Raw genomic sequence first — 144,179 nt, forward strand, 5'->3', positions numbered from 1 at the left:
AAAGTCATTGACTAAAAGAAAGGCTCTGGGGCAGCTAGGTGGTGCAGTGAGTAGAGCACTGGCCCTGGAGTCAGGTGGACCTGAGTTCAAATCCATCTTCAGATACTTGACACATGTACTAGCTGTGTGACCTTGGGCAAATCACTTAACCCCAATTGTCCTGCCCTCCCCCCCAAAAAAAGAAAGGTTCCACGTGCATCAATACTTTTAGCAGCACTTTTTGTAGTAGCAAAGAACTGGAAACAAAGGTGATGCCCATCAATTTAAGAGGGGCACATATAAATAAAGCCATTCTGGTACGTAAATATAATGGAATATTACTATGTTATAAGAAATAATAAATATCATAACTATAGACAAGCATGGAAATATTTGCATGAGCTGATGCAGTGTAAAGAGCTAAGAAAATTATAAACACAACGGTCACAGCAGTGTAAATGAAAGGACAATCACAAAACAACCAAAATACTGCGAAACTATATAGAACAAAGGAGAAATACGAGAAGATTCCCCCCCCCACTCATTCTGTTATAGGACCGGGAGGTCCATGCATATGGAATATTGATTGTATTTTCAGATTTTTAAAAAATATATTGATTTTTTTTTGCTGATTTTTTTTTCTTCCATCTCATTGTCTTTGTTTTAAAAAATATTCTTTGTTATGTGAAATGGCTCGCTGGGGAAAGAGAGAAGAAGGAATACTGAGAGAAATTTTGGTAATATAAAAACAATATATCAAATTTTTTTTAAAAAAAACTAATATTTTGAAATTATAAAGTGTAAGCTTGGTTCCAAAGAAATGATATAAAAGACACCTTCCCTTGCTTCCCTTGCACTCAACCTTTCTCAGCCTCAGTTTCCCCAGACTTGAAATTAGGATAATAGCACTTAATAGTAGCACAGACATGCTAGGAACATCAAATGACATATGTACAAATGCATTTTGTGAGTTTTACAGCACTACATGTTAGCTCCTACTTCTATTATATAGGTGATATAAAATATATGAATTTTTTTTTCCATATTTTGGGTTGATATACTAGGGATATCACTCTCCCGTTTTCTATGATTTCTTTCCCTGGCTTAGGTATCAACACCATTTTTTTTTAATAAGAAGGAATCTGTAGGATCCTTGCTTTTTTCTATTTTTGCAAATGGTTTATATAATATTGGAATTAGTTGTTTCTTAAATCTTTGAAAGAATTCACTTATAAATTCATCTAGTCCTGGTTTTTCTTTGGTAGGTCATTTTGGACTTGTATTTGAATTCTCTTTCTTATTCTGTTAATCTGGTTATTATACTTTTTTTTCTAGCTATTCATCCATTTCATTTAAAATATCAACGTTGTTGGCATGTTATTTGGGCAAAATGATTTCCAATAATTTTTAAAAATTTCTTTGTGATTTCTCGTTTTTCATTTTTGATACTAGCAATTTGGTTTTCTCTTTTTTTAAAAGTCAGACTAATTAATGGTCTCTCTAGCTTAGTGGGTTTTCTTCTCCAAAATACCTTCTAGATTAATTCATTAATTCAATGGTTTTAGGCCTTTTTTGGGTTTTTAGAATTTCTTTTTAGGTGTTTAGCTCAAATTTTAAAATAGGTTGATTCTCTTCTTTATTCTTGGTATATTCTTTCCTTCCTGAACTGGGTTTCTTAGTTAGGGCCAGGCTCTGACTGCTCCTGCAGACTTGAATGGAATGGTGAGCCTGTCTGGCCACAATTTGTATTGTTTGAGGTCTTATCTATGGTCCAACTTTCCATTAAGGTCTGCTCTGCACAAAAATGGGTTGCAAATTGCTCTGAATCTTTTGGTTATATAGCTTACTGAGCTCTTCAAGGCTGTCAGGAATGGCTGAGTTCTCAGCCTCCAAACTTAAAGAACCCCTAAGACAAGTGGGTATTTTGCTGCCATTTTGGTAGCTTGCTGCTTTCCCATTTTACAGACTTCTGGTCAGTCTTTAATCCAGTTGACCACCTTCTTCTCAATGCTATGCTCTTCTCCCTGGGTTTTTATGACATTGCTGTATCCTGGATCTCCTCCTACCTGTCTGACTGCTCTTCACCTTGGTCACACCTGCTAATCTAGGTGTGTCCCTCTTCTCTTTTCCCTCTATACTATTTCACTTGATGATCTTATCCCCTCCCATGGATTTAATTCTCATCTCTATGCTGATGATTCTCAAATCTACAACCCGAAGTTCTCTGATGACCTCCAATCTTGCATCTCCAACTACCCTATTGGACATCTTGAAGTGGATGTCCCATAGACATCTTAAACTCAACATGTCCAAAACAGAACTTCTTTTCTTTTCCCCAAAACCATCCCCTCTTTCTGCTTCCCAGTTAATATTGAGGGTACCATCATCCTCCCAGTGACCCGGGCTCAAAACCTAGGTATTATCCTTGACTCTTCACCCTCTCTCCAACCCCACCCACCCCCATATCCAATGTTATTAAGGCCTGTTGACTTTTGTAATATCTCTTCTATACGTTCTCTTCTCTCCTTTGACACTATCACCACTCTGGTGCAGGCTCTTATCACCTTACTCCCGAACTATTGCAATCACCTTCTAGCTGAATTCTCAAATGAATGAAAACTTTGAGACTGAGTTTCTGGGTAATTAATAATCATTTTATTAATTAGGCTAGCTGGAAATCGATAAATTGATGGTCAGTGGTTTCTCTTGGTAAAAGATGCTAAGGGAAACCTTGAAAAGCCTTAAATCCCTTCTGAAAGGGAATTCCCCTGACATGTGAAAATCAACTCTGGTTGATGGACATCTAAGGAGTTGGGCTAAAAGTCTTAAGCTCCTCTTGCTGTGAATGTGGCTTGGTCATGAGACTCAGCAGCCTCAAGGCATCTAAGCAGGGGACCATCTGGACCTCTCTGGCTAATTTTCTCTTTCATGAGCTGGACTGCCCTAAACTGTAATGGAGGGGACCAAGCAAAGGGGGTTCCTCCTGCAGGCAAAGGCTCACCCAGACTGGATTCTGTTTATACTAAATAGAAACTAGGTCTCCCAGTTGGGTGAGGTTAATGAGCATGTGCCTGGAGGACCAGGAGCAGACTCTTCACTTAGCTTTGCCCTTCAAGAGACTGACCTTTTTAGGAGTTGGGTTTTAACTGAAATAGAAGGAAAGGTGGATCACAAATTGATAGGTATTACTATAATAGTATAGCGTTAATTTCCCCCAACTCCCTACCACAAGTCTCTTCCCATTTCAGCCCATTTTCTACTCAGCTGTCAGATACCTTCCTAAGGTGCACACTCAAGCTTCAGTAGCTTTCTGTCACCCTAGGATCAACTATAAAATCCTCTGTTTGGCTTTCAAAGATTTCTAATCTTCTTATACCTTAACTTCCCTGTCCTCACTCCAAACATTTTCCTTCGTTGTCCCTCCATGCATAAAATACTCTCACTCTGCATCACTACCTCCTGGCTTCTCTGGCTTCCTTCAAGACCTAGCAAAAAAAATCTCTTTTAGAGGAAGCATTTCCTAGACCTCACCTCCCAACCCCCTACTCCCACTTATTGCTAATGCTGTTCCCTCTATCATCTGCAATCTATTCTCTATATATCTTGTATGTACATAGTATCCTCGGTGTATAGCACAGTATTCTTAGTGCTTGATAAATTTTTATGACTGACAAAATATAAAATATATACATATATACATGGAAAATAACCTTAGAGGGGAAGCCTTTAGTAGCTGGGAGGACCTGGAAAGGCTTACTGTTTTGTTTCATTTTGTTTTGTTTTAAGCCAGGGCTACTATTCCATCTATAAGGAACTCTCATTAAGGAAGTCCCTTCCTTTTACCAAGGCAGATCATTATCTGCCAGGCAACTTTCAGTTTTAGGGAGTTGCATGGGGTACTCTGAGGTTAATAGATTTTCCCAGGATTATACAATCAGTGTTTGGCAGAGGCATCCAAACACAAGTCTTCCTGACCTCCACCAGGCCATATTTGACCATAGTTTTACCAACAGGAAACAGCAGACTATTAAGGTACGTCAGAGGGAAATTGAGGCATTTTGAGTACTGAATTATGAAGGAGCTCTATGCTCCCACACGAATCTCCTGGTGCCACTGAGAAAACCAGTCTACAATTTTATGCTTTTTATGAATTCGATATTTGTTTAGATGGGTGACAAGGAAAAATCGGTATCTTTGAAGATTCTAAAGTCCTAGATATCTACAAACGCAAGATATCTGAACAAGGAAAGGTCCCACTGCGTAAAGAGCACAGACCTTGGAATCCTAAAATCTGGGTTTCTGTCCTAGCTGGGTCACTTCGGCTCTCTCCAGAGGCACACTGGGGCCAGCTCAATCTGATGGTTAAAAATTAGCATTTATTCCTCTAAAATCTGCAAATGCTACCTGATTCATTGTTTTGTTCTTTGTTTAGATTCAAGAAAGTGGTTGGGGGAAACGTAGAGAATGCAGATTAAACTTAAAAGCATGTTGTAGTACATCTTTTTTTCCTCTTGGAGAGCACATCGTTAAACAAAATGAGCATAGCCCAGGCTCTCTCTGATCTGACCCTTGGCTCTTTCACACGTAAACTGGGGGATACCCCACTTAATCACCTACAAGGATCCAACGACACAATGTATCTTTAGAGAACTCGCTCTGTGAAATGGGACTGAACACATAGCTAGGTGCCTACAAATCACTGCGGTCGAAATCTGTCTAGGAAGATTGCAAAGCTTCCTGTCCTTAAAAGAAAGAAAAGGGGGAGGGGGTTGAAAGTCACTTTTCCAGGGAAGGGCAGCGTCCTCCCTGACCAGGGTTCCCCGCACTTCGTGAGCGATCACAAGCCCGCTTCTGGGGGACAAAGCGAGAAGCGCCCGCTCTCACGCTTAGTCAACGCTCCACCTTTCGGCCTAGACGAGCCGACTCGCGACAAGCACAGACTGCAAGCGAAGCGAAGGAAGAAAGAGCCCGGCGTCGCCATCCGGCTCCCGCACACCTCCCTCTTCCCTTTCCCTGGAAAGCGCTCCCCGCCCCCTGGATGCCTCCCTCCCGTTCCCAGAACGCGTTTCCCCTCGCTGGGACGCGCCCGCCAGCGTCGTACCACGTGACGGCGACGGTGACGGGCGAAAGGGGCGGAGGGCCTCTCCCTCCTCCCTCAGTCCCTCCCTCCCGGCCGGCTCCGCAGCGCCGCGCAGGCGCCCCGAGGGCCGCGCCGAGTGAGCCCCTCCTGCTCTCTCTCGAGGAGTCAAAATGGCGGCGAGGGGAACCCGAAGCAGTCGCGGATCCGGAGCCTGTGCGTGACAGGAGCGGAGAGGGCGGCGGCGGCGGCGGGAGGAGGATGGCCGGGAGTGCCGGCGCCGGGGCGGACGGCGGCGCTGGGGGAGGTGGCGGCGGCGGCGGTGGGGGTGACGGCAGCGGGAGCAGCGGCAGCGGCGGGAGGAGCTTGCGGGGTAAGGGTCTTCTCTCGGTCGAGCTGAGGCGGAGAGCGGGGCCGGGGTGGGCGACGGGCGCCCCGGACGTCCGGGGTGGGCGGGGGGCCGTGCAGCAGCGGGGCTCCAGTGGGGGGGAGCGGGGCTGGGAACCGGAGCGGAGGGGGCGGCGCTGCTCGCCCGGCTCGGTGCCGTCGGGGTCCGGGGCTCGAGTTGGGGGATGGAGAGGAGCGTGGCTCCCGCCGACGGCCGTGCCAGCCCGCGGGGCTCGGCCGAGCGGGCCGGGCGTGGGGGGCGGGGGAGTCCGGGAGGGCGCTGGGCGAGCGGGGAAGTCCGGTCCGCCGAGCAGAGAGCGAGTGCGGGGGGAGGGGCGTGGACCCCGGGAGCTTTCTTTGATCCTGCTAAAGGGGGTCCCCGGGACACTCGCAGGGGCGGCAGAAGGGTCCAAGTTGAATCGTCGTATCCTCCCGTGCCCGCTGGGGCGTCCGGCTGGAGTTGGGCTTTGACAGGTGGGAGAGGGAGGAAGAAGGAGCAGTCCGGGTGAAGGTTTGAGGGCACCCCGGGAGCACTGGGTCCGTGTTGTGTCCCGGGCTTTCATGGTCTAGGCAGCCTGGTGATCCCACGCTCACCCGGAGAATGAGAACTTTCCCACCGTTCCTGGAAGAGCCCGAAAGCCGCTGGTGCTTCTTGCTTTTACGTGGTCTTAGCTTGGCCCCGAGTCATCAGCATCCAGGCACTGAGTACCCCGTGGCGATATGTGCTGTTAGGCCTAATTTACCGAGGAAGAGCCCGGTAATCCATGTCTGAACACTCATCTCTGTGCTGGGAGTATTAGCATGACTGGAACTTGTCTGTTTCCCTGGGTCTTTAGCATTTTCTGTTGACTGAATCGTCATCTTTTGTTTCTAAATACCAACCATGTATTTTAACTTGATGGAATTAATGAACTGGGAGAAAGGCTTTCCAAACTTCCAGAACACATGAAAGGTAGTAGTAGGTACATAGTAGGATTTCAGAACTGGCCGAGACCTTTAATAGTCCACCCCTCTCATTTTACAGATGAACAAACCAAGTTCTCCGGAGGTTGTAAGTTGTCCAGGGTCACAAAGCTAGTGGTTTCCTTGGTAGGCACTACAGCCAGGTCCCTTGATTTCCAGTTCAATGTTCACGCCATTCCACCACATTATCTTTGTGTTAAAAATACTACTTTTTCTTGATTTTTTTTTCGTCTTTGGGTATACAAGCCGAAAACTTTAAAACGGGCAGTCTTCACTTTTTTTTTATTCAGAAGTTCACCTTGTGGCCAGAAGAGTTACCAAACACTTCAAGTAACTAATGCTTTATATATCTTCTCTTCTTAAGCTTATCTCTTCTCTTCATCTGAATTTTCTTTCAAAATTTTTATAGCTTCACAAATATGGTTGGATAGTGTCTATAATGTGTGTGAATGAATATGTATATATAAACACAACTTAGTATTACAGTTAACTTTTGGTATTCATGAGTCCATACTGCCCCTAAACATTAACTACTTAGAGATAAAGCCTGATGTGATAAGTTAGACTGTTGACACAAATGTATATGCTTTTTCACAAAACCAACATTTTAAGTCAGTTCTAAGTTGACTTTCCTCTGGTTTTTAAAGTATACCTCTTCATGGTAACTTGAATTAGTTCATCATTGTGGATACTGACACAAATCGAAGACCTTACTGTGCCATAATAGATGGTCTATAAGGTATGAACTTACTCTGGTCAAAAGACTTAGTTACCTGATCTCCAGTTTTATGGTGATAGATTTCATTAAATTTATCTAGGCAGGCCATTGGACAACAGGCTGGTACTCAAAGCCCTTCCAGTTTGGTGGCACTTGCAGAACTTGTATTGCACTGTACTGGCAGAGACTTTAAGAACCCAACATCACTTCCATTCCACAATGAAGAGTAGGGCCCTAGTGGAAGTTTAAGATACCATCAAATAATTTTAAGATATGCAATACTCATTTCTCAACTTAAAACTGACTAGCTTCGTATATATTTGTGCTGAGTCATAGCAAGTTTCTTTATAGAAGTATTGCTTATGTAGTGCTAGTCACAGGTTGACCTACAGAAATACATTAGATGAAACTGGCATTTGCATGACATTGAGATATAATATTGCTTCTGTGTTTTGGGAGCTTATAGACATTGCAGCAGGTATTGAATACATCCTGTGGGTTCAGCAGCTTACTAGATACTGTTGGCAGGTGGGATGCACAAATTTTGACACAAATCTTCCTCCCAGGAGCTTCCTGTCTCATTGGGGAATGGCATACAGTATTTTAAGGAACTATATTTTCATTGGTATAAATACTTTCACTTCTTGCTTTTATATCATAACAATCTTCTGTACCTTAGTGGTTTCATCACCTGACAGGTAACTACAGGTTTGATTGAAAATAGAAGAGTAGATGAAAGTAGATAAAGGTGGAGAGACCAGTTAACCTGTAAGACTAATCTGTGCTTAAAGTAGTGAAGACTTGGACTAAAGTGGTAGCAATAGGAACGAAAAAAGGAGAGAGGGACTTTTAAAAAATGAATTGAAACAACCTAAGAAATATTTATAATGTCTATAACTTTTTTCTTTCTGTGACCTTAGGGAACCTTTCTGGGCCTTAGTTTCTCCATATGTACAATGAATAGTTTGGGTTAGCTGAGATCCTTTCCAGTACCAAACCTGTGAGCCTATGTTATCTTTCCTATCTGCCATATAAAGGTACTGTTTTTATATGCTTGAAAACAGTTTGTCCACTATTTTGAGCCCTGCATTTTTTTCCAGTTAGCATTATTCTGTGTTATTTTTTACATATCAACAATTTGTGCACTTACTAGCTGCCAAATTCTATTGTTAATTTAAACTTTCTTTGCTGTTGGTCATTTGAATTGCTTACAAATGTTATTATAAATAATGAGAGAGGGAGCATGGCATAGTGCATAGAGGGCAGGTTCCAGAATCTGGATAATCTGGATTCAAGACCCGTTCTCTGATGCTTATTACCTGTGAGACCCTGAGCAAGTTACCCTCTCAGTGCTCCAGGCAGCTAAGACTACAAATGGCAGAATAGTGATGATTTGAATTGTTTGAGACATATCCTTGTTGGGGAGCCCCATATGCCAGTAAAATCCAGACAAAATTAAATGGGTATGGAATTCTTTCTACACTTTTTGTCTGAGTTGTTCCTAGGGGTTTGTCCTCAAAGGTAGAATTTCTAGATCAAAAGATATGTTACATGGCATATGTATATGTAAATGAACATATATGGAGATGGTGAGTTTCTTAACTTAGACCTTGTAATGTATCCAATTCTTTATTGTGGCCTAAAGAAATTATATAGCCATATACTACATTTGTACACATTTATTTGATTTAAACAGTACAAATTTCAATTATTTTTTTTTCACTTATTTTAAGACTGAAATGAAATACGAAGCCACGTTAAATGGGGTTTTTTGGTTTGTTTTTTTTGTGGGGACCTGTGAATTCATTGGTAGAGGAAGCGCCTAGTAAAGAATACCCTGCCCAATGCAATCCGGCAGCTGCTCTGTAGTTTATAGTCTTGGAGCACCCTAAGGTTAAATATGCTGCCCAGACTTTGCCCAGGGCTTCTTGACTCCAAAACCTGCTCACTGTGATCCTGTCGATTCTCTCGAAGTTACAGTGAAAAACAAACACAGAAATGTAGAAATTGAAGCTAATCTTTGTCATTGTTCCTTTTTGTGCACTAACTTTTCTATTCGTGTAATTAGAGATATAACTAAAAGCTGTACAACAGGGTCAGACGGAAACTGATTTCTTTGATTTTTGTTGTCAAAATGATTTTTTGCTGACAATTTGAAAAGCATTTACATATGAAGTCTTTACAACAAAAGGAAGCCTTTTAACATATTGGTAGATCCTTTATGTAGTATTGCCAAAAAGACATAGATAAGAAGGCATGGAAAACTTTATAGTTGGCGTTAGTGGAAAGAGATGTAAGCAGATAAAAATTAAAGCTTCCAAAGTAACAAATACTTGAAATGCCAAAAAAGTAGTGTTGGATTTTTTTAACTTCAAGGAATATTTTAATTGTAAAAATTGGTTTATTTTCAAATTCTAAATTTTTGCCTTTAAATGTTGAGAGAGATTTACTTTTTACAACCCACCGATGATCCGCGAGTGGAGGACAACATGTAGACAGGGAACACAAACCAAAATCTTGGTAAGATTTATTATATCTTGTAGTTACTTCACTGACAATCCTATGCAAATCTCTGGTTTGGCAGGAGAGACTATACTCAGAGATAACACTGTACTCAGGCTGCCTATAGCCTAAAGTTGCTGAGCTGCTTGCTACCCTGCAAGTTCCCCAGCAGAGGGCTCCAAAGGTCTTGGAGTTGTAATCCATATCTGAGAAGCTCCAAGCTTTATGCGCCACCTTGAGAAGCATGATTTAGAGCGGAGGGCTCTTGGAAATCTTTTCATCTAACCTCCTCATTTGAAGGATAACAATACCAGGGCTCAAAGAGGTTAAGTAATTTGCCCACATTTAATAACTAATAAGAGTCAGCATGCCTTCCCAGGATTTTTCATTGAATAGACAGAGATAACTCTGTCCTGCCTAGTGCATGTTGTTCATTGAGCTCCATGCTTTGCACCATGACCAAAGCCAAGTCTACCGTCATTATGTCCTCCCAGTAGGACCAGCTGCCTGTTGTGCTATCCTTTGTTTCATGGGGAAAAAAGCCCTATGAAAAATACGAGGAGATCCCTACAGGAACTTTGGGAGTTTTGATTACAGTTCCATAACACTACAGTTCCCCAACGTGCATGTGGGGGGGGGGGGGGGGCTGCAGATCGCCGGACAGGGTTGCTAACCCAATGATTCATTGCCTTTGGAGGGGCAAAACAGCGGGGGTAGAATATTCTAACTCTGTCTAGACCAGGAGTTCTTAACCTTTTTTGGGGTCTTAGACCACCTTTGATAGTCTGGTGAAACAGACTGCTTCTCAGAATAATTTTTTAATGCATAAAATACATAGGGTAACAAAGCAAACCAATTACACTGAAATTCAGTTATCAAAATTTTTTTTAAAAAGCCCTACAAATTCACAGATCCCAGGTTAAGAACCCCTGATCTAGATTAAGAGGCACTTGAATAGATTTCAGGGTATCTGAATTTTTAAAATTGCCAAGGGGTACATGTCACACACAGATAAGTTAATTGATCATGAATAGTCATGACCAAACTACCCAAAAATTGATATATCAGAACAGGGGTTCTCCACATGGTTTTAATCACATTCATAACTTTTTTGTCATAGAACACCTAGAAGAGTCTAGGATGGTTATTAACCACGTTGACATGTTCTAGTAATGCATCCATATGGTTTTGTACCCCAGCTTATTATGTATAGCTTCCACTAATATTCCAATAATATTCCACTAATATCCCAGACTTGAAGACTCTAGGACTTTGAGTTCTGACCTAGGATGAGTACCCTTAAAATCCCATACTCCTTTAGTCTAAACCAGGGGTGGGGAACCTTCAACCTCAAGGTTGACCGTCAAGTGCAGCCCTTTGACTGCATCCAAACTTCACAGAACAAATCCTTTTATTAGGGTGACCATTCGGTTTAACCCGGCAAATATGTTAAACACCTGTGTGCCAGGCAGTGTGCTAGATACAAGAGATACAGAGACAAAAATGAAATTGTCCTTGCCATTAAGAAACTTACCTTCTACTCAACTCTTGGCCTCTGTGCATTGGTCTGGTGTGTATCGGACTCACAAGTTGAAGTAGAAGAAAACTATGTGGTATTTGAAAACATCAGACATAGCTTCATTTGAAGAAATACAATATTCTGTCATCACTAGGGAGCCATAACAGCTTAGAGTATCTTGATCATCCTAATGTCAAAGCATTATAATTTCAAACTGTTAATGTTCCCACACTTCACAATGTAGGGACAGATGCACTGTAGCAAAGCCCAAATTTGGACAACTGACGAATCAGTCCCCCTTGAGGCCTTTCTATAGACTACAAACTACAAGCTAGTGAAACACAACCAGATATCTGTTAGTTAATTCATCAGCATTATGTTCAGGACTCCTGTACACAGGCCCAACTATCTGCCCTCTAGATGACTCCAACTGTCTGCCTTCCAGATGACATGAAAACTTTGTGGAAGGAAAGGTCAGTGCTTGTTGGGTATCTGTCCTTTGTAATAAGTCTTACTGAGCAGTGCTCCATGTTTGACATGACTGCCTGCATGTAGTTTGTATGGGGAGTCTGTTCCAAGTTTCACATGGCTATTTGAGACATTTGGTGACCATGAATTCCAGAATGTCCAACCTTCTGTGGTAAATGCTTATCCCAGGGACTCACTAGAGCCATCAGCAGGCTTGTTTAAACCCTTACCAACTTTCTCCATCCTTGGGTGGCTGTAATTCCCTCATTCTTAGGATATGATGCCATCTTGATGTCAGAGTTACAGTGATCGGTTTTTATGGTTCCACAATTCTTGATCGTTACTCTTGTCACAATAAAGTGGCATAGTGGGTAAAGTGTTGGACATGGAGTCAGGAAGACATAAATTCTAATCCTGTGTCACAAATTGATTAGCTGTATGACTTAAATCACTTAACCTCTCTATGCCTCAGTTATTTCAAGTAAAGTGATTGGACTTGACAACCTCCTAAGGCCTTTTCCACTCCAATCAGATTTCCATTTCTCACATTTTTGGACTGAATTATTCATTACCTTTTGGTAGAAATTCACCATTACATGGTATAGCACCCTCAAGCCTGTGGGCAGACAGAACAAGAACTAGTCTTTCCTGTCACTGTCTCACAGTCTTCTCAGAAGACCTCAAACTACAAAAATGCTTTGTGCCTTCCAACTTTTGCTGTGCACAACATGTTTCCTGAAGAAAGGAAGTATGGGGCCAGGTCAGGTGGCTTCCATCTGCCCCAAAAGACTTCTCCCTCTGCGTAGTGTCTGCCACATCTTGCCACCTCATTGCCAGCCTCCCCAGGTGAGAAGAGGAGCCCCATAGCCCCTCAGACTACATGAGCATCTTGTGCCTTCTATTTCCTTCTGGGCTCAGTGTATCCTCTAAGGAAAGACTTCATCTTCCATCTACCCCGAGGCAATGACTTGTGTCTGTGCTGGGACAATTTTGTTGCCAGCCCAATCTCCCAAATGGGATGTGGTGAACCTCCAATATGAAGAGGAATAACCTTTTTTACTTCAGGCCATTCATCTCCTGCTGCACCTGTTGTTTGTGGGAAGAGGAAAGTTGGTGGGAAACAGGACTTCTTTCTCCTGATATGAGGGTTCAACTTCTATCTCTCTGCCTAATCTCCAGTCTCTGGAGCTCTTGTGAAGCAGGGCTTCCTATCTGACCATATTCCTCTCATCTTACTTTGTATTTGCTTCCAGTGTGACCTTCAGCCTCCTTAATTCTGTGAGGAACATTAATGATCATCTGGTCATGACCTTCGCTCTGAAGTGACCACACTCTGAACTCCTATAGATCACTATCCAAACCCCATCCCTCCACCACCCAATTCCTCCTTATTCCTATCGCCCTCAGCTGTCTCACACCAAACACCACCCAGCCCTTCTACTGTGCTCTCTGGAGTGCCTGTTCCATAGGCAGCAAACTTCCCTTCATTTTAAGTCTTTTCCTCTCTCACTCCTTCCATCTGTTAACATTTATAGAAACCTGACTCCTCCCAGATGACACAGCTTCCCTTGGCCAATTTTTCTAGCACTACTCTTCCACTCATTTTCCTTGGCTCACTGGTTGAGGTGGAGGAGTTAAGGTACTCCTTGCTTCCCACCTCAGTCAGTAACCTCACTTCCTTTGAGGTTCATGCTGTTCATATCTACCAGCCAATCAATTCCATTGTCTACGGACCCTCCGGTCACTCCTTCCTGGCCTGTAATTTTTCTCTCTTCCCCATCTTCTTTCCTCCTACTAGGAGACTTCAACATATACTCAAATACTTTAAGCACTTAATTCCTCAACCTATTCATTTCTCATGAGCTACTCCTCCACCCTACCTCAGCCACATACAAAGGTAGAAAAAAATCACGGAACCATTCCGACAAAGTCCACTACAAATTTAGGTTATACAACCTCCACTGGGCCCTCGCTGCTGCTAGGCAATCCTACTATCCCCTCCTTTATCGCTTCATTATTCTACTCTCCGTAGCAGCTCTTCTAAACCTTTTCATCTCTCTTCACATCTCCAATGGTTCTCTCTCCCCTTTGCTCTCTTAGCTAAGAATGCTGCCTCCTATTTTACAGGAAAAAATTTGAGGACATTGTGAGCTTTCTCTTGTCCCTCTTTTCCTTATCTCCTGTCACTCAGGTGCCTTCTGCTACTCTTCCTCCTTCATCCGTCTCACATGATGAGGCGGCTTTACTCCATATCAAGGCTAGCCCTTGTTCGAGTGATGCCATCCCACCCCATCTCTTTCAACAGATTGCCCCCTCTGGCATTGCTACGCTTTCACTTTCAACCTTTTCCCCTCTGCTGGCTGTCTACAAACATGCCCATGTCTCCCCAATCGTCCAAAAACACTCACTTGATCTTTCTATTCCTCCAAATTGTTGTCCCATATCATTTCTGCCATTTGTAACTAAACTCCTCAAAAAGGCCATTTACAGTAGTCGCTTCCTTTTTCTCTCCTTATTCTTTTTTTTCACATAAAACTTAAATGTTTTAATAAAATAAGTGAAGAACAAATCAGAAGACATAGCATGCAGAATATATCGAATATTACGTAGTGAATGGCCCCAAGAAGTCATTTATATTCATGATAGAGAGAGAACTGACATCCATGCGTACCAAGGAACCAGTGCCAGTAGATGCTATTCTTTTCTTAATGTCTTACAATTGGGCTTCTGACTTTGTCATTGAGACTTCTCTTCAAAGTTATTCATGATCTCTTAGTTGCCAGATCCTATGGCCTTTTCTCTGTTTTCAAGCTGCCATCTTGGCTCCACACACCCCCCTCGCCGCACCCCGCTGCCCCGGGTCTTTTGTCAGTGCTCGTTTTTCTTGACTCCTCGGTAGCCTTTGACACTATTAATCACTTCCTCCTTGATACTCTCTTTTGTCTAAGTTTTGGGGACCCCACTCTCTCCTAGTTTTCCTATTTAACTGACTCCTCTTTGTCTCCTTTTCTGGATCCTCTTCCAGATTCCAGACACACTCTAACCGTAGGTGTCCCTCAGGATTCAGTCCTGGGCCCTCTTCTATTCTTCTTTACTTGGTGATCTCAGCAGCTCCCATGGGCTTAGTTATCATCTCTATGCTCTCATTCTCACATCTTCCTATCCTGCCCCACTCTCTTTGCTGACCTCCAGTCTCACATCTCCAGCTGCCTTTCAGACATCTCAAACTGGATATCCAATAGACATCTTAAACTCAATAAATCCAAAACAGAACTCGTTATTTTTCCCCCTACACTGCCCCCTTCCTCTACCTTCCCTACTACAGAGGCAATATCATTGTCCCAATCCCTCAGGCTTGCAATCCAGTCATCATCCTGAGCTCCTCAACCCCCACCCCTTCACCCTTACCTGCTGATTGTCAAGTTTGCAAGATCTCTTGAATATACACCCTTCTGTCCTCTGATAGTGCCATCAGTCTAGAGCAGGCCTTCATCACCTCATGCCTAGGGTATTGTAATAGCCTGCTGTTGGGTCTGCCCATTCAAGTCTCTCCCCATTCCGGTCCATATTCCTCCATTCAGCCACCAGAGTGCAGAAGTACAGTCACCCCTCCTCTCTTCTCCACTGCCCCCCGCCCCCTTCAGTAAACTCCAATATCTCCCTCTTGCCTCCAGGAGCAAATGGAAAATATTGTTTGGCATTTAAAGCCCTTCATGCCCTAGGCCCTTGCTCCCAGGCAGGTACTCTTTGATGTAGTGACACTGGCCTCGTTCCATGAACAAGACCCTCCATCTCTGAGCTCCGAGCGTTCTCTCTGGCTCCCTCCATGCCCAGGACGCCATTCTTCTTTCACTCAGACTATTGGCCTCCCTGGCTTCCTTTAATTCTCAACTGAAATTCTGTCTTTTACTGGAAGCCTTCCTTCTGTTAGTTACTTCCTTTTTATCCTGTATATAGCTTGCTTTGCATCTGTTTGTTTCTATATTATCTCTTCAATTAGATTCTAAACTCTTGAGGGCAGGGACTGTCTTTGGCCTCCTTTAGTGTCTTTGGTGCTTAGCACAGTGCCTGGTACACAGCACATGCTTGATGCATACTGATCTGTGAGATTGGTCATCGCAGCCTTTGAATGTTGTTTTCATCTACATTTTGGTAGTTGTGAAGGTTGTGCTTATTTGACTGCATCAACACATCATTTCTTACTGAACACTATATTTAATAACATCTGCGTAGTGCAAGTTGTTCAGCCATTTTCTATTTTAACGGCTACTACATATAGTGCTATTAATTGTTTTGAATTTTGTGGGACCTTTCTGGGGTTTTTGACTTCCTTTAACTGTGTTCAAGAGTGAGATTGCTGGGTGAAAGGGTAAGATCCGTTTTGTGACTTTCCTTATATAATTACAATTGTTTTCTAGAATGGCTAGACCAAGTCACAGAGCCACTAAAAAAATCTGTCTTCCCCCAGCAACTTTAACATTGACCATTTATCTTTTTCCTCTTTACCGCTTGAGACGCATGAGGTAAAATGTTCTAATTTGTTGTAATTTGCATTTTTCATGTGAATTAAAGCAACTGTGAGGTTCTTCCTCCCACCTGTGAGATCGGCAAAATTGACAAAAAGAAAATGCCATGTTGGGGAGCTGTGGTAAGACAGGCAAGTTATTGGAATTGAACTTGAGCCCAGAAGATCAGTCCAAGCAGGAGGACCCACATGAGAGTCATGGCTCCATAAGTGAAGAGAAGGGGATGTATGAGAGGCATGTTATAGAGAAAGAAATTATAATATTTGGCAACTGACGATATAGTGAGGTAGAGTGAGGAGTTGAGGATGACAACAGGTGATCCTGAGTAATATGGCTAGTTAGGAAGAGGAACAGTTTGGATAAGGAGAAGTGAGGTGAAGATAATGGGTTCCGTTTGGATCATTAATTTTAAGGTGCCAACTGGATATCCAGTTTGGGGTATCTGAAAGGCAGTTAACGCAGAACTACAGGTCAGGAAAGAAGCTAGGGCTGGATATATAAGTCTAGGAATTGTCTGAATAGATAGATGATTGAATCCATTTGAACTGATGAAATCACCAAGTAAGAGAGGGTAGAAGAGGCAAAAATGAGGAACCAGGATGGAACCTTGGAAGACTCGCATCAGTGAGAATAACATGCATAAAAAACAGTAAAGAAGACAGAAGGAGCTATTAGACAGGTAGAAAGAGAACTGGGATTGAACAGTATCACCAGCATTCAGAGGATCCAGTATTCATGCCATGATGCAGTGGTGTCAAGAAGAATTGAGGATTGAGAAGAGGCCATTGGATTTGGCAATTAAGAAAGAAATCATTGATAGCTTTGGAAAGAGCAAAATGATAAAATTGAAAGCTATATTGCAAGTGGTTTAGTAGAGAGTAAGAGGATAAAAATGAAAGGGCTAAATGTAGTGTAAATGGGAAATAGATCAAATGAGCATTTTTTAAGGATAAGAGAGATGAGAATATTTGCAGACATCAGGGAAGAAGCCTTATTTAGGGACAACTTAAAGATAAGAGAGAGTAGGAATGATATATGGACTAGCCTAATAAAGAAGACAGGAAGGGATTGGATCAGAAGTGCCTGGAGAGAAGTTGGTTTTGGCAAGAAGAAGGCCCCTTCTTCACTGAAACTGGAGTGAAGGAGATAGTAAAGGGAGTGATGTTGGAATGATGTGAAATAAGGGAGAAAGGGGGTGCTCGTGGTGAATACCCACAGTTTTGTGGAGAAGCATGAGGTAAAGCCCTCAGGTAAGAGATAGCTTTCCATCAGTGATATCCCCTAAAACCTCAGGATTCCAGGGAACAGGATTATTTCCAAACTTAGAGGCTTACCAGGGTAGCAATGGGGCATAACAGGTGGTATCTCAGAGCAGGTCACTGGTGGGTAATATTAGTAGCCCCCATATGGAAGGTGAATTTCAGTAGACAACTAGTTTTTCTCCCAAGGCTATGAGTAATGTGCCTCCTGATGTTATGCAATGTAAAATCTGCTTTGGACCCAGACTTCCAACTTCTATTTGTGCCCTTTTAGATTTTTGGCATCCTTGAGAGGACCTGGTTCCTGATTCATCCCTGTCCTCAGGTTTGTATATGTTTCCTGATGTCAACCCCAACTCCTTTTCCCCATACGAAGTGGTTTACCCTCAACCCTAGTAATTATTCCAGTTGCCCCATGTGTTTGCTCTACTTGCAAGAGATAGAGTCTTGGCTAAGCAGTGAATGAAATTTTAAAATAATTGACATTATACTTCCATATAAAACCTAACCTTTTTTTAGCCTAGTTTTACTTCATTTTTGTTAGGTAAATCTGAAATATTTGATTCATTGGTTTCACTAGAAAAACTCAGGTGACATCCCATATCTTTTCCATTCATTTAAAGATTACTCTATTTCATTAACATTTGGTACCCAAAAAAATACAGATATTGGAGATACCATGCAACCATAGACTTGAAAAGTGGTTGCTCCCATTCAGGGCTGAAAAGTGATTTTCCACCTTAGAAATTGATAGAAAGGGCTATTTCATGATGTTCCATAAGGTTTCTAGCCTTCATGACTAGTATAGTACTGGTTTCTTGAGTAAAATTGCTTTTAGACTTAGAATAAGTTAAATTCCTACTGTCCTGTTGAATAGAAAATAGTTTTCCCCAGATCTGTCTGTTTGAAGCCAGATATTCAGTTTTTAGCGATCTGAAAAGCTGAAGGAGTATTGATTTGATCAAATATATATAGTATTTCTGAGGCTTTCCCAGTCTTAATCTTAGTGGCTTCTCTCTGAGACTGCCCCTAATTTATCCTGTGTCAGTGTGTATATCTGGTTTGCACATCTTTGTTTTCATTTGTCTCCCCATTAGACTGAGCTCTTGTGAACTTTTTTTTCTTTCTTTGAATCCCCAACAATTAGCAGTAATACTCAATAAATCTTAGGTGACTAAGGATTTTGTTTGTTTTTCTTTAAGTAACAGTGGATTCATAATCTAGTTTTACTACCTCTGTGACCTTGAGCAAGTCATTTAACTTTTCAGATCTCAGTTTTTGCTTCATACCTTATTCTTCATAAAGGGATTGGACTAGATTAGATTCCCTTCTACCTCTATGGTCCTAAAATACCCATCTTCATTTTTTCAGGATTTTGATATTTACTACAGTTATATTTATAGTCTTGGAACCTAAAACTGCTTGCCTATATCTTAAGTCCTTAAAAAACAAAGGAGTTCTTTGTGACAGTATGTATCGGTCATAAAAAGAAAGTGGGTTTTTTTGGGTTTGGGTTGTTTTTTGTTTGTTTTTTTTTTTTGGTAAGTACATGCTAATGAAAGTTAGCAATGAGGATTCACATTTTAAAGTGAAGCATATGTTAGAAAAGGGCTTTCAGTACTACATTTTTAGCAAAAATTACGTAGTTACTTGAAGAACTACTTTAATTCCCACTTTTATAATGAAAATTCACAAACTTTTAGTATCTAATTTAATTTTTAATTTCAAAGTGAAGATTGAGTTAACATTTGATCTCACACTAAGTACAGATAACCTTATTTTCCTTTCCAATAAATAACCTATCTGGAGTTGCTTTAAAACATTTTCTGCCACAAGTTTTTGTATACTGTTTGGTTTCATCTTTATAGTATTCTGAAAACCCCGTATAATGTGGTAGAGCATTAGGCTTAGATTGAGATACTAACTTTGCCACTTGCTACTCTTTGGCAACTCACCTATCCAGAGATTATAATAATCTAAAATGTTACATGTTTTACATGGAGGTCATTCCTCCTCTCCCTCTGCCCCCCAGTCCCCTACTCTTATTTAGAATATGAAGGTAGAAAATGAAGATATTAACCTTATTCTGAAGGTGTTTAGCATCTCTTAAAGTATCACACAAAGTTGTACTCATAAGAAAAAACAATTCAGTAGGAGAATTCACATCTAGTTTACAGGGATTTGGGGGTTGGCAGGAAAGACATCATGAAGTAATTAAGATGGCCCATAAGGAAGGCTATAGTTTTGGAGCAATCGTGCCTTGCCTTGGGATTGAACACAGTATTGTGGTTTCAGCTTGTGCGATTTCATGGGCCTACTGTCAATTAACCAATAAATACCTGTTATGTGAACTATTATAATTTACAGCAGGGCTGTCCAAATATGGCCTGCGAGCCACATGTGGCCCACAGTGTGATTTTATGCAGCCCACCTGTGGGTTTTAATTTTCATGAGCAAAAAAATTAAATAATAATTTGCATGGAATGCATATTAGATTTTTTAATTCCATCACAAATAAACAATCTTGTTGATGTTAATTTTATTTGGTGTTTTTAAGTAATATTACGGACAGAACATATTGCATGGAATTTTCAGTTGATCGGTGGGACGCGTTCTGTCTGTACAATGCAGAGTAGTCAGTACGTACCTACCTTTATACTATTGTGTTGTCGCTTTGTTGTTTTGTGTTTGCTTTCACACTTCGAGTTCCCCCACTTTCTTTTAGTGTACCATATGTTTTATTCTGGGTGTGGCCCTCGAATAATTTATTTTAATGAGGCCCTAAGATAACCTAAGGTTGGACAGCCCTGATTTACAGTGTTGTTGAGATTAATATTATATATTGTGTTTTGGTGGATTTTTTTTTTGTTTGTTTGTTTTTGTTTTGTTTGTTTTTGGTTTTTAATTTTTTTGGAGGGGGAAAGCAAGGTGATTGGGGTTAAATGACTTGCCCAAGGTCACACAGCTAGTAAGTGTCAAGTGTCTGGGGCTGGATTTGAATTCGGGTCCTCCTGACTCCAGGGCCAGTGCTCTATTCACTGTGCCATCTATCTGCCCCTATTTTGTGTTTTAAAAGGCACAAAGGTGAGTTTATTTCCTCTCAATTATTTTTAGACCCATGAATATATAAAAGCATCTATATCAAGGCACTTGTAGCAAGTCTTCCTTGAAGCATTTCAGAATTTCTAGAACAGGTAACCTGTTTCTTTGTTTTACTACTAATTCCTCAACTTGTTACATGACTTCAGCCTCCCTACACTAATGAAATAACTATTTCTGTATGGCTCGGGCCAAGTTGCTTTCCCTCTGGGACCCTCAGTAAAGGAGTAAAGGATGGACTTAGATCAGAGGTTTCAACTTATGGAGGCCCCCCAGACTTCCAGATTAAAATGTGATTGGGAAATGTTTAACAAAATAAATTGAAACACAATACACCACAATGTTAACTTGTGGTTTTCTACATCAATATTTGGCTTCAGGGATCCCTTTCTGAGTTTGACAACACTGAACTAGATGAGCTAACATGCCATCCAGAGCTGACATTTTATTACTGTTTTTGTATATATTTTTTAAATTAAATTTTATTTTCACTTCCAAATTTTGGCCCTTTCCCCTCTGCCTCCTGGACCCATTGATAAAGCAAAAAAAAAAAAACCACCAAACTCATTACAAATATATATATAGTTATGCAAAATAAATCCTCGTATTAGCCTTTAAATAAAGAGGAAGAAAGACTTAAGTTTAAGTTTTAGTCTGCATTCTGAATCCATCAGTTCTCTATATGGAGATGAGTAATATGTTTTATCTTGAGTTCTATGGAACTGTGATTAGTAATTGTATTGATCAAGGCACTGTCTTTCACAGTCGATTATTTTTACGATATTACTGTGATTGTTTTCCTTGTTCCACCTACTTCACTTTATGCAAGTTCATGCAAGTTTTCCCAGGTTTTTCTGAAACCATTTCCTTCAACAATTCTTACAACAACAGTATTTCACCACATTTCATCTGCCATTACATGTTGAGCCATTCCCCACTTAGTTGGTAGGCATCCCTTCAGTTTCCAATTCTTGAACAGTATGCAAAAGTTGCTTAGCTACCTCTTGATTAACTAAAGGTCAAATGACCTATTTGTACCTTTTCTAGGCCTTCTGGGTTTTGTCTGGTTAAAAAAAAAAACCTCTGCTGCCAGCCTTTTGGCTAATCCCTATTCTGTAACACTACTCTTAAATGTAAGAGGTTAGGGAGAGGTGAAAATTTATATGAATTCTTTGGGCTACTTATCAGATGAGTTGGGAGAAACCCATGATTTGTGATACCAGGCAGCAGTTGAATAGGTTTCTCTTACTACTTTTCCTGATTTTTTGCTAAAATGGAAGTACAGCATTATTCAAAGCAAGGACCTGGCTGTGACCAAAATTTTAGGAAATTTCCCCAGTCTCTCCAAAAAACCTACTTTTAAAAATTCTACTCATTTTTAAAATGTTCCAAACATTGACATTTGGAGATTTGGAGATCACCTTTTTAGCCTAACCTTGTTAGTTTTTAATGTAAAGCACACGAGACGTAAAGAAAAAAAGCTTGCAGACTATAACACACATTCTAAGAATTCAGTTTTTGAAAATTTGTATTTACCTACCTTGACAGAAGCCTTAAAAATCTTTTCGTTAATCACAGATGAAAATGAATTTTAGAGTAGGGGACAAAAAGACATTGCAGACATAGGTGTTCCCCAGTCCCAAAAGTTCTAGGAGCTTTTCCAAGTATTAGAAGTTACAGATAACCACCAACCAACCCAGTAGTTCAAGGCATTTTTATTTCAGGGAGCTAGCAGAAATAGTATTTTACAAAGCTGATGATCACAAAGAAAAGTAGGAAAAAGAAAGCAGTTGGACATGATTATAAATTTGTATTTTAAATATTTGCAGATCCAAATCAACAAATATTTGTGCTCCTACAAGGCATTTTTGAAGCTTTGCCCAGGAATAAAGAACATAGGGTCTGCTTGGGGAGATAATGACACAAAAACAAACATATATCAAAAGAAGAGAATACAAGATACCCCTCTCAAGGTAATAGTAACTTAAAGTGATAGATCCCTTTATAATTTACAAAATATTTTATGCATGTTCCCTCATTTGTATTTATGTAATAGCTCATAATTCTTACGTACTACTTAAGTAATAATGCTTACCTCATAAGTATTAATTTAGAACCTTCTATATGCCAGACATCAAGAATGAAACTGTCACTTAATGGCAAAAAGCTTGCGTTCTAATGGGGGAGACAACAAGCACATGTAGAGTTTGTTCTTCTAAAGCTTAATTAGTGGCTGCTCTGAGATCTTATGCTGGCACTGGGGATATAAGGGTGAAAAATGACCATCTGCCCCCATGAGTCCAGTCTTTTTAAAGTAATTTCTAATCCTAAAGAGATTGCTCTTGAATAGGTAAACTGCCTAGCTTCTACGTATAATTGATATAGGATGGATTAGCGTAGAATTTCATGGGCCTTCTGAGATGACTACTAGACCTTGTAATAGAAGACATCTTAGAGTGTTATGTGTATCAATCACAGACTAGTTGATAGATGTGAAGTATTATATTGGGGGAAATACACGTACTTAGGGAACTAAAATATAAATTACAATACGATTAAGTGGATAGAAGTGATAGCCTCAGATTTCAAGGATTTCACAATAAATAAGCATTGGTAAAACAGACAGAATTATACATGATGAGATATATGGCACAGCCAAACTGAGATTGAACTCTTTTGCTGTAACTCAATTCAGAGGGAAATATTTGCTAATGACTTCTTATATTAGCACATTTTCTCTTTAGAAATGACTTCTACATCTTCAGTTCATCTTCTGAATTGTACTTGTTCTCAAGATCATCATTGGTATTTCATTATTCAGTTGTACTTCCTCTTAATGATGTCTTGGTTTATATTGTCATTATGTATTTTGTTCTCTTGGGTCTGCCTAATTTGCTCTGGCTCCTTTTAGTCTTCATACATTTCTCTGAATTTCTCATAGTTGTCTTTTATACTGCCTAATAGTAATGGATTTTCTCACTAATCACTTCCTTAATTAATATTGTATTCTACAATTTTACCCAAAATCAGTGTTGAGCTTCCTAACCTATATTTGCAGATTTGTTTCTTCCCTTTTTAAAAAGACAGGATAATCTGATCTTTTTCATTCTGCACAGTCTTTCAGAGATTGCTAATAGTACAAGTCACACCTACCATATAATTCAGTATCTAGGGCCTACTGATTTGAACTCCATCAGTGGCAATTCAGTGTTGACCTTAGCATTTGTTACCAGTATCAGCTTATTCAAGGCTTCAGCGTTCCAGACATTCTTAAAGGACTGTGACACACTTATATTCATTATCTGTTATCTGAGGAGTTCCATATTCTAACTGTTGCATAAGCCACAATAGGTGTTCTAGAACCCATTCACCCCTAAGTCCCAAGCTGCAGTTTCAATAGATATTCTTCCTAGGGTTATTATTGGCATTTTAGAGAGGCATCATAGTATGGTATTCAGACTACTGAATTTGGACCTGGGTTTAAATTCTAGTTCTGCTATTCACTACATATGTGACCTTAGGCAAATTACTTAACTGTGTTAGGCCTTGATTTCTTGATCTCTGAAACGAAGGTGTTGGACTAGATGGCCTCCAGCACTAAAATTTTGATCCTCTGATCTGGTATATACCCTCTTAGCTCAGCTCCTTCACTTCTCAAAACTTCTTTGTATTCTTCTTGTACTGTTTACATCTTTACTTTTCTCTTTATCTGCTTACTAGCTCTTTTCACTTCACTACAAACCTACTCATTATATCCTTCCAACCTTCTCTTGCTGTCTCAAACCAAAAGCAAAAAGCAAAACATTCATTTTAGCAATTGTTTTGTCCCAGCCAAAATGGACTATTAAATACTCTGTTTAAGGACACAGCTTAGGCTTCTTTTGCCTAATTTGTAACATTCCGTGTGCGTGTATTCTTTCTGCCCTATTCCCTTTGTCAGTGAATGATAAAGCGTTTGTTAAATACTACCTATCAAAATTAAGACCCATCCTTCAAGATCTGGTTCAAATGTTGTGTCAGTCACTAACCCCAATTCTCCCCTTAACAGAACCTGACCTTACTTTCCTGTGATATCTTATACTTTGTCAGACTTTACTTTTTATTATATTTGTTTTTGTTCATACAGAGCATCTTTCCTGCTCTAGTAAACTTCTCTCTGGATTTTTATATCTTCCTCAGTACCTAGTAGCAAGTAGCTTTCAAATAGTAGGAACTCGGTAAATTTTTGCTGAATAAATGAAATTCCATTTGTCGTACTGCTGTTTCAGGGTTACTAGGTTACTTCTATTCATGAAAAGTAATTGTGATGCATTTCCCATTTTGTAGACATGACAGTATTCTGTTTCTCACAAAACTTCTCAGTTTTTTCTCGACTTCAAATACAGCCAGAAAGTAAGCAACATTGCCTTAAATGTGGAATTATTTGGTGGGAGTGGGGGAGATCCTTTTTGTGCATAAGAACTCCTTTAATGAGGATTTGATTAAGGTTATACACGCACACATGTGTGTATTAAACTTTTAAATGTCTTCAGCATATGTCTACTACACACTACATATATCTATATGTAGTGTGAAGTGTGCAAAGCTTTAGTGAAATGGGGGTTTTTTTGAAGTAGAAATTGAGAATTCTTGGAATGAGATGCTTAGTTTTATGTCTAATCCGACTTGCTTCCATTCTGTAGACAACCCCCTCTATACTCTATACTTTCAGTTCAACTATTCAGTACAGCATCTGCACTCAGCCAGGCACTAGGAATAAAAAGATAAAAAGTGTGAGATCCTTGTTCTATTGAGGTAAACCAAATGTACATAGAGAATGCTGAATATATACAGAAAGTAATTTTGGGTGGAAGTCGGGGGAGATATACAGTTGAGAGCAGTGGTAGGATCAGGAAAGGTGGTCTCCAGGGAGCTAGAGGGTTTTTTGTTTTTTGTTTTGGAGGGAGGAAGACAAGGCAGTTGGGGTTAAGTGACTTGCCTAAGGTCACACAGCTAGTAAGTGTTGAGTGTCTGAGGTCACATTTGAACTGGACTCCAGGGCCGGTGCTCTATTCACTGCGCCACCTACCTGCTGGAAGCCGAACCGCCAACTCCTTCCACTCCTGCAGCTTTTCCCACTAACCTTCTCTGCAGTCTTTGGTGTTTGTGGGTTAAGAAGTCTGGTAACTGATGCAGCTCACTGATTCAGGGCGCTAGGGCCCCCTCCGCCAGGCTCCTGGTCTGGTTGGTCCACGGCGCTCAGGCTGGTCTCTGCTCCACTCCGTTCCCAGCTCCCAGCTCCGTGTGGGATAGACCTCACCCAGAGACAATCCAGTCTGTCCTGGGCTGGAGCCCTGCTTCCCTCTGCTGTTTTGTGGGTTCTGCCGTTCTAGAATTGGTTCAGAGCCATTTTTTATAGGTTTTTGGAGGGACTCGGCGGGGAGCTCACGTTAGTCCCAGCTTTCCAGCTGCCATCTTGGCTCCACCCCCCTCTTGACAATATTAAAAGAGTTGGGAAAGGGGAGTAGGAATGAGTCCTGTTATGTTCATGTTGAGTTTGAAATATCTTCCAGGCAGTTAATAATGCTGGATCAGACTCCAGAGAGAGGGCTATGTCACTTACATAGAGATGTTCACTGAACCTGTGAGAGAAGATGAGATTACTCCAAGATAATGTAGTGACAAAGTTAGAGGGCCCAAGACTGAGCCTTAGAAGATACTCATGATGGTGAGTATAACTTGGGTGAAGATACAGCAAAGGAAAGTTAAGGAAGGAGAATTGGAGCAGTGACTCATGAAGGAAGGATATGCCTTACCATGTGCCAAGAATGGCCAAGTGCCGAGGTTACAAATACAGGCAAAAAGAAAGTTGCTGCCCTCAAAGAACTTTCATTCTAATGGGAGAAAACACAAAAGGAACCTGAAAAGAGGAAGGTACCTGGGCAGGAGCTTGATTTCAAGGTCCAGACAAAGTCCATCCAGCCAGCAGGGGAATGAAGGCAGTCTGGGCTGCACCCCTTCACAAAATGGAGGCTTCAGGAAGAACTCACCAGTGGGAGAAGGGGAGCAGCCTTTGCCAGAAGTCCAGAGAAAGTCAGGAACAGGACTGGAAGAGGAACGAAGGGGAAAAAAACCTAGAAGGGAGGAGAGTGTCTAGGTAGGAGAAGGCAGTCAGCAGTGTCAGAGGCTTCAGAAGGGTCATCAGTTGAGACAAGGCCATTGGATAGAGCAGTCAGCCTGAGGCGACACGGGTAGTAGGCCAAGCCAGGCTGTTCTGGACGTTCAGGTTCAAAATTAGAAAGAAATAAGACATGGAATATTTAGTAGCTCACAAAAGGAGGCTTACTTACCCATAGCATAAAATGATACTCAATTGTGATAATCAATAGCATTTGTCTTGGTTAGGCGCATCCCCCTTAATCCCCAGATAGAGAGGGATCTGGTCAGCAGAGCGGGCTGTGGTGACTGGCCTATTTCTGAGACATCTGCCAGATCTGAAGGGCGCTCTGTACTTGGGTGGCCTTTTTTATACCCTTAGGCAATCAGGAATCCTCCTCAACTTGTGCAGTTTCATTTTGGGCCCTTCAGGCCAGTCACATCTCGGAGTCGGCTTCCTTGTGTTTTAGGTAGAAAACTAGCCGTAGAATTCGTTTGGGGACAAATCACCTTAATATGCTTAGAGAGACATAAGTATGCAACATGGTATCAAAGCCTCGGTTAGAAGTGACAAAAGTCTCTTCAGATCCTGACATTTACTAGCTGTGTCACCATGGGCTGCTTGTTCTAACTTCCTTCTCTGTAAAATGGGAATAGTACCTTCCTCACAGGACGTTTGTGAGGCTCAGTGAAGTATGTACGTAGTGTGGTACAAACTTGACGACCACACACATGTAAATAAATACGTGTTTGTGTAGACACGTCAGCTGTTGTTATTGTTTGATTCTGCTTAACAAGCATTTGTGAAGCACCCGTTACGTGCCAGGGACTGTGCTATGCAGTGAGGATACAAAATCAATGGTCCTAGCCCTCAAAGTGCTTACATTATATTATCAGAACATAGCATGTGTAAAAATGAATTAGTAAAATATACATGTTAAAAAAGAAGTAAATTTGAAGCAACATTAGCAACTGCAGGAATCAGGAAAAATCTCCTGTGGGAGGTGGTACTTGGACTGAACCTTGAAAGGAGCCAAGGACTCTAAGTGGTGGAGTTAAGGAAAGAAAGAGGATGATCATTATCATAATTTGCAACTAATTAGATATGAATGGTGAAAGAAAAATTGAAAATAACTCTAGCGATAACAGCCTGGGTAACTGGGTAGATAGCAGTGCTGTCAATAAAAATACCTTCTGTTTCCCAAGAATAGCGTCTCACTGAGGCAAATCACCTACTTACTCACTTACATACTTAGAAGACTATAAATCTTTAAGTCATTAAAAATTTTTTTTTGATCAAGTGGGGATAATTATAGAAATAATATAAAGCATTATAAATAGTATCTTATAAACGTGCTGCTAATATCCACCAAAATCCTATTCAGATGTCATGTGGAAGGGACCCTGGGTTCTTGAAAACTATCCAACCAACATGGAAAGGCTTTGGAATATGGGCTTGGAGACACGCTGTCTGTTTTCTGAAGAGCAGCCTAGCTAAATTATAGAGGCTCAAATTTATGGGTCTATCAACTCCCAAAGATCACCTGCCTATCCAGGCTTTGTAATCTTCTTTGTGCATCTACATCAATGAAATCACTGATGTTTAAAGCGTAGAATTTCTTATAGAATGTCTAACACAAATAGCTCAGAGATTGAGTTCACACTCTTTTCTTTCCTCTTCTAACAAGAAGCCTAAAGACATAGATGAAACATTATTTTAAACATGTGTATATATATATAAGAAAATCTATTATTGATACTTAATTTTATTTATGACTAGAAATTGCTAAGTGTTTTCCATATTGCTTGAAAGTGTAATGTTGGGGGCCATGGGACTTCAGGGAACATTTGTATGAATCACGAAATTGTTTTGTTGTTATTTTTGGACTAATTTTTTTCCTTAAATTTCAAATACATCCACAAAAAGTTTAACTCATTAATCTTCACTAACTTAACATTGGTTTGTTTTGCAGCTTGAAAAAATATAGTTAGTATGAGTTTATCATTTTGATTTAATTATGTTTGTGATTAGTTTCTGGCCTCTAAACATAATTTGTCCCCAGATGCAGGCTCTTGCAGCTTTATTCTTTTTTTCCAGCAAATGTTTGTATTTTCTCTCAAGTGCAATTTTAAATATGCTTTCATAAAAATGAATATAATGATTTTTGTTTGATTTTAAGAAATGGATGAAAAGAGGCTTTTGGATCCAGGGTTGAAGGTTCAAAATGGATTGTGGGATTGTCCTCTGAAGAGCCAGCAGGTGAAATGCCTGAGTGACTGAAGAAAATGGGTGCTAATGCATCTAACTATCCCCATTCATGTTCCCCAAGGGTAGGGGGAAATTCACAGGCCCAACAAACATTTATAGGTAACTTCATCAATTTTTTCTAACAGTGTTCTTTAGTGAATTTAATAGAACCGTGTTTAGCAGAGACTGAGTAGATGAGTATTGAGCTATATATAAAAGTTTTCCTCTTAGGTTATAGGTTTTTTTTTTTAAAAAAAGAATGAGGCCTCTGCTTCTGTCTATATGATTTTTATATTAGCTGGACTGCTAGAGCATAGCTGGCCATTAATTTTGGCTATTTTTACTGTAATTGCAAGTCATCATTGCCACATTTATGCTGTGCAAATCTCCACTGATGGTTAAAATGGTATAGATATGCTTGTTTATTTTGATCTACATGGACATAGCCCTGCAAGTGAACCCTTTACTAATTATACACGTGTAGAGCTGTTTAAATCTTAAATTTCAAATATAATCAACCTCAAAAGTCAACCCAATAGTATCTGCCCGGAGAGTAGGAAATGTGTTGATTTATTGAATAAAAATCACTATTGACTATAAAGGAGATGGAAAAGTTATTAGAATGAATTATATATTCTCCCCTAAAAAAGGCTACTATGCTACTGCTAAAACCAGGATTTGGTTTCCTTTTTAAAATTTTTTTAAAAAATACTTTAAGTATAGGTGATGTGAATTCTGTCATGAAAGATATTAATCAGAAAGAGTACTGAAAATAAGATTGTATTGGAAAAGAAAGGGAAAGAGCTTTTATTAATTATTCATTTTCTGCTTTAGGAACATCATCCTATTCTCATCAAGGCTATGGATGCGAATCAAAATTATATAGTCTTGACCATGGCCATGAAAAGCCACAAGACAAGAAAAAGAAAACCTCTGGCCTTGCCACCCTCAAGAAGAAATTTATCAAACGTCGGAAATCCAACCGCTCTGCTGACCACGCTAAGCAGATGCGAGAACTCCTCTCGGGGTGGGATGTAAGAGATGTCAATGCATTAGTAGAGGAATATGAGGGAACATCAGCCTTAAAGGAGCTTTCTCTGCAAGCCAGCTTGGCCCGACCGGAAGCTCGAACACTGCAAAAAGATATGGCTGATCTTTATGAGTACAAGTATTGTACGGACGTAGACTTAATATTTCAAGAAACTTGCTTTCCTGTGCACAGGGCCATTTTAGCAGCAAGGTGTCCATTCTTTAAGACCCTGCTTTCTTCTTCCCCAGAGTATGGAGCAGAGATCATAATGGACATCAATACAGCAGGTATAGATATGCCCATGTTCTCTGCCTTGTTACACTATCTTTACACAGGAGAATTTGGAGTGGAGGATTCAAGATTTCAGAATGTTGATATACTAGTGCAGCTCACTGAAGAATTTGGAACGCCGAATTCCCTCGATGTAGATATGCGTGGACTATTTGATTATATGTGTTACTATGATGTTGTCCTCAGTTTTTCGTCAGATTCTGAACTAGTTGAAGCTTTTGTTGGAAATCAGAACTGTTTAGATGAAGAACTTAGAGCTCACAAGGCTGTTATTTCAGCCCGGTCCCCATTTTTTCGAAATTTATTACAAAGGAGGATACGGACTGGTGAAGAAATTACAGACCGAACGTTGCGGACTCCCACTAGAATTATACTAGATGAGTCCATCATACCAAAAAAATATGCTAAGGTTATTTTAAACTGTATGTACACCGATGTAGTCGACCTCTCAGCTTTACACTGCAGCCCTTCTGTGGGGAGTCTGAGTGAAGTCCAAGCTCTGGTAGCAGGAAAGCCAAATTTGACTAGGGCTGAAGAAGCAATGGAGCTTTATCACATAGCACTGTTCTTGGAATTTAACATGCTTGCACAAGGTATGAAATATATTTAATTTTCCATAAATATTCCTTAAATACAAGTTTGTGTCAGAATTAGTAGTTGCATATGCTCTTCTTTTTAATTTGGATGGTTAATTCTAGTTAAAATGATCATGATTTCAGGAAAGTGTTTGCGACGTTCAGCACCGTGATTGGGCCTGGTCACCTCTAACTTTGTCATCTGCAGCAGTATGAAGGCTGAGTGTGGCCCTTGGTGGGCTCTCCAGAATGCCAGTGATTAAGCAGTAGGGAATATTTGGCTTCAAAGGAAAGTTGAAGTTTAACATATTCAAAGTTCCAAAAATTTGTTAAAGTACTTCTTGAGGATGGGCGTGGTCCTTACCTGTTTACCTTTTCATCTAAGCTATTACTTAATACATTTTTTTAAGGGAGTGCCATGGCTCACCACAATAAGAGTTTAACTTATACTGGAAACTTTTGGATACAAATCTGACCTAAGTTTAAAATTAAATTCCTTTATCTTTTGAAATATGAAGTTTGTTTTGTTGACTAAGTATTTATTTGAACACCTACTATGGGCTGTTTGACTGAATGTTTATGGTATGTTAAAATTTTTAGTTGTGTACACAAATGGATGAGGGAAAATGAAAACGTAATGTCATTCCACATAACTAAAGAGAGTCTTGAATTTTACTAACGGTTATATATTTATATTTCCATGACCATGTTGTGTTTGGAAATGTTTTTGAAAACCACCCTAGATGATATCTGTGGAGAGCACTAAAGAAGCAGAAATTAAACAAAATCAGATTTCCCAACGTATATTTAAGTGACTAGATGTATTTTGTAGTTAAGATTGGGGAGGAAAGGATATTGTTGAAGTTAGAAAGGCTACTTTGAGTTCTTAAATAGGAATACTTTGCATTAAGTTGACAAACTGAGATAAAGAAATGAATGCCCTGGGAGCAACGGATGGAGGTTGAAGGCAGGCTAATTTTGTCTCTGTAAGGGAAACATTTCCTAACAATTACAAATTATTAAGACGCTAGCTATACATATTAGAATGGACCGCTTTAATAAGTAATGAGTTCCCATCATGGTAAATCTTCAAGCAGACCAACAATGACCACTTATCGAAGGCATTTTTAAAAGGGGGCTTCTTGTTCCAGGTACATTAGATTAGATTGATCTCTAAATTCATTTCCAACTCTTGAGATTATGTGATAGTTTCAAAATAGTCAGTAATAATAGGAGAGAAGTTTCTCTTCCACCCCTCCCCCCCCAAAAAAAAGAACTTAAGAATTAGGGAGAATAAAAGTAGATAAGCAGGTTTGTTCATGGGTAGATTTAAAATGCGATTTTAAAATTTTTTTTATTATTTCCCCAGTATAACATGATAAACTCAATGTGTTCTGAAGTTAAAGCTTTTACTTATATATATTTTTTTAAGAGTTCAGCTGTACTAGCAGTACTGAAATGTTTCTATTTCAGAAGAATGTAGAAAAATATTGTTAATTCTTCAGGAAATAAGCTGGCTCAGTAGATTTCACCCACTACAAAATAAAATTGAGAATCAGTAGTGCAGTATGGAAAACATAAAAGTTTGTGTCATTACCAGAAAAGCAAAGAATTAGATTTCTAAAGTCTTTGAGATATTTAAATAAAAGAGTAAAACCAGAGTATTTTTACATTCATAATTTCCTGTTTTCAAAAATTAGAAATGGAGCTCCAGGTTACAATAATTTTTAAAATTTTAAAATAAAATTGTAGCTTAACTATAGCTCTTGGGAAATGTTTTAACCAAGGATCCCTTGACCCTAATGCCTTTATTAATATTCTTCACTTTTTTTCTTGCCTGGAGTGTTAGGTGTCCTAGCATATAACAAGATAAGATAACACCAGCAGACTGTCTTGAAATCTTGACTGCTTCTAAAGTAACTTCCGGTGTTTCTGTTGCGGACACAGCTTCCAATTTTTTATCTTGTGTAAATAGTATAATTTCTGTGAACTGTTCTTTCCTTGGTTTGAGTTTCCTTTTTTAAAGAGGGGGGGGTAGGAAGTTGTCGTTTGAGACTCTGCGTTCCCTACCATTGCCCTCTCCTTGCACTCCCCAGTAGCTGTGTTAAATCATATGCTTGATTTTTACAGTACACAAAAAATTTGACTTTTAACTTTTAACCTAGGAAAATAGTGAATCACAGTACATTTAAGTTGTCTGTGAAAACTCAGCAATGTTTTCAGACTTTCTTAAAGTAGAAATACATTTAAAAACTGTATGATAGATGGAACAGCTTGGTTTTACAAGACTTTAATTCTGTCCTTATGTAATATTTTACTATAAAACAACTTTAAAGATATTCAGCTAATAGTATCATTGTTAAAGTGAAAATTACTTAAATAACTTATTAGTATACTAAAATTATTTTTCATTACTACAAAATTGGTTGAATGAAAATTGGTAAAATTATTCGGTCAAAAGTTTATATCCCCCCTGTAGTTGCTATTTTAAAATTTTGAGACACCGGATTGTTCCTGACATTCTCTCCCCAAACATGATACATGACCCATTTGAAGAAAATAGATATATTTAAAAACCCAAGCTCATAAAACTCATTATTGGGTATTCTCTTAACTAAACTGTCAGGATAATAGCTTGGGAGAGAGACAGCATCACCAAGACACTGACATACCCAAACCTACAGAACAAGCACCAAAATGTAAACTATGCATATGTATATATTCTGATATAAAGCATTTTACATTGCTTTTATATATTATACATATGTTCATCATGAATATCGCTTAAATGTTTATACTGTATTTAATGTGGCCTTTATTGTTAGGTAAAATTATTTCCTTTATTTTTTTTTATTTATTTTTTTAATTTATCTTTCTTTGGAATGAGAAGTAGCAGAGTATAGAGAAATGGCCTTAGAGCCAGGCAGAATTCAGTCCAAGCCCCACCTCTGATATATACTGGTTATGTGACCAAAGGCAAGTCAGTTAACTTCTCAGGGTTCCAAACTCACGGTCTCCAAACATTTTTGAGCACTTTCTCTAACATATGCATGTTTATTATAAAAACTACATGCACTACATGAATACAGCTGTCAACTTGGTAATCAGGAAGATCTGAGTTTAAATCCTGCCTTCAACAAAAAAAAATAGCTGTGTGATCTTAGGCACCCAGGTCATCTAACCTCTCTCAGCCTCAATATTCTCATCTGTAAAATGGAGATAATATTAATACTTACCTCACAGAGTTGTGAAGATCAAGTAAGATCACTGCAGATCCTAAATCACTAAAATAAAGTATATATAATAAATATAGTATAATAAAGTATATATAATAAATATAGTATAATAAAGTGTGTATATATATATATAAAATAAATAAAGTGTTAACTGTTAGCCATGTAATTTATAAAGTAGGAAAACTTGGCCATTATATTAGATCTATTTTCCCTCTTGGCTATATGGTGAAACTTTATAAAGGTATGCTTAAAGCAATAAAGAATCTAGAAAATAATAATCTTCTGAGTTAGTGAAATTCTAAAGTCCAAGTTCTAAAAGACCTTGAATGACTATTCTAGAGCCCAGAAACTTACATTCACATAAATACAAGAAAGCAATGATTTTCAGAATTAGCAAAATATTGTGTTTAAATCAAATCAGAAGATAATCATGATCATGTTCCACATGGTTATCTTCTGACTAACTTAAACACAGTGTTTTGCTCATTCTCCAAATACGTTGGTTTGTTGTGCCTGTTAGAATGTAAGCAATGTTTTTCTAAATTTTTTCCTAAATTTTTTTTCAATATACATTGAAAGTTTGACTTCATCATTGGGAGCACTCCCACCACCAGTACAAATCCCAGCCCCTCTTTGCCTTAGAGATCATCTTTAGGAATTGCTATGGCCAAAAAAATTTCATTGCCAAATGTTCAACCTTATGGCAGTTAGACTTTCTGAACCTAGCCAGTCTGCTGCTTGGCTGACAGACCGTGGCTGGGCTCAGTCAGATTCAAGCCTCTTTACATGCATGGTCAAAGTTTCCAGAGGTTGAGGTTGAGCTGTGCTGTCATAACTTTTGAGAGCCCAGGATCATCTCCATCCCAGAATGAGGCAATCAGAATAGGACTTTAAAAGAGGATATGCATCCAAAACGATAGATAAATATATGAGAGAACTGTCCAATTTAGCATTATCATTTTTAATGACTTATTGTTTTATTTTCCCCCAATTACAATTGCCCCCAATTAAAAACAATTTTTAACATTCTTTTTAAAAAATTGAGTTCCAGATTTTCTCCTCTACTCCTCCCCTCATTAAGAAGGTAAGCAATTTGATGTAGGTTATACAATGCGCATTCATGCATCATGCATTTCCACATTAGTCATGTTGTGAAAGAAAATTTAGACCCCTCCTCCTCCCCCCCAAACCAAGAAAAATAAAGTTTAAAAAAAGTATACTTGGATTGCATTTAGACTTCGTCAGCTCTTTCTCTGGGCATGGATAGCATTTTTCATCATCGGTCCTTCAGAATTGTCTGGGATCATTATTTTGCCAAGAATAGCTAAGTCATTCACAGTTATTGCTGTCACTGTGTACAGTGTTCTCCTGGTTCTGCTCATTTCACTTTGTATCAGTTCGCGTAAGTCTTTCCGGGTTTTTCCTGGAGTGTCCTGCTTTTCATTTCTTGTACCATGATAGAACTTCATCACAATCACATATAACAACTTGTATTGGAATTCCACACTTTAACTTTTACAATATACTGAGAAATAATTAAGATTCTCTAATATTAACAAGCAATTCTGTTCCAACAAATAACTCCCAGCTTGTAATCACTTGCTAGATACTTCTTTGAGACTAGTTCCCACTTTACTATTAAATCATACCAAGTGCTATTTATATTTTCACTGATTTTTGGTTTGAATTTCAAAGTCTATTATCCACACATAAATAACCTTAATCTTTCTCCTGGCTCCTACGTGAGTTGCAGAGATGAATGATTGGACATCTCATTGGACGTTTGTAGGCATCTCAAATACAATAAGGCCAAAACAGAACTGATTATCATTCCCTTAAATCCATCCATCTGATTATCAGATTTCCCTGCTTTGATTAGACATCTGGAACTGGATACCTTGTAGAAATCTTAAACTCATCATGTCTAAAACTGAATTCACTTTCTCTCATGCTAAATCCTCCTCCAAGGCTTGTCTGTTTAACCTTTGTAGCATCTCTTGATAATGCCCCCTTCTCTCTTCTAGTACTGGACAGGCCTTCGTCTCCTCAAACCTTGCAACAGCCTGCTGCTTGGTCTGCCAGCCACAAAAAATCTCTCTTCACTCCAGCCACCAAACTAGTTTTCCTAAAGCACGTATACAAGGTTGTTATCCTCCAGAAGCTTCCAGTCACTTCCAGGATGAAATAAAAAAATCCCTGCTTAGCATTCAAAGCCTTGCATAATGTATCTTCTCTCCACTTCTCTCCAGTGGAGTCTGGCCCTAGCTTCCTTGCTGTTCTAGGAACAAGACACTACACCTCTCAACTCAGGGATTTTCTCTGGCTGTTCCCGTGCCTGGGATGCTCATCTCCTCTCTACCTCCACAGGAAGCCTTTTCTGATTTCCCATTCATTCTAGTACCTTCACTCTGTTAATTATTTCCTAGCCTTTCATCTTGTCTCCCTCATTAGATGATGAGCTCCTTGAGTGTAGTGGCTTTCTTTTTGCCCACCTTTGTATCAGTGCTTGGCACATAGCAGGGGCTTAGTAAATGCTTAGTGACTTACTGGCTGAGGCGTTTGGGTTCCTTACCTGGGGTTCACTCCTGACTCTTCTTTATGCCTATATCAAGTTAGTTGCCAAATCTTCCTCCAGAAAATCCGTTACCTTCTTTCCGTTCACGTAGCCCATGCCGTGGTTCCCAACCTCTCTGTTACCTCCACGATCAAATACAAACTCTATTAACATTTAAAGCCATTTTCAACTAGGCTCTACCTTATCCTTTCAACCTTGTTATAATTCCCTTCGCACACTGTACGTTGCAGCCAAACTGACGCTCATGCTGTTCTTCGTACGTGGTATTTCATTTCCTACCTCCCTGCCTTTGTACGAGCTGCCCCTCGTGTCCGGGCTGCATCACCTACTCCTTCCAGAATCTTGAATCTCCTTTAAACCTCAGCTTCTACACCACCCGCCTGCAGCCTTTCCTCATTCCTACCCCTGCCCCTGAATGGCCTTTTAATGATCTGTATATATTAAGGGTTATAGGTCTAGAGCTGGAAGACATTTCAGAGGAGCCTTAGTACAGGCATCTTGTTTTACAGAAGAGACCCCGGTGAAGCTAAGGCATTGGCCTGTAGTCACACAGGTAGTGCTAGGTGCTACTCACTAACTTAGTTTCATGGTATCTCCGTTTCAGGTGAATTGGACAACTAAAATCAGCCAACATCTAAGTGTAGTCTGTGTTAGGCACTGTGCTGTGTGCTGGCTATACACAAAAATTTATGAAACAGTCTCTTTCCTCAAGGCGCCTACATTTTTACAGGGGAGACTATACAAATATACATAAGAAAATACAAAATATTTGCATTTGAAATAGGCAAAGCCATCTTCAGGAACATGTCAAGTTTGCTCACATCTTGTTTTTCCAATTAAATTACCACCTCCTTGATTCTTGGAACTGTGTGGTAATTTTTATGTGAATACTTATTGTGTTCAACATTGTGCCTAGGCACTGGAGATACAAATATAGAAGGGAAGCAGGCCTTACCCTCAAGGAATTTATATTCTACTCAGGAAATAGAACATAGTCATGGCTAAACAGATTCAGGATGTACAGACAAAAAGGTATAGTGACCAGGCAAGGTTGGTGGGAATCAGCAACTGTCTCATGAGCTGAGACTTGAAAAGAGGCCAGTATTCCAGGAGGCCCATGTGATAAGGGAGAGTATTCAAGATATGGAAAATAGACTGCAAAGGCACAAGGCTGAAGAGTAAGAGGAACAATAACTAAGGTATTTGGGGTGGGCTTGGGAGCATTTGAGGGGAAGTAATATATGATTAGCCAGGAAAGGTAGGCAAGAGCCAGATGGTAAGTGTCTCCAACCGCCAAACTGAAGAGTTTGTATTTTATTCTAAAGGGAAGTGGGAAGACACTGAATCTTCTTGAGCAGAGAAGTTGTGTGGTCAGACTTGTCCTTTAGAAATGTTGTCAAGAGCAAAGACTGGATCCAGGCAAATACAGTAGTTGTCATCAAGCATGGTCTGTTCGGTATCTGGAATGTGGAATATATGGTGTATTCTGTTAAATCACTCCAAAGAGTAAGATCAGAGCTGGATTACAAAGAGCTTTAAAATATCAGTTACTGGAGTTTGAATTTTAGAGGCAAGAGGGAGCCAATGAAGCTTCTTTTGAAGGGGAAACATATATATATATTAGGATTATCGATTTGGAAGTCACATGGAGGATAGATTGTAGAGCAGAAAGATTGGAAGCAGTTATGAGGCTATTGTAAAAATCCAGGTTAAAAATGAGGCAAAAAGAAATGGAATCTACAAGACTTTGAGCAGGAAGAACTCAAAATTCAATATTCTTATTCATGTAGTTAGAATCTTAGTGGACTTTACAAAGAGACCAATGAAGGACCACAGAAGGATCACAGAAATTGGGAAATAGAGCCAGCTAGGTGGTGCAGTGAGTAGAGCACTAGCCCTGGAGTCAAGAGGACCTGAGTTCAAATCCAGCCTCAGACACTTGACGCATGTACTAGCTGTGTGACCATGAGCAAGTCACTTAACCCCAATTGCCCTGCCCAAAAAGCCAAAAAAAGAGAGAGAAAAAATTGGGAAATAGCAGTTCCATAATTAAGAAGCATGAGCCTCAAACCAGAATTGTGTGCCCTGTGTCTTGTTACGTTCTCTGAAGGCAAGAAATCAATATTTGCTAGATCTCTGAGCTTTTCTTACTATACCATTTTATAATCTTATAGGATCAAAGGTCTCAGAGGCTATCAATCCAGTCCTTTTATATTTTGAGGAAACTAGTCCCAGCTAGAATAAGCACCTTGCCTAAGGTCACAATGGTGGTGTCAGTAGTAGTATATAATCCCAAGTCCTCTAACTCCAAAGTGAGTGTATGTTCTTTGCCATTGGATGTAGCATAAATTTCATTTTCTTGTCTTAATCCTATAGCTAGCATTTCTAGAACTATGTCAGGTAAATAGTGGGAGAAGGAGCCTCCTTGCTTTATCTTTTTTTTAAATTGTTTTATTATTTAATATTTTTAGTTTTCAACATTGATTTCCACAAGATTTTGAGTTACAAATTTTCTCCCTATTTCTACCCTCCCCTCTACCCCAAGATGGCATATATTCTGATTACCCCTTTCCCCAGTCTGCCCTCCCTTCTGTCACCCTACTTCCCCCAACATCCCTTTTCCCCATTCTTTCTTGTAGGGCAAGATAGATTTCTATACCCCATTGCTTGTATGTCTTATTTCTCAGTTACATGTAAAAACTTTTTTGGGGGGGCATTTGTTTTTAGAACTTTGAGTTCCAAATACTCTCCCTTCCCTCCCTACCCACCCTGCCTGAGAAGGCAAGCAATTCAACATAGGCCACACATGTATCATTATGCAAAACACTACCTTAACAGTCATGTTGTAAAAGATTAACTATATTTCCCTCCAACCTATCCTGTCCCTCTTTATTCAGTTTTCTCCCTTTACCCTATCCTTTTCAAAAGTGTTTGCTTTTGATTACCTCCTCCCCCATCTGCCCTCCCTTCTGTAACCTCCCCCTTTCTTATCCCCTTCCCCCCTACTTTCATGTGGGGTAAGATACCCAATTGAGTGTGTATGTCATTCCCTCCTTAAGTCAAATCTGATGAGAGCAAGATTCACTCATCCCCTTTCACCTGCCCCGTCTTCCATTTCCAATAGAACTGCTTTTTCTTGCCACTTTGATATGAAATAATTTACCCCATTCTATCTCTCCCTTTTTCCTTCTCTCAGTATATTCCTCTCTCACCTCAATTTTATTTATTCATTTATCTATCTATTTATTTTTAGATATCATCCCTTCATATTTAACTCACCCTGTGTCCTTTGTCTATATATACATATATTCCCTTCAACTACCCTAATACTGAGAAAAGTTTCATGAGTTACAAATATCATCTTTCCATGTAGGAATGTAAACAAAACAGTTCAACTTTAGTAAGTCCCTTATGATTTCTCTTTCCTGCCCTGGAGTATTATACTCAGTTTTGCTGAGTAAGGGATTCTTGGTTTTAATCCTAGCTCCTTTGACCTCCGGAATATCATATTCCAAGCCCTTCAGTTCCTTAATGTATAAACTGTTAGATCCTGTGTTATCCTGATTGTGTTTCCACAATGCTCGAATTGTTTCTTTCTGGCTGCTTGCAGTATTTTCTCCTTGATCTGGGAGGTCTAGAATTTGACAACAATATTCCTAGGAGTTTTCTTTTGGGGATCTTTTTGAGGAGGTGATCTGTGGATTCTTTCAATTTCTGTTTTACCCTCTGGTTCTAGAATATCAGAGCAGTTTTCCTTGATAATTTCTTGAAAGATGATGTCTAGGCTCTTTTTTTGATCATGGCTTTCAGGTAGTCCAATAATTTTTTAAATTATCTCCCCTAGATCTATTCTCTAGGTCAGTGGTTTTTCCAATGAGATGTTTCACATATTTTTTCATTCTTTTGCTTCTGTTTTATAATTTCTTGATTTCTCATAAAGTCACTAGCTTCCACTTGCTGCATTCTAATTTTTAAGGCAGTATTTTCTTCGGTGGTCTTTTGGACCTCCTTTTCCATTTGGCTAATTCTGCCTTTTAATACATTCTTTTCTCCTCATTGACTTTTTGGAGGTCTTTTGACATTTGGGTTAATCTTTTTTTTTTTAAGGTGTTACTTTCTTCAGTATTTTTTTTGGGTCTCCTTTAGCAAGTTGTTGACTTGTCTTTCATGCATCACTCTCATTTCTCTTCCCAGTTTTTCCTCTACTTCTCTTACTTGCTTCTACTTTCCTCTACTTCTCTTACTTGCTTTTCCAAATCTTTTTTGAGTTCTTCCATGGCCTGAGACCAATTCATATTTTTCTTGGAGGCTTTTGATGTGGACTCTTCAACTTTGTTGACTTCTTCTGGGCTGTATGTTTTGATCTTCTTTGTCACCAAAAAAAAAAAAGATTCTATAGTCTGAGTCCATTTTTGCCCTCATTCATGTTCCCAGCCAACTGCTTGACCCTTGTTCTTTTTGTCTGGGTATGACTGCCTTCAGAGTGGTGAATGCTTTGTCCCAAGCGTCAGGGGTCTTGCACTGTTGTTTTCAGAGCTACTTCTCTACACAGCAAGCTCTTCCACATCAGTGCTCTCCTTCCCCAAGAACTGCCAACCATGACCAAGATCCAAGCAGGGCAAAGCAAGAGAACCCAGCCTCTGCGCCAGTAAAGTGCTCCCTACTTTCCTCCTCTGATCACCACTTGATTCCTCCCACTGCATGGGCCTGGGGCCAGAAGCAGCTGCAACTGGAGCACCAGAAGCAGCTTCCTGCTGCTGCCAGGGTTGCACTACCTTCCCCATCCTGGGGCTGGAGCCAGACCATGCACTTCTCTTCCCACCCAGGTCCAGTAGTTTTACCACTGACCTGCTAAGTTGTTTTTGGGTTGAGAAGTCTGGTAGCTGCCACAGCTCAGTGATTCATGGCTCTAAGGCCTGCTCCACCCAATCTATTCCCTGCCTAGTTATTCCTGGCATGGTCCATGCTCGGCTTCACTCCACTCCATTCCCAGTATGGTGTGATAGGCCCTTCCCAGTGACCATCCAGGCAGTCCTGGGCTGCAGACCTGTTTCCCTCTGTTATTTCGTGGATTCTGTAGCTCTAGAATTTGTTCAGAGCCATTTTTTACAGGTGTTTGGAGGGATTTGGGGGAGAGCTTAAGCAAGTCCCTGTTTTCTAGTGGCCATCTTGGCTCTCTTCCCCCCACCCCGACTTTTTCTTTTTTATACAAGAAAAGTATCTATTTTTCAATTGCAGAAAATAGCTCTTGGCTTAATTTAATCATATTAAAGAAAAGCCATTTATATTAGTTACTTTTGAGATAGATCTTGGCATTGTAGTTCAGATACCCCTCAACTCTCGATGCTTGTTCTCTCAGATGGGTTGCGCTCTCAGGTGGTAGTGGTAGCCTGTTAAGATAGATGCTACTACAAAGAAAATCAGTCAGCAAGTATTTAGGAAGTTCTTCCCACTTGCTAGACACTTGGGAATACAAGTAGCAGGGCTGATCAGAATTATAGGCTCAACTTATGAAGGGAAAGTTGTAGGATTCTTTGACATACTGATGAGGGGGAAATGCCAAGAAGTCTTTGCATTTGAGCCTCTTGACCTTTCTCTCAATTTTTCTGCAGAATCCTTGTCATTACTCTCCCCCTCAGTACTATATTCATTGGCAGCAACAGACTCAAGATTTCTGAGCTCCATCTTCCACTTAAGCCTGGGGGCTAGTTTGAGTCACTAAACCTGGCCTGGGGAATGGGCGTCCTGACTTTAGCCAAGAAATTAACCCTAAAACTGATGTTACCACCACCAGGAAGAATGCAGGGCTGTACCAAGAGTGGGAGTATAGGAACAGTGAGATGACCTTAAGTTATTTTTCTGTAAGAATTATCTTGTGACTTCTTTTATCTCTCTTCTTCCTGTCATTGTTATTTTTGTTTTTACTGCTGGATACTTTTCCATTTCATTTGAGGTAGTTAGGGGTAAATGAACCCTAGTTACCTTTTACTCCTTTCTATCTTCCTCTGTTTATATTTAATGATTGAGAAAACTAATTTTTTTCCTTTTTTTTTTGATGGGGGAAGGCAGGGCAATTGGGGTTAAGTGACTTGCCCAAGGTGACATAGCTAGCACATGTATCAAGTGTCTGAAGCCAGATTTGAACTCAGGTCCTCCTGACTCCAGGGCTGGTGCTCTACTCACTGCTTGGTATTATCAGTACTTTAATATAATATTTAAAGGAGTCATGATTTTATCAGTGGAAGGAGTCTTGGAAACCTGTTGATCACCACCCCCTTCTCCATGCCTTACGAGGTGGTCTTCATTAGTTGTATTTTCAGTTAATTTTTTAGTTACTCGGTAGTTAGCTTTCTAGTGCTGGACTTTCTGGACTCAAGTTAAGCCAGTTGTTAGGCCAAAATTGTTCATTGTGAAACTCATACTCAAAACCTTTCCCATTGGGGAATACGGAATATGCATGTAATTTGATAAAATGGAGCAGATAAAACGTTGGTGTGGCATTTATCTTTAAATTACTTTACTGTTCCACATTTAGAGCTTTGCCACTAAAATAAAAGATGATCATAAAAGACAAAATACAGATTTTTCAATTGTATGATATCAAAACAGTTTTGCACAAACAAAATCAGTGAAGATAGAATTAGAAAAGAAAAGGTAGAGTGGGAAAAAATACTTGTACCACATATCACCAATAAAAGTCTTATCTAAAGAGGAGCCAAAATGGTGGAGTGATAGGAAGCATTGCAGTGAGCTCCCCTCCACACTGCTCCAAACCTAAAAACTCCTTCAGACTTAGAAAATCACCAGACCAAATGGTGATGGAGAAATCCAGGAAAAAGTCACAGTGAGTCTTTTGTCCAGTTTACCATAGGGACACAGACTGAAAGGTCTATGGAAACTGGGGACCTAGTTCGGGCAGAGCATTCCAGTGCCTAAGGAGAGGCTGTCTGCTAGCACAAAAGTATCTAGTAGTCCCAGACCATGCTCTGGTTCTACCAGACCCATGCCAGTCTACCACCATGGGGACAACAGGTACCAATTGGCAGCCCACTACCCAGTTCTGGGTCACAGATCCAAAAGAGAGTAAGGAAGGAGGGGTGTTGTTCCTCAGTAACAAGAACTCAGGTGGTGTACCCTAAGCCAGCAGCATCGGTCTGGCTCACACCCCAGGCTTAGAGCAGGGTCTCACTTCCAGCATCGAAAGAAGTAAGAGAAATCCCAAAACAAAAGGGAACCTGGAACTCTTCTACTTTGAAGCAACAGAATTTCCCAGCTGGCTGATAAGGGCAGAATCCCATATCAGTGTACCCTTGTACTAACCCAAAGTCAGGGCAGAAAGTTGGGGAGCTCAGACCAGGGATATAGCAGTCGGACTGTCCTGGATCAGACCACTTTGGGATCACTGCAAACCTGTAGTTCCCCAGTCTGTCCCTCAGATCCTGCATTAACACAATACTCTGTACTCCCAAGAAAGCAGCAACAGGACCAGCCCCGACCTTTCATCCAGAAATACGACAGAGCCCAATTCTGACATTATGTCCAGAGTCGGGAAGAATGGGCAAAGGGGGCAGCTAGGTGGCACAGTGAATAGAGCAGTGGACCTGGAGTCAGGAGGGCCCGTGTTCAAATCTGGCCTTAGACACCTGACACTTACTAGCCTTGGGCAAGTCACTTAACCCCAACTTCCTTGCCTTCCCCGCTCCAAGGAAAAAAATGGGCAAAGAAAAAGAACCTTGTCCCTGTCCTGTCTCCCTCTCTGCCCTCTTCTTTCCCACCCCCCACCACGTCCCCCACCCTCTAATGAGCTGTTATGGTGTGGATACGATACAAATGCAAAGAGAATATCTCCAAAATATTAACAAACAGTGCTTCAGAGAAAAACACAGCTTGGGCACAAACTCAATCAGAATTCCTGGAAGAATGAAACAAGAATTCAAAAAAAAGTTTTAAAGTAGTTTTTATAAAAGGAAAAATAATTGGGAAAAGAAATGAGAGCTATAGAAGAAAAATTTGGAAAAGGAACTAAAAGCTTGGCACAACTTTGCCCAAGCAACAAAACTCCCTGAAAATTCGAGACGCCAGTGATTCCATGGGACAACAACAAACATTAAAAACAAAGTCAAAAGGCTGGGAGAAAAATAGAAGTATCTAAAGTATCTCAGGAAAAATCTGACCTAAAAAATTGATTAAGGAAAAAATATGTAGAAGTCATTCGACTTAAAACCATGACCAAAATAAGAGGCTAGATATTCTATTTTAAGAAATCTTCAAAGAAAAACAAACTTGTCTGGGTCTCTTAGAACCAGAGGGCAAAATGGAAATTGAAAAAAATCCACCAATTACCTCCTGAAAGAAACCCCAAAATGAAAACTCCCAATTATATTGTAGTCAAAGAAAAAATAGCTTCAGGCAGCCCTAAAGGAAGAATTCACATACTGAGGAGCCACAGTCAGGATCACACATGATTTAGCAGTCACCACTACAAAGGAGTGGAATACTTGGAATACGAGATTCCAGAGAGCAAAGTATATAGGCTTACAGCCAAGAACAACTTATCCAGGCTACAGGGGGAAAAGAACAGAGTTGTGGAGAAACTTTGAAGTTCAAATGTCAGAAGGAAGAGAAACATACAGAGATGAACAAGATAGGGAACCAAGCAAGGAGAAACTGTTTACATTCTGATATGGGGAAATGAAACCTGATCCTTCTGAACCCTATAATCATTGGTCATAGAGGGAGTCCAATTGGACAAGGCCTAGGAGTGATTCTGTTATGTCTTGATGATTTCAAGGACAGGGAAAGGAAGAGGATTACACCAAAGGGGGGCAAGAGGAAGGAAGAGCCCGGAAAATTATCTCACATAATCAGCATGGACAAGTAAACGAGGAGGGTGTATCAGGGAGCAGCTGACCCTTGAATCTCATTTTCCTCTGAACTGGTCAAAAGAAGGAAGAATACACACACACACACACACACACACACACACTTTGGGGTACAAAAGTACATTTCATTCAAAAGGAAAATAATTGGGAAATGGGAAAAGGAATTTGAAGGATGGTAGATTAAGGGAGGGGGGTTAGTCCTAGACAAAACAAACTTTAAAACGTACAGAAATATTTGTAGCTCTTTCTTGAGTTGGCAAACAATGAGAATCTGAGATGTTGCCCATAAATTGGAGAATTAATGAATAAGTTATAGTATATAAATACTTTCTTACCGAATTCTTTATCAGCAGAATGGCCAGTCAAGATTCCAGAGAACTAATGATGAAATATGCAGCCCATCTCCTGGTAGAGAGGTGAAGGCCTCAGAATGCAGAATGAAAATTTTTTTTTTTATATCGTCAATGGAAATCTGTTTTGAGTAATTATACGTGTTTGTTGTGGGTTTTGTTTTTCTGTTCTCAAGTGGTGGGAGGGAAGGTGAGAAGGTTGGTTGATCAGAACAAAATATTTACATATTTTACTTTATAAAATAATAAAATTTTACGTATATATGGAAGTGGCTCAAATATATAACAGAGAGCATTTCCTATATATAACAGAGCAGGAGATGATCAGGAATGTGAAGCAGTTCATATACTTTTCAGAAGAATTGGAAATCATAAGTGACTACATAAAAACATGTCTCAAATCACTAATAGCTAAAGAAATACAAACTAAAGTAGGTCTGAGGTTTTATGTTCATACCATGCAAATTGGCAGAGATGACCAAAAAACAAACAGGCAGGGTTGGGCCTGTGGGAAAACAGGCACACTCATTCCTTTGTCTCTGGGGTATGAATTGATTCATCCATTCTGAATGCCTGTTTCAAATTGTGGTTTTTTTTTTTAAACTGACTAAACTTTGACTTAGTCATCCCACTATGGGGTATGTACCCTACAGATGTGTAAAAGAAACAAAGGTCCAACATGTACATGAAGATGCATAGCAGCACCTTTTATGTTAGCAAAGAACTGGAAACAAAACTGATGCATTAATCTAATGGAATATATTGTGCAATAAGAAGTGTTGAATATTAGGTTTGCAAAGAAACAGGAAAATCTATGTCAGCTGGTAAGAGAGTCGAAGATAAGCAAGAGAGCAATATACGCGATGGCTGCAGCAATGTAAAATGGAAACAGGAGAAACTGAAAAACCAAGCATGGCATGAGGAAAGGATGAAGCAGAGGTGCCAGGCTTTTCTTGGGCAGAATGTTGTATACATTGTATATGTTACCCTTTGTGAACAATTTTTTCTTTGTTAAAATGGAGTTCTTGTAGAAGGGGAAATATTTGCAGAAATTACAGGAATTTTTTATATCAATATCTGACCCAAAGTATGAAATCCATAGATAAGTTTACATGTATAAATAGGTAAACAACTAATATCAGGTACAGCAAAAGAAAAAGAATTTTTAATGTGCTTTGTCTCTTAATTGGCTGTGATGGTTCTACGTTGCTCCTGGACCCTTGTTTTTAGTATATTCTCTAGTCTTTCAGCTTCTCCCTAGTTCCTCATTCCTTCATCTGTATCCAGCCTAAAGACCCCAGAATCATTTCCGTGATGCACTTACTACTACTTTAGACAGCACTTCTTAAACTGGGTTTAACATCCCATATGGGGTTGCGACCCACAGTTAAAGAAGTGCTGAAGGGATCTTCGAGTGGAAAATTTCAGAAACCCTCCTGTAGAATTCCTCACTCCCTTGGACATTTATTTGCTAGTCTTGTCAGTGCCTAGTTTTATATATACTCCTTCTATCTTGCTAATCACTGCTGGATTTGCTGCACAATACCTTACTACTATCCCACAAGCCTTTTTTTGGCTCCTTATCAGTATCTTACTGTTAACTGTTCTAAACCACTTGATGCCTCAAATCCCCCTTCTATCCCCATTTCACTTTCATTCATAGAGTTTGAGACTATCTTGTAGGAACCGCTGCAGCTTCCTTCATTGATTCTTTCACCCACCCTCTACTTTCCTCCTATCTTAAAAATTCTTATGTTCTCCAAGGCTGTATTTCTCTAATTCTTTGTTTCATCAGGCATCCTCCCTCAAACACACGTTTTCAGACCCTTCTTATCTGTCTCTTGTCTCTTGTTCTGGCTACAACTAGGTCTTCCCTAGCCTACCAAAAATTGTTTTTTACATTAATCCCCAAGTGTAATGGCCTCTTCTCAATGCTCATCCTTCTTGACCCCTCTGCAGCTTTTTTTCCTTGTCAGTGACTCCCTTTTGATGCTGTCTTCTCTCTAGTTTATTGTGACACTACTCTGTCCTGGTTCTCCTTCTACCTGTCTGACCCCTCTTTTCTTGGTAGATCTAGGTCATGCCTATCAACTATAGGTGTCCCCTCAAGGATCTGTCCCTCTTCCACTCTTTCCTCTGGTAATATTGTTAGCTCCTAAGGGATTCAGTCATCTCTTTGCAGTTAATTCTCAGATCTGTTTATTCAGCTCTTTCTTGATTTCCAGTTGTCTCTTGGATATCTTTAGTTGTATGTCCTATGCATTTTAAACATAACATTTCCAAAATTCAACTCATTGTCTATCCCCCTAAGTGCTAACTTCCCTATTACTATTAATGATACCACCATTCTCCCAGACACCTTTCCTTTACACCCCCTTCTTTCCTTTGATACTGCAGCCATACTGGTGCAAGTCCTCATCTTATACCTATTGCATTAGTCTGCTGGTTAGTCTCCCTTCTTCATGCATCTCCTTACTCCAGTCCTTCCTCTAGTCAGCTAAGGAATTGATTTTTTTCTAAAGTACAGATGTGATCGTGTTACCTCTCCCTCCCCCTCCCCAACCCCCCCATTCCAGTAATCTCCAGTGCCTTCCCATCACTTCCAAGATCAAATAAAAATTCCTGTTTGGCTTTGAAACTCATTTATAACTTGGTCCTGTTCTAATTTTCCATTCTTCTTAAACCCTAATTTCCTTTATGTACTCTGTGATCCAATGACACTGGCCTCTTTGCTGTTCCTTTAACCATCTCCTGATCATGCATTTCCCTTGCTGTCTCCCCTTCCTAGGATGCTTTCCCTCCTCTACCTCCTACCATCCATAGCTTCCTTCAAATCCCAGCTGAAATCTTACCTCCTACAGGAAGCCTTTTCTAATTCCCTTTTATGCTAGTGCCTTCCCTTTATTAATTATCCCCAGTTTATCTTTGAGAGCAGGAACGTTTTTTTCTTTTGGTATTCTTTGTACGCCCAGCATGTAGTGCAATGCCTGGCACTAAGTAAGCTCTAAATGAATGCCTGTCGACTGACTGACTGATCTTTGCCAGTATATTCTACATTCCACACCTACAAAGAGTGGAAAGTGTTGCATTTTCTACTTCCTTATAGTTACAGAGCAGTCACATTTCTGATTTCATTTACATTGTTGTAAACATTCTGTAGGTTTTGCTTATTTCACTGTGCAGCATTTCACATATTTTCCTGTATTTTCCATATTTACAATTTCTTACAGCCCAGTTACGTTCATGTAGCACATCTGGTTCAGCCATTCCCCGCTCAGTAAGCACTTACCCTATTTCCAGCTCTTTGCCACCACAAAATATGCTACCGAGAATATTTTGATATAGAGATGTATACCATATACAGGATCCTCAAGGGACTTTCTGTCTGACCTAGACCTCCTTGGAACAGGATGCGGCATGGAGTGGTGAATAGAGCACGCAATTATAGTAGGGAGATGTGGGCTCAAATCATACTACGGGCAAACTAGCAGACCCTGTGCAAATCACCTCAGTTTCCTCATCTGTAATGCGACTGTGGAGATAAAACATCTATCTCACAGAGCTGTCGTGAGTATCAACATAGGATGATACATGTAAAGCACTTTGTAAACATTAAGGCACTCTCTAAATATTAGCTATTATTATGTTGCATACACCTAAAAATGGGAGCTCTTGTTCAGAACGTGAACATTTTAGTTCCTTTTTTCATAATTCCAACTTGTTCTCCAAAATTGCCTGAACCAATTTACTGCTCTACCAACAGTGCCTTAATATTCCTATCTTCCTGTAGCCCCCCTCCTCAGTGTTGACTGTGTCTGATTTTCATCACCTTTGCCGATTCAAAGATAATTTTCTGTTTCTCCTCCTCTTAGCTGACTTACATCTCTAAAGTAGCCTATACTAACTAAACCTTTGCAATTTGACTTGCCCTCACCATACCACTGAAACTGCTTCCTTGAAGGTTGAGACTTCCTAATTGTCAATTCCAATGGTTTTCCTCATGTCCTCATTTTTCTTTACTTTAGAATTTGACACTTGTCACCCCATTCTTTGTGTGCGTGCATTTAATTAATTTTTTTGGACTTTTTTTTATTTTCAGTTCTAAATGTTCTCCCTTCCCCACCCATTGAGAGGGCAAGAATATGATAACCCTCATACATGTGAAGTCAAATTCTTTCCACGTTATTGTCACCCCATTCTTACTGAAATTTTACCTTCTTGCCTTCCATGATACCATGGTATGCCTATACTTCTTCATCTCTTGATGTATCTCTTCTGTAGGCTTTGCTGACTGTGGAGTACTGTGCATGATGAACAGTCAAGTAGGCCATCATCTCCTAAAGTGACGTCTGCATTCCGTGCTCTAACTCCAGCCTGCCTTTCCAGCTTCATCTCGCACTAGCCCCTGAGCAGGATAGAGCATATGCTTTTCACCACCAATTATTAAGTGGCTTTCAAACATGTGCCCTGTGCCTTTGTTCATGCCATTCTTTTCTCCCATCCCTGCCTATAAAATCTTCCTTCTTTAAAGCCCAGCTAAATACCTAATCTTCCCTGAAACCTGATCGAACCTCCTCCCACCAACTGGAAGGAATCTCACCCTCTAAACTTTTAGATAACTTTTTTCTCTTAATGGTATTTGTTTTATCCTTCCTTGTATAGTAAGTATTATACTCATCCCCCCTCCTGGATTTTAGGCCTATTGAGAGCAGGGATAATATATTCTTTGTTGCATTTTCCCTGTGCCTTTGCACACTGAAAGCATTTAGGAAATTTGTTCAATAAAGTCTTTGAATCTCAGATCTTTACCTGTCTTTCAGGCATTTTTGAGATCTTTCTTGAAAACCAAGCTATGTATAGAGCTGATCATATGTATGTAACATATAGTCCTCCTCCAACTGTTGGGGACATGATCTTTTTTTCCCCAAGATTTACTTAAATGATATTTTGTATAGCAGTTTTTATTTTACGATTAGAATTAAGTCCAGGGCAGCATTTCTTCTCGTTTCTTCTTTTTGATTTGTCTTACTGATAATTTGGTGTCTCAGAATTTATCACATGATCTTTTTTTTCTAGAATGGAGTATAGCAAATGTCCAGATAGTATTATTCCCTTAACACTATCATAGCTTTTATTTATATTGATTTTATGATTGGTTGCCAGAAAGCATCATCTATTTCCTCTTCCTAGCCAAATACTCTGAAGTATATCCTGAGAAGGCTAACTTTAATATTTAATTTATTCTCTTTAATACTTTACAACATGATCCTCCCTCAGGTTTGTGGATTTCCAGAGAAGAGGATACCTTCTTGATATATAGTATTATTCTCTTCCTCCCCCTTGTGTTTTCCTTTGAGCAAGGTAGACATTTCTGACCATTTTCAAATAATGAGACTTATTCCATCAGGTAGTTGGCACTTTTTGACTTATGTGGTGTTAACAGTTCTAAATGTTATACTCTTATATATAGTACTGTGTATATTTATGTTCAACGATAAATATTTGTATTTTCTTTTAGGCTGTGAGGATATTATTGCCGAGAGCATCTCATTAGATACCTTAATTGCTATCCTCAAGTGGAGTTCTCATCCGTATGGCTCTAAGTGGGTACACAGACAAGCTTTACATTTCCTCTGTGAGGAATTTACTCAAGTCATGACTTCAGATGTTTTTTATGAACTCAGCAAAGATCATCTTCTTACTGCTATCCAGTCTGACTACTTACAGGTAATTAATTATTCTCTTATCATTATAAAGTAAACTGAAGAAGGAATGCTAAAAAATAGAAATGTTTTGCCATCTGGCAGGGCCTAGATTAGAATCCTGGTGTCCAGATGCCTCATTCTTTGTACCATAACCTATCATAAGCTAACAAAGAGACACTGTAGCAGATTTATACAAAGGAAAGGAGAGTATTCTTACAGTTGCTAAGAAGATACAGCCTTATGCACAGGCTGATCAGTGTGACCCTAAAAGGAGTTGTGGCATGTGTGTGTTCTGCAAACACATCAGATTGTTGGTTCCCATAATTACATAATTATAATACATCAGCTTCCTATTTTTAGTATAATGTAGGAAACTTTTTTGTAGTGGCATTAGTCACCAGGACTAAGACAAAAGGAAGATTTAGGCTTAATATGTGGTTATTATTGGTTTAGAATAAATAAAGATGACTAAATCAATTAAAGACAAAAATTTCAAATTCATTCTCGTTTGCTAAAATATAAAATTTTCAATTTGCCCTACCTTACCCTAATAATACTTTTAAGTTAGTCTTTTTAACAAAATTTTCTTAACCATAGGTAATAATTAAGCAAATATGCAGGAGGTTTTTTCCTTGGACCCCATACCATAATTGACAGTACATACAGGCCATTTCACTGTTTGTGTGTGTTGCTGACTAGCTACTAAAATTTTATATTGAACCATCTGACTTGCTATGTGTTTTTACTAGGTCTGTAAAATTGCCTCATCTTAGTCAACTAGTCTGTTTTTGAATCTCTTATTCTTTTTTATACAACTATCCCTCTAATATAAACCAAATCCTTTCTTATTTGTGCTCCATTCCTGTTTATTGAAAATTCTCTTCAGTAATGTCTTGATCCATTAATATTTCATACAAACCATATACAGGTATATGATATATAAGAATAGTCCACTGTTCCCAGTGACTGGTTTTGGAGTAAGTTTCTTTTCCTGGAAAATACAAAAATTGAGAAACAGGTTGAACTTCTAATATAGGATACAAAGTACATTCCTCTAAACACCCAGTGCATGAAGGACCTTTGCCAGTTACCAGATTAGAGTATCTTTTTAGAATGTAGTCTCTGCTACTCAGGATGAAAAAAGTAAAATCACCAATAGTAGTTAAGTAACTAGCTACAGAGACTTTTTTTCCTTCTAATCTCTATACATGACCTTACTGTTCTGGGATGGATTCTTATTTTCTCGAAACAATTGTTTTAGCTTCGTTCTAATCTTGAGTTTCTATTCTATTTTCTTTTTGTCTGTGATGGTATAGTATGTTATAAAAAGATGGAATGTATATTTCTTAAGAAAATTCACTTAGATGAAAATAATATATATGTATATTTGCTTTATAGGCAAGTGAACAAGATATCCTTAAATATCTTATTAAATGGGGTGAGCATCAGTTGATGAAAAGAATAGCAGACAGAGGTAAGAGGTTTTTTGTTTTGTTTTGTTTTGTTTTTAAGAAAATATACTCACAAAATACTTTTCATTGTTCTATTTAGAAATATACTTACATGTAATACTATATATCAGTCTTCAATATAAGCACCAACATATTTGTCCATCATAAAGGATTTGTTAGAAAATATAGAAATTTCCATGTTTTCAGTGAGGGTCAGATGGGTAAGCTATATTTAGTAATTTACAAGTTTGTTTTATATAGTTCTATATATCCTCTAGGTCCTCTAGTAAATATCGATTTACTTGTTCAGGTGTAGTGTGAGAATATCCTGGAGTGATATAAAAGCATACAATTATGCATGGTCATCGTTTTCTAGATATTTGAAAATAAGTCATGTCTCGTAATTCACTTTTTATGCAAGTAGTATTCTACTTGTACTCTCTTAGAGAAATAAGTATTCGTTAAACACTTACCATATGTCCAGGCCCTGTGCTAAGCAGAACAAGAAAAAGTAAAAACAGTTCCCGCCTTCAAGGACCTTACGTTCTAACAGGGGAGACAAAAGCCTCCTAGGGTCATGGTGTTTGACCTGAGTCTTACGGAAGCAAGAAATTTTAAAAATCAGAGGTTAGGAGGCGGAACATTCCAGGCACAGGAAACATCCAATACAAGACACAGAGATGGAGTAAATGTGGCACAGGGCGAAGGAGGGACTGACACGGTCAGACCACATTAGAAAGATCACCTTGGCAGCTGTGTGGAGGATGGTTTGGAGTGGAGAGACCCTGGAGGAGAGAGGTCGTTACAAAAATATTAATCCAGACAAGGGGTGATAACTAGGGTGGTAGTCATATTGGTTGTAATTGTATCCGTTGAGAGAAAGGCCGTGATAATATTGGTAGTTCGTACTGGTTCGCAAGAGACTAATTGTTAAATTTTCACTGTAAGCATTTACAAAGGGAAATTGGCAAAAGCTGCAAGTGAGGGTATGGTTTATTGTTTTGTTGGTTGTCTTAAGAAAATGATGGAGAAAATATTAATAGTGCAGTTTAGACTTAAAAGCGTGTTTGTGCATATATTTCCCTTTCTTGCCGCACCTCCCCCCACCCCCCAACTAGTCGTTAAACACTTACTAGCATACTCCCAAAGTATGTGAGATATATAATGTGGAGAAAGTACGAGATTTGGCAACTCATTGGACACGTGGAGTGATGAAGAGAGAGGAGAGTCATAAATTACACCGAAATCGCAAAACTGAGTGACTAGAAGGATGATGGCTGCCAGGTGGCACAGTGGGTAAAGCATCTTCCTACATTCAAATCTGGCCGCAGACACTTACTAGTTGGGTGACTCTGGGCAAGTCACTTAACCCTGTTTGCCTCACTTTTTTGATGTGTAAAATGAGCTAAAGAAGGAAATGGCAAACCACTCTAGTATCTTTGCCAAGAAAACTCCAAATGGGGTCACGAAGAGTTGGACAGCTGAACAACAACAAAAAGGAATGGTGGTGTCTATCCTCAAATGTAATAGGGAGTTTGAGGACAGGGCGTTCTGTTGTGGACATGTTTAGTTTGAGATATACATCAGGTTAGCCGTTTCAAGATGTCTAAAGGCACTTGGTGCTTTGGGGGATTGGGGAGTGGACCTAAGGAGAGAAACTCAGGCTGGATATAAAGATCTGAGAATCATCTGCAGAGAGAAGTTTGTTAAACCCATTGGAACTACTGAGATCATCAAAGGGGAGAAAGTAGAGAGAGAAAAGAGCCTAGTTTTGCCACAGGTCATTTACAGTTAGTCAGGGAATAATGTCAGAATAATATGAGAGAAGACAGAGCTCTTGAGAGGTAGCCTTAATTTTTCAGTGCCACATGCAGTAACTTGCTCAGTAGACAGGAGATGTCATGGAAGGCTTTGGGAAAGGAATAAAGGTTTGGAAAAACTGTTGTGTTGAAGTGGGATTGAGGAGTCGGTCACATGACCAGCAAGATGGAGTACTAGACAGATCAGCGGCCCAAAGGTCTCCAAAACAGGAATTATACCCCAGAGATAAAGCAATTTCATCTTCCTCTGCATTCCAGGATACAAATCCTGAGGAGACAAAAGTTTGATAAATTAGCAGAAAAAGCTAATCACCCCTAAATTGCTCATTCAGCAACCCCTCCCGCACCACTTCATCATGCTCTGGCAGGGCTGCACAAGAAATCAGCTCTACCTCTATCCCCAGAGCATGGAAAACCAAAGAGCAGAAGCTTATCCAGGCTAGGAGAGCAGTGTGGCAATGCTCCGTGCTATAACAGACAACTGAGGAACAGAGAGAAGTAGGACAAGGATCTATGTGGAGGAGAGGAGGGTCCGGTGTGGCGCTCCAATCTGTCTGGGGTCAGTTTTGTCATCCCCCATTTACCCCCAACGTCAATTGGGATAGAGGCTGAGGACAGTGAAATGTGAATTGCCCAATGTGAAAACAGGATGACACAGCTTTTAGAAGAAACCTATGTCAAAGGACAAATAGTCTGAAAGTGAGCAGTAGGGAAATATGAAGGAGAAAAAACCTGAAATTAACCAAAAATCTCAGGTGGAAGAAAAATCAGTTAAAGATCTCAAACGTGCACAGATAACCATCCTCTGGCATAAGGGAGTCCCTCCTGGCAGAATGTAAGGTTGTCCTATTGACCTTTGCTTTCTGTGACTGGACTCACATTGTATGTGCACCCCTGTCAGCAGGTTAAGTCCTTGTCCAGGTACCCAGTTCTTATCTAATGACAAGCCTGTGGGCCAGCCAGAGAGGTTGGGGAAAACAGCTCCTTAATGAGTCTAGGTGTTAAAAAATCACGAAACAATGGGAATCACTTCAATGCAAAGCTTTATTGCAGACGAGAGAAGGGAACCCAATATTCAATTCAGACATGCCTACTAACATAGAGTATAACTCGCTTAAGGGCAGTGCTGCTTTGAGGAGCATAGAGAGACGGGTCCATTCATCAGAATGGTGGTGCTCCAGCAGGAAGTTACATTCCCAGTGGATGGGGGAGGGTATGCTCTAAGATGCCCTTCTGAAAGTGGGGTTCTTATACTTTTGATTTTGGTTGCCCCTCCTTGCAGTTGGACACTGTGCATATCAGTGGGCAGCAAAAAATATTATTTGGGGAGTTTGTTATCGCGGAGAAAAACTAACTAAGGGTTGACAACATCAGTAATTTTCCATTAATATGCCCTATAAACTTACAGCCTTTCTTAAAGGAAGACCATCATAATGGCCTGAAAATTGGCCTAATCTTATAACAGTGATTTCCAGGCATAGATTCTGTAAGTTACAAACTCCTTTAAGGAGAGATTGTCACGGTGATCTCAAGACCATCAGGCCCAATCTTATAATGTAAATCAACAGGGAAGATAACAAAGGGAATGTGGCTTCAAATCAGGTGAAAGAGTCCGTGCATTTATGAATAGGTATATCAGGACAAAGGAAAATTAACACCTGGTGAGACATAGAACCCTGTGTATTCCCCACAGAGCATGGAACCACAACAACAGAATGGTTTAAAAAGGAAATAAAAATTGTGAAAGCAGAATTCTTTGAGCTGCACAGCAAAAAAAAAAATGGCAAAATAGAAAAATTTTAATCCAAGGTGGCAAGTCTCACCATAGAAACAAAATCGAGAATAATTGCTTGGAAATGCAAATACACAGAAGTAAAGCAAAAGGCAGTGTTGTTCAAAGAAAACATCATCTTCATACAAACAAAACGTATTGATCTCCAACACAGGATGTGTTTAGAGATAATATAAGTGTTATAGATCTTTCAGAAGAACATAAGGCAAGAAAATAATACAAGAAAATCTCTTAAAATTTTTAAATACAGAAAAAAGTTTCAAATGAAAGAATTCACAGAAAACCTCCAGAAAAAAAGAAAGAAAGAAAAATTCTTACGCTATAAACTCCAAGACACAAAATGGTTAAATTTAACAATTCCACTGATAACATTCAACAAGCAAGCAAGAGAAATATCTTCATATCTAAAGGACAGGGAATTCAATAACACAAAACTATTTTGCCCTCACCAGAAACTGCAGGATGGAATGAAATAAGATGTTCTGGAGAGCAAAAGACCTCAAGATGTAACCCAGGGTGGCCTAACCACTAATGATAAAAGATTTTTAATTTTTAAAAGTCATTCCTAGAAAGAAAGAACCAGACCTGAAGAAATTACTTGCTTTGCAAATATCCCAGAAGATAGAAATATAAAAAAGGTAAACAAATCCAGTAACTGAAGACAACATCAAGAAGATAACAGAGATACCTCTAAGAAATTTCTTTCTAAAAGTACACGAGGAGCTAAGGGTGAATAAAAGTCAAATACAGGTGATAGTGTAGAAGGAGGTCTGAAACGTGGGCTAATCCTCAACCCCCTCACCTTCAGGTAAACCACTGCTATTGAGGGCCTAAATTACAGAATAAGATGGCACATGAAAGTGTGGGGAGAAGAAAAAGAAGATAGAGGGGAAGGTAACAACAACAGAAAAGAATTCCTGCAGTCTCTTAGGAAAAAGAATCCACAGGAGAATTGGTGAGGAGGGAAAGGGGGGGATGGAACAGAGAAAGAAATAATGAAATCTTGTTTCAGTGATGAGAGGACATTCCACTGACAAATGCTGCTATAGAGAGATATTCTATAAATATATAATGGTTATTGTTTAATGGATATAATCTGCTGGGATTTGGTCCTTAAACCATTCATAATTGCCTCAGGAAAAGAGGAATTAGAGCTCCTGGGACAGCTGACACACAGAAGAGGGGAAAATGATATATCCAGGCAAGTGAATTCATGGCATAGATGGGGAAAAATTAACATAGGGAGGGCAAAGGTTAATAATAAAATGAACTGCACAATCAGGGACATAGGAAAAACTCCTACCATGAGGCAATATTCTCTCTGTCACCTGCAGGAATTGTTATCTCTTAGAGTGAGGCACAACAGAAAAAGAGAACAAGCGGGTAAAGGGAAGGATTACAAGGCAGTAACATAGAAAGAAACTTTTAGAAGAAGAAACCCAAAATAGATACCTCAGAAGCTTTAATTCCATGAGTAATAGAGACTGAAGAAGGACTAAGGTAAGTATAAAGGCCATAAATCAAAGATTAAAAGTATAGACTTAAAGGGAAGCTAAATAATAAAGAAAATGAGGTAAAGATCCTTTTTTTAATAGGCGGAGAAAAAATATTTAAAGAAAAAAGGTACAGAATATGACATTTTCAAAAATTTAAAGCAAGTTAAATGGGAAGGAGGAGGAGAATTGTACTTGACTTTTTAACTGAGGAAAAAAACAACCGAAAAATTAAATAATTAGATAAAAGGAAGAAAGAAAAAGAGACTAATAATAAGTTTCCACTCCAAAATTAGGGGAAAGTAATAAATGGGAGGGAAGAATGGTTAAGGTTGAAGGGAAGAGAGCCTTTGAGAATAGGATTGTGCTGAAATAACAGAAAAGACAAAAATACTTTATGGAGGAAAAGGGGGAAAATTTTAATTTGGGGGAAAATTTGATAAAAATAAATGAAAATGCAAACCTAACTCATTTTAAATGTGACTGGATTAGACAAATAAAACAACATAGAGTGACCAATTGGATGAGAAAATTAAATCTCACAGTCTGCCTCTTACAAGAAACACACAAACAAAAAACCCCGAGACATACATATACAGAATAAAGTTGAGGGGATGGAAAAAAATAACTGTGGATCAGGTGACCTCAAAAAAGCAAAAGTTGCATTCATGCTTTCACAGTAAAAATAAACATTACAACATTAAGATAAATAAACTAAATTATGCTGAAAAGAACCACAGAAAACAAAAGCAATATTAAACTTAAATGCTGCAAATGCCTCAACTTCTAAATTTATAAAGAAAAAATTAACTGAATGACAAGAAGACATAATAATGTATCCGGAGGTTTCAATGCCCTCTCAATTTTAGATAAGTCTAGCATTTGAAAAATAAATGAAAATACAGAGTGAACTAATTGCTGAAGAAGGTAGAGCCAGAAGAATTATAGAATTATGGGACTGCTGAGAGAATACACACTTCTTCGCACCGTGTCAAACTTTTACAAAAACTGGTTACCCATCAGGGTACAAAAATGTTGAAAACAGATGTAAAAATACAGGAATAGTAAATACATCCTCTACCGACCCTAACACAATAAAAAGAATAATCCTTTCAGGGGACACAAACCCAAATTAAGACTTAACAATAAAATTCTAAATAATGAGTGAGTCAAAGAACAAATCATAGAGACTATGAAAGGAAATAAGTAATACCAAAGAACATGTTAAAAGAGTCAATTACAAGAGAGTAGTAGGATTGTTTTGCTGAGATCAGATTCCATTTGACATTAATCAGAAGTTTTTTAATTTTCTTTCAGCAGCATGTGAGTAGAAGCAAAGGAGAAAAATGGCAGGAGCAAGGCAGGTTTGGGGCTTCAGAAGCAAGGGAACCAAGGATTCAAGAATAGAATTGAATTACTTCTAAAAATCAAAATTGGAAAGGGAGAAGAATGCAAATAGAACAGTGGTGATAGCCTGGTACAGTGCTGAGAGTTGGAGGGATTTGAGGTCACTTTGAGGGTCAAGAGCAGGATTAGAAGGAATGAATCATAGGGAGAGATGGAAATATAAAAGATTACGATGATATGATGGAAATCCAGAGTTACTGAACAAGAACATAAAACACTCATAAATAAAGCCAAAAAGTGGAGTAGGTAAGGAATTGAATAGAATGAGAAATGATGGTACGTGAGAGAACATAGTATAAAAATGTCCATTAGAATGAGAGGAAGGGGAAAAAAAAGAATGAGGGGAAGGAGTTGTAGTAAAAAGGAAAACTGAACCACACAGTGAAATAGTTGAGAATGGGGGAAAATATCCTGGCTGTTGGTAGATAACAGCTACCAGAATCTGAATTGGGTGATAAATAAATATTCAAATTTCAGCAAACCTCTGCTCTTCCCCCCACCCCCAAAAGCAACCATCCCCTGGGTTGCTTGGCACAAGGAGATTTCATATTAAGGGTTAAGAAAGATAAAGGCTGAAAAAAAGTCTCTTTTTTATAGTTATCCAGTGTATTTGTAAAAACACGATTTTGCCATTTACCAAAGCCCTGAGAGGCAGTGATTTGGTTTATTAATATTTCCCCTTTTATAGAAAAAAATACAGGTCCCTAGATCAAAAACAGTTTCCCAAATTTGTTGTACTTTTTTTTAACCTCCCCTGTATTTTGTAAGCTCATGTATTCTTGGAATACTTATTTTCTCATGATGAGGAACGAAAGACCTTTTTTTCCCGCTCAGATAAAATTGGCATTCCATGTCACATTTTGTAAAGCGAAGGGTTCTGGTTCATTCACATTTTACAGTACTATAGAGTAAACATTTATTAAGTGCCTGGGGTGCAGACCAATATGCTGTGCACTGGTGGAGATACAAAGTTCAAATAAGACATCATTCCTGTCCCAAGAGGACCTTGCAGCCTAGTAGGAAAATCAGATACTCACATATCTCTAACTTTTCCTGATAAATACATTAGAAGTTACAAAACAGCTGTGCGATGGGGGGAGGGGTGGAGTGGGGAGCTTCCTGGAAGAGAGAGCATTTGAGGTGATCTTTAAAAAATGGGTAAGATATCAGTAGCTGAGAGTAAGAGGGGACAGGGATAAATAAGTGAATAGTATGAGCTAAGACACGGACAGTGTACGAAGACATTAGTAAGTCTTGGGGCCACAGAGTCGTCTAGTTTGACTACAACATAAAGTGTGGCAGGCTGTAATATGGGATGAGACTGGAAAGGCTAATAGATTGCTTCAGATTGTAGAAAGGTTTGGATGCCTTGTGAAAGAGCTTGAACTTGACTTGAGTGGCAGTAGCACAGGTGTTACATGACCAAATCTGTTTTTAAAAGACTTCTGGAAGCAGTTTGCATGAATGAAAGAAAAGGCATTTATTAAGCACTTAATATGTGCCAACCAGTTCAGAACTTGCTGGTAGTTTATATTCAGTACTGGAACAGAATGAAACACTCATTGGTCATTTTATAGTTAAGACAAGGAGATTTACTTAGCTTTAGCAAGAGAACAGTATTCAACAAGCATATGCATTGAGAATACCTCCAATTTATTTCAGTTGAGTAAAGCTCCCTTGCCTAAGCTGCCTCTCATAGTTCCGCAAACATCAGAGATCTCCTGGAGCTCCTTCTAACTATTTTGTACTTAGGTGGCCAGGAAGTCATGTCAGTATCTTGAGCTCCTTGAGCCTGAGGGATGGTTGCACAATCTTTTACGGAAAAACTAGCCTAACTTGCTTGGGAGTAGGGTTTAAGACAGGGGTGGGGAACATGTGGCCTTCTAGGTTCTTAGGTGTGGCCTTTTGACTGAGTCCAAGCTTTACAGAACAAAACCTTTTGTTTAGGGGATTTGTTCTGTGAAGTTTGCATTCAGTCAGAGGGCTGCACTTGAGGACATAGAAGGCCACATGTGGCCTCAAGGCCACAGATTCCCCACCCTTGGTTTAGTATATTTCTCCTACAGTAACTTAGGATGTAAATAGAAAATCAAAACATTCCCTGCTTTCAGGGATTTTACTTTCTGCCTTGAGGAAATAATACATCAGAGGAAGGCACAGCAGGGCCGATGGCAAGACCCAGTGGTCTTATAGGTATAGTGGCAGGGCACATAATGAGAAAGGTGACAGAGAGAGTAAGACCTTTCAGGGACCCTATTGCAGTATAATCTGTAGGAATGATAACTAAGGCTTTTCTTGGGGTGATAGTAGTGAGACAAATTGTGAATCGTTGCAAAATTGAAATCATTAGAAGTTATTATTCAGTGTGAGAAGCGAAGAGTCAGATAACCCCAAACTCAGAGACAGGGCGAGTGAATGGTAGTGCCACAGACGACTCAGAAGAGGAAACAGTTTTAGAGCGATAGATAATTAACAAAGTTTGGGAAATGAGATATCCTGTAGACATTTGGAGATTCATGTCTGGTGTTCAGTATTAAGACTTGGATGTCAATGAGGATGTTTTTGCTATTGGCACAAGTGGTTAATGTGTATTTTATTAAATATTTATTAACTATGGTAAATTAAGAACTGTGTTGATACAACTATAGTGACCAAAAATAATTAGTCAGAAAGCATCTTCTAGACCTATCTCGTGCCAGACATTGAGCTGGGTGCTGGGCATACAAAGCCAGAGAATGAAATCTCTGTTCTTGAGGAACTTAAACATACCATGATGTTCCTGTTTCAGTAAAACTTGGGTACAAAAATGGTGGGGGATGGGGAGAACCTTGACCCAAATGGTTTTTTCCCCCTTTTATATTGACAGCCTTCACTTCCCTAAATGGAAGCAAAGAGACGAAATCTGCATAAAACATAAAATGATATTTAAAAGTTGTTTTTACTGTTCACACTATTGAGCTTTTTCTTTTCATAAAATGCTTTATATTAACATGGTTTTTGTAAATTAAAAATAACATCATTGTAATTTCTTTAAAAGATATCTTCTTACATAAAAGTCCTAGAAAAGAAATTAAATCTTACCTCTTGAAAAATTTATTTTAATGCTACTAATTTATTTTAATACGACTTTGATTTTCCTCTTCTTTCTCTCCTACAGAACCAAACTTAATAAGTGGTACTGCTCATAGTGTAAACAAGAGAGGTGTAAAGAGGCGAGACCTAGACATCGAGGAGCTTAGAGAGATCCTCTCTTCTCTCTTACCTTTTGTCCGAATCGAACATATTTTGCCCATGAACAGTGAAGTCCTGAGCGATGCAGTAAGTGGTTTTTCTTTTCCTTGATCCATTCATTGAAAAAAAAAATTAATCTCTTCAAGTGAATATAATTCTCTTATTCATCTGGGTTGTTGTATACGATGTTGTATAATCAGTTAAAATACAGTTTGAGTATGCTTTTCAAGAGTATACTTTATGTTGTACGTTAATGTATAGTAATAAATTAAGTATTATACATATATACATACTATACACAAAGGCTCAATTCAAGGAGAACTATCAGGGTCAGTTAAAAAAAATTAAGGAATTTTATTACATTTTCGGCTCCATTTGAAGACTTAAGTATAAGAAGACCTAAGTTTTCATCCTGATTGTAATTGACTCTTTGATCCTGAATGAGTCACTTCCTTTCCTGTACCTCAGTTTCCTTATCTGTAAGATGTAGGAGTTGACAAGAATCTAGTCCCAAGTTTTATAGAATAAACCCTTTTTTAAAGGGGATTTGTTCTGTGAAGTTTGGATTCAGTCAAAGGGCCCCACTTGAGGACCTACAAGTTCCCCACCCCTGGACTAGATGATTTCTGAGACGATCTCCGCTCAAAATCTATGAATACTAAAACCTTACCTAAACTGAAAAGTCATATCTAAATATCATTTTGTTGTTAAATTACTATGACTTCGACTACTACCACCACCAGTTTTGTATGGTGCTTTACAGCTTAGGAAAACACTTTCACATTTTGAAACAGATAAAAAATCATTATGCATATGTAGTACAAAGGATTTCATTTTCTTCTTCAGTCCAGTTTGGAGGGGGGGGATATGGAAAAGAAAGAAAATCAGTTTTTGTTTAAAAAAAATTAAATTAAACTAAAAGAAAGAAAACTTTCCAAAGGCCACTTAGTAAGGTTGGAGAAATAGGGAATTTGTTTGTTTAAATCATACTGAAGCCAACTAAAATGAAATTTCGGTTCAGAAACTTCTGATGGTCTAGTTCAGCAGGTTTGTTTGTTTTTCAGTTACAAAAACCAGTTCAATACTTTTAAAAAATTTTTTGTTTTCATTCATGGTTCAGTAAAAAATGATATTTATGTGTTAAGTTCTATTTGTTATTCTAGTTCATCTTTGCTTAGAGCTCACCTCTCTGATTTTAGAAGGACTTTGTTTCCTTCTTAATTGAAGAAAAATTCAAAGGTACCAGGAACTGTTTTCGGGTTGTTGTTTTTTTAAGCTGTATCCTTTGCCTGTAAGAAAATATTTTAAAATTGTAAGCATTTTATCTATGTGTCTGGATTTTGAATCGTTTCAATGGTTCAAAAATAGTTCATTCATATTGTATGTTTACAGTACCTATAATTTATCTAAGTCTCTAATCTTCTTTTTAAAAAGTTGAAGAGAAGCTTGATTAGTACTCCTCCATCAGATATGCTACCTACAGCTGAAGGTGGAAAGTCAAATGCATGGTTACGTCAAAAAAATGCTGGAATATATGTTCGACCAAGACTGTTCTCTCCTTATGTCGATGAAGCAAAGGTAAGGAAAATCTTTTTAGATGCTGGATTACTTAATTATAATTTGTAGAAACATTTAATTATAAAAAACTTTTTAAAAGTTTAGTCCGTTAGGCATTTATAATGCTTTGATTTATCAAAAACCCTTTTTTCTAACTATAACACTAATTGCTTTATAAATTGTTGTCTTTAAGACAATTACATTTTAAGGAGATTCTTTTTTCTTAGTCTTTCAAAGTGGGGGAAATATTCTGAAAGATTATTTCATTTTTCTTCCTTTTTGAAAAAATTGTACCTGTGTATACATTAGTATAGGGAACTCCCAATGAAGAACTTTGTCTACCAATACTTTCTGCTCCTTTATATGCAAGTTACAGACTTAAGAGTTGCCTGAGGCCCAAAACGGATAAGTTGCTGCCTGCGAATCACACAGTCACTATGAATCAGAGATAGCACTTGAACCTAGGTCTTTCTAATTCCGAGCCAGGCTCTCCCCATTCAGTGTGTTTTCCTTTGTTAAACTAAGAAAAAAAGTTTTCCATAAAAAGCAAGCCACCGGTCATTCCTTATTCCCCAAGTAAGTACCCTGAGCAGGAAAGAATTTCAGTTTAGTCAAATTAGTAGTTGTTACGGGCAGTACATAATAAAAAATGAAATGAAATACTGTAATGAGTAGAAAACATAGAATAAATTTACCTCCTCAAATAAGCCTTCTGACCCAGAGTAAGAAAGTGTAACCTTTTATTTGAAAGTACGTTTTCATGCCTTGATTAAAAACCGTTCTCAACACTCATTATCAGAGTTCTTAGTTAACATTATCAGAAGAGACTTAGAAGAGAATTTCCATTTGACAGATTACAGTTAGTATGATATATTGGAAAGCCTTCTGCATGTGGAGTCAAAGACCTTGGCGTCATGTACGGGCTCGGCCACCTCTCTGGGCCTGAGCTTCCTCACCTAGAAGATGAGGGGATTGGACTAGAGGACCTTGTATCTAGAAATCTGTGATCTCGTTGACTAGAGTCAAAGATAGTACTAATGATAGAGTTTAGGTTTGGTTGGGGGGAGGGGGGCTGGAGGCAATTGGGGTTAAGTGACAAGGTCACACAACCAGTTAGTGTCTGAGGATGGATTCGAACTCAGGTCCTCCTGATGCCAGGGCCAGGGTTCTATCCCCCGTGCCACCCAGCTGCCCCGTAGTTTAGCATTTTTAAGATAAATAAGGAAATCAAATTGTTCCGTCTGATTCATTGCAGAAAAGCCGGAGGTTCTTCTCTGGAGTCTGTTAAGGGACACTCCACCCCTCAAGAGGGATTCCTGTGCGGGGCTGAGGGCACGGCAGAGCGCAGATCTTTCTTGCAGTCCTTCTCGGTCTTAGAAGTAGTTTGTAAAGCAGTTAAATGCTGTCCTTGAGGGTCTTGGTATTATCCATGGGGTTCGGTAAAATAAAGGCCCCTAAAAATGAAGGCGACTGCTATAGGAACTTTTATTTTGTATTTTCACGGTTTTTATTTCAGTCCAAATGATGGGAGAATTCTGGGAAGATAGCAGAGTAGGTCAGAAAATTCCAGGCTCTCAACATTTTCCCCCACAAAGGAGGTGAAATAGCACCTAAGGGTGAATATGGAGCAGTAAAAATAAATAAGAGTGGAGGCAGAATGGGGGCCTCCTGGGACAATCGGAGAAAATCTGAAGGAAAGTCCCAGGATGAAGCTCGGTGCCTGTGAAGAGTAAACGCCTCCAGGCTAGGTCCTAGGTCACCAACATGGGGCAAGCCCTGGGGTTAGCTAACTGGGGAGGCTGTCCCAGGCCCCAGGACAGTGCGGGGAGTTGGCTGTCTGAGGGAACCTCTGCTGACAAGAACACCAGACTCAGCTGTGCTGCAGAGATGCTGCAGAAGCAGTGGGGCAGGGACCCTTCTGGCTGTGGCCGCTCACAGAAGGCTTGGGGTCTTGGTTCCAGTTCCAGGCCAGAGGGGAGAACTTTAAAGGAGGATCTGAGGCCAGAGGCACCACCCCTCATACCCCAGGCCTAGAGGTGATTATAAAAACTAAGCTACTACAAATTTAAAAATGGACATGTAATGAACTGTCAGATTTTCAGGACTTTGTTTAAAATAGAAAATTTGACATACAAGAGCCAAGAGAAATATAAGGTACACACCAAAGACTAAATACAAGGGATGCTCAGTAAGGACAGGGTGTTTACCTTTATGGATGTAAAATGTAAAACGTGTCTGAGATTGTTATTAGTAATTAGGTAGTTCGTAAGAAAGACTGGGTTAGACCTGAGTATTAGACTTCAAAAAGTAAAACTGCTTAGAAAGTAAAAGGAGTAATTATTTTATACAAATGAGGTATGAAAGGAAGAACCAACACAAAGGAATTAGATGGAGGAGGCAGACTGTTAGTTCTGGAAACCTACTTTCATCCAAGACTAGGGGTGATTGTAAAAATAAGCTACTACAAATAAAAAAAATGCACAGACAAAAGAGAAAGAATCATAGAGAGTTCATCTTCGAGGAGGATACTAAAGCAAAGAAACCTTTTTCTACCCCGAAGAATAAAGTCAAATGATCACCTGCTCAAAAAGAATTCATAGTAGAACTTTAAAAAGCCTTTAAAAGTCAGATGAGAGAGATTGAGGAAAAATGAAATAGAAAAAAAAAGAACAATCCAAGAAAAACAAAAAGATTTCAACCAGTTAGAAAAGGAAATCTAGAATCTTAAGGAAGAAAACAACTCCATGAAAATCAGAACTGGGCAAGAGGAAGCCAGTGATGTTATAAGAGATCGAGAAATAATAAAGTAATTAAACAAAATATAAAGAATGGAAAAATAGAAGAGATTATAAAACATCTCATAAGAAGAACAGCTGACCTGGAGGACAGATCAAGAAGAGAAAAATACGAGTAACCAGGGTACCTTGACAGCTATGATCAAAAAAAAGAATCTTGATAGGATAACATAAGAAATCATTGAAAAAAACTATCTGAAGCATTAGAACAAGAGGGGAGATTTGGACGCTATGCTATTTTTTCTTTGTCTGAGAGCATGATTGCTACCCCTGCCTTTTTTACTTAAGCTAAGACATGGTAGTTTCTGTTCTGGCCCTTTATTTTAACGCCGTATATATCTTTTATGCTTCTCTTAAGTCTTGTGTTTGAATATCAGATTTTCTGTACAGCTCTGGTCTTTTGATAGGAATGCTTGAAAATCTTCTTTTTCATTAAATGTCTATGTTTCCCCTATAAAATTATAGTTTTGCAGGGTAGATTATTCTTGGTTGTAATCCTAGGTCCTTTGCCTTTCTAACTGTCACTCGGTGGTATTTGAACGCTTTCTCTCTGGCTACTTCTAGATTCTAGATACTTCTAGATACTTTCTTCTAGATCTTGAAAATTCTATATTTTGTCTATAATGTTGCTTGGAATTTTCATTTGGGGATTTTTTTCAGGGGGTGGCTGGTGGATTTTTCAATTTCACCCTCCGGTTTAAAGTTTTCCTTTATAATTTTTTAACAAGATGATCGAAGAGAGTGTCTGCAGTACTTTTCTATCTTCTTAAGCTGCCTTGAGCCTTGAAAAAATAATTCACTGTGACTTTTTCCTCATTTTCTCAACTTGAATTCAGTCTGGCATGCTTTCTAGGTCATTATGGAAGAGCTAAGGCAAAAATATGACTATTTGGACTCTCGCTGCTGCTTTATGGCCTTTCCAAGCTCCAAATTTACAGTCACATGATTAATCCCATTTATTTATATCCTGTTCATTAATTTTATTTTATTCCTTCATCAGGCAGTATTCAGATTCTTAAGTTATAAGTCATGCTTGGGAAAAAATTAGAATTTAAAATTTTACGCTCTAAGACAATACAAAAGGGTTGTTTTCAGATGAAGGAAATTGAGGCTATTTCTCCTTTGAGGGAAGTTGGGAAACCATAAACTGGAAGCAAATTCTTTGCCCTTTTTTATGTAACTGAGGTAATTGGCTTCTAGGAAATGTGAGTTTTAAGTGGTAATAATGTTTTGACTAATTCTGATAAATTTTGAATGATCTGTTTCAGTCCGTGCTAGATGAAATGATGGTGGAACAAACAGACCTTGTTCGATTACGGATGGTTAGAATGTCCAATGTTCCTGACACGCTTTACATGGTAAACAATGCAGTGCCACAGTGTTGTCATATGATCAGTCACCAGCAAATAAGCAGTAACCAGTCCAGTCCTCCTTCAGTTGTAGCCAATGAAATTCCAGGTAAGGGCTATTTTCCTTCTATATCCTCATTGTTCTGTTCTGTCTTTCAACCAGTTTTAATTTTAGCATAAATTTTGTTAACCTTAATAAAATTGCCTACTCTTTAAATTCAAGGTGGCTGGACAGGGAGGGAAGACTGGGATGCAGGAGTGGGTTTTGGTGTTGGAATTGTGTCTTGGGTCTGCTAGTGTAGCCTTGCTGCTAGGAATATGGGAGGTAAGACAGGGAGAGGTGCTGAAGGAGGTCCTGGGTTTGGGGTTTGTTGTTTGTTTTACCTGCCTTGGAGAGGGCTTAAGTTGCTTGTGTCTTTAGCACATCATTTTGGTGTTTTGGAGAGGTTTAAGAAGTCATGGGTATTGGGGAATATGTATAATGGCCACCCTTCCTATTCTACCTCCTAGAACTACAGATTGCTCAGAAACCAGAAGTACAATTGTATTAATATTTCAGAATGTCAACCAAAAAAGTATATTCCCAGACATGTAAAATCTCCATACACTTGTAGATGTTCTGTTCAACTAACCATGGCAGCATATAGTTGTCTTCTTGGGATCACCCTTTAAAATTAGTTCTATTTTAGATTTTCTCAGTGGTTATTTATGGCTATGTCATTTATAAGTTTATCCAAACTTGTTTTGAACTCATTTATTTATTTATCTATCTATCTGTTTATTTGACACAATTAAGGAGCTGTTTTATTATACAAAATAATTGCACATGTTAAATGGCTAGAGAAGTAAATACACATAAAAATTTTATTTTTGACAACTGTAAGTGACAAAGCATAGTCGACTTCAAATATTATTTTTGAATGGAGAATTAATGTAAAATATATGTGCCACACTGTCTACCAATTTTCTTCTGTTTTCAGTTCCTCGTCTCCTTGTTATGAAAGAAATGGTCAAACGTCTGCAGGAACTACGTCACACTGAGCAAGTACAGAGAGCATATGCTCTAAACTGTGGAGAAGGTGCTACTGTCAGTTATGAGATTCAGATTAGAGTACTGCGAGAGTTTGGTCTTGCAGATGCTGCAGCAGAGCTTTTACAGGTAGGAAGCATAATTTAGATAATAAGTTTTAGGTATTTGGGCATCATTTTCAAATATTGATTAGTTTTCCTAGAAAACTTGTCATATGTTGAGACAGTAGCTGTCAGAGCTAACTGTAGCAAAGTTATCTCTAATATCTTTAAAGATAACAACTCTTCAACAATCAGTAACCTCCACTGAGTCTTCATTTTGGTATGGAGGTGTCCCTGAACTCTCAAGGCAGTGCCATTGAATGTCTAGCTTGCTGATAAGGCTTAAAATAACAATAATTTGCATTTCTATAACTTTGTAAGGTTTATTTACAAAGCACTTTAGAATATCACCTCACTTTACAACAACCCTGGAACATAGGTTGCTATTACTATCATCCCCATTTTATCTATGAGGAAACTGAGAAAGACTAGGATTAAGAAACTTCCCCAGGGTCACTCAGCTAGTAAGTATCTGAAGTTGGAATTTTTTTTTTTGAGGTGGGGAGGTGAGGCCATTGGGGCTAAGTGACTTGCCTAAGGTCACAGAGCTAGTAAGTGTTAAGTATCTGAGGCCGGATTTGAACTCAAGTGCTCCTGACTCCAGAACCAATGCTCTACGCAGTGCTCCTGGAATTTCTTAAAGTTTTTGAGTTCAAAATTCATTCCCTCCTTCCGTCCGTCCGTCCGTCCTTGAGACATGAAGCAGTCAGATGTAGGTTATACACATGCAGTTATGTAAAACATTTGCACACTAGTCATTTTGTACAAGAAGACACGAATAAAAGAAAAAAAATGAAAGAGTGAATAACAGCATGCCTCAGTCTGTTCACACGATATCAGGTCTTTCTCTGGGTGCGGATAGTGCGCTTCATCATTATTCCTTTGAGATTGTCTTGGATCATTGCATTGCTGAGAATAGCCAAGTCACTCACAGTTCTTCACCAGCAATACTGCTGTGACTGTGTACAATGTTCTCCTGGTTCTGTTTACTTCACTACGCATCAGTTTGTGTAAGTCTTTCCAGGTTTTTCTCAGATCATCCTGCTTGTCATTTATTATAGCATAATAATGTTCCATTACAATCATATGCCACAGCTTGTTCAGCCATTCCCCAATTGATGGGCAGCCCTTTGATTTTCAATTCTTAGCCACCACAAAAAAAGAGCCGCTATAAATATTTTTGTACAAATAGGTCCTTTTCCCTTATTTTTTTTTGGATGTCGTTGGGATATAGACCTAGCAGTCATATTGATGGATCAAAGAGTGCACATTTTTATAGCCCTTTGGGCATAGTTCCAAATTGCTCTCCAGCAAGGGTTGGATCAGTTCACAACTCCACCAACAGTGTATGTCCCAGTTGAAGTTGGATTTGAACTTGAGTCTTCCGACTACCGGTCCAGTACTCTAAGCCACCTAGCTGCCTAAACTGAGTGTGACAGACCCTGGGTCTATTATCCAAAAATCAGCTCAGATAAGGGTGGAGAGAGCCTTGTCACTGGAAGTTTGGCTGCCAGATGATGAATTTATTTTGCCACAGGAATTCATCAGTTCATTTCCTAACGTATAGAGGAATTGAGATTTTCTCCTTTGCAATGTCCACCCGTTACATTCTGCCCAGGGGTCAAGCAGAATAAGGTTAAATCTTCCAAATACTTGAAGATGCCCTTTCATTCTTTTCTTCTCAGGGTGAATATACCCAGTTACTTCAACTAGACCTTTCTGTATCTTTGTTACTTTCCTCTTACCCACTCTGCAGTTTATCATTATCCTTCCCAAAATTGAGCTCCCAGAACTGAGTGCCATATGACAAGTGTGATCTGACCAAAACAGAGGGCAGCAGAAGCCTTCCCTCCATGCTCTACACGCTGCATCTTTTTTATGTAGCCCAGGGTCTTCGTGTTCTTTTGGCTGCCACATCTCCGAATCGCCTTATAATATGGTAAATTCCCCAGCTCTTTTTCAGATGAACTAACAATGCCTCCCCTAGCTTATATTTATAAAAAAAAAAATATTTTTAGCCTAAGATTTTTATCTCTAAATATTTTTCATCTCATTAGATTCATGCCAACATCCTAATCTATGCCTTATGTACGTCACTGATAAAAATATTAAACCACGCAGATCCGTGCCCAGATTCCAGAAACTTTGTATTAGAGACCAAGTTAACACCAGACCATTAATGGCTCTTCAGCTCCGACTCCACCTGGTTTATTATTTATGTAGCGCCGCATCTCCACATCTTGTACACAAGGATGGCCTCGGAGGCTTGGACTTTTGTAAAACAGCAGTTACCTATCTCGTTAGCATTTCTCTGGTCTATCAGTCCACCGACACTGTCAAAAAAGAAAATTAGGTCAGTCTAGCCTGACCTAGTCTCGATGAAGCTCTGCCCCCTCTCTCTGATCTCTATAAGCCTGCAGGTTGTACACTGCACAGTCTCCTTTTTGAAAGATTGGAGCACCCTTTCAGTCCCGTGAGCCTTTCTTCCTTTGGGAGGCCTTTGACAGTCCCTCAGCCATCACATCTGCTGGCCCTTTCAGAATACGGGTTCTGGCAGCTCAAACCGCTGCATCCTCCATTACCGTCTTCCCACTTTTCTTGAGTTTCAAATCCCTTTAAACTCTTTTTGCTCTGTCATGTCCAATATCAAGATCAACCGTCTTGGTAAAGGAAATAAGTGTTGGCTAGTTGTTGTGTCATTTTATTGTGGTTCTGTGTACCTAAAGCAGCCCTCCTCCTGTCCATCTCAGCAGCTGTCCTGTCCCTCTCTGACCCTTCCCCCAGTGCCATGCTTTTTGTTGTCCTTTGTTCCCCTTCTCGTAGTCCATTCTGAGTTTCAGCATTCTTGACCCTGTCCGTAATGTCCTTAATGTTACACTTTGGCATTCATCCTTGCTCCTGTCTTCTGTCTGTGTTTTTCGTATGGCACCTACTTCATGCCAGGCACTATACTAAACATTTTTCACATATTATCTCATTTGGTCCTCACGACAACTCTGGTAGGATTGTCTTGTTATTATCCCAGTTTTTCAGTTGAGGAAACACAGCTAGTAAGTATGTAAGTCATATTTGAAGTCAGGTCTTCCTGACTCCAGGCTTTTTAAGAATTGAAGTTGGTCAGTGATTTCCTGTGCATCCATATTATTAGTCTCCTCTCCTTTTCCCTTCCCTTCACTTCTGTCTTCAGAGCTTTTCATTGTCCCAAGATGATTTTCCTCTATAAAATTTCAGTCCATGGGGTCCTACCTCTTATTTCTCTGAACCATTTGAAAACTGATCTCCAAAACTCTAGGGAACCAGCTAACTGACTGCTACTGAACTCTCTTCTGACAAATTCTAAGGAGTGAACGCGTTCCTAGTGGTTCCTGTCGTGTCTGCTTTAGAAGCAAACTCTTCCTCATTATTGAGAATCAGATCTAGAACAGCGGTACTCCTCATGGGTGCCTCCAACACATGAGGAATGAAATTATTATTAAGGCAAAGTGTCCTACCCAGAGCCCCCTCATTAGAACTGAAGGACAATTATGTTTGATTTATTTTCCCAGTCTGCGTTCTGGTAGCTAAATTGTTGATTTTCTCTGTCATTGAATTATGAGACTCTAGAACCTAAATCCTTAAAAGGTAAAACAGGTTTGCCCCGATATGATCAAAAAAAATCTTTTTTCCTCCCAAAACTCCTCAATTATTTTGAGGGTCTGTGCTTCATCTTAAATGCACTCTTATGGTTTCCTGTTCATTTAATGGCATCGTCTGTTACTGTTTGTGAAACTTTAAATAAAAGTAGTGCACTGGAAATTTGGAAAACATGTTCTGAAGAGAAACATTCCAGTACTTTATCAAAATGTTCAAGAAATTGGTAAAGAATGCCATATTTGTGCTTTTTTTGTGTCTTTCTGAAGTACATTTGTCAGAGTGTCTCAGTTTTGTACTTTTCTTTTACTGTGACCTTTTGTTGTTGTAGTTTTGTTATCTTTGCAGAACTTATGTTGGGATGTAAATTGTTTGTTTTCGAATGAGTGAGCATTCTCATACATTGTGTCTTGCAGCAACAACAAAAATAGCAGGCTTGTTTTCCAGGATATTCAGTCTAGTTGACCTTGGGGAGGGTGTGTGTGTGTGTGTGTGTGTGTGTGTGCGCGCGCGCGCTGCACAATGCCCCTTTATTCTCCTTTTATTGATACTTTTTCTTAGGGTTTTGACCTAGAAAATCATGCTTTCTTTTGTTTTACTTGTTTTTCATTCTTTTTATTTATGATAATTTTGTGCTTTTTGGTTTGTGTGTGAGTACCTAGTAAATGTTGAGTTTGTTTTATTTTGTAATTTGATATAGAAGACTTTTCCAAAGCTAGTAATTACCAGAAATTTTTTAGCTTTTTTTTTTTTTTCCCCATTCATAGAATCCTCACAAGTTCTTTCCTGATGAACGCTTTGGGGATGAAAGTCCACTCTTGACCGTGAAACAGTCTGGGCGATGTCGAGTTAACAGTACTCCCACTGCAGAAACCATGTTTACAGATCTAGACACTTTTGTGGCCTTCCATCCGCCCTTGCCTCCTCCTCCGCCCCCCTATCATCCTCCTGCTACTCCACTTCACAGCCAGTTCAAAGTTGGTTGGAAACAAAGAGCTCCCAGTCAACATCCTTCACGTTCTTTTTCTTATCCTTGCCACCATTCCCTGTTTCACACGAGAACAGCTCCCAAAGCTGTCCCTCCTCCAGTCTACATACCTGGCGTCAAAGCAGAACCACCAGACTGCACTAACACCACGGGATCCGGGAGACAAACAGTGGCTGCACCTGCAACAGTGATGGCAGCTGAGAAACAAGTGGTGAGTCGGTGTTAAGTAACTTCTGAAATGAATAGGCTTAAAGAATTCCCAAAGTCCTCTCTGGGCCCTGAAGGCCATCACTGGTGCCTGGAAATGCTACTGTTAGGGAGGGAGTGGATAAAGAAGGGAGAAAATCAGACACATTTAGTTAGACGAGGGTCACTAGTTTCCTGCCCCTATTTAAAGGAAAACAACAGCTTTGCAGCTGCTCTAGAAGGAACAAAAATGAATGTTAGGACCTGCATATTCTTTTGTAATAATCTGTTCCTATACACTTGAAAATTTTTTGTTTCCTTAGTTTGAATCTGTTATCCTGTGCTTATACTTCAGAGGGATGTGATTTCAGATAATGTAGGATGATGCCCTGTATGTATTTGATTCTTTGTCCAGCTCTTCTTTCTAACGCATCTAAGTCCCTAGGCGTGCTATTTCATCAGCAAGGTCAGTTTGCTTTGCAAACTTAAAGTAATTGAAGCTGTTAGATAATGTTTTGAGAGAAATGAGACCTTTTTTGATTTGTACTATAATTGTCTGATTGGTGTTATTTTAGGTCATACCATGAGGAAAACTTTTCTAAATATTACCCCTTTCCTGTCACACTGTCAGTAAAACTGAATTCCAAGAGGTGGTTACAAAGGTAGTTGACAGAGAACCACATTATAATTTGGCTCATCATTACGTTTATGAATTTAATTAGAACATGATTTTCTGCCCCACAAAAGAAAAGTACTACGGAAAAAAAGAAAATGTAATGTTAGATTTTAAGACGTGTATCAGTCTTCTCTCCAGTTCTAAACCTATACAAGTATTCCACTATATCGCTTATTCTAAGCCAGCGCTTCTTAAACTGGGGGCCCTAATCTGAGCCAAGCTTCCTGTTTCATAAATAAATGAATTGCAATTCAGAGAGCATAAATGACTTGTCCAACATCACATAATATTTAGCACAGCTGTCTTTTTCCTCTTTCCTGCAGTGTACTCAGCCTACGCTCAACGAGCTGATGCCAGATATTGCCATGGGCGTGTCAACGATATCGCTCAAGGACAGGAGGCTGCCTGAACTTGCTGTTGACACAGAATTAAGCCAGCCAGTGTCCGAGGTAGGACCAGGGCCTCCCCAACACATACCATGTATCCAGCAGAGGCACACGAACGCTTCTCGAAAGAAACACACACTAGAGCGAAAAACGGATGTTAGAGAAAATCAGCAAGAATACCCGGATTTCTATGATTTCTCAAATGCTGCTTGCAGACCTTCTACTCCAGCTCCCACCAGGCATACCCCTTCACCTCCACAAGGTGTATATTTTGGTCCAGATTTATATAGCCACAATAAGGCATCACCAAGTGGCATAAAGTTAGCATGTCCACCTAACCAGAAATCCCCTAAAAAGCAAGAAGAAACCAGGAGGGAATATATGCTTTCTCAGGATGGGCATCAGCAGAGACAAAAGAATGAGCCAGTACACCTTGATGTTGTAGAACAACCACCCCAACGGTTGGATTTGGCGTTATCTGCCCAGGAAAATGCTAGTAACGGTCCAGCTCATGTCAGGGGACGGACAAAAATGGAAACTGATTTGACCTATGGGCTTACTTCTAATAGAACTTCACTCTCTGCATGCAGCTCTGAAACTCCAGAAGAGAGGTCCAGGAGGAGACTGGCAGATGGTGAGTCTTTGGAACACGGAGTCCAGAGAAACACAGAGTTGGAAAGGGAAGACTCAGTAAGCCGAGGAAGGAGGTCTCCAAGCAAACCAGATTTCTTATACAAAAAGTCTGCCCTCTAAAAGTAACCTCCCAGTGGTCTGTGCCTGAGATGTGGAACATCCCGTTTTATGACACAACCGGACAACTTTTCAGACAAGTTTCTTAAAGCCAGCAGATAACTCAGTTTCACTTTATTTTGCTCAAATTTTTGTATATACAGTGTTGATTAAACATAGCATGCTATGAGGGTTTGTTTGTTTTTTTAAATGCTGCATCTGGTTTTATTTTGTGTTTTGAGCGGTTGTGTTGAAGAAGCCTTTTTAAGAGAAACCAAGCTGGCACTTTTTTAAAAACAAATTGTTTTTTTGCACCTGTACATTTATTTTACCCGTATTAATTTTTGTATCACCATGTTAAACTTTATCGCCACATTTAAAGGACTGTATTTTCATATTTTTTTTTGCATTTTACCTTTCACCTACCAATTTCCATGTGCAATGGGTTGCACACTGAAATGTATTTTCTTATGAAATAGTTATAATGTGTTTATTTTTTAATTATAGGAATTCCAAAGAACAGCACATCAAAATGCTCCTCTCTTTTTAGTACTAGTTTTAGTTCAGAAATCTGCCTGGTCAGTCTCTGCTAAAAGAATCTATTGTCATCCTTTTAAAATAAGTCGTGGGAGCTAGTATCTCTAGCTATTGTCCACCAGGGATCCTGAAGTTTTCTGATTTAGTGATGAATGCTGAAGAAAAAAGCTTTCCTTGCCCAATCTAAAACCATTAATGTATTTACAGTGTCAACTCTTAAGTTGGAATAGCTGTAAATTCAAGTAACAGATGAGAATTTCACTAAATAGGGTCTTAAAGTCCTTCTAATCTTGAAACATTGAAGATGTCAGATGAATATGAGACACCGCTAAATAGATTTCTGATTCTGAGAGCAAATTCTTCAGCTGAGAGGGGTGAGATGACTGCTTACTGCCTTCAGTGGTCTTGCTGCCTATTGGGGAACAAATAAAAGGGCTTCAGTCTTAAGGATGTCATTTGATGTTTGTAAGCATATGTATACTTTTAAATGTTTTTAACGTATGTCTAATGAATTTCGATGTCATGTGAAGGAAGTTGTGTGTTGCATAATGCTTTAAATCACCAAAAAAAGAAAAAAAAGTTATACACTATACATGTCCTACTTGAACTCCTCTTGGGATGCTGGCTTGGGCATTTACCAAGCTGTTGCAGCACATAGGATATTTTAAGATCCTTTCCCTAGGAAGAGCAGTACATGAGCTAAGGACTGTTTTTTTCCCCAACCTTCCATGTAAATATACTGGTGTTTTAATTTTTTTTAATCAATTCTTCAACATTATTTGTGTCCGTTTTGTATTTCACACACACATATCCAACAGTAGTACTTGGATAAATAAAAGAGGCTTCCTGAATATTCCATCATATATTAATATGTTACACATATGAATCCACTCATTGACATTCACTCTTAAACTATGCAGGGCTAGGGAGCCTTTACAAGCTACCATGTAAATGACTTACATGCACTTTTAAGTACATACATTTTTATTGGGTGACAACAGCTCTGATTTTTTCCTGATTAACTGTAGTTCTTCCTGCAGATTTTTCCTACTATACCCTGTGGATGTACACTCAGGAATATCTCTTGACATTTTTTTAATGGTAACAATAGATAGTCACAAAGACGGGAACATGTGCTTATTATTATACCCAGATAAAAACGCTGCCAAGTTGTTTTGCTGTCTATGTCTAGTTAACTGCTCCTATTAAATTTTGGTTTAGGTCATGTTGTAGATTTCATTTGAGAGGTCCGAGGGTAAACACTAACCTGTTCATAAGATAGACCTACTCATTGCCTTAAAGGCTTTTTTTTTTTTAAGATAGAGAATTATAACAATTCATTGTCTTAAGGGTCTAAACCATGTAGTAGACGATATAATCTATTAGAGGCCAGACAAGAAGTCTGACTTTAATCAAAAAACAGGAGTTAATGATTCCAGTCTATTCTCTAGTGTTTATTCATATATATTAACATTGATCAGTTGGATACGGTGATAAGTTGCTGCTCTGGATCAGACCAGAGTTGTTCTGGTAATGCAAATGAGAGTTCCATTTCCCTGATTTTTTTTTAATCTTTCTTGTCTCCATTCAGATTAGGAATTATTTTGGCTGGTACTATTGAAATCTGCACATTCACTTTTAATAAAAATTAATAAAATTTCCTTCCATAGCACCCCAATTATTTTTAAATGACCACTGCTCATAATTCGATTTGCTTTCAAAATCTACATTTTCAGCTGGGAATTAGTTTGAATAACTGACTAAAATATTCATATGGGGAAAAACCGCTTTAGTGTATGGTACTATAGTCTGATATAACATGCAGAAGGATACTTGTCTGTGATGCATGTGTCTCATTAGATTAATTATCAGTTATCTTGCTGTATTTTATGATAGGTAATTGGTAGAGTAAATTGAATAGCTGTGTGCCAATGGCTTTTGAACACATCTATTAAATCTTTGTATGCTGTGATAAGATAAATGAGATTACTGCAGAAGGTTGCTTTTGAAAAAGTGTATACTTAAGAGTCACAAACAGTGGAATTTTATATGATAAAAAAAAGCATTTAAAAATAACCAAATCACAAAAATACCAGATCTCCATAAGACAATCGGCTGCTCAGACAATCTCCATTTTCAGTACTGAGGGCGTGTTAAGGAGTGAGTAGACAGCCAGTGTTGCTTTCATTCGTGGAAGAAGAAAAGATACCACTTTACTGGAAGTGCTGTTATTACTTGTTTCCTTCTTAGTTTTATAGTTTTATTAAACAATCATTGGGGGGGGTATGGTGGCATAAAAAATGTTTGTGGAGCTTGATATTTTTAAACCCTTGGCATAATGTAGTCTTCACACTATGCCCATTAGCTTACCCCAGGTAAATCTTGGGCATAAACTCTTGAAACACTTCATTTATCACTTGGACATTAAGGGCTTTGCTAGGAGCTCTTTGTAATTAAGTCCTTTTGTAGAAATTATGTATGAAACTTTGCCAGACTCTTGTAATTCATGTAGTATGAGCTTTTCCCCAAGTTTTTGTTCACTTTTTATTATAGCGATCTTTTATGGGATTTTCTTTTTGTTTATTGGAGAGGCTTTTCACTGAAGTTGAGTGGGCTCAGTATTCATATTAACTGGAGACAGTGTAATGGGGGGAAAAAAGACCAGTATCCATCTACAGAAACTTAGATTAGTAAACCTCTTAATACCTCAGTCTCTAAAGGCAAAGAATTCAGTTTCCTCAATAACTATTCTTTATTAAACTTAATTGGTTTCATTAGAGAAGAAATTTAAGCTCTCCTGTTTTGGGGGACAGGAAGAGAAATGTGCTTTTCCTGAAGCATTTATGAGATGGTTTAGGAATTCTAAGATTTCCATCTAAGACTGAATTCAAAGGGTGAACTAACATCTTTTCTTTTTCTATTATTTTAAATCAAAGTAGCGTGATGGGTGCTAATTCCCCTTCTGCGTGGTTTACTGTGTGTGCTAATTATGTTAAAACCTCATCACAAATAAGCTTACTACACCCTGCTTAAAAGTGTTTTTCTTATTTTGTTAATGCCCTAAGAATAACTTTTTTCTGAAATTGTAACTGTCTATCTCTTCAGTCCCATAGAGTACAAGTTATTTCGTACTTACTGCATTGGCGAGCCTTTACTTGATTTTCCCCTTTGTCTGTCCCCTCCATTCCCCCCCCCAATCCTGTCATTTGTTCCATAGTCTGAACATTAAGATGCTGTGGTTCTTGTTTATAAAAAGGATACTTACAAGTACTCTGTTTGTCTTGAAAACTTCTGAAAGTAATTGCTTGTCTTTGTGTGGTTCTTTTTAAGAGATTAGACGTGATGTGGAAACATCGTTTGTGTGGCTGTTCATGACCGTGTATGTTTTAAAATGTGCAGGTAGTGGGAAAACCTGCCCATGGATATGGGGTACCTGAAAGGTCAAGAAGGTGACGCTCCAGTTGGCGTATAGTAATCCACCTGTGTTCTGAGAGGTGGCGTCTTCTACAATACTGCATTTCTTGGTGTTGTGCTGTTACTGGTATAAAGTCAAGTGCCTTCCATGTTAAAGGCTCAGAAAATTTTCTTAAACCGATTTCATGTCCTATGCAAGTGTTTTCTACAACCTGCATAACCAGTACTTTGTAAGACTTGTTTACGCTTCAATTGTATATAGTGTTTTTTAAAAATCTACATATCTATATATATATATAGTATTTTTATTTAGGTACCTCCAAACTTGAATTCCAGTCTGTGTGATGCATTGTAAAACAATACATTTCTCTTTTTGAGTACCATTACAGTTGTACAAAGGTTTTCACTGGTTCTATTTTTCTACTGTTACTGAAAAGCATGTAACACTGACTTTATCCTACATATAGTTGGCATTTCAAATAAATGGATTGTATAGAAATTACTGAGTTGGATAATCTGTTTGAGTAGTTAACCCGAGGTGTACCACACTACAATAGGTAAAACATTTCAGTCTTTGGAGATGGTTAGTTTGCCCTTCTCTGGGTTCGGGATTGCAGCAAGCATATTAGTGTGGGTTATCTTATGTCATTGTGCTGTTGGCATTCGAGTATAAAATTCATTCTGCCCATTATGAAAACATTTCTGAGATTGATAAAGTATTTACTACGTGTCAGAGACTGTGCTAACCACTGGAGATACAAATACAAATGTGAAGCGCTCCCTTCCCCCAAAGATTGAATAGCTCAGAGACAGCATAGGGTACCAGGGTATTTTTCTCTGCACGTCAGCTTCTATCCTCAGACTTCAGTGTTCATGTTAATGTATCACGGGCCTCCTAGTTCATTAACCTCAGCAGCCATTAAGCTACCCTACCCAAGCAACCCTTAACCCTTCGTTCTCACCGTTACCTCCACAAATCCTCAGCACTGAAATTCCCTCCTCTCTAATCATAATCTTCCAGTCTCTCCAGCCCCCTCACTTCTGCCAACCCAATAACTCCTCCTCTGTGTGAACTACAGCACCTGGAAACTGAGGCTATACAGCCAGTCAATGTCTGAGGTCTGATTTGTGCTCACATCTTCCTTTGCCAGGCCCAGTGCTTTCCTATACAACCTACGGTAGAGGAGGCAGAATCCAGGAAGACATGGTAGTGTCAGATGTTGCAGAGAAGTAAAAAGAGATCAGGACTGAGAAAAGATTTTTGGATTCGACAAGAGATGATGGATGATTTTGGAGAGGCCAGATTCAGCAGCATGAGTGATGAAATCAGAAGCCCAGATTGCGAGGGATTGCGAAGTGAGAAGAGAGGAAGTGAAGGCGTCAGTGCACTCAGCTTTTTTTTCTTAGTGTTTTTTTTTTATTTGATTCTTTTTTTCCTCCTTCCAACCTCTCTCATTGAAAAATACTAAAAACAGAATACAGAAGTACAAAACCCTGGTAATGAATATTGCATAGTTAAGGAAAACAAGTTATGTGTATTGGCCATCTCCCAAAAATATAGTAGCTTTTTTCAAGGAGTTAACATGTACGTACATGCATGTGCACACGCAAATACTTTTGTTGATAATCTCATTTTTAGTTCATGCTCGATCGTTGTGGTCAAAAAAATCCATTAGTTTTCTGGGATAGCTACTCAGCCTCAGACAAAAGACAAATCTATTTCAGGCTCAGCCCTTCCAGTATAAGGCCTATCAAAGATTTATGTAAGAGCTGGACTTTATTCTAGTTCATAGGATCATGGGACTAGAGATTTAGAGCTGGAAGGAATCCTGAAAGTCACTAAATTCAGTTCATTTACAGCTGAGGAAACTGGAGCCCAGAAAATTGAAATGACTTACCCAGGGTCACACAACTAGTAAGTGATTGTTTCAGGATCCAGTTCACGGTATTAATGATTGTTCTTCCGTGCTACAGACATTAGTTTGCCTTGAGAAAAGTAACGAAGAGACAGGGACAAGGAAGAAAAAAGAAAGGGAAAGACGAGTGGAGAGGATGCTGGGGGCGGCTGGCTTGTGTTCCTTAGATGATGCATTCTTTGTGTAAAACAGCTGGTTACTGGGGTTCGAGGCTAGGCTTCTCTGCTGGTCCCATTTGGCGTTTTCCTGACAAAGATACTGGAGCGGTTTGCCGTTTCCTTCTCCAGCTCATTTTACAGATGAGGAAACTGAGGAAAACATGGCTAAGTGACTTGCCCAGGGTCATACAGCTAGTAAATGTCTGAGGCCAGATTTGAATTCATGAACATGGGTCTTCCTGACTCCAAGCTGGCACTCTATCCACTGCACAACCCAGCTGCCCCTTTAGCTTCTCACTGCCTACTAATTAGAGGCAGCTTCTGCCTACCAAGCAAATAGGGTTTCCTGCCTCTTGTTTACCAAGCCAATAGAAAAAACCTTTATAAAGGACTGTGAATAGAGGGGAAGTGTATTTCCAGACAAAGGAACTAGCCCCCCTCACTGGCTGTGGGTCATTTTGTCTTCCCCAAAATGACTCTCCTGTTCATTTGATGGAAACTGGCTGGCAGTATATGACCCATTTGGGATCCCAGAAGTCTGCACACTCTGACTGTAAAGAGCCCAAAGATCCGTGTTTCTCCTCTTCTTTGCTAACATTTAAATTCTTTTATCTTCCCCTTTGGGACATGAATCAAAGAAACACAATGCCATAGCTGAGATAGACCTTAAGCAACCATGTTGTTGTGCGGTCATTTCAGTCGTGTCTGATTCTTCGTGACCCTATTTGGGGTTTTCTTAGCAAAGATACCACAGTAGTTTGCCATTTCCTTCCCTACCTCATCTTGCAGATGACAAAACTGAGGCGAACAGGGTTAAGTGATTTGCCCAGTGTCACACAGCTAGTCAAGTGTCTGAAGCCAGATTTGAACTCATAAAAATGAGTTGACTCCACACCTGGTTCCGTATCCACTGTGCCACCCAGCTGCTAAATATCACATAAACATGCATAAATCGATCATGTAAACATTTGACAGGAGAAAAGGGAGGTCCAAAAAGAAGTGACTAGTGACAGTTATTTTGTGTAATAATCTTATGGTGGTGAGGGGAAGTTAGCTGGTTGAGATTAAGCTATTACCCTCAAGTATGGTGCAGACTTAGACCTTAATTTTACTAGGCAGTCAGACTAGATCTCAAACTCAGAGTTGTTGACACTCAAAGTCACTTTACATCACACCAGAAATGTTGGTGTCTCTCATATATGCTCTCTTCTCCACTCATACAGCCACCACACTGATGTTCGAAGCCCTCCATAACCTGCCCCTAAAAACACACACCTTCTTAACACCTTATACCTCCCTCAGCTCAAACGCTTCTATCCAGTGACACTGGCTTTCTTGCTGTTCCTTGAACGTGACATTCTATCTCTCAACTTGGGCATTTTCTCTAATTATTCTTAAAAATTATAAAATAACATTTTGTGGTTCTTAAGGAATTCCAATCACCATAGCCCAATTTAATTAAATTTAGCTTGACAAATATTTATTAAGCACTTATCATATGCAACATGTGTAAATACACCAACACATACTTCTATGGACCTGTAAAGACATCAGGTAGGATACCGAAGTCAAATAGAAACAGGGGCCATTAAAATCAGATACTAGGATCCTTGCTGGCAGTATGTTGACTTGGAAAACCACATATTAACATTGTCTATGTCTTATTGTATTTTTATTTATTTTGTTAAATACTTTCCAGTCACTTTTTGATCTGGTTCAGTCAGGAGTTCTGGGGACAGCAATGTCGCCAGCATGTTCCATACCTCTGAATCAGGGCACTCCCTCTAAGTGGTTCAGATCACCGCCTGCCGTCCTGAGCAATCGTTGCCAGTACTTCACCATCAGCAACCTCTGAGGTATCCACTTGGCCTGCTCAGCACATGGTCCCTTGATTTTGTCAAACAGCCAGACCGTCTTTCATAGTCTCTAAAGAACTGAAGCTGGAGATCACTCAAAGTGCAGTGGAGAGGCAGAGGTGGGTTCACAAGGGATTATAGCCTAACCCTAAGACAAAGAAAAATGATATCAAAGATATATAGGCAGTAGCTAACTGGTTCAGTTGACAGACACTGGGCCTGGAGTCAAGAAGACCCGAGTTCAAATCGCCTCAGATACTTTACATTTCTGTAGCCCTGTGACCCTAGGCGAGTCACTTACCCTCTCTCTGCCTCAGTTTTCTCAACTGTAGAATAGGGATAATAACAACGTCTACTGCCCAGGATAGGATAATATGTGCAAAGTGCCTAGTACAGTTTTTGCGCCTGGCCCACAGTAAGTACTTAAATGCATGTTCCCCCCCCCCCTCCCATATATGGATAAACAAACAAAAACATTATTTAAGCTCATACTGCATGAGAAACACTGCACTAAGCCATGAGAATACAGATGGAAAAGCTCTCAAGGAGCTCATATTTCCAATAGGAACAGACAATATATGTGGGACTGTACTGTGACAAGTAAACCTCAGCAAAGGGACGCTGAGGCACATAATCTCCAGGCGATACAACAGTTTATTGACAGGGTGCAAGCCCAATAAGAAAGGGGTCCATGGCTCGCCTCTGGTTAATCCAAAACACACACCCCAAGCAGGACAGGTCTCCTTTTAGTGTTTCTGGGGAGTACAGAACAGGGCAGGGCAGGAAATGATACCATTCGTTATGGGGCTGGTGACGTCATGGGATTGAGGACAACATGTCTGGTTACATAGCTGAGGCATGACAGACTGTGATTGGCTATAAGTTGGGAATGAAGGGCTAACAACAACACCCTCCTCCTGCAGTAACTAAGAAAGGTCCATTGTTTGAGTCCAACTCAGGCCAGACTTTTTTGGATAGCAAACCAGATAAACTTGAAGGTTGACTTGGTGGTGTAAAGACCAAACTCCTCGATGCCCCCCCTCGTCCCTCAAGGACAGCAGATTTCTGTGAGTAACAGGAGAACTGGATTTCTAAACCTAACTCATTATGGGTCAGCTGAATTTCTGCACTAAGTTCGAAGAAAAAGAGCCATGCTTGAAGCAGTTACAGGACAAAATCAGTTAACTGTAAATAGGATCAATAAAAAGTGACAGAGAATCAATTTAATCTTCTTAGTATGAGAGTACCAAATAACGGGACCAAGACAGCACAAATATCACTGGGAAATACAAACATAATGGAACACTCTGGAAGATTGTTCCCACTTTTGTGAGAATTAGGAGGACAGATGTGCCCGGGTGGTTGTATCTTTGTTCTCTTACCTTCAAGAACTTTCTTTACCAGAATTATATCTCTACTATATATCAGATATTTAAGGTCTAGGAGTACAGTACTTTTTTCAAAGGAGAGGGATTCAGGATAAAAGCTACTTCCCCGGTTGCTGGTAGCAGGGAGGGGAATAAATTCTGTACCAGACCTAAAGGGGTAATAGCTTAATCTAAACCAGAATAACTCCACCCCCCCCCCCCATCAATCAACATTTGTTAAACACCTGCGATGCCAGACACTGTGCTAAACTCTAAGGATTCTGAAAGAGACCAAAGCGAATCCCTTCCTTCAAGGGGAGACAACATGCAGACAAATATATATACGAAGCAAGCAATATACAGGATAAATTGGAAATAATTAACAGAGGGAAGGCACTAGAATTGAGAGGGTTTGGAGAAGGCTTCCTGTAGAACATGGGATTTAAAGGAAGCCAAGGAGGTCATTAGGCAGAGAAGAAAGAGCATTCCAGGAATGGGGGATAGCCAGAGAAAAAAATGCCCACAGCTGAGAGGTGGAGTGTCTTGTTCATGGAACAGTTGATCACTAATAGCAGATGAGAGCAGCTAGGTGACACAGTGGATAGAGTGCCAGCCCTGGAGTCAGGAGGTCCTGAGTTCAAACACTACCTGTATGACCTGCAAGTCACTTAACCTTGTTTGCCTCAGTTTCCTCATCTGTAAAATAAGCTGGAGAAGGAAATGGCATCTCTGCCAAGAAAACTCGCAATGGGGTCATAGAGAGTCAGACGTGACTAATTGACTAAAAAAAGGCAAATAAATACACATATACATGCATATGTATGTCTAAATTTATATATATATATATACATACATATATATATATATATATATGTATATTTGTGGTCATCCATTTGTTCATATGGAGTCATCCACATGGAGGATGCTAGGGACCTGCTTCCAGAAGAACCATGAGAGCTGGAGTATGCATGGATATTCTGCGGTGACCATCCACGTGCTTGGGAGGAACCTATTTCCATTCGTATCCTAGCCAAAACTGTCAGTGTCTTTAAAACAGCCCAAGTCCAGACCCGCCATGCCTTTGCTGCGTTCTCATCCGAGGCAGTAGAATAAGGACTGCAGTAGTGACCATGTAGTAAATAAATGCCCTGTAATAAGAGGAGAGGGCTTAGGGCCTCCTTACTCCTTCTGAGGCTCTTGGGCCTGGCCTGAGAAATGGTCCTGGGTCTTTGCCTGTTTTTCATTGCTTTTTCGTTCTAGGTTCAGGGAGTAGAGTCTCTCATCTGGGCCAGAAATGCAAGCCCTGAGGACCTAGCGGTCAAGGAATCCAGGGAGAGTGTTATAGTCAGCCCAGCAGCCATGCCCTGAGCCACAAGGGTCGAGAATTCCAGCCCAGCAGAAGCTGGCAGCGACACCAGTTTTGAACCTGAACTTAGTAGGATCAGGCCTAAGTTGGAACTGAGTTAAGTTTTGAGCCTAATCTTTCCCACCCCCATTCCAAGAGACTGAGGCGGTATAGGGTAAAGCATACCCTTGAGGTGTTGAGAGAAATGTTTATACTTGGTTTTAGATATGTCTTTGAAGTAGATATTTCTTTATAAAAGCTTTCCGACGTTAAGTTATGAACTGGAACTGGGATGCTGGTCATTGGACCACTAAAAATGGGCAGAGGGGGAAACATAGTTGGTAGAGGCTTGAGCCATTTGAAGTTTGAAAAAAAAGTTTCCTCCCTCATCCCTCTCAGGGTACCTGAGAATCTGAGGATCTGAAAGGAGAAATGTAAAAGAGCCAGCCCTGAGAGGATGGGTCAACTTTATTCTATGTATTTCTCAAAGCAAGCTGTGAAACAGTGGTTAAGGAGGACATACTGTTTAGTTCAGGTGACAGAATATGCAGGAATAAAGGGAGGTCTGTGACTTGGGAGGGGCAGCTGAGTGGTAGGTACCCTGGATAGAGCGCCAGACTTAGAGCCAGGAAGATCTGAATTCAAATCCAGCTTCAGACACTTACTAGCTGCATCCCCCTGGACAAGTCACTTAATAACTATTTGGCTCAGTTCCACATCTATAGAATGGGGATGCGTTGGAGAAGAAAATGGCAAACTAATCCAGAATCTTTGCCAAAAACCCCCCATGGGTCCATTGGGCCATGATGAGCTGCGCATGACTGATGGACAGAATGACAAAAGACCTTGGGACGGAATAAAATCGAATCTTGCCTGGGAATAAAAGTGTATTACGTTACTCAAGTACTCTGCTCTTAGCCAGGAGTCAAGGACTAAGTCGGGGGGCTAGCCCCTCCCCACATGTCCGTGGTTCGAAGGTCGGCCCGTCTACCGTGAGAATTCTGTTCCTCCCTGTCCCTTCCACTTCTCTCACACAAGTGTCTGAAACAATTGACAGAGGCCTCTGCTGAAGGCGAAGGGAAAGCGCCTGTAGTGCTTAGTGTTCAGAGGCAAGACATGGCCGTGCATCTCCTTTTATGACATTTGCGCTGTTAAGAACCTTATCCATTTCTAGTGCTGAACTGTTTGACAGGGCCAAGCACTTTCGTGGTAAGGGCTTTCCTTCCCAGGTCTTCAGGAGCAGTGGCTGCTGAAGGAAGTGGCCGTGTCTCCATAGAGGATGCCCCCCCACGCTGCTCAGCCTAGGTTGGAAGGAAGACTAGTGGTTTGGGGTGTGGCATAGCAGGGTTCAGAAGAGTGGAGAAAGGGGACTGCTATTCCCCAGGGCTCTTAGACCTACCTTAGCTGCCTGTCAGTGGCAGTTGGTCACAGGTTAGTATTATTGGTGGTAAAAAGGGTTTGGGGAACCCTTTTCCATAGGATTGCTCCCCTAAGTGATGGTTGCAGATGATGCTTGTGAGTATGAGGCCTAAAACAGAGCTAGTGGTCTGGGAAGGAGGGCAACACTGCTCTTTGCAGGGCTCTTGGGATCAGGGTTCTGGGCTGTCTTCATCAGTGTCTGAGGGGATACAGAGTGGTGGTGGTGGTGGTGATTTGACTTGTCTGGTTCATGTACCTCCTGTCTTCTCCTCAGGGTCCCTTGCTAGACTTGGTTTGCCTGCCCTGTAGGTGACAATTATAAACTGAGGAAATAGAATATAACTAAGATGCAGGCTTTGTCTTCAAAATAAACATGCCAACAAATAAAAGTATACACAAATCCAACTATTTACATTTTATTGAAAAATGCATATTTTGATTTTAGCAATGTAATAGCAGCAGTGTTATAGCTTCTGTGTCCCCATCTGTTTTCTTTTTCTTGAGGCAAGTACTCTCTGGCTCACTATTCCAGAGCCAAGCTGCTACATCTACCCCCTAAGGGTTTTAGGGTATTGCAAGGAGCTTGTGGATGTCTCTTCATTACTACGATCAGTTCAAGCCCCCATTGGCTGTGTTCCCTCCACTAATAGGTACAAGGGACAAGCACCCCAGTTCTGTTTCACTAGTTAACATCAATTAGCTTTTATAAAAGGGTATTTTCTTCCAAGATATAGAAAGAACAAAGTATGACCATTTGCCCCCAAGACTCTTCCCCCATATCACCTCAGTCTCTGGGGATAATCGGCTTACTCTCAGCTCAGTTCTTACATATCATTGGTCCCATCAAGGTCGAATCCATATTTGGCATGACTGCTGGATGAGTTTTCTTTTCATGTTCCTCTGGCCTGGGTCCAGAAGGTCATTCCCAAAGGTTTGCTTCTCAGAGCATCGTTCCTGGGCTGGCTGCAAAACCTGATTTGGAACTTCAACTTCCACCTAAAAGGGGAAGGAACAAACATAGAGGCAGTAGATAGAATGCTGGGTCTGGAGTCAGGAAGACCTGACTTCAAATCCTGCCAGACACTAGCTATGTGACCCTGGGCTTAACCTCTGTCTCAGTTTCCCCTTCTGTCAAGGGGGATAATAATAGCACCTACTTCCTAGGGTTGTTGTGAGGATACAATGAGGCAGTATTTATAAAGTGTTTTGCAGAGTTTAAAGTGATATAGAAATGCTTGCTATTATTACGTAGGGAGAAAATCATTTCAGACACAGGGAATGGTGTGAGTCAACACACAGGCTAAAAGCAGGGCAGAAAGGTCCAAAATGAGCTGATTAAAAATGGAGTGGCCGAGGTAATCGTTTTACTAGAAAACACACTGAATTGGGGATGCAGAGAGAGTGAAAGCTGGGATGTACTGATTGCCTAGAATTGAAGGAAAGGGTTATCAGAGAATTTCTACCCGATCTCAGATGCCCACTCCACTACTAGGCACCCCTTCTCTAGAGAATAAGTTTGAGCAGGTACAACTCAGGCAGTGCTAGATTCAATCAGACCACCATCTCCATTATTACTTCCTCCAACTCTCCTGGCTTCAGAGGCACGCCATTAGTTCTGACCCCAGATTGGCTCAAATACAAACACTGCTTACTCATTACAGTTATAGCATAAAAGGAAGTGTATGGTGGGAGCCAGAAAATGAGAAGATGACCCATGACTCCACACTTCATGTAAACTCCCTTTAACATACACAGCAAAAGGAAACTTGCCCATGACCCTGGGCCATCCTTGGCACCATTCCTTCTTTGTTCTGTTTCTGTATAATATCTGACCTGGCCTCTTCTGCCACCAAGGACTAGGCCTCATGAGTGAACTTCCCCAAAAGGAACTCAATAAAATCTATTTACTTCCATGCTGATGTGGACTGCCCTTTCTTCACTAGCTCAGTATCTTCCTGTTACAGTGAACTGTTCCTTTGGATCGTTTGCATCTTTACAATTTGTGCAGTCATACCAAAGAAATGGGATTAGAGAGAGAGGCCTTCTCCAGGGGCAATCCTAGGACTGGTCAACCACATCCCTAAAGGGACTGGAGAGAGTTATGGAAAAAATGGTAATTACTGTGTGGCAAAAGGTGCAAAGAAAAGACCTTGTAGAATGCTCTTATCTGTAAACTTGCCAGGTTTCTTGAAACCATGTTTGGGCAAGGTCAGCAGCCCCATGAAAGACCTGGTTTGAGTTAGGGAATTCCCAAAGAACGGATTAGGTGACTATGAATTTACAAGTCTTTATAATACAGAGGTGATTTCTATGATTGATCGTTATACCAGGATGAGTATAATCACAAGAAGAAAAGAAAAAGAACAAGAAAAGGATGTTAAGTGAAATTGTGTGTGTGTGTGTGTGCGCGCGTGCGTGTGTATGTGTGTGCGTGTGTGTGCGTGTCTGTGTGTGTGTGCGCGCGCGTGCATGTGTAAGAGAGAGAGGGAGAGGGAGGCAGGGAGGGAGAGAGACAGTGAATCCTGGTAATCTTCGATTGCTTATTGCACCACCACAAGAATGATAACAATTGTGTCCAGCCCTACACTATGATTAGTGAAACTTGTTATTTGAGGTAAAACCTCTCGAGACTGAAGTTAATATTCTGAGTTTTGAATTCAGGTGTAGGTGACTGATGGATCAAGTGAGTAATCTACCGTTTGAGAGAGATGCCACAAGCTACTCAAAGGGAGCGCGGTCTGAATTGCTGCGGCTGTGAATGTCTGTGTCTGGGAGAAGAGTGAGGGCATGACCTTAGCACGGCCAAAAGTAGGATCCTCTTGATTGTTTCCTCCTTGTATTACTGCCTCCCACCTGATTAATCCTGCGTGGCAATAAGAGAAGTGGAACTTTTGCTGCATGGTTGGCTATTCCAAAAACTCAACTGTGACTCTTACCTGAAATCAGAGTTAAGACTGTTTCATCCTGGCATACATGAGTTGAATTATTCTGTGCCCTTAGGCTTAGGCCTGGAGGACCAGTTTTGATGCTGTTATAATCGTGTTCTTGCTTTTTCCTTTTATAGCAAATTTCTATAATCAGGGCAGGTGGTCAGTAGAAAATATGAGTGTACTGCAACGAAGTAAGATCTTAGTATTTCCAATCTAAATCTGTAGCCATTCCATGTCTCAAACAACTAAGTAAATTAGTTCCTGGGCTTGTCATCTGCCTGCTACTAGTTACACAGTCATGTATATAAGACTAAGTTCCTGAGATATCTCATTCTTCCAGAATGCTGGAGGGATAATTGGATTTATTAATGTGTGAGGTTAAAGTCAGAAGCATCTGCTTTGTTTTAAGGAATTGAATTTCATTGTAATCAGTCATCCTGGTGGAGGATAATATTTGTGTAATATCTATTCCATTTGAATATGATTGACAACTGAGCATGTTTTACTACAGAAAATCCAGACACATTGTTTCCTGTATACAATTGTGAATTAATTACTTAATGCATCCATACATCCCCTCTCAGGTCTTTTTGTTACAATTGGAATCAAGTCAGCCTCTTATAAGTAAATTCATTCATGTAAACATTGAATCTAGGGGTAGAAAGTATCTATTTGCAAAGAGTGTTGTTACCTACATTTTCATACATAGGATTATATCCTTAATAGCATCTGATCCTCCTAAAGAAATTGGAATTAATTGGAGTGGAAATTTTTTGATAAGGCAACAAGATCAGATGATCATATATGTCAAATGTAAATGATTCTAATGGGATATGCAAAAACTTAAATTCTCTGAAGTTTTAAGTGAACCACGTTAGAGCCCTAATTTGATGTTCTTCTTATAACTCTATTGTTAATAAGATCAGAACTACAAGGTTTGAGCTAGTTTTCACCACATGAATTAGCTATTGGAGAAAATTTGAAAGGCTGTACTAACTTGTACTGAGATCTGTTTTGTAAAAGATTTTGGCAAGAACATCTATGGAGTATCTACAAGTAATTTGAGCCAGAGAAGCAAATATACTAAAAAGGAGACCACTTCAGAACTGCCCCAAGAACAAGACCTATTCCAAAATGGGTAAGCGATGTTTCCAATTGCATGGGTTATCTGAGATCTAAGATGAAATGTGTGGATAGAATGGACATCGGGAGTAGATTACTAAAACACAAAAAGACTCGATGGTAGTTAAGACTGATGGTTTTTATTGTGTTACTTTGGCTTTTTTGTTTCACTCCATCTGCATACTGAGTTCTCTTGGTCACCTTGGTGTTGTACAAATTTTCCCTTTAAAATTTGTCCAGGAGCTTAGACACTCTTACTGTCTTGTTGTAAGTCAGTCTTCTTGTTCTTACATTAACAGGGAAAATTGTAACAGGTCTCACATGGACAAAAGGGGCAAATCAAGGGAATCAAATGATTTTAATTCCATTTTATAATTGATTCCACTCTGTATCACCCCCAAGTTGGAAAACTGCCCAAGCCATGTTTCTTTGTCTCTGAACTTCGTTCAGAAATTTAGCTAATCTCTAATAAGTTAAGTTCAGAAATCAGTTTCCCCCACTAATCACCAAATGCTATTAACTCTTCACTTACCTTGAGGTAGGGTGAAAGAAAATTGTAACAATTGTGGTAATTCTCTTGTCAGTTATGTTGTTTTGGTTTTTTTTTTTTTCTACTTGTGCTTGCGTTGCTGCTGTGGATTGTGCTTCCAGTGTAATTCGCTGGTTGGCTCCAAAACCACTTGTGCACCATTCAGGGAACTGTATGGAAGACACTATCAGAAAGAATGTATGAGCAGGTCAGGAGTGGGTGGAGTGCACAGTGAGAGCCAGAGTGTGAAAACATGACCTAAACTTCCTTTAATATAAACAGCAAAAGGAGCTCTAATTATCCCATGGGAAAAAGTGCACATGATCCTGGGCCTTCCGTAGCGCCATGCCTTCTTTGTTCTTTTTCTATATCATATCTGACTTGGCCTAAGGGTGGTGCAGCTGCCCTCCTACTGCCAAGGACCAGGCCACATGAGTAAACTCCCCCAATTAAACTCAATAAAACCTGGCATGGGTTGACCTTTGTTCTTTAGTATCTCAGCCTATACTTCCAGTCTTGATGAGACTTTTCCTTTCAATGGTTTGTATCCTTATAAGAGGTTCAGCACCAAACACAGCAGTCAATGAAACGTCCTTCTGCCTCCTAACTTTAACCAGTCTTTTCCCTTACTCACATATAGATGGGCTTGATTCAAGATAGAGTGGCTCATTTCCCATTATCTGCCTTCCCTAAAAGCCCTGGCAAAAATGCCAGGGGAATTAGCCAACATTCCTTTTACCTGTTACCCTGTGTATGACACCACCCATGTAACTTCTGGCCTCTGAGCTCCAGAGCACCCCATTCTCCAAAGTATAGTAACAGTTTTCATGGGCCAAATCCAAGTCACACGTAAGCTGACCTGGAGGTTAAGGAGAGATTCAAGAACAGTCTAGATCGGAGGTTCCCAAACTTATTGGCCTACTGCCCCCTTTAAAAAAAAAATTACTCATCACCACCCTGGAAATCTACTTTCTTTAACCCTTTAACAGTTTTTTTTTTTTAAATTTGCATCATTGCAAAAAAAAAAAAAAGTAAAATAAATATTTTTTTTAAATGATACATCAAATTTAATAATTTATTGTAAATTTGTGGAGTGTTTTCCTACATTGAAAGTTTGATGATGATTGCATCATGGAGCTGTATAGTAGCATCTTGTAAACAAGTCATTACATGCACATATTGCTGCCAAAGCATGCTGGATTTTCAACAATGCACTACACACTCACCTGCCAACACTTGCTTGTTAAGACCTGTCAGTGGACCTGTCATGTGTTTATTCTAAAAAACAAAAATGGTTAGGAAAAGGTGAAAGGGAGCAATTATGTTATAAAAATGGGGTGTGAAAGGAAGAACTAATACAGAGGAAATAGGTGGGGGTGGGGGGTTGGTAGTGTGGGAACCTTACTTTTATCTGGGTTGAAGAAGAAACAATGGGAAATACCCGGGTTTAAATTCTAGCCACGTGATCCTAATCAAATCAAATTACTCTCACTGAAACTTCAGTTTCCTCATCTATAAAAGGGGGAAAATAATACTCCTATTACTTGCCTCAAAGGATGCTTGGGAAGAAAGTGATTTTTTAACATTAAAGCCTTTACACAAAGATGAGTTACTATCATTCATGTGAAACTGTGAATATATAATTTAACCACATGTGGTCTATACCCCAGGTATCCCTCACATTGTAGGGTTTCTTGTTATCTATTAAATGACATCAATTTATATCTGTCTTGGTGAGTTACTTCTCTCTGAGCTAATTTCGTCATCTGTGAAATAGGGATGAAAATTCTTGCATTCTCTTGCCTTCCTGGTCAAATGAAATGGAATAAAGCATTCATTAAATATTTACTATGTGCCAAAGTACTGTGCTAAGTGCTAGAGATATAAATAGAAAAGCAAGAGAGTTGTTGAAAATCCAGAACATGAAGAGGGGGGAAAAGCACCTTGTATGGTTCATTGTAGATGTTCATTCATGTTTTCATGGCTCAAAATTGGTGACCCCTTGGGACAACTAAATGGCACAGTGGATAGAGCACTGGCTCTGGAGTCAGGAGTACTGGAGTACAAATCTGGCCTCATACACTGTATGACCCAGGGCAAGTCACTTAATCTCAATTGCCTTCAAAACAAAAATTTGGTTTTATCCTTCCTTCTAGAAGAGGACCATGACATTAGGGAGTGATGCCATGACATGCAAGTGGGTTGGGTTTAATCGAGGAAGGGCTGTGCAAAGTCATTGGCCCCACTTTCTCCTCCACAGCCATCTCGGTTCAGTGGCAAGCTATAGATCAGGATGACTGGAGATGGCCCTGGATGCAGTGGCCTTTTTGAGCTAAGGTCTTTAACGGGTCTCAGTTTTACTGAGGCAGCACCCATTTGGTTATTAAGGTTAGGTAGGAAATGAGTGGTCTCTTTTACCTAGACAGAAAAAAATAATCTATCTGGGAGGGGAAGACCCTCAGGGTTTCTGCCCAAAACAGAAACAATTGCTGTTTACATTCATGATGAGCCAATCAAGACCCAAACAATGACCAAGTGGAGCTTGGCCTGGGTCCCAAAGAAGAAATGAGAATGCACTTTCTCCCTTCTTCGCAGAAGTGGAGTAGAACCTCGCATGATGGACTTGGTTTATGTGCTAGCTAGTTTTGCTACACTGGGGTTTTTTTTTCCCTTTCTTTTAAAAAAAATTAAAAATAAATCATCATTAGCAACTTAAGATGTCCCTGAGGGGTAGTGAGAGCTACAGTGAGACTCAGTTAGGTCTCTGTATTCTTCCTGCTATAGTTTTTGTATTTATCCCTTTTATCGTTTTAACTTTAGAAACAGCCTTGATTTTTGTACTGTCTCTGCCTTAAACTGTGAGCTGCTTAAGAATAATCACAGCCCAGCTCTAAATCACAGTAGAAAGTCGTCTCCTTGAAGGCTGGGATTGTTCTTCATCTCTAACTCCCCAGTGACTTAAGACTTCATGAAAGTTTATATTACAAATTTGGGCTGCACGAGAGGCAAAGCTTCCAGGAATAAGGAATATTTAAATTACGAACCGTTCACTGCAGTGAATGGAATGAGGACTCTGTGGGAGCTTAAGGACACTTGATTAGTTTTTTCTCTTGCCCATTTCATTTTCTATCTACATCCAGAGCAAGGGTTCTTCATCTGGGGTCCATGGAGATAACTCAGCTTGCATGCTCTAGAGCCAGAGTTCTTAACCTTGGGTCCATGGATGGATTTCAGGGGTTCCATGACATTGGATTAGAAAATAAAATTGCATCCTACCGAAATTTTCTTTAATTACTTGAAAACATAATTCTGATTAAAGGTGTACAGGGTTCACTAGACTGCCAAAGGGATCTAACACAAAAATGGTTAAGAATTCATCCATGCTTCTGCTCAGGACTTGGGAGTCCAGAAGAGATATTTATTAGAGGATCTTTCTTTTAAACAGTTAGCTGGAGATGGGAGCACAATGCTATAGTCAAATCTGCATCCGAATTGGGTAGTAGTGTGGCTTCTGTAGGAAGGATGTACTGAAAAGGTGACAAGAGATGCCTTGAGTACTATGCACATGTAAATTTCTCCAAAGAGCTTCCCAGCTTTCCCTTTAAGTTACAGTCATTTGGGGGATCTTTGGGTGCAGCAACTCGTTGATGGGATTGAGAATATGGGACTGGAGTGTTTTCCAATTTACTCAAGGTTGGCGAACAAGGGAAATGTTTGGAGAAATTTCCTGACAATGTGAGTTGCCCAAAAGCGGCATGAGCGGCCTCAGGAAGTAGTGGACTCCTCATTGGATATCTTTAAGCAGAGGTTGGATGCCTAGTCAGGCATGTCGTATGGAGGTTTCCTTTTGGATATGGGTTGGCCTAGATGGACATTTGGGGTCCCTTCCAACTAAAATTCTCTGAGTTGAAATCCTTTGATCCTGGGCCATCTAAGTCAGTAGTGTAAACGCAGCCCTCATTAGGTCCTAGACAAATGATTATAGCAAATATTAAAAAAATGCCACTCTGTGGGTTCCTTCTTGTCCTTATAGCTGGGAAAGGGACGCTTTCATCTAGGATAGATGAAACCAGGCTAATGCAGCTCCATTTACTTTGGACCTTGAGCCAGTTGGGCTTCATGTCACAACGGGAAAGTGAAGACTGTCTTAACATTGTTGATTGAAAGAGCTAAAATAGGGGTGCGGACATACCAAGAGAGTGTGAGAGAGGAAAAGAAGAATTGAAGTTGGAACTCAAAGCCCGGCTCGTGAGTCACTCTACCTCTGGGTGCTGTCTATCTGTAGAACAGGCAGTACATCCCCCCCTCAGTCGACAAACATTTATCAGTCAGGCACAAGGCTGGAAACAAAATCTAGAAGCCCCTGCCTCTAAGAAGTGAACATTGCACTGGGGGAGACACATACACATCTAAAGATCTACCAAAGGTCTTCTGTTGTGAGTGGCACTTGAGCCGAGGGTTAGATAACGAAGTGCATTCCAAGCATGTGTCAGTGCCTTTGCAAAGGCCTGGAGCCAGGATGCCACATAGGAGGAAAGCAGCCATTTTGGTAGACTGAAGAGTGCATGAAGGGGAGTAACGCCTAAGACCCGACAGGGAGGTTGGAGCCAGGTTATGAAAGGCTGAACAGATAGTTCTGGATGGCGCCAAAGTTTGTCTGCACAGGGAAGCGATGTGGATAGACTGGCGCATTAGGAATATTATGTTAGGAGTTCTGGAGGGATGGCCTCAAGAGGAAAGACTTACCTCAGCAATGATTCTTTTGAGAAAAACACTTGATAACCCTTGAAAGCACCAGACTGATGTGAACGACCACTCCTGCAACAGAGGCTTAGCTGCATGGTTTTTAGAAACAAAAAATTCATTTGAAGAAGATATAATACGCACATCTGTTCTGAATGTTTTATTTAAATTTTTACAGAATCTTGATTGAAATGAAGTACGTAGTTACAATTCCAGTAACAATTTCTACAAAAATGCACATAGAATACCAGAATTTATTGTTTTTAAAGCAACTAGTATCATATTCCTGTCTTGCATAAAACATGCGCTGAGCACATTTGCATCTTGACCAAAATTAGTCTCTAGGAGGAGAGGTGACCCAGTAAAGTCATCAGAAAAGAAGCTGTGAACAGGTACAAAAGAAGGTTTTTGGTTAATGTTAAACAAGGAACAGTGCCTTCAGCACAGTGGAGATTTGTTCTGTTGACAACCAGTCTCAGATCCAGTAGGTCTTGTCCCTGCCAGGTGAGTAAGTTACTTTGGGGCATTGGGTCAGAAACAACTGGCAGGACTATGGCTTATCTAGACTTTGTATTCCCAACCCCTACCACAGAATCCACACACCTTAGTTACTTTTATAATAAATTTTTATTGAACGAAAGAGGCAAGCTTTTAGGCCACACGGAGATACAGCTTTAGCCTACAGGTTAAAAAAAAAAAAGTCAGAGTAGTAGAAAGAGCACAGAATTTGGAGTCAGAAGACCTGAGTTCAAACCTCAGTTCTGCTGTTTACTTATGACCTGTGACCATGTAACAAGTCTCTTGGCTTCTCTGGCCTTATTTCCTTATCAGTAAAATGAAAGGCTTAGATTTAAGATAAAAAGGTCTCTTCCAACTCTAAATTCTTTGATCTTATTACCTGCAAAATAAAAGTACCCAGGCCTACAAGTCTGTCCTAGCCACAAGCATCAGTCCCCTGGCCCTCCTAACTAGTCCTGATAATGCCAGGTGTGGTCACCTGAGGAGCCTTAGCTCTGATCAGACTGTGGCATGGCCTCCTGCAGAATCCTCACTCTTGCAAGGAATGCGAAGTGTCACACGGCTGTGCAGTGAGCCCTCCTGAGGTTCAGAAAGCACAAGGATCTTCCAGCCAAGGATCACTGTCACAGATAGGAGAACCACTAGAAAAGCAAAGTTTAATTTATTCTAGGCCCAATAACTGACTTAACTCTTAAGATACTAGTCATGAGTGGGCACGCCAAAACTGAGTTCCTACTGAACCTATGTGGCCTCTATGTGAGCATACATTTTGTCATCAGGGCCTAAGAGGCCCGATGCAGATAATGTGTCCTAAAGCACATCCATCATCTATTTCCAGGAAGAATTTGATTCACATAGAGGGAGGCACTGATTCAAGGCTACATACTTCTCAATGAATGCTCTTGCTCCACAAAAACTAGGGGAGGTGGGAAGCTGTCAAGAGAACTCTCTACTAATTGACATGGCTTCCCACGGAGCTTCACATTTTACAAATGTAGGAGGCTCGACCAGCTTCCAAAGGAGATGCCATCACAGTCGAAAGGGAACTGGGTGTCGATTTTTCTTTACATTAAAAAAAAAAATCATCCATGAGCACAAAATCTTTTTTCTATCCATTTTCAGTCTGTCCCCTTCCATATGGGGCACATGCTGCCCTGGTCACAAAGCTCACTCCTAGTAGGATAGTCTGCCATAGATATGTTTGCTTCAGCACAGGTTTGGAGAGAACATAATTTGCTGGGACCCTGCATTTCTAAAACATGACAATATCAAAGTAGGTCAGTTTTCAACGCAGGCTCATAAGTATCCCTGATAATATCAAAAATCCAAAGCACTTTGTAAACAACCACCAAAATTTAACGGGGTTAATACCCGGCTTATAGTACTAGGCAGCAGAAAAGGGCCTATTATCCTGGCAACCTTTTCTTAAAACCAAATCAAACTCCCTAAAACCTAAAACCAACTGACACCGGGGTTGGGGAATGGGAGTCAACAAACCAGAGTTACATTGAACTGAGTTCACAACGAGGGTCACTGGTAGTGAAATTAGAATATGCATTCTGGTCACTAAAGTAGTGGCATGTAGTAACAGCAGGAGGCTGGATAAGTCCTCTTGGAAAGGAGCATCGTGAAAAGGGGACCAAACAGTTAGAAACGTGCCTCCTTTATTCATCAAACAGCAGCATTCCCATTTGGCCTGAAATAAAAAGCTCATGTGTGCCATTTTAGCTGCAGTAATACTGCATCCCATCTAGCCGCCTTCTCTTTCTTGACTGAAATTCTTCAAAGAATTGCTGAATGTCCTCCCTCTTAACGACCTGTGGGTGAACAATAAGATAAGCAGTAATTAGGAGAAAATAAAACAGTCACAAAAAAGCAAAGGGGAAAAACATACTCTCAAGGTTTATCCCCTTCCCCAAAAGAGGCTTTTCAAAATCCCTCCTGCAGTCATTAAAATTCCAGCCTTCCCACACCGCTACCCCTGAATTCTTAAGCAGAACCAAAACGATGAAGCTTGGGAGACTGCTATCAGCTGGTAAAGTACGCACCAGCATCTGTGGCCTTGCCACACATATGACGGAAAAAGCCTGAAGTCAGAACTTGAAATAAGTAACTTTTCTGAATCTCATTTTCCTTATTAAAGGCAATGAGGTGGAAGCAGGACAGAATGCTGGACTTGAAGGCAGGCAGGCCTCAATTCAAATCCTGACTCAGACACCTGCCAGCAGTGTGCCCCTTCAGCCTCAGTTTCCTGATCTGTAAAATGAATACAACAGTACCCACTTCATAGGGTTGTCGTGAGGATCAAACTGAGACAGCATGTGTACAGCTCTTTGTAAACCTTAAAGTGTTATAGACGTGTTATTTACAGGTAAAGAAGCAGGATCAGAGAGGATCAGCACCCAGGATCACAAAGCTGGTGAAATTCTGAGGTGGGGTCCAAACCCAAATCTCCTGCTTTTCTACAACACCAGGACACCATCATAAGTGCTACAGGAATGGAGAGAAGAGAGCAGGATTGACAGTATCCACTTCACAAAGAGCTACCTCAGCAGCAGCTGCTCTTACCATCCCTGCCGGGCCTTGCTCTGGGCCCAGTGTCGTGGACTAGGGGCATAAATGCCTCCTGGGCAGCTGACCCAGGTTCACTTCCCTAGGAATGTACCAATGTTGAGATATGTAGCCCTTGAAGCACCTGCTGCTGTTCAAGTTAGGACAACCCAGGAGCCTTTAGCCCCAAGCAAATCATGCACCTAGTAGCAGACACGGCCAATGGGGGAAATTTCCCCACAGGGAAATTGCTATTCCTAGAGCAATGCTTAATTTTAACCAATACCACTGAAGACCCACTACGTGGGGTTAGCCATGTGCCTGGCAAGGGCTGGGACCACCTGTTGAACTTCTTATGAGTGGAGACAATAAGGGCCACACTCTATGGCCTCTCACTTACCAAAGTCCTACAATATTATCAATACCATAAGTTGTATTTTTTCACTTTGCAAAATACCGATATTTCAGTATCAAAATGGCCAGCATAAAATGTTCACTGGGGAGGCTGCCTTCTGGTGATGAATTTTTAGGCCATCACAGCCTATGAAAAAAAAGTAACTCAAAACATCTCTCAATTCCATGTGGGCCTCTTCCACTTAAAAAAAAACAAGTATGGGAGTGATCAACACGAGGAATTAATATCCTTCCAAACGTTCAGGACATTCTTATTTCTTATAGTTATAATTATATGTCTAAGCATGTTCTTGGTAGACTGAATCCCTGATATTTTAGGTACCTTGTAGTGATTTTGAATGGAATTTCTTTTCTGTTATTTGCTCTTGCTACAGAAAGATGACAATTTTGTGTACTTATTTTGTATCACATTACTTTTTGAAACTAATAATTTTCTCAAATAATTTCTTTGCTGATCTTCTAGGGTTTGTAAGTAAACCATCTTATCATCTGCAAATAGGGGTGATTCTGCTTCCTCTGCCAACTTTATTTAATTTCTTTCTCTTGTTTTATTGCTACTACAAGCATTTCTAGCATTATGAAAAATAATACTGGGGAGGATCAGATATCCTTGCTTTACCCATATGTTTCCCAGGAAAGCTTGTTTTCCCCGTTGCAAGTAATGCCAACTCTACAATTTGTTTTTTTAAATGATTAAAATGTTCCTTCAAAGACTATGCTTTCTAGGAAAAAAAAAGTTGTATTTTGCCAAAAGTCTTTTCTGTATCTATTGACATAATTATGTTATTTGAGATGGGTTTTGCTTTTATTCCAATTAATTATGTTATATTCCTAATGCTAAACTATCTTTACATACTTAGTTTAAATCCAACTCCATCATAGCAAATTACGCTCCTACAGGAATTCCTTTATGATCTATTCAATTTCATTTGCTCAGATTAGGTTAAGATCTCAATTTAAAGTTCTGGAAATTTAGGTGTTGTATTGTCTGTGTAATTTTTCATTTCTTATAAAGTTCTCTATTTTGCTAGCATAAAATTCTAATAGATTCCATTAATGCATTTTATTTCTCGATTGTGATATCACCTTGTTCATTTTTAATTACTGATTTTTCCTTTCTCTTTTTGTGACCAGGCTTGTTACAGGTTTGTCTATTTTTACTTGGAGAAGAACTTTTCATTTGAAAAGAGCTGCTGAGGAAACTGGAAAGCAACTTAGCAGAAATTAGGTTTAGATTAACAGCTTAACCCATATGCCACCATAAGCTCAAAATGGAGAGATAATCTAAATATTTTAAAAGTTACACCATAAAAACATTGGAGGAGAACAAGATCAGCAACTTTTCAAAGATGGCTACAGTAGAGGTCTTAACAACGGTTAGAGGCAATCACAAAAGGCAAAAGATAATTTCTATCACATAAATGACTGTGATAAACAGGGAAGCAGATGACTGGGAAAAATCTGCATCAAACATATCTGATCAGGCATTCCCAGTGATCAAGTGGTCCCGATCAATGGCAAAAAGAACATTAAGAAACAATATTCAAAACAAGATCTACAAACTCTTAATTACACAAATGCAAATTAAACCCCCCCCACCAAAGGATTCAGATTCTATTTCTTGTTTTTCTCCCGCTCACTTATTCCTACTGATTTCTTTCCTCATCCTTCCCTTTACAATGTATGACTTCTTGTTCAACTCTCTCCAACTTTTATCTTCCCAGGGTTCCAACCCTCTTCTCCCGTCAGTGAAAGTTAGTACAACCCCTTCTTACTAAAATGTCCATCTCCTGAATTGTCCAAACCATCCCAGCACTGTTGCTTACTTATTTCAGTTATTCCCGCCTCCATGGGATCACTCTGAGAAGCTGCCACATACTTTCTTGTCTGCTGTCTATAACCAAACTCCCTCTTCTCCTTCTGTAATCTTCCTCACAACGTTGTGCCCTTGGTGTCCTACCATATAAAAGGCAGGCGGAACATACAAAGTCTCTTATCCACCCTTTCTCACAAGTCCTTCCTGGTCACTACTTAGTCTCCCGACCCTTTTCTCTACTTGCTTTATACCATCTTCACATACAAAGGTTCCTCTATATTATCTGATCATCTACATTGGTTTATTAAGGAAAGCATAAGGTTTTTTCCCCTAAATTAACTCCTTCCACCTACTATCCTGAATGATCCTATTATGTTGTTTAATCCTAAAATTGATTCTTTAGTTCACTAGTGCTCCCTGTGCCTTTTGTCACCAAGATACTGAAAAAATTTTTTTTTCGTACTGAAAATCAAACTGACATTCCCACTCACATATTCATGACCTTGTTCAGTCAGTCCAGACCACGTGAAAATGAACATTTCATTCTTAGTCTTTCATTATTATCTGAAAGTATTTAACTTTCTCCTGCCAGGTCAATTTGTACTTAATGACCTGCTTACCTCTTGAGTTCTTTTGAAGGAATGATTCAAATTTTTCCCTCTTACTGAATGTTCATTTAATTTCTTGGATGTTTAGGCTCTGCCATGCAGGCCATGTTATTTTGGAGGGGACAATCCACTCCCCCCCTTGGTCTACAGGAATATCAAATTTAATTTTTTTCCCCTTTGATTTCTTGTAACCACAGGGCAATTTTGTGTTCTTCTGTTAATTCTCCTTGAAATCTGATATTTTTCCTTGCTACATATAACATTTGTTTTTTGAGAGTTTAGTTCTGAAATCTGACCACAAGATTTCTAGGTGAATTAAATCTGGGGATTTTCTTGATCTGTACTTAGCAATCTGCTCCCACTATCTCTGAACAATTTTTCTATATGATTTCAAGAAATATGGTATTCTTTTTTAGTACTGCATTTCTGGTCTTTCCTCTCCTCCAAAATCATCTCCCCAGGTTCCACACTCTTCCACAAACACTCCCTTTTCTTCTCCATAAACCTTGGGGGCTAGTCTGATGGAACTATAAAATCAAATTCCTTTAAGTGCTATAGCTATGAGAGTTATGGAGAGGAGGTGAAGTCCTTTCCCAGAATGGGAATACCCACCACAAGGCCCAAACCTGCCCTGGAAGTGGTGCCACCCCAGGGAGGAATTCACTAAAGTTAATTGCAAAAGTTGCCTAAAACCGATACAGCCTGAAGTGTATGCAGGGTCAGCAGATGCTATGGAAATTAGGAAAAAAGGGGCTTCTAGTGCCAAAAGCTCTGGGCTGTGGAGGAGGTCTTAAATTTTCCAGTAAGAATTGCTATAGCAGATTCTTTCATTTTTCTTCCTTCTACTGATGCTGAACTTTCTGCATTTTAGTGTTTTCACCTATTATTTGGTGTGGTGAGGGGAGAGCTGCTGCTAGGATATCTGTACACTTGCCCATCTTCCCAAGGCATCGATTCTTACACTTCTTACATTTCAAGATAAAAACAGAAAAGAGGATTTTACACACACACAATATTAGTTTGCCTTTTTAGAAAAAGTCAAGTTTAACAAATTAAGTCTTTATGTCCTCATCTGCACTTCTTTTGGTTTCCTTCCATGCATTTAAAAATGTTTTATTGAAGCTCTTTTTTCCCATGACTCTAACTACCTATTATTCCACCTCCCAACTAGATTGTCCTCCTCTGTAACAAATGTACAGTCAAGCAAAACAAGACCAACAAGTGCGCCTGAGAGAGGCCTGACTGCGCGTCTCTTTCTGTCCCTCTACTTCTCTGCCAACGGGTGGAAAGTAACTTTAATCACAAACCTTTTTTTTTTTTTGTGGCAGGGCAATCAGGGTTAAGTGACTTGCCCAAGGTCACACAGCTAGTACATGTGTTGCGTGTGTGAGGTCCTCCTGACTCCAGGGCCGGTGCTCCACTCACTGCACCACCTAGCTGCCCCACAAATCTCTGAAGTTATGACCGGCTGTTTGGTCAGAGTTCTGAGGTCTTTCAAAACTTTCTCCTTTCTTACTATGAACGTAACCATTGTGTAAATTGTTCTACTGACCCTCATTTCACTTTGTATCAGCTCGTACATTTTTCCGTATTTCTCTGAAACCATCATATTCACCATTATTTCTGGTGCTACAAAATCTCTAACATCAATATGCTAAGGGGCAGCTAGGTGGTGCAGTGAGGAGAGCACCGGCCCTGGAGGCAAGAGGACCTGAGTTCAAATCCAGCCCCGGACACTTGACCCACTAGCTGTGTGACCTTGGGTAAGTCACTTAACTCCAATTGCCCTGCCTCCCCCCTCCCAAAAAAAACCCAAAACATTAATATGCTACAATATGTTTAGCCATTCCCCAGTTAAAATCACCAGTTCTCTGCTATAATAAAAATAAAAAAAGTGTTCCTCAATATTGTTCCGGGTATGGATCCCCGCCCCCCTCCCGGCCCCCACCCCCATCCTTGACCTCTTTTGGGAATGTGCTAAATGGTGGCCACCCCAGGTCAAAGGGCATGTACAAGGTTAGTGACTTAGGGGGTACAGTTCTAAACTGCTTTCCAGACTGGTTTGAACAATTACTTCACAGTTCTATTAACAGTGCATTCAGAGAGGATTCTGGGAATATGGTGGAGTAAGTGAGAAAATTCCAAGCTCTCAAGATTTTCCCCCACAAAAGAGGTGAAACAGCACCTCAGGGGGAATATCAAGCAGTAAAAATAATTAAGAGTAGGGGTCTTCCTGGGACAATCAAGAGATGATCTGAAGGAAAGTCCTAGGATGAAGTTTGGTGCCTGTGAAGAGTAAACACCTCCAGGCTAGGTCCTAGGTCACCAACATGGGGCAAGCCCTGGGGTTAGCTAACTTGGGAGGCTGTCCTGGCCCCCAGGACAGTGCGGGGAGTTGGCTGTCTGAGGGAACCTCTGCTGACAAGGAACACCAGACTCAGCTGTGCTGCAGAAGCAGTGGGACAGGGACCCTTCTGGCTGTGGCCACTCACAGGAGGGTGGGGGTCTTGGTTTCAGTTCCAGGCCAGGGAGAACTTTGAAGGAGGATCTGAGGCCAGAGGCATCATCCCTCATACCACAGGCCTACAGGTGATTATAAAAACTAAACTACAAATTTAAAAATGGACATCTAATGAACTGTCAGACTTTCAGGACTTTGTTAAAAAAAATAAATAAAACCCTGAACCTAATACAAAATTTGAATACAAGAGCCAAGAGAAATATAAGGTATATACCAAACTAATTAGAAGGGATGTTCAATGAGGACAGGGTGTTTACCTTTATGTATGTAAAATGTAAAACATGTGTCTGAGATTGTCATCAGTAATTGAGTAGTTCTTAAGAAAGACTGGGGTAGGCCAGAGGATAAGACTTTAAAAAGTTAAACTGTTTAGGAACAGCTAAAAGGAGTAATTATATTATACAAATGATGAGGGAAGAGGCTGGTAGTTCTGGAACCTACTTCCAGCAGAAATAGATTCAAGAGGGAACAATACATATAGAAGAGTATAAAAATCTTCTAAATTCAGAAAAAAAATGCTAAGGGGATAGGGAGAGGATAAGAGAGGGATATCTAGAGGAGGGGGTGAAGGCATAGGTTAAGGGGGGGTAGAGAAGGTGTTTAGATTACTGGGAATGGGAGGACAAGGGAGGGATCCTTGGAGGGGGGTAGGTTAAGTAACAGGAGGGCAAGGGAGCGGGTAGAAGTAAAGTAGAGAAGTTAGGAGGAATAGGAAATAAGACATATGCACAATATAAAAACAAAGATCAGAAGTAGAATTTGTTAAGGAACGTAAATGTCTATACAGGGATGCATGTATGTGTATGTATGTATACGTGCACCTATACATCTATATCTATAAATATATCCACACTTAATTGTGGGCTGGGGCGGGGGGGGGGGGGTAGGGGAAAGAAGGAGGAAAAAGAACAAAGTCAAAAATGCACAGCAGAGAACAAAAGAAAACTAACAAGGAAAGCAAAGCCAAGGGGCCAGCTCTCCACACAACATGGAGCAAGTATTATATACGCCTTCTTGAAATGGAAATATATTGCTATGTATTTTGAATCCTCTCATGTTCTGCTATGCAAGACATGCTTTTTTCCCCTTTTCTGATTTTTGTATTTAAGTCTTAGTAATTAAAAAAACCCACCTCCCCCCAAAACACAACCCAGTGCATTCGATTTGTATGCCTGCCTCTACACAACCCCTGCAAGAATTACAATTTTCTTTTTTTGTCATTTTTGCCAATCTAATGGGTGTGAGAGGGAACCTCAGTTATTTTCATTTCAATTTTTCTTAATCATCTGGAGCACTTTTTTCACATGGTTGTTCAGAACTTACATTTCCTCATTTGAGAATAAGCCCTTATTTACTGGCAAATAGCTCTTGTGTAATATTTGAATCAATTCTCTATATATCTTGGATGTTAAGACTTATCAGATAAAATTTCTATGAAGATTTTTCTTAGTTAATAGCTTTCCTTCTGATTCTAATGCCATTTATTTTGTTTGAGCAGAAGATTTCCAAGGTGTTGAAAGGATGTCAGAAAGTGATGTAAAAAGACGGGCGGCCCACATGCTCTCCTGATGTCCAGAGCTTCCTCTAAGTCCACTTCTCAATCCTGGGGTAAAGGTATATATCCCTTTACCTAGTGACACCACCATTCAACACATAGCCAAAGGAGGTCAAGGACAGAGGGAGAAGGGCCCATACCTCCAATAATACTCATAGAGGCACTTCTTCATATAACAAAGAACTGGGTTTACGAGATAACATAGATAAGGGTTATACATGATCTTTACTACTAAATGAAGTAACCAAATAGATAAGTATTCTCAAAACAGTATTAAATTTTAGCCTTCCTCATAGCCTTGAGATCGAGGATTATATTCTCCTTCTGCACTACATAAGCATTCAGAAAGTAGAAGAGCCTTGAACTTTGTGTCCTTTTTCTATTTCATACTGGATAACAGAACTTACTATTCTTTGCCCCCAAGCCCAGCCCTCCTTCAGAACTTCCCTTTTTTCCTACAGAAGGCAGCTTTGGGGTCATCTCCAACTCCTTGATTTCTCTCACATCCACTCTGCATCCCCAGTGAGCTGGGATTCATTGATTCTACCTCTCCGGTAGTTCTGCGATCCACCGCCATCTCTCTGTTCACCACTCTGGTTCTGAATTTATTACCTCTTGTTTGGACTACAGCAATAGCCTACTAACTGGTCTCTTTGCCCCTACCTCCCAATTCATTCTCCACACAGCTAGCAATATGATATTCCTAAATTTGACCACATCACCCCCTTGCTCAGTAAATGTTGGTTATGTTGAGAATCAAATAAAAACTCTTCTAGCAAATTTAAAGCCCATCATAATCTGATTCTAACCTTCTATTAAAAAGCCAAAAAAAGAAGGGAGAAGCAATTAAGTAAGAAATTAGCAGCCATGATACCAAACATCATAAACTTTTGGAATCAGAAGAATGGAGTTCCAAAAGATAGAACTCTGAAGCTGGTGGGGGCATTATCAAACTTGACCTCAAAAGCCCCTAAAAGCATAGAATGCCCTGTGTCTGGGTATGTGGGTATCTGAATATGAAATAGGCACGTGAACCCTAATGCTTCAAGAAGGCACAGGGTATGTCTACTTTATGCACAGCGAATAGCCACTGGAATTGCAACAGACCAGATATGCTAATGATGCATTTAATCCACTTCAGCTATTGGGAGACTGAGGTACCACAGTTACTACAGAATATTATAACCTGTGCCAGAGTGTGCATACAAGCAGCAGAACAGCTACAACTGTATCTTAGAAGTCACCCTATATGACTTGGCCTGACAACAGCATACATAAAAATAGCATCGCAGAGTGAGAGTTGTATAGAAGTCACTGTACAATATGGACAGCAAGCTTTCTCTAGTGAGACAAAGGGTAGCACACTAGGAAAGCTGCATTAAGTTTAAAAGACAGGAACATGACACCAAAAGGGCAAATAGAGTAAAACGCTGATGAATCAGTACGACTTTGATTCAGCTCTGATGACATGAAGGCTCAGCTGTTTAAATTACTTGCGGACGGCCCACTCTGTTCAACAGTGCCATATTTTGTAGCTTCCTAAATTAGAGTACCTAGACCACGTTCTCATGGTTTCTAATTTTTAAAATGTGAGGGGGCCTCTATCTCTGGCCTTGATGTTAACTGAAAAATCATGCCAGTACCTTGAGCAAATGCAGTTGTCGATAATAAAAGGTTTACAAAGCATTTTTCATCCATTACCTAACTGAATACATACAACCAACCTATGAGACAGTAACAAATATTTTTATGCCCACTTTACTGGTGAAGAAATTAAGACTTGGAGAAATATAAACTGTCTTTGGCAAGGCTAGGACTTCAACCTAGGTTTTCTGATTCTAAATCTTTCTACTACACTAAGTCACCTCCTCCATAGTAAGTCATGCATGTCTCCTGAAGAATAGCTTTTTCTTTTCCTTTTTTTTTTGGTGGGGGGAAGGCAGGGCAATTGGGGTTAAGTAGCTTGCCCAAGGGCACACAGCTAGTAAGTGTGTCAAGTGTCTGAGGAAGAATGGCTTTTTCAACTGAAAATGAAATAATGCATTAAAGGCTAGCTATACATAGTAAAAAAAAAAAACACACCAAAACAAACAAACAAAAAAAAACACCAAAAGAAAGCCCAAACCCCCAGCAACTACAATGTAAGATATGCCACAATAATTCTGTGACATTTCTGAGCAGTCTTATAATGTTAATGAAATAGATCTCTCTTAGTAATGCTTGCCAACTTCTAACCCGGCAGGTACTAGGGAATTATGTGACCCAGAGAAGTCTAAAATAAAATGCTGACTTTACATATGATAATGCTTGAAAGAAGGTTCTTCCTTCAGAATCTAAGAAGAAAATAACAGCCAGCGATGGAAGAGAGTAGGTACGTGTGGTTAATTATGTCAGTAATGAAGAAATGACTAAAAAGGCTATGAAAGAAACAGGTCAAGATACCTTTCTGGATGGTTAAAAAAAACAAACAAACAAACAACCCACAGGTAGAAACTTACTTTGGTCTTTGATTCAATAAACAGTATTTTAGAAAGGCAGTCATATTACACCACCCAGGAAATGATGTGTCTGCCATCCTTTGCCTCTTTATGAGGAAGAGATCAATGTAAATGATTGCCAAACAAGGTGATATCAGAAAGTTTTTCAAAACAAGTAATAAATACACAGTCTTCTTTTCAGAAGACAAGTACTACAGTTAGGCCCCATTCAGCATTATATCCCAACACCATACACTTAGAGCACTGAGAACAAATATGGATCAATCGAGAGATTATCTGTAAGGAACTCTGAAAACTTTAAAGTGCTATATAAACATAAACTCTTAGGATGATGAAAACAAATCGATTAATCATAAAAAGTTAAATATGTTCTACGTATGGTGTTCAAGAAGACAGGGGTGCCTGTTAAATAATTCAGAAAATTTTCATTAAAAAAAGCTAATCCTGAATCTTCATGTTTAGTACAATGTCTGGCAGGAAGTAAGCATTTAATAAATGCATCTGGAGGATATGCAAAGAAACTCAGCCCACTCTCACCTTTGTGCTTCTCTCCTAGGGAAACTGCTCTAGGGTTTCTTAACTCAAGGTTTGTGAACTTGAAATAATTTGCTTCCTTTGTAATTCCATGTATTTTATGTCAGTTTAAATACAGTATCCTGAGATGGGGTCCAGAGGTTTCACCAGGCCCCCAAAGGGGTCCATGATAAAAAAAATGGTTAAGAACCTCTAAGGAAAATTCCTAATATATGATCCCTAAAGCCTCCTACTGACTTAAGGAGGGTATTTTGGAAGCCTTGTACAAGTATCCAGTTTCATGCAAAATGATTAAATTCTAATGCTTAATAATTTTTCTACAAGTGATTACAATGATGTCCAAATGACACTTGTGACTATAATTTCTAAAAATGTACACCATAACCTAAAACAAATCAAAATCAAGATTGCTTTAAAAATTACAAACTTTATAACTACTCTTGTAGCTAAAAGATTAAAAACAGTACTTAGCATACTGCCTGACACATAGCAGATCCTTAATACATACTTACTGATTGACTGATTGGACCTGGAGAGAAAAAAAAGAGGGGAGGGGGTTGGGTATGCCCCAGAGTTTTAGACATCTTGTTAGTTTCAGCGTTATTATTAGGAACACACAGACTTTGTTCCCCAAGCATTTCATCTCAAGTAATATACGGGGTAATCAGAATAGGGTAGATGAACATAATGTGAGCTGTCAAAGGTCAATGGGAAGCCCCATTGGGTCAGAAGAAATCTAAAATATCAGGCCTCATGGTGAGCTGAGGAGCTACAACACAATTAAATTGCTAACAAGATGACAGAGTAATCTGCTCCCCATACCTCAGACTGGGCACATGCTAAACAGTGTCAATATTATGAAAATAAACAACAAGAAGATAGAACTTCCTAGAGTTTTTGCTGAGTGGTAATTTTGGAAGAGAGAAGGAATAATGAATGGCTGGAGGCATCATACGTCAGGGAAGAAGGAGCAATGTGCCCAGTGACGAAATTCTGCATTTGCAGGAAAAGGGAGAATTTTAGCTATTTTACATAATGTCAGGCTATTTCCCGTAGTTCTCAGTCAAGAATCTGGGGATACTTAGAAAAACCTAGGTTTCTCCTGTGTCATTTCTGACTCTGGAAAGGCAAAAATTGCAGGTAGGGCTAAGAATAATAGTGTCAAGTCTTTAAATATCTACTAAGGCAAATGGGATAAGACTTTATAAGAAAATTACTTTATAAACTAGTTTTTAATAAAATGTTCCCTTTCTACTTGATTCACCCTGAATTCTATCACCGCAGAACACATCTGATTTCAACTTGCAAAACTAATGGCACAACTGATCATTTAAATTGTCAAAGAAAATTAACCATTTTTAAGGAATTCAAAGCAATTTTAAAAACTGATTCATCTTACCGTTCCTTCATCAGCAAATCTCCTAAGATAGTCTTTAAGTTCAGTCTTTAAATCATTATATTCTAGAATAGGAAAAAAAAACCCACATATTCAGGTTAACTTCAGTGAAGATGCATCTATTATAAAATACAACTTTTCTGTCACTGAATAGCTTTTGCTATTAGCATTTTTAAACCAGAAATATTTCTCTTAGATGAAACCTAGAAGTTTATTCTATATATTATCTTAAATTCTTCTGAACTCCCTTCAACTTCATCTCAGGAATCCCAGTCCTAAAAAAGCAGAGATTTAACTCCAAATATAATTAGCTGAGAAACTAAAGGCTTTTTTGGTTTCTCCATAAATTTAATCTTTGGGAAAATCCAGATAAGTCATGTTCAATCTCTAAATCCACACTACTATACCCATGATAAAACATTTCAAAGAATATATCTACTGAAAACTTTGGACTCTACTATGTACTTAGTTGCTGGTAGAAAAAAGAATGCATCATAAAGAGGCAATTATCCTATCTGTCTTAGGGGATCATAAAACCTGGTGGGAAAATTAAACTCCCAACAATTTACATTAATGGACACACACAAACACATAATGGTTCACAGCACTCATAATACATATTTAGGTGAGTGTACGGGGGGGGGGGGAAGAAAATTTTAGAGGAAGAAAACTTTAGGTTGATAATGTTACAGTTAAAGGTTCCTTCCCCAATTGATAAATGGTCAAAGGATATGAACAGGCAGTTTTCAGATGAAAAAATTAAAGCTATCTATAGTCATATGAAAAAATGCTCTAAATCACTACAGATTAGAGAAATGCAAATTAAAACAATCCCGAGGTGCCACATCACACCTATCAGATTGGCTAACAAAACAGGAAAATGATAATGTTGGGGGAGACTGTATCAGTAATTAAGATGAGACTGTTTTACTGATTTCTCTTTTAGTGCTTATTTAATCAAGTGCCCTTGAAGAGACTGGCCTTTGTTTCTTTGATTGGACCAGGAGTCTTTGATGACCTCCTTGCCTCAAGGGAAAGCCTGGTTTGCATGGGTTTGAGTCACATATTTGGGACACCCTTTGACCCTGAACAGGTTGGCGTTTCCTTGGGGCTCTCACTCATCGGCAGAGTGTCGGTGTAGAGGAGCCCCCTAGCTTTGAAGAAACCCAGATGTTTGGTTTGGGGGCTCTCATTCACTGAAGAGTGGCGTGTGACTCTAGACAAGCTGTTGTGACTGCTCCCCAGCTTTGCTAACCAAGATATTGGTTTGTATTTGGTCTGTTTATGATGTATGTTTGTAATTTGTTTTTATTTGCTCTGAAGTTCAGGGTGCTGGCTTTTCCTCCTGAACTAAGTGAATGAGATTTGTATGTTGGATTAAAGTGGGACTGTTAACCCCTTAAAGTTACTTTCCTTAGTAAAGCAGATCAAAAGAACCTGTGCTAACAGCTCTTGTTGCTAGTCTTGTTGGGTCTTACACCCTACAACAGCTGCTAGCCAAATTGTTGCTACAGAGATGGGGGAAAACTAAAGCACTAATGCATTGTTGGTAGAGTTGTAAACTGATCCAAACATTCTGGAGAGCAATTTGAAACTATGCCCAAACGGCTATAAAAAACTGTGCATACCCTTTGATCCAGCAATACTACGTCTGTATCCCAAAGAGATCATAAAAATGGGAAAAGGACCCACATGTACAAAAAATATTTATAGCAGCTCTTTTTGTGATGGCCAAGAACTGGAAATTGAGGGGATGCCCATCAATTGGGGAATGGCTGAACAAGCTGTGATATATCTATGTGACGGAATACTATTGTTCCATAAGAAATGATGAGCAGGGAAGACTTCAGAAAAACCTGGAAAGACTTGCATGAACTGATGCTGAGTGAAGTGAGCAGAACCAGAACACTGTACGCAGTGACAGCAATATTGTACAACGATCAATTGTGAATGACTTAGCTATTCTTGGCAATACAATAATCCAACACAATTCCAAAAGATGTATGATGAAAAATGCTATCCCCTCCAGGGAAAGAACTGATGGAATATGAATGCAAAAGAAACCATACTTTTCACTTTTCTTTTCCTTTTGTCTGTGTTTTCTTCTACAGCATAGCCAACAATACGTGATGCACAAATGCACATGCATAATCGATATCAAATTGCTTGACTTCTCAAGGAGTGGGGAAGGGAAGGAGGGAGGGAATTTGGAACTAAAAATTGATAAAAACAAATATCAAAAAAATTTTTTTACATGTAACCAAGAGAAAAAATTGAAAAAACATGTCTTTTTGATGACTGGTATTAAAGCTAAAATGACATCTACTATATTGGTCTCTGTACAGGTCAATTTATATAATGAAATACGCTTTATAAATATTTCAAAATTCCACATTTGAGATAATATTTACCACAGATAAGTTCCACTTGCTGGACTCTATTCATGCTGTTAAGTGTATCCATTAAAGGGTCTCTCCTATCTGTTCCCTGGTCACTTTTGCCTTTGTTCTCATAAGCCAGGACTGTGTCATATTCATCTGTCAGGAACAAGACTTCTAGATCTGCATACATTTTCTTTAAAGATAAAATAAAATTATCATTAGAATTTACTACCCTCAGGAGTAGAACCAGGAGATTAATATACAGGACTACAGACATATGGTATCTATAAGGACTAACTTTGATAGACTTGACTCCTCTCATCAATGCAAGGTTTAAAGAGAGCCCCAAAAGACTCATGATGGAAAAAGCTATGCACATCCAGAGAAAGAATTATGGAGTCTGAATGCAGATGGAGGAAAACTATTTGCTCTCTCTTTTTTTCCTTCTTTTTTGGTTTCGTTTCTCCGTTCTCATGATTCATTCCATTGGTTATGATTCTTCTTTACAACTGGACTATTATGTAAATAAGTTCAATGTGAAGGTAAATATAGAACCTACACTGGATTATATGCTGTCTTGGGGGGGGAGAGGGGAGGGAGAGAAATTTTGGAACCCCAAAACCTATGGAACTGAACGTTGTAAACTAAAAATAAAAATAATTAAAAAAAAAAAAGAATTACTACTTTCAAAGCTCGATCTTGTGAAAAATTCATGAATTATCATTTAATGAGTAGAGTTTTAATCAATGAGAAATTGGGGGTACCTGGTAAGAAATCTAAAAACCTACAGTGAGGGGCAAATATTTTATTTTCTTACTGTGTAGATCACAAGAAACCACAAAAGCGATCTGAAGAATATAAAAAAGCACAAGACCCACCAGCAGCCATAAGAGTTTTTAGCATAACCAAGGTGTTCTACGACATCAGTCGTTCTTACTAAATTACCAAATACCTCAGCATTAGTACAAGTCATCTGCTAAGAGGTCAGAGGAATTTGGGCAAAAAGAATAGATTATTTTCAAATTGTCTAAGTTAAAAACCCATGTTCTAAACCAAAATTCACAGGAGAACAAGAGTCAAAGACGAAAATATTACACGGTTTTAAATTCCTGCTATGACTATATTCTTGATATCAACTTCAAAATGTGCCTTTGGTTCTTCTCATTTAAAAATTCTATTCCCTGCAAAAAAGTTGTTTTTGCATGAAACTGAGAAATAAAGAGTATGAGGCACAGAGATCTATCCTGCCCTACAAGTAAGGGGAAAGGGGATGGGGGGGAGTGGGGTGATAGAAGGGAGGGCTGACTGGGGAACGAGGCAATCAGAATATATGCCATCTTGGAGTGGGGTGGAGGGTAGAAATGGGGAGAAAATTTGTAACTCAAAATTGTGTGGAAATCAATGCTGAAAACTAAAATATTAAATAAATAATTAAAAATTCTATTCCCCAAACAACCAGAAATTAACTAGATTCAATACTCACCATGCAGTCACTACAGGTACACAGCTTGTTTCGCCAGTTATGGGGCCAGTAGGTGGCAGTATCTTGCTTGATGTACTTCCTGGTCCTTAGATCTTGTAGTCTGCAGCCCGAATGGGATTCTACAGTCTGATGTTCATTCATGGAAACTGTCTAGATTAAAGTAAAGCAGCAGGGGTTTTATTCTTGCTGTTTTAAAAACTACTATAGTTTCATTCCTTAGTTTAAATTGTATTCTTTGGATGCAAAATAGTATAAACATTCAAAGTATTATTACTATAAACCATTAAATTATTATAGATATGATGAATAATTATTAAATTATTTATATTTTAATTGTATCGATTTTATTATAATGGAATATATTTAATTTATATATCAAGTTAGTTCATATAATATTTTATATTTGCGTATTAAAATTAAATTTACTTAGCTTAAGCTTTGACTTTTTGATAACCCATAATACCCCTACCCTAGCTAGCATTAATATGATTCTTACTTGTAGATCAGATTCAGAACCAGTGCTGGTGGATGGTTCATCAACTTGCTCTGCTTTATTCTCCTCCCTGACATCTTTTCCCTTTTCTAGGACACTCTCTTCGGGGACACTGTTGTGATGATTTGCTCCATTTTCAGCCTTGATGACTTTCTGGTCTTCTATGCCATCCACATTTAGCACCCCATCATCTTCAGCAGTTGTTATTTTGGTGACTGTAGGTACTAGGAGATAATTATCCATGTAATTGTCAGACAGAAATTTTTCTGCCTCATGTGACAATATTATTTGCACAGTGTAGGAAGAGGGAACACTACAAATTGGAGATGACAGAAATAAAACTAGTAACTAATTCCCATACTTTAAACGTTCTAATGGGCAAGTCACTTAACCCTGTTTGTCTCAGTTTCCTCATCTGTAAAAATGAGCTGGAGAAGGAAATGGCAAATTACTCCAGTATCTTTGCCAAGAAGACCCCAAATGGAGTCAACGAAGCATTGGACATGACAGAAAAACGACGACAAAAAACTGAACATAGAATCGGTCTGTTTCTTTCATAAATCTATCAGTGCTTACCAAGCCTTTACTGGGTACGAGGTCATTCCATTAAGTGCTATGGGGTGATACATAGGGGAAAGAAAGAGTCCCTGCCCTCCAAATAACTTGTTTAATTTGTTTAGAGGTAGAAGATCTTCATATCAAAATACAATAATTCAAAATAACCCATGATAATTTACATTTATACAGGTACTTTAATAAGATTTGCAAAGCATTTTCCTCAAATCAACCCTGTGAGGTAGGTGGTACAAAATATCATTATCCCCATTTTACAGATAAAGAAAAGTGAGGCTCTCAGAGTTTAATTGGCTTGACCAATATTACACAGCTACCAAGCATTTGGGAGAGATCTGAAACTAGCTCCACTGATTCCAAATCCAGCACTCTTCCTGCCACACGCGCTCTCTTTATCAAATGAGTGTTATAAGCAGTAAACCACAACTATGGTCTTGGGTGGTTGAGAAAGGGTTTCATGGAAGAACCAAGATTTCAGCTTTTCTCCTATGCAAGTACCTTCTCCTCACCCCATTTGTTTTCCATTTCTCTTCTATGGATTGTCTTATTTCACTAAGATGTAAGCTCCTTCAGAGCAGAGATGTGTTTTTATATGTATTCCAAGTGCCTAGTATACAGTAAGTCCTTTATGAACGCTTGACTTGATTTCTATGGCATTTTAAAGGAGATTGTTGGCTGTATTTACCTCCTTGATCACATTCAATCCTTTCAACAGCCTCATGAGAATCCTGGGAAGCCGCTGATTCAACATGCCACCCTTCTCTGAAAGGGCAACCAAAGGCTCAGTATCAACATAGGGCATACTGGTAGGACACATGCACAGCAAATAGTCAACTACGGAGTGTCTGATGGGCGTCAAGGGAGCCTCTCTACCCTGAAATACCTTCCTGACCAGCTTCACAGGCAAATAAATGCACCATTTAAGAGTCATTCTTTGCATTAATCATCGCTCATCCCTTGACTCATTTCTTAAAGAGGCCTATTCACTGAATGGGCACTACCTTACTCTAATTAAGTACATGAAAAGGCCTTGGCCTAAAAGGGCCAGGGTCTCCCATTGCATCCTGGGTCATCTCCAGGCATCCTGATGAATATCTGGTCATTGGACCCAGGTGGGTCTGGAGGAGAAAGTGAGGCTGGTGACCTTGCACAGCCTTCCCTCACTTCAAAGTCATGTCATCATTTCCTGGATGTCAACAAAATTTCGGCTGGGACTTGAAGGACAAATCTGTCCTCAAGAGACGCAGAGATGAGAAAGCAGGTCATTGCAAGTGTTGGGGGTACCAGGTTATTGCAATTAGAGATGTGGAGGGTTGTGCAGAGAACCAAAGAATTTGAAACAACCTCAGAGAATATCTATCTAATTCAGATCTGAGACCCCCTCTAAAACATCCCTGTCAAAGGGGTCATCCAGCCTTCACTTGAAGCTCCCACCTCAAGCAGCACACACTATTTTGGGATCTGATTTTGTGCAGAAATCTACCTCTCTTGAACTTCTCTCCCCTGCTCCTAGTTTTGCCTCTGGGCTAAGCATATCAAGGTTAAGCTTCCCACATAGAAGCCCTCTAAATAGTAGAAGACAATTATCAGCTGGGGTGTATTGGAGCCAGCTCTAAAGGGCTAGCAAGAGCTGGCAAATTTTCAGTGTAAACTTTGTTATAAATCAGGGCTTGAGGTGGGGCGGAGCCAAGATGGTGGAGTAAAAGTAGGGACTCGCCAAAGCTCTCCCCCAAACCCCTCCAAATACCTGTAAAAAATGACTCTAAACAAATTCTAGAGCAGCAAAACCCACAAAAAGACAGAGTGAAACAAATCTCCAGCCCAAGACAATCTAGAAGGTCGGTAGGAAAGGTCTGTTGCACCAAGCAAGAAAGGAGGGCAGTCCAGCACAGACTGAACCCCAGCAAACCCAGAGAAGGCCTCAAGGGACTGAATAACTGGCAGCTGTGGCTTTTTCCAGACTTCTCAACCCACAAACACCAAAGATAACTTAGAAGGTCAGTAGGAAAGGGGCCATCAGACCTGGGTAAGAGAGGAGCACAATCCAGTCCTAGCCCCAACATAGCCCTGGCCCTAGCAAACCAGGAGCAGGCCCGGGGAAGTGACCGAATCAGTAGCGGCAGCAGTAGCTGTTTCCAGAGCTCTCAGCCCACAGATCAAACTAGTCAGAAGGAAATTACAGGGGTCTCTTTGCTGACACTGAGGCAAGACTCTGGGGCTTTGCCCATACTTGGATCTGGCTCACAGTCCTGAGTGGCAGCCCTAGGGCGAGAAAGAGCTTGTTGCAGCAGGGGAGAAGTCACAGTTCTAGGACAAAAGTGCTTGTGGTCACTCACAGACCAGAGCACAGGCCAGGAGAGGAGTAAATACCTCTCCTTAGCTCATACCACCCTGGAAGAACCAAAAACTTATAGGTCCCTAGAAGTATCTCTGAAAACAGCTACATAACACCCCTGAAGCTTGGGACAGTACAACCTCCATACTGGAAGCACAGTCCTGCCTTAACAAAGAGTTAAAAAGTCAAGAAGTAGGCTGGGAAAATGAGCAAACAACAGAAAAAAAAACCTCAGATTATAAACTCTTACTTTGGCGACAAGGAAGATCAAAACACACACTCAGAAGAAGACAACAAAGTCAAAGCTCCTACATCCAAAGCCTCCCAGAAAAATACAAATTGATCTCAGGCCATGGAAGAGCTCAAAAAGGATTTGGAAAAGCAAGGAAGAGAAGTAGAGGAAAAATTGGGAAGAAAAGTGAGAGTGATGCAAGAAAATCATGAAAAATGAGTCAACAGCTTGCTAACGGAGACCAAAAAAAAAAATATTGAAGAAAATACCATGTTAAAAAATAGATTAACCCAAAAGGCAAAAGAAGTCCAAAAAGCCAATGAGGAGAAGAATGCCTTAAAAAGCAGAATTGGCCACATAGAAAAGGAGGTCCAAAAGACCACTGAAGGAAATAATTCTTTAAAAATCAGAATGGAGCAAATGGAAGCTAATGACTTTATGAGGAATCAAGAAATTATAAAACACAACCAAAATAGAAGACAGTGTAAAATATCTCACTGGAAAAACAAATGACCTGGAAAATAGATCCAGGAGAGAGAATTAAAAAATTATTGGACTACCTAAAGGCCACATTCAAAAAAAGAGCCTAGACATCCTCTTTCAAGAAATTATCAAGGAAAACTGCCCCAATATTCTAGAATATCTACCAGAGGGTAAGAACATAGATATTGAGTGAATCCACTGATCACCCCCTGAGAGAGAACTCAAAAGAAAAACTCCCAGGAATATTATAGCCAAATTCCAAAGTTCCCAGGTCAAGAAGACAATATTGCTAGCAGCCAGAAAGAAACAATTCAAATATTGTGGAAACACAATCAGCCTAACACAAGATTTAGCAGCTTCTACATTAAGGGATCAGAGGACTTGGAATATGATATTCCAGGGGTGAAAGGAGCTAGGATTAAAACTAAGAATCGCCCACCCAGCAAAACTGAGTGCATGCAGTCCATGAGGGGAGATGATAGTCAACGATGTAGACAAATTTAATGCCTTCTTGAGAAAAACACCAGAGCTAAATAGAAAATCTGACTTTCAAATACAAGAATCAAGAGAAACATGAAAATATGAACAGGAAAGGGAAATCATAAGGGACTTACTAAAATCGAACTGTTTACATTCCTACATGGAAAGATGATGTTTGTAACTCATGAGAGCTTTCCCATTATTAGGGTAGTTGTAGGGAATATATATAGACAGAAGGCACAGAAGGAATGATATCTAAAAAATAAAATTAAGGGGTGAGAGAGAAATGTATTGGGAGGAGAAAGGGAGAGGTAAAATGGGGTAAATTATCTCACATAAAAGAGACAAGAAAAAACTTTTACAGCAGAGGGGAAGAAGTGGGAGGTGAGAGGGAATGAGTGAACCTTATTCTCATCGGAATTGGCTTAAGGAGGGAATAACATATATACTCAACTGGGCATAGAAATCTATCTTACCCTACAAGAAAATAGGGGGGGAAGGGGATAAAGGGGTGGGGGTGGGGGGTGATAGAAGAGAGGGCGTAATCAGAAGCAAATAGTTTTGAGGAGGGACAGGATGAAAGGAAACAACATGACTATTATGGAAGCATTTTGCATGACTACATATGTATAACTTATATCAAATTGCTTGCCTTTGTGGGTAGGGATGATGGGTGCGAATTTGGAATTTAAAGTTATAAAAACGAATGTTAAAAATTATTTTTACATGTAACTGGGAAATAAGGTACACAGGCAATGGGGTATAGAAATCTATCTTACCCTAAAGGAAGATAGAAGGAGAGGGGGATAAGAGAAGGGGGATAGGAGGTGATAGAAGGGAGGGCAGAATAGGGGAAGGCGTGATCAGAAGCAAAACACTTTTGAGGCAGGTCACTGTGAAAGAAGAGAGAAAACAGAAAAAACGAGGGTAGGGGGAAACAGGATGGAGAGAAATACAGTTAGCAATAGGAACTATGAAAAAAATTTTTTTGAAGCAAGCTTCTCTGATAAGGCCTCATTTCTCTAACATATAGAGAACTGTGTCAAATTTATAAAAATAAGAGCCATTCCCCAATTGCTGAACGATAAAAAGATATAATCAGTTTATGTGAAAAAATATTCTAACTCACTACTGATTGGAGAAATGCAAGTTAAAACAATTCTGAGGTACTATCTCATAGCTATTAGACTAGATAACAGGATAGAAAAGGTAAATGACAAATACCGGAGGAGATGTGAGAAAAATGAGACATTAATGTACTGTTGCTGGAGTTGTGAACTGATTAAATCACTGTATAGAGCAATTTGTAACTATGCCCAAAAGGCTATAGAACCCTTTGACATAGCAATACCACTACTAGGTCTGTATCCCAAAAGAGATAAAAAACAAAAAGGCAAAGGACCTACATGTACAAAAAATATTTATAACGGCTCTTTTCTAGGGGTAAAGAATTGGAAATTGAGGGTATGTGAGGTAAATAAAATGTGAAGACTTCACAGGGAAGATACATATAAATATATATCTATATACTAAGAAATGTTTAAAAATCAAGAAATAGGGTGGTAGTAAAAAAAAAAAAATTCTGAGGCCGAGAAAGTCTGATGGCTCAGCTTCTGGGAAAGTTTACCCTGAAACTTTTTGTTCTTTCTTCTGGTTCTGGTTTAAAGATTTGCTCAGTAAGAGTGGGGTCAAAATAACCTGTTTTTCTCTACTGTAAAGAATGGAGAGGGTCTCCCCCTCCCCTTATCCTATATTCTTCTTTAGGTTTATAGATGTCACCTCAGTTATGTGAAAAATATCATACTATTTTATATCATTTTCTAATTTCAACCAGACCCAGAGCCTGAATTAATGAGTAACTGGATGAAGATCCAGGACCTGGGCTTCTTTGTTCTCTCTAAAAGTTTGCTCAGGCAACACCCTTACCTCTGTCAACAAGGCCGGATCATTAAGGACATTACCCTAACCCCAGGAGAGATTACCTTGCTTCATATTCTACAGGCATATACTATGTTATGGAATGTAATGAGACACAGAGCCGCCGGGCTGTAGTCTCAACTGACTTTTGTCAACATCCTTTACAACTCTATTCCATTAAGGAAAATCCTCTGCTAAAATAACGTATATAAGTTTTCTCATTGCTTTGTTCAGGCAGCCAGAGTTTATACTCTGACTCCTTGTACGTACAAGTAAGCTAGCTCCGCTATGCTTTAAGGGAAAATAATAAACAACATGGATTTTTCTATCACCTAGCTCTGTTGTTTCCTTCCACCAAATTTTCAGGTTTAACAGTTAACTAAGGGAATGGGAATTGGAGTTTCTGTGCCTCAATTTCCTGGGTCTTTGTCTAGCTTTTGTGCTCAGATTGTAAGCCCACCTCCCAGCCAATGGTGAGAAGGGTCAGAGGTGGGCGGGAATTCTCTTGTGTCAGTTATAATTATGGGTACTTTGCCCCTTGTATTCTGCCTCCCTTGCTGGATTCGTTCTAGTGGGGGATGCCCAATTCTCGAGAATTAACTAAAATTTATTTCTGTTCCCACCCTGAGATGGCTCCTTATTAACTTTTAATTGGTGAGGGTCTTTCATCCCACACAAGGGGATGCTCATCAAGTGGGGAATGGCTGAACAAGTCGTGGTATGTAATTGTGATGGAATACCATTGTACTGTAAGAAACGATGAGCAGTATGCTCTAGGTTTCAGTAAAACCTAGAAGATGGGCTGATGCAAAGTGAAATTACTGGGTACAAAGTAACAGCAGTATTGTAGGATGATCAGCTGTGAATGACTCAGCTATTCTCGGCAATACAACGATCCAGGACACCTCTGAAGGACTTAGGATGAAAAATGCAATCCATCTCCAGAGAAAGAACTGATGATGTCTGAATACAGACTGAAGCAACTTTGGGGTTTTTTTTTAATCTATGTTTTCTTTCACAACACAACTATTACAGTTATGCTTTGCATGACTACACATAAATGACCTATATGAAATTGCTTGCCTTTTCAACATAAGGAGGGGAGGGAGGGAGAGAGAATTTGGAAGCTAAAAGTTTTAAAAACAATTCTTCAAAATTCCTGTTTATATATAACTGGGGAAAAATTAAAATACTAAATAAATACAAAAAAATAAGGGCTAGTTTTGTTCCTAGTCTAGACTTTAAAAACTTCTAATAATGCAGATTAAACTTAAAAGTATATGTGCATTCATTCCCCCTCCCCTCCCCACCCCAGCATTTAACATAAATCAGCACAGCCCTTTATCTCAGCAGAAGTGTGGGAGGAGGCTTAGATAATGAAGTCACCACCCAGATTGTAGGCTAATAACATAATAATAAGTGGCATTTACATAGCACTTTAAATCCATTATCTCATTTAAGTCCCACAATACCAGACTATTAAGGGAGAAATACAGCAAAGGAACAGTAAAGTCAAATGGAATACCTGAGGGCTGGTCAGGGCCCCAGAGGGCTTCTACTCTAACTAGCACCTGAAACAAAGCTTCCCTTCAGAGTATTGAAACAATTGGTTTTCCCCTTAGTTTTTTTTCACCAAATGATCCAGAAAATGCTAATTTTCACAATATTTTACTTCTTTTTGCCAAAAAAAAAAAAGTTTCTATGACTTTATCAGTCTTTTAAGAACTCCTGGTATGAAAACTCTTCCCAATACAGATTAGCAATTCATCTATAAATTGCAGTAACCTAGCCCGCCCACCCTCACCCCCTCACCCCCTCAAGCTCACCATCTATGAGTCATAGGAGCCGTTACCAAGGCCTATCACCTTCACCTCTGCCCCATCTCTAGAATACCTCCTTCTCCACTCTGACAGTGCCACCACTCTTTTACAACTCATCACCTCATGCCTCAATTATTTCAATAGCGAGATAGTAGGTCTCCCTGCCTCAAGTCTCTCCCCACTCTAATCCATTCTCTATTCAGTCATTAAAGTTATTTTCCTAAAGCACAGGTCCAATCATGTCACCACCACCACCCCCATTAGCCCCTCCCCCAGGCTGTTTCATGAACAAGATACTCCGTCTCTGCTCTGGGTATTTTCTCTGGCTGTCTCCCATTCCTGGAATGCTCTCTTCTCTGCTCCATCTACTGACTTCCCTGGCTTCCTTTAAGTTCCAACTAAAATCTCATCTTTTATTGGAAGCATTCCCCAAGCCCTCTTAATTCCCTCAGTTAATCATTTCCTACTTATCCTGCATATAGCTGGTTTGCACATGTTTGTTCGCATGTTATCTCCCCCAGTGGATTGTGAGCTCAAATGCAAGGACTGTGTTTTGCCTCCTTTTGCACCCAGCATGTAGCAGGTGCTTGATAAATATTTATTGACTGAGTCTCAGAAAATTGCCTGTGGCTCTGAGAAATTAAATCATTTCTCCATGGTCATGCAGATATTGTCTGTTAGAGGCAGACCCTGAACTCAGATAGTAACAAAGATGTTGGACTTGGAAGCAAGAAGACCTGAGATCAAATCTGGCCTCAGACACTTATTAGCTGTGTGACCCTGGAAAGTCACTTCACCTCTGTCTGCCTTAGTTTCCTCACCTGCAAAATGAGGATAATAACTTATTTCAAGGGTGGTTGTGATATCAAATGAGATAATATAGTAAAAGTGCTTTGCAAACCTAAATGTTAGCTATTAAGATTATCATCATCTATCAAAGGTCCAGAAAAAAAATAAAAAGATCCCACCACAGTGCAAGCTATTAGAGGGGTAGGGATTGACAAAGGAAAAGAACTGACCCCTTGAGTTGCTAACACATTCCTCCATTACTCTAGCTTAGACTCATCACTTGTTGGATGGCAAGCATGCAAAAAGGCCTGTCTTAGCCTAGGAACAGAGCTATGCATTCAGAGAGGTGTAAATGTAGGTCACTCAGTTCAAGACATCTGATAATCTTTAACACCCAACCAAAGGCTCTCCACGGTAAGGTAGGGAGGATTTTAGGGGGATGAGCATTTATGTCCTTCACCCACGGGTCTCGTAAGTAGAAAAAAATGGCATTTAGAGTTGGAAACCCTCTATTTCAGTCCTAACTCTGCTAAAACTATAGCTACAAATGATTAGACATAATTTAATCCAACCCCCTCATTTTACAGAGGAGGAAACCAAGGCCTAGTGAGGCAGAGTGATTTGGTGCCCAAGATCCCATAGGAGAAGTGTGCACGATGGAGCTGACTCCAGGTCTCCTGACTCTAAGCTCATTACTTCTCTCACTGGGCCATACTGAATGGCTTCCACGGTACTCTGAGTACTGCGGCTGGAGTAGAGAGTCTGGCTGGGAAAGCAGTAGAAATGGCATTGGAAAGGGGAAAACTGGGATAAGATTAGAGAAGGCCAAGTAGTACGGACTTTATTCCTCTGGCATTAAAGGTTTCTGAACAGGACAGTATATTCTAAAAACATGAATCTGGCCCTGTTGTGTCATCTTAGAGACAGGTGAGAATGGTTATGGTAAAACCAGGTAACAATTGGCTGCAGTGATCCTGGTATAAATCAATAAAAGCCTATGGTGATAGTGGTAAGAAATGGAAAGAAAGAAGGGAGAAGGTGTTCACTGGGAAAGAAGAAATGACAGTACTGATGAGTACTTCAGTAGTCTCCAGCTTTCAATATAGCCTTCTCTAATGTCTATTGAGCTGATTCTAAATGACATAGATAAAGCTATGTTCTTCATCAATATCCATTTTCTAAAGGCGCACAAACCAAAATTTATATTTTTTCTATTTTCCATAACATTTAGCAGTAGCGGGCCTGTTACAGCGTATATAAGTAACAGCTTGATTGGCAGGTTGTTTAAGTTAACATTAAGAGTCTGGAAATATGACAATAGAGATAGTTACCTGCTAATTGCGCAGCATAAGCCCACAAAAAGGAACAGCGTTTCATGCAAGCTTGGCACACCATCTCTTGGAAATCCCCACTTTCAGGAGGAATTGCACCCAGATGCTGTCAATTTATAAAATAGAACGTTCCAATAACCGCCAAATTTATTCAATAAATACGTTCATTTTTAAGCTACAAAAGTAGTATATTTGTAATATTCATTGTATATAATAACTTTTAGTAATCTCTTTTACAAAATAGAAGACATTAATTAAAAAAAAGATCTCATGAGTTTTAAAGTGTTATATTTAAAAGATGAAACATTCCTCACCCTTCCATGGAACCAATCTTCACAAACTACACACTGGATCATCTCATCTGGAATCTAGCACAAAAACGCAATGCTGTGATAAAGACACCCAAAATGCGCAAATAGTTCACATGCACAAAATTTTAAGTCATTCTGTGCTTATAGTGTTAATTAGTTGAGAACTCTTCATTAAGCCTCTATGTGTTTATCTACACAATTAGGTTTCAAATGTATTTTAACTCAAATATTAAAAGAAAAAATTGATGAGAGAGAAGTAGTGAAGCTAGCCATAAATAGTACAATTATCAAAATGAATCGGAAAATCAATGTTGAAATCAGAATCTTGTTAACAGAGGCGGCAAGGGCACACAATATAGTAGACAGTCAGGAAGTCACACCATGGAAGTCAGGATAACCTGAATTCAAGTCTTTCCTCTGAAATGTACTAGTTGTGTGACCATGGGAAAATAAATCACTAACCTTATAAGCGTTCAAACAACTCTCTAAGAATATAAGCTCTACCCTTTGACCCTGCAATAGCAGTTCTTTTTGTGGTGGTAAAGAACTAGAAATTGAGGGGATGCCCATCAACTGGGGAATGGCCGAACAAGTTGTGGTATATAAATTTAATGGAATACTACTGTGCTATAAGAAATGATGAGCAGGCAGACTTCAGAAAAACCTGCGAAGACTTATATGAACTGATGCTGAGTGCAGGGAGCAGAACCAGGAGAACACTGTACACAATTACAGGAACATTGTGCAATGACTAACTTTGACAGACTTGGCTCTTCTCAGCAATGCAAGGTCCCGAGACAACTCCAAAAGGCTGGAAAAGTGCTACGGAAAGTGCTATCCACACCCAGAGATAGGATGTGTTACAGAGTCTAAATGCAGAATGAAGCAGACCATTTGCTCTCTCTTTTTTGTTTTGTTTCTTCTTTCTTGTGGTTCATTCCATTGATTATAATTCTTCTTTGCAACATGACTAAGGTGCAAATGTTTAATGTGAATGTATATGTAGAATCTATATCCTGGGGAGGGGGAGAAAATTTAAAACTCAAAAGCTTGAGGAACTAAATTTTGTAAACTAAAAATAAATTTTAAAAAAAGATATATAAACTGCAGATAAATTGCTGATCTGCAGTAGCAGGGAGATCTCACACTGCGAATTCCTTACACAAGCCTTCTTACCCCAAAAGGACAGTGGTAAATGCAGTAATAGAATTCTAGGATACAGAGAGGTATCTAATTTTTAAATGTCTTTCTTTTATTACTTCTATCTAGTCTTTCATATCTAAAGATAATATTCTCTATGTATATTGTTTATATGTATATGTTTGTCCTTTTATTTTTAAATTTCTTTTAAAACTGACATTTTTCCTTCGATCTTCTGCCTTATTACTTTAATTTTTCTCTTTCTCTTTATTGGTTCATCTATGGCTTCTGTCCCACTTTCTTCAATCCCACATAAACACCAAGTTTTTAATCTATACACACGTACCAAAGATTGATTCATAGCTGTTTTCAATTTATTGTTCAACAATTTAATTTAGTAACTGTAGCCCAAAGATAATTAGAAAGAGACTGCTTTACTCAGAGTAAGACTGAAAGACAACTAAGGAGGTACCAGTAATAACAGGAAAGATATGGGCTGTGGCACTTTATTAATTACACTTGAGCCTAGGGCCCCCTTGTGGTCTTAAAGAAAACCCCAGACTGCAAACTTAAACCTCCACTTCCTTCACTGTAGGAACAATGGATTTAGAATGACAAAACCTGTGTGGCTTAGTTTCCTATGAGGTCTCTTTCAACATAAAGATGATCCTGAAGTAATGGAAAAATCTGTTAGGGCTTTAAGGTACCTTAGAAATCCATCTAGTTCAGTTTTATCACTGCACATATGAGAAAATTGATTCCTAGACAGGTGAAATGAGCTGCCAACATGACACAACCATTTCCTGGCACAGCCAGGACCAGAACCCAGGGATGGGGAACCTGCAGCCTTGAGGCCACGTGGCCCTCTAGGACCTCAAGTGTAGCCCTCTGACTGAATCCAAACTTCACTGAACAAATCCCTTTAATAGAAGATCTGTTCCGTAAAACTTAGACTGCACCCAAGGACCTAGAGGGCCACATGTTCCCCATCCCTCCTAGGCTGCCTTAACTCCACTATTTATAATGTACCTGGCTGCTCAATCATTCTAGATGCTTAAGAAGAAAGCCTAGTCACAAGGAAGCGCAATCCTTACCATGCATTCTCATGACGCAAGGGGCTTAGGCCACAGGTGACATGGACTCTAGTCTTTACCCTCAATTTTCTTACCTCATCTTCCGGATCAGGATAAGGTCGCTTGCAAATGCAATACAGTCCAAAAAAGTTGTCATTATATTTATTGCCTGAATTTAACTTTCCTTTTTCCTAAAAGTAAGATGATACTAGTTTCAATATACAATATGATCTTAACTTTCATTGCAGAAAAAGGATATACACCATGAAAATTATCTTGGCATTACAAAAATTTCTGCCCAAAAGAAAGTCTGTCCTTTAAGACCGTAGTGTCAAACTCAAACAGAACAGGGGCTACTAAATCAGATATAAATATCCCGTGGGCTGCATATTTATTGACTTAAAAAACCACATACTAACTTTATCTATGTTTTACTGAATTGTTACTTATTTTGTTAAATGTTTCCCAATGACATGTTAATCTGGTTAGAGCCCTGTCTGGAAGGGCTGTGAGTTCAAGGACTGGGTGTTAGAAACTTCTGTTTTTAAGACATTTCCAAACCAGAAAAGTTCAGCCCATCAAAGAGAAGTTTTGTCTAAGACATAGCGAAAGAGAAAAACTTTCTTCTTACTCTTTCTTGACATTAGTGGTAAATCCTGGCTTCTCAGTAAGATGGAGCTAATATTTATTATAATTAATTGTCAACATCTCACAGATTAACAGGACAGATTGAATAACATCTGACCTAAGCAAAAGACTCAAAGGCAGCTACCAAACCTAGAATGAATCCGAATGGCGATGTGGGAAACTGAATACCTAGCACTATAGACAAATGGGAATCACCCTGAACTAAAAGAGAGACTGAAATCCTAGTGGAATTTCAGGTGTTATCTAATGTCCATTCAGACTGATCAAAGGTCCCAGAAAGGCAAGCTAATAGTCCTACTTCTTCAAAGGGCAGTGAGGAAGATAGCCCAAAGCCTTTAGGAATCAAATCATGATTAAATAATTTAATATCTCTTTAATTTCTTTTTAAAGGTAAAATTTTTCTTTATTAAAGCAAATATGCTAAGTAAACCTATGTTTCTGTCAACTAAGAAAATTTATGCAGACCAAAACCCTGTCCACCTTTAGTAGATAGTTTCATGAACTGCTGTGTTTATAACAACTTATCACTGACCCTATGGTGATGAGTGTCTCCAAATGAAACCAGACTGGTGGTCAGATAAGAGACACAAGAGTTCATTACTAGGTCCACACCCAAAGTCTTTCCAGCTTGTAATTGACTGGCATAACCTTCAAGATCCTAGGGTCACTTTTCATACCATCAATTATAAAACAGGACTTTATTACAGGATTAGCCAATAAGATAATGAAAAGTACTAAAAAGTTCTTTGTTCACATTTGCTTCAATGCTATTTATTCAACTTTTAAAGTGGTACCCTTTCCTTAGAAAGATTCACAGCATAAATTCAAGAAATTCAATTTGATATGCAACAAACTTTAGCAAGATACTTTAAGTGTAATCCATTCTTTAGTTCCTTTAATTTTGTTCTAAACAGCAGACTTTGATGACTTTACCACTTAGCCTGGCAAACAAATAATAAAGAGATTAGATTCTAATGCAGATTAAGCTAATTGCTAAGGGAAGTAAAAAAAAAATTCTTTTCCGGGCTTCCAATTGCAACTCATTCTATTAATTGATTGAAAACTCTTACTTACAGGAAGTAATTTGCATTCCAGGTTTTTAAACTTGCTATTTCCACAATCACAGCGAAAATTTCTAAAACAAAGGGGAAAGGCAATAATTTCAATTTATTTTAAAATTTTAATGTCTTACTCTTTAGGTTCAGGAGTCAGGTTACAGTCATCCTCCATTTTTTTTAGAAAGTGGGCTTGGTTACTATGACCTGATCCCTGAACAAAAGTAGTAAGAGAAAAATTGTATAATCCCAGAAAAGAGGCCAAAAAGAATGCAGAAATAAGTAAAACTGCTAAAGATAAAGTTCACTTCCTTGACCCCAAGTATGTAAATTTAAACCAATGTAAATCAATTCGTACCTTAACTGTAATTTAAAAAACTGTTCCCCAAAACAAACCCTGATTAAAAAACCAATTGTGATTACATTGTTTCATTAGCACACATCAGCTTTAATCACTTCTACACCTTTATAAGATCAGTTTTAAAAGACAAAGTTGGGGCCAGGGAAAATACAGTTGAGAAGGCAAAGACTACATAAAGTGGACCTCTTTGGACTGGTGCTGACACTTAAGAACCAGTCCAGATATTGTGATGCTCTCTGAACTACTTTACCTTTTTGTATATAGCTCAAATAGTTTATGACTTCCATGGCATTCATAACTGCATGCCAAACAAATTCCCGCTGGCTCTTCTCCTTCTGGGGTGCATGTGCTGCAGGCATATAATGCTTGTCTTTTTACAGAGCCCTGTAAGATGCACCAAGAGGAAGAAGAAAATCATCAGGAAGACAAATTCATTCAAAAGTAGTGCAGGTGGCACTGAGCACTCTGTGATCTCCTTAATAAATGAAATTTGATTCAAAACCCATAGAGATCTGTAGTTAAGGTCTTCCCATACCAACTCACAAGCCTACTTTTTAAAAGTACAACAGTATCATCAAATGGGGTATAGTTCAAAGGAGAAAGTATGGACAATGGGGAGAACTCTGGAGCACAGGGACCTGAGTTCAAATCTTGCCTCTGACACTAACTACCAATGTAACCTTGGACATGATACCTTACTTTTCTTGGCTTCAGTTTCCAGACCTACAAAATGAAGGCCTTGGTCCAGATGGCTTCCGAAGTGCTTTTCAACTTAAGATCTATGACCATGTCATCTCCATATTATGTATCATAGAGTACCTTGAGATTTTAGTCTGCCCTTCATTTAGGCCCCAGCCTACCTCTTTCCGCTTCAGTCAAATCTATCCTTTCACTATTTTCAAATGTTCCACAATGATCAGCTTCTACACCTTAAGTCACGTCACAAAATCATTACAATTGCTTCTCATTTAAAAAGCCTTTTCCCAACCGTCAAAATTCTATTCATTCTTCCAATTCCAGCCCAAATCCTAGTCCTCTGTGAACGTTCCCTGATTCCTTCAATCTGAAATTCTCTCTTCCTTCTTCAGTCCCAAAATTCACTTATCTGTTTTGCTCATTTCGCACTTACCATTTACTGCCTAATACTTCCCGTCATTTTTTGTGCCCAGTTCGTCACCAACTTCAAAAATCCAGGAGGAAAAGAAACATGTCTTAAACATGTCTGCATAAAGCTGACGTTCAATAAAGGTATTTTATTAAACCACACAAAAAATGAGCTGTTGTGGTCAACTAAGGTTTTGCCAAAAAATATTTCTTCCACCCCTTTTTAAAATTCTAAAATGAATTAGGGAGCTGCTCTGCCTTAATAATTATAGTCTGTGACAGATAACTGAATATCTGATGATTGAGAATCTTTTAGTGCCTCATTACCATTACAGCATATCAAGTAAGATTATAAAGGATTATAGGAACAGATGTGGATGATGTAGGGGTTATGTAGAATTCATACCTGCCCCCAGACATATCTGGAAATACACTTTTTCACTTTTTGTATTAAAATGCCGATATTACTTGCTTTATGGTTTAATCATTCATCAAAATGGGGAACAGCAAAATAAATTTAGCTAATTAAGTGTTAGCTGGGTTCTGGTTCATCAACATTTTACAATGCTGGCATTTTTGAGAACATGAAAATAATTAACCATCATATTTTTGTCTTGGATATTTAGATATTTAAAGCTCAAAGACAATTTACTTTATGGAAGAATAATGCCCTCTTCCCTCCCTCTCTCTCTAAACTGTCAGGAAATTACAGAACAAACAGGTTTTTGCCTACCACCTGCTGCTGATCAACATTTTCAAAAAATCAGCTGTGAGGTGTTTTAGCACAGCTCTAGGTGCCCTTTTTCCATACAAGGGTAACAGGTGAACATTCCTTAGGATAAAGGCCTGAAGTTAAAAGTACTGCCTCCAGACCCAAAAGGGAACTTGATACTGAGAATTATTATTTAATGCTGCAGCGGCTTACACGTTTCTCAATGGCTGCGGTGTTATGATCTCAGTCCGTATCAAATAAAGTCTTTAATTCCCTTTCTCTTCACACTCCACTAAGCTTTCTGGTCCTGGGGAGTGATCTAGTCTTCTACTTAGTGTCTTTACTCCTGGAAGATAAAGAGGAATCCCTGTAACCTTAATTCTTTGGCAGTTGTCCAATGCCAAATCTGCTCCCTCTCTTTTTTTTGGCCAATTATCTGCTCTCCTGGTTCCTGTCTAATGTTCATAGGAATTGCGTTAATGCAGAGCTTCTATAAATGACTCACTTCCACAGAATACTACGTTACACCTACAAAATACAGCCAGGGACATCCAAGAACCTCACATCCCAGGGAAGCCCCAACTACGGGTCTGGATATTTGTCTGCCCAGAACTTACTATCCATTCTTGCTCTCCCTAGGATTGGGAAATGGGATTTTTTTTTGGGGGGGGGGGGTCAGGATAAAAGGCCTGAAACCAAAAGAGCAGAAAATTACGAGGAGGGAAAAAGGGACGGAAGGGAGAGAGAAGAGGAAGGGAGGAAAAGAGGGAGTGGGATTTTAGAAAAGTGACACCAAGAATAAGAAATCACAGTATACAGGATCCCGGCTGAGGGGAGGAAGACTGAGGGCTGGGCGGTCCAGAGGGAAGGGTGATGGGGGTGGGGGAAGGCAGCGGAGAAGATAATGTTGAGGGGTATGATGGTGAGTGGGGCGGCCAAAGGGAATGGGGTGGGCAAACCACAAATAGAGGAAGCCTCCGGCAGGGAACAGAAGGCGTGGGAATGACCGGCCGAAAATGTGGGGGGAGGGGGCCGGTACAGAAAGGGAACGAGGGGATGCTACCAGAGAGGACGGACCAAGAATGGAGGGATCCCCGTGCATTTTCACCGGCTCCTTTCAAGTCTCAAGAATTCAAACTAAAATAACCACCTTCTGCAAGAAGCCCCTCCTGATCCCCCAATCCTTGTTTCTTCCCCGGGGATTATTCACACTTTATCCGGCATTTACAGGTTGTCGTCTCGGGTCAACAAGCACGGGTTAAATGCCTACTGTGCTCCAGGCACCGTGCTCGGCGGCAAAGGCTGGGAAGGTCAGCAGCAACCTGACTGCGTGGTGTCCTTGGAGGGCAAGGACCGTGGGGGGTTTGTCTTTGCTTACTCGGCTCGGCTCGGCACACCGGGGCGTAGGAAGTGCTAACAGACGCCTCAAGCAGAGGACAGGCTCAGGAAAACCCCCGAAGGCGGAAAAGCCTTTAGGAGAAAGAAGGGGGGTCTCGCCCAGGAACCGGGGAGATAGGATGGGCACGAAGGGCTCTGGTGGGAATGAGGCTGGACACGTTGGAAAAGGGGGAACGTGGGGAACGAGGAGGTGAGCTGGGAGTGGGAGGGTCGGGCTGGAAACGAGGGCGACAGACTGGGAAGGGCGGGGAAGCCAAGGTGGGCTGAGAAGCGCAGAGCATTCTGAAAGGGGGAGAAGAGCGGGTCAGGCCCGGGGGTGGGGACCCCCTAAAGGAGAGGTGAACGGGGCGGAGAGAACGAGCCAAGAAGAGGCGCGTGGAGCACGGGGCGAGAACCTTGGCAGGCGGGCACAGGCCGGGGCCCGAAGGCGCCCATTCTGGGCCCCGCGGAGCGGTCACCGTGGCAGAGGGCGGGGACCTCGCGCGGGAGGGGGCCGTGAACCCCCAATCTCGGCCACTGCCGCCCCCCCTCCGCCCACCTGCGAGTAGGAGCACTTCTCGGAGTCGCTGCCGCCCAGCACCGCGCAGGCCTCGTTCTCCAGCTCTTCATCCTCCTCTAACACATCCACCAACGACACCACGGGCTCCTGCTCGGCCGGCCGACCCCCGCCCCGCTCCACTCCCGCCATACTCAACTGTCAGCCGGCAGGCCAGGAGCTCGACATCGGGGGCGGCGGGAAAACTGCGCTCGAGGGGCGTAGCCGGAGATGGCGGAACCCCGCCCCTCCGCCTCCCGAAGCCAATCAAAGCGCCAGGAGGCGAAGGCGGGGAGTGGGGGGGAGAGCGGAGGCGCCGACTGCGGAAACGGAAGTCCCGGGGAGGCGGGAGGCGCAGAACGCGCAGGCTTCTTCTTCCTTTTTTTTTTTTCCGCTTATCCCCTCCCCTTTTCCTCTCCCTCCCCCAACCTCCCCACTCCCCTCCCCCCGGTGGCTGCGGCGTCGGCCCTGGCAGCGGCCGCTTCCGTTTCCGGGTCGCCCCGGTGGCGGGCAGTTGAAGAACTGTCGTCATGGAGCTTCTGGGAGAGTTTGTGGGACGAGACGGGAAGCGGCAGCGGCTCCGAATAACTTGCGAGGGGCCGAGTGAGTCAGGCCGCTTCCAGGGATTGCTTTCGGGATTGGCGCAGATGAGGGAGCAGGTGACCGAGCTCCTCAAAACCGTGGAAGGAAAGGAGGCGCGGGACCCGGCGACGGCTGCAGGCTCCACCTCAGCCTCGGAGGGTGAGCGACCGCGGCGGCCGCGGCGGCACTGTTGCCCCGGCAACGGCGGGGGCGGGGGTCCTGGGCGGGGCTCTTTGTGCCGGGGGCGGGGGTGGCGTGGGGGAGGGGAGGGCGAGGCAGAGTGGAGGGGAAGGCAGACGCGGGGCCGAGCCCCAGACTGCTGCACGCCCCGGAAGGGTGCATGGTCGGAGCTGTTGACCTCTGAGGACGGGGTCTCGAGGGAAGTGGCTGCCCAAGGAGAGAAGGGTGGGCTTGGAATTGTGACCCAAAAATGTGGGAGGGGCCGTTGCATCCTCGAATCCTCCGTGGTCCCTACACTCGCCCAGTGTTGCATTTACATTTAGTCGGGTTTCTTTTGTCCTTTGAGGCATGAATGGCCCTTCTTTGGGGAAAGAAATAGCTATGATAATTTTAAAAATAAGGAAGGAAAAGATAATAGCAAACATTTACATAGAGTGTTTTCAGGTTTCCTTCAAAGCTTCCCTTTGGACCGTGCTGGGGAGCCGGAAGTGCAAGTGTTAAACTCATTTTTTTAGCACATGAGTAAGCCGAGGTTCAGAAGGGTTAGATCGTTTGCCCAAGGTCACACAGCTGGTAGGTGGCAGAGAGTTCTCAAACCCGGCTCCTCTGACAGCAGATCTCTGGCCCTTCCCCCTATACCAGGCTGCCGAGCTTCTGCTGTGGTGCGGAGGGGTTCTTAGAGCACCCAAGTACTTCCCACCACACAGAAGCATCTGCTAGGGTGAAATGACACGTCCTCTGAGTACTGGACTGGCCTTCGTCAGCTGGGAGGGACCTTCAGAGTCACCCAGACTGCCCCTTATTTTACCAGCTAGGAAAGGCATCTAGAGAGCAGAAGTGACTTGTCAAAGTTGACTGGTAGCGGCAGAGCCAGCGTTCAAACCCGAGTCTTCTGACGCTGGGCCCAGGCCCTTTCCAATACAACACTGAAATACTAAAAAAAAAAAAAAACCTTTTAAAAATTCATAATATAGTCAGTGTTGGCACACAGACACTTCCGTGCCCTCGTGGACAGTTTTACAAGTTGCTGTAGTGCAAAAAAACCCCAATTTATGCGGTGATAAATCTCCCTGAAGGTAGCAAGGCTGGTCCACCCACAAGGGGTCCTTGAAGCCTGAGCTTGTGCTCTAGGAGGATTGCTTTCAAGAAATAAGTCACGTCCACACCAAGATGAGGCAGAAGAGAAAGACTTAAGTGGAGGTGTCTTGTCTATCTCAGTTGTATGGACGGGCAGACTGAGGCACCAATCCTTCGGGGGCTTACCCGTGTCGCATAGGCCTGTACTTTGTGGTTGGACTTAGTGCCTGACTTGAATTGTCCGGTCATTTTTTTTTGCCTGCTGCCAATAGGACTTATTATTTACTTAGAGACCGGTCTAGGGTGACTGCCTCAGACATTTACTGCTGTGTCACTTTGGGTAAGACGTTTAACCTCTCTCAGCTTCAGTTTTCTCATCCGTAAAATGGGATAACAAAAGCACTTCTATCCCAGGGTTGCTGTGAGGATCGATTAAGGGCCTGTTTGTGACACTAGTTAGGTGCTAGCTGTTACCACTTATCATTAGTTTTGGCATTACTTCATACACACACATACAAACCGCTTACGTGGAATGACTGCGGCGCTCTTCCCTGCTTATCCTCACATCTTCAGATCTGAATTCTTAAATTGAATTCAGTGAGGTACTTGACTAGGCAGATGAAATCCTATATGTCTGTTGGTGCTTGGACTTACTGAGGCTATTGAGAAGTTGGAAGTATAAGAGCATCATAGAATATGCTTATAGAATGACAAGGTACATTTTTATTCCAGTTGTATATTTTGAACAGTAATGTGGGTTGACGTTTTCTTTCACCAGACAAGCTTCATCCCTTTTGACTGCAATTTCAGTTTGTTGAAAGATAGAACATAAAGTTTTATAGTAATAGTGCCTCAAAGATATTTAGTAATATTACTGTTAGGGCAGCTAGGTGGCACATTGGCTAGAGTGCCTAGCCTGGAATCAGGAAGACTCATCTTCCTGAGTTCAAATGGGACCTTGTTTGCCTCAGTTTCTTCATCTGTAAAATGAGCTGGAGAAGGAGATGGCAAACCACTCCAGTATCTGCCAAGAAAACCACCAACAGGATCATAAAGAATTAGACACTCCTGAAAAGCAAATCAAGAATAGCATTGTAGGTTGGTTAGCTCTTTTGGGGCATGATATTGAGACCGAGATGGTAGTTTTTATCCTTGTATAAACCATTTAGTTTGGCTAATAAACCAGGTGGGGAGCGGCTATGGTTTATAGCTTCAAACTCTATTCCTAATTTCTTGAAATAGCATGCTGTTGGCTGATCGATCAGTTTATAAGGGCAAGGACCACTACCCTACTTGACAAATCAGAAGGAAAAAAAACTATCACCAACAGGTTAATAGTGTCATATTTGTACAAAATAGCAATTTTTAAAATTCAGGAATTAAACATTGCTAGATTATTTACCTCACAAATTTAAAAGAAGTACATTTAATACCTCAAAAGTGTGTGTGTGTCTGTATCTGTGTTTTTACCCAGAAGTGAAATAATTCCATTATACTATATTATAAAATGCTTTATAATTTTAAAAGTACTTTATATTATCTCTTTTGGTCTCATTGTCAACCCCTTTATAGCTATCCTTTAAGAATACTGTCATACAACAAATATTTGTTATTTTAAAAGGTGAAGACGATGAGGCTGAAGATGAAGAAAGTAACACTCATAGCAAAATTTGCTCATCTGGACCACCTGCAAAACGGATAAAACCCTTAAATTTTGATAATAGTCTTGATTGTAATTTTGGAGTAAAAAATTTTGGCTAAATCTTAATATAAATATTTGGTATATTGAGATCTTGCAAAATTTGTACATGATTTTGGAAATGCATTTTTTTTATCTTCTTGGCCACTCTGTCAAAGGAAAATGTTTCTTCTGTGTATTGCCAACAAAAAAAAATATGATGAATGTTTGGAAATAAAAGCAGTCCTCTAGGGTGAGGATATCATTCAATCAGCAGCATTTATTAAGCGCCTGTTAGATGCTAGTCACTGAGGATACAAAAATTAACAGTTCCTGCCCTCAAGGAGTTTACTTTCTACCAAGGAGATATAACGTGGACACAGATACAGAAGTACAAGATACCATAATATCTGGAACTAGAAGGAACTTCAGAGGCCATCTGAGCCAGCTTCTTAATTTTACAGATCTGAGGCCTAGGGCAATTAAGGAACTTGCCCAAGTCATATACACACCTGCAGGGTTTGAACCCTGGTCTTCTGATTCCAGAGCCATTTCTCCTAAGTTATACCACACTGCCTCCACATATGCAAAATGGAAAGAAGAGCAGACTAACAACTTGGGGATATAAGGAAAGGCCTTTTGAAGGAGGTGGTCCTTAAGCTGTACCTTACAGGTGAGCTAAGGGTTCAAGAGTGAGAGCTGATAAAGGAGGGTCCTCCCAGCGCAGGGACCAATAGCCCATGCAGAGAGAGAGAAGATGACGTTGCTTGTGGGGAAGAAAAAGGAGGCAAGAGTGGGGAGGCACATGATCTGCCTGCAAAGTTAGGCTGGATCCATATTGTGAAGCACGTTAATATAAATTTTAAATTAAAAAAACCCAACAGTATGTATCACATAGTCTGTAAAATCATCCCAAGTAGTAACTTAACGTTTTTCATAATACATATATACACATATATATATAATAACAAATTAAATTTAAACAGTGTTGCATGGTGGCACATAAATGTTATAACCAGACCCTATCCTAATGTTGTGAAATACTTGAGGCCCTGTAATGTTGTTGCCTGTCATCATATTTGTGCGGAACCAATTAATGATGTTAGGGAGGGTATATCTGTATCTTCTAGCTGTTGCTTTTGTTATGTATAAAGAACATGTTATATCATGATTTGTGAGTGATCACATTGCAAAGAGCTGAGCTTGTGCAAGCTTCAAAGCTTTACTACTAAATATAGAAATGACAAGACTTTAGAAGACTGAGTGGAAGGAAAAGGGAACGGAGAAATGAAGAAAAGGGAAACCCTTGCGTGACACCCCAAGAAAATTCTGTGCTCCTTATTGACTTATACCTGGTGATTAAATACTTCTATAAAGTTGCTTTTAGGACACACACACATAAACACACATACATTTATTATAACTGTCTGAATTGTGGATTTTGCAAGAGCTCATTAGTTAAAAAAGCTCAAACCAGTACTATATTGTAAAAGCTTGATGGGCTAATTTCTGTGCTGAAATGTTATAAATTAAAAAAACACAAACGAGGTCTTGGGAATATACGGGTGTGAACTGTTTTCATTTCTGTGTGTGTGTGTGTTAAACGCAACTAAGAAATAAATATTATACCTTTTCAAACTGTCAGTTCCACATTTAACATAATCTTAACTGTGATTTTGTGAAATAAATAGTCTATTAAGTCTGATGGCAAAGGGAATTGGCCTACCATTTTCCTATTGGGTTTAGTTATGGCAGTTGTGCAAATTAATGCAAAGCATATATGAAGAAATTAAATGAAATTTAAAGAATTATAGGATTTGAAAGCAAAATGACCACCAGCCCTTACTTCATGTGCCAAGAAATGGGCCATTGTCTTGGTCGGTCACCGAGACAGGGAAATAAGTGTCTTTTTTGTGTTAGAACAATACATGTGTCCGTTAAGTACATTTTTCCTCCTTCAGCTTACAGATTGAGCATTGAAATACCATTTGTCAGTCTAGGTGGGAGTGGTAGAGCAACCAAATAATTTAAGCTACTATACCTGTTGTTTTTCTAATTAGGAAATGTGAGTAGCCGGATGAGTTAACACGTTCTGAAATCTATACCCAAAGAACAGATAAAGCTGCTGAAATCACATACCTTTCTTAAGCTCTTCAGGTTTGTTTGTCTTGGCACTTTTACCTGCTGCTAAGTGCTGTTACATAATAATCAAAATAATACCAATTATAAAAAGCCCTTTTTAAGTGGTTCAGAATAATTTTTTTCAGAAATTGTAGTTAGACTTACTTTAAAAGAATGGAAAGACAACCTAATGATATTGAAGCATAATGAAACAGTGTTCATTGCAAGTAATCTTTTAACAAAAAAGCATGTCCTCATTCTCATAGAATTTATATATATATATATATATATATATATATATATACATATATATATGTTTTATTATATTTAAAGTTGATTATACACATTTATTTCTGCAAATTCCAGTGTTCTGACTTTGTCTACTGCATGTGTTTAAAGGCTACATCTTATTAAGGGTTTTCTCTCTCTCTTTATATACATACATACACACACACACACCCCTACATAAAAACACACGTACCCATTTATTAAGTGCTTGGAATACAAATAGAAGTGAAAAAAAATACCTACCTTCAAGGAGCTTCTAATGGCAAAAAAACGCATAAATGGGAGCTGAAAAAAAGAGGAGGGTATCTGTACCAGAAGGTATGGGGAAAAGTCTAGGGAGCCAGGAATAGAACAAGAGCCTGAAATGGTGAACCCAAACAGGAACCCACAAATCAGAGGAGGGAGCTGAAGGGATGGAGGCATCTCCAGGATGAGAATGTGGTTGGTGAAGAGGTGGAAAATTCTGGGGAGTCAGGAGCTGGACCAGGAGAGAAGTGAAATAATACTTCTGTTTATCACCCAGTGTTCTGTATAATTTAAATGCACAAGTTCTAGATAAACTTTGTAAAACCCAAATAAGTGACAAAAACAGATTTGATTGAAAACGGAAGCAATGACCCAGAATTTTTTTTTAGCCTTTTATTTCCTAAGTTTGCTACTCTGAAAACATAAGCTTTGACCATAGCTAAGAGGGGAAAAGTTAATCTCTGAAATAACAAGAATTAATTCTTTTTCAAATTTTATTAATATTTTGTTTTTTTATGGCAGGCATATCCCAGCATCCCACCCATAGGACTCTCCTCTACATCAAAGAAATAAAATTTTCCAGTACTGAAACTGACAAATATGCAGTGTCCCTTACCTGTAGCTTATGATCTCTCTGAGAAGAACTATTTGTTTGGTAGGAGAGTTAAGCCCAGTACAGAACATAAAAAATGAGCCAATAGGTTTTATACAAGACTCACGTAATGACCACTTTTGGAAGAATGTAAATCATGATGAATTAAATGCAAATTAGATTTTTAAAAGTAAGTTAATTTGATATAAATTTGTTCTTCAGTGAATATAATACTGTGATCTGGCTCCAGGATACTTTTATAGTTTTATGCAGTTCATAGTTGCTTGGGTAAAATATTGGTTTATGAATTTAAAACCTTTTAGAAAAAGATGACTTAGATAAACAGAGTCATGAAAACAACATATACAATGAATACAGCAATGTAAATGGAAACAACCAATAACCACGAAAATGAATTTTTCAAAGTGCAGGCTTGGACCCAAAGGAGATAGGAAACGATATCTCCCCTTCACCACTTCCTCCACTCAGAGGTAGGGAAGGTGACGGGAGATCCATGGGTGTGGTACATTGCATATATTGCCAGATTATTTTTTTTTGCTATTTTGATTAATTTTGCTATTTGTTTTTTGAAAAATATTCTTGGTTATATGGGATGGCTGTGGTGGGGGTGGGGGCAGCGAGGAAGCAGGATACAAGGAAAAATTTAGGCTGTCAGTACAATTTTTATTTTTCAAAAAAAGATGACTTAAGAAGAAAATTGTTCCTGGAAAAATGTGAAAAATAATACGAAGGATAAGTTCAATTTTTCATCTTTTGAGAACAATTCTATTCACCAAGTACTTATTAAAGGAGTTACTATGTGCAAGGCGCTTAGGTACACACTGGATAATACAAAAACAAAAATGGAAAAAGGCTTCTGCCCTCAGAAAGATTATATTCCAGCAGGATATAACATATAAAAGTAAATACAAGATAATTTGAGGATATGGAAAGACCATTTAGAATTAGGGAATTGGGAAAAGTTTTGTGTGGAAGTTGGCACTTGAGCTGCCCCTTGAAGGAAGCCACAGATTCAATTCATAGGAGACAATTTGTGGAAAGGCCCAGAAACAGTAAGAGGCTGCCAAGTTGGGGAACAGTAAGCTATCTGGTTTGGCTGAAATGTAGTGTGGGATTCATATGAAATAAGTCTGAACCACAATGGGAGGGACTTTAAATGTCGAGTTGCAGAGTTTACTTTTGCCTAAAGACAAAAGGTAGCCACTGACAATTTCTGAGCAGGAGCTGACATGGTCAGACATGCTTCAGAAAGATTATTCAATGTGGAGAATGCACTGGAGACAGGTACTTTCAATTGCTTTCCAAGTTAGAGTTCAAAAACAAGTACAAAACAGCTACAACAACAAAACCAACCACATTTTTTTTATAGGCTTAAACTATTCTATGAGACTTTGTTAGTATTTGGAATGTGTGCAGAATGCAGACTTTCCTGTGTTCTTTTACATATGGTTATAAATTATTGAGAGTAATCAAATTCTGCTTCAAGTATCGGTAGTAAATATCTATAATCCCAAATTACCAAATTTATATTTTAGGAATAAAAGGTTTAAATTAGGAAGTTACCTGAGAGATAGCTGGAAAAGTTATAGAGTATTTGATGTCATTTAAGCGTAAGTCAGGAAGGGGACTCAGCTTTTTTATTAAATGTTGATGCCCATTTCATTCATATAGTAGAACTTGAGAACTCTTTTTTTTTCCCTTGATCATACCCTCAAGCAGATTACAATCTAGAAGAGGGACAAGACACAAACATGGAGATTGCACAATATTACCAAAGTGCAGGGGTGTAGGACCCTGCTATGTGAGGTGGGAGATGAAGAGGTTATTACCACCTATGCTACTACTGCTACCAATGGTAGCAGATCACAGAAGGCTTTGTGCACATGGTAACATTTGAGTTGGGCTTTAAAATTTTTTTTCTTTTTAATTTGTGGCATGTCTCCATTTTCCCATTCCCTACCCCTCTGCCCTCCCGTGGCATCATATCTGACTTGCAAAATGTCCTGAAATGTTGCCAGCAGAACTAGTAACTGTCCATCTGGAATGCAAGGAGGTTGGCCACAACCCATAAATGCAGGGAAGCAGTAGCGATGTTAGGTGTCTTTTGAAGGCTATAGCACTAGAGCCAATACAAACTCAACTGCCACTGTTTTCTCCAACTGTAATAAACTCTTGCCTTAATACTTCCTGAACAAATAATGACCGAAGTGAAGATTTTCACGAATGCTTTCTTGTTTTAAAAAAAAAAAAAGTATCCTATCAACTTCAGGCTGTGTTGAATTCTGTAGAACCATCAGGTGTATTTAATGCCAAATGGCACTAAAATGCCCAGCCAGAGAAAAAATGCACAGGCTGTTTTGTTGGCCTTTTAAAAACTGATTAAAAGGAACAGTATCTGTGAACTCTGCTACCTACTTTATGATTAGAAATGTCTGCAACCAAAGGATAAAAAACTTTGGATCTAATAATAAGAATACACAAACAATAAGAAACTTTAAGCTCAAATATTTTCCTGAAAAAGGAGCCCTTCATAATATGATTGTCTTTGTGTACTTGGTATCCAACAGAGACTAGATGTAAGACAATCATCTTATTTCAATATTGTGCATGTTGCCATTACAGGCAGGACAAAAATCATTGGTTTTATGCAAACTACTAAGAAAATGTAGGTCCAGAATGATCTGCTTCCAAAATTTTCTTATGGGAAAAAAGGATACCATACTTTTGATTAAATAATTGTATGAGTGATTAATGGCAGATGTGGAATAAAATCTGGGAACTTTTGATTCTTAGTCCTTTGTTCTTTCTACTCTGCCACATGGCTTCATAAGAAGTAGGGAGAGAAACT

The 144,179-nt window shown here is 39.7% G+C and overlaps 3 protein-coding genes across 4 annotated transcripts; 2 read left to right on the plus strand and 1 right to left on the minus strand.

The window, feature by feature from the left end:
- Positions 1-5,211: 5,211 nt before the first annotated feature.
- BTBD7 (BTB domain containing 7) lies at positions 5,212-80,598 on the plus strand. Of its 2 annotated transcripts, XM_036734684.1 has the most exons (12): positions 17,694-17,723; positions 22,327-22,470; positions 28,813-29,000; positions 29,715-30,794; positions 51,338-51,546; positions 52,923-52,998; positions 62,645-62,805; positions 64,153-64,296; positions 68,339-68,528; positions 69,400-69,578; positions 73,948-74,379; positions 75,354-80,598. In XM_036734684.1, the coding sequence occupies exons 3-12, from the start codon at positions 28,919-28,921 to the stop codon at positions 76,167-76,169; spliced, it is 3,369 nt and encodes a 1,122-aa protein (XP_036590579.1). In that variant the 5' UTR covers positions 17,694-17,723; positions 22,327-22,470; positions 28,813-28,918; the 3' UTR covers positions 76,170-80,598. The 2 variants fall into 2 exon arrangements, with proteins under 2 accessions (XP_036590580.1, XP_036590579.1); XM_036734685.1 differs by lacking the exons at positions 17,694-17,723; positions 22,327-22,470 and adding an exon at positions 5,212-5,429.
- Positions 80,599-97,626: 17,028 nt separating this feature from the next.
- On the minus strand, positions 97,627-135,317 carry UBR7 (ubiquitin protein ligase E3 component n-recognin 7). The gene is made up of 11 exons (XM_036735544.1): positions 134,550-135,317; positions 131,048-131,181; positions 130,456-130,516; positions 128,829-128,924; positions 126,524-126,577; positions 126,210-126,315; positions 116,253-116,473; positions 115,757-115,906; positions 114,304-114,466; positions 111,896-111,957; positions 97,627-99,817 (listed from the first exon to the last, which is right to left on the minus strand). Exons 1-11 carry the CDS (start codon positions 134,697-134,699, stop codon positions 99,725-99,727), a joined length of 1,290 nt encoding a protein of 429 aa, XP_036591439.1. The 5' UTR covers positions 134,700-135,317; the 3' UTR covers positions 97,627-99,724.
- Positions 134,999-138,333, plus strand: GON7 (GON7 subunit of KEOPS complex). Its single transcript, XM_036735545.1, has 2 exons — positions 134,999-135,287; positions 138,007-138,333. The coding sequence occupies exons 1-2, from the start codon at positions 135,077-135,079 to the stop codon at positions 138,144-138,146; spliced, it is 351 nt and encodes a 116-aa protein (XP_036591440.1). The 5' UTR covers positions 134,999-135,076; the 3' UTR covers positions 138,147-138,333.
- Positions 138,334-144,179: the final 5,846 nt, after the last annotated feature.

The sequence above is a fragment of the Trichosurus vulpecula genome, chromosome 8 (genome assembly GCF_011100635.1).
Source record: "Trichosurus vulpecula isolate mTriVul1 chromosome 8, mTriVul1.pri, whole genome shotgun sequence".
NCBI lineage: Eukaryota > Metazoa > Chordata > Mammalia > Diprotodontia > Phalangeridae > Trichosurus > Trichosurus vulpecula.

Bases quoted from the DNA above. Each gene is read 5' to 3' on its own strand.
- GON7 (XM_036735545.1), top strand. From the start codon at position 135,077: ATGGAGCTTCTGGGAGAGTTTGTGGGACGAGACGGGAAGCGGCAGCGG. The intron at 135,288-138,006 runs GTGAGCGACCGC...TTATTTTAAAAG, and splicing joins CTCCACCTCAGCCTCGGAGG to GTGAAGACGATGAGGCTGAA.
- UBR7 (XM_036735544.1), bottom strand. From the start codon at position 134,699: ATGGCGGGAGTGGAGCGGGGCGGGGGTCGGCCGGCCGAGCAGGAGCCC. The intron at 131,182-134,549 runs GTGGGCGGAGGG...TGCATCTTACAG, and splicing joins AGAAGTGCTCCTACTCGCAG to GGCTCTGTAAAAAGACAAGC. The intron at 128,925-130,455 runs GTAAGTAAGAGT...TCTTACTTTTAG, and splicing joins TGGAATGCAAATTACTTCCT to GAAAAAGGAAAGTTAAATTC.
- BTBD7 (XM_036734685.1), top strand. From the start codon at position 28,919: ATGGGTGCTAATGCATCTAACTATCCCCATTCATGTTCCCCAAGGGTA. The intron at 64,297-68,338 runs GTAAGGAAAATC...GATCTGTTTCAG, and splicing joins CTTATGTCGATGAAGCAAAG to TCCGTGCTAGATGAAATGAT. The intron at 69,579-73,947 runs GTAGGAAGCATA...CCCCATTCATAG, and splicing joins CTGCAGCAGAGCTTTTACAG to AATCCTCACAAGTTCTTTCC.